Genomic DNA, 144,179 nt, shown 5'->3' with positions numbered 1-144,179 from the left:
TCACGATGACAAGCAACACAAGCACACGACCCAACGGACAAAAATCTTCCCTTACGGTCTTTAGGAAATCAGGACTAACCTATGGGAGGGTCGTGTTCCCGACTACCGAGCCCCGACAGAAGGACAGACAGGATTTCACCAATCAATCAATCAATCAATCGTATTTATTGAGCGCTTACTGTGTGCAGAGCTCTGTACTAAGCGCATGGCCTGGATTCATGGTCAATTCAAGGCTGTTGAGACCACATCTCAGTAATTAGCTACAGAGCTGGAGGCACAAGATCAAATGAATTGATGCTGCCAGATTTTTACTACAGGAATGAATTGAATAACTCACCACCAACAGCTGTCCGGGGCTCATCTGTTTTTGAGGTTTGATTTCACTGAAAACTTCTGGTTGGGAACCAAATCTAAACGGGATAATTCTAATGCAGTGGTAGTTCAGTATCAGTCATGAAGGCAGGGACAATAAGCCCGTTGTTGGTTAGGGACCGTCTCTGTATGTTGCCAACTTGTACTTCCCAAGCGCTTAGTACAGTACTCTGCTGTGGGACTCTGGGCAGGTCACTTCACTTCTCTGTGCCTCAGTTCCCTCATCTGTAAAACGGGGATTAAGGCTGTGAGCCCCTCGTGGGACAACCTGATCAACTTGTATCCTCCCCAGCGCTTAGAACAGTGCTTTGCACATAGTAAGTGCTTAATAAATGCCATAATTAATTAATTAATGTTTCCTCATCTGCAAAATGGGGATTCAGTACTCTCCTCCTTCCTGCTTAGACTGTGAGCCCCATGTGGGTCAGAAACTAGACCTGATCCAATTTCCTCATATCCATCCTGGAGCTTAGTACAGTGCGTGGCAAATAGTAATACTACTAATAATAATGATGGTATTTGTTAAGCGCTTACTCTGTGCAGAGCACTGCTCTAAGCCCTGGGGCAGCTACAAGGTGATCAGGTTGTCCCACATGGGGCTCGCAGTTTTAATCCCCATTTTGCAGATGAGGTAACAGGTGCAGAGAAGTTGAATGACTTGCCCAAGGTCACACAGCTGACAAGCGGGCGGAGCCGGGGTTAGAACCCATGACCCATGTATATATGTTTGTACGTATTTATCACTCTATTTATTTATTTATTTTATTTGTACATTTTTATTCTATTTATTTTATTTTGTTAATATGTTGTTTTGTTTTGTTTTCTGTCTCCTCCTTGTAGACTGTGAGCCCAATGTTGGGTAGGGACCGTCTCTATATGTTGCCAACTTGTGCTTCCCAAGTGCTTAGTCCAGGGCTCTGCACACAGTAAGCGCTCAATAAATATGATTGAATGAATGAATGAATGGGGATACAAGTTGATTAGGTTGCCCCTCGGGGGGCTCACAGTCTTAATCCCCATTTTACAGATGAGGGAACTGAGGCCTGATGACATCTATCTCCATGTTTTGTGTTGTTGTCTGTCTCCCCCTTCTAGACTGTGAGCCCGTTGTGGAGTAGGGACCGTCTCTAGATGTTGCCGACTTGTACTTCCCAAGCGCTTAGTACAGTGCTCTGCACACAGTAAGCGCTCCATAAATATGATTGAATGAATTATTATTCATTCATTAAATTCATTAATTCATTAAATTTATTAATTTATTCAATAAATGATTGAATGAATGAGGCACCTTGCCCAAAGTCACAGAGCTGACAATTGGCGGAGCCGGGATTTGAACCCTTGACCTCTGACTCCAAAGCCCGGGCTCTTTCCACTGAGCCACGCTGCTTCTCCTTTATCTGATGTCAACTGTGGTAACTGAGTTATAGGGAAAATAATTGATTCTTTTAAATCAATCAATCAATCAATCGTATTTATTGAGCGCTTACTGTGTGCAGAGCACTGTACTAAGCGCTTGGGAAGTACAAGCTGGCAACAGCTAGAGACGGTCCCTACCCAAATGGCTCCCTACTGAGCCCTAGGCCCTTACAATGCAACCATACATAATTAAACAAATTGCAATCTAATATTACACATTCCCTCCTCCTCTCACTGCAGTAAGTTGAAGAGAAGCAGCGTGGCTCAATGGAAAGAGCCCGGGCTTTTGGAGTCAGAGGTCATGGGTTCAAATCCCGGCTCCACCACTTGTCAGCTGTGTGACTTTGGGCACGTCATTTAACTTCTCTGGGCCTCAGTTACCTCATCTGGAAAATGGGGATTAAGACTGTGAGCCCCCTTGGGACAACCTGATCACCTTGTAACCACCCCAGCGCTTAGAACAGTGCTTTGCACATAGTAAGTGCTTAATAAATGCCATTATTATAAGAGAAGCAGCGTGGCTCAGTGGAAAGAGCACGGGCTTTGGGGTCAGAGGTCATGGGTTCAAATCCCGGCTCTGCCAATTGTCAGCTGTGTGACTTTGGGCAAGTCACTTCACTTCTCTGTGCCTCAGTTACCTCATCTGTAAAATGGGGATTAAGATTGTGAGCCCCCTGTGGGACAACTTGATCACTTTATAAGCTCTCCAGCGCTTAGAACAGTGCTTTGCACATAGTAGGTGCTTAATAAATGCTATTATTATTATTATTATTATTATTATTAAGTTGTCAACTACGGGAATGTCTGGCAACTGGGCAAGCACACCCACAATCCAGCCGGATTCTGTCCCATGAATTGTGACGGGCTATATCCTGGGATATGTTTTCCCATAGTTTCACATGTTACAAATTCATTAATTCATTCAATTGTACTTATTGAGCACTTACAGTGTGCAAACCAAGCAATCAATCAATCAATCGTATTTATTGAGCGCTTACTGTGTGCAGAGCACTGTACTAAGCGCTTGGGAAGTCCAAGTTGGCAACATATAAAGACAGTCCCTACCCAACAGTGGGCTCACAGTCTAGAAGGGGGAGACAGAGAACAAAACACTTGGGAGAGTACAAGAAATGAGCACCCATTCCAGATCCTTGGGAAAAATCAAAGAAAATCCTGGTGTGAGCTATCGACTGTAATTTTACTTGTACATATTTACTATTCTATTCATTTTATTTTGTTAATATGTTTTCTTCTCTGTCTCCCCCTTCTAGACTGCGAGCCACTGTTGGGTAGGGACCGTCTCTATATGCTGCCAGCTTGTACTTCCCAAGCGCTTAGTACAGTGCTCTGCACACAGTAAGCGCTCAATAAATACGATTGAATGAATGATAAATATCACTAACCGACTGTTTAGTCATTTTTAAAATAATTCAAAGCCTGTGTGACTTTGGGCAAGTCACTTAACTTCTCTGTGCCTGTTACTTCATTTGTAAAATGGGGACTAAGACTGTGACCCCCACGTGGGACAACCTGATCACCCTGTAACTACCCCAGCAGTTAGAACAGTGCTTGGCACATAGTAAGCGCCTAACAAATACCATTATTATTATTATAGCACCACAACATTAACATGTTTTTCACTGATTCTGTTCAAAAATGCTAAAGCACAAAACATCAAACCTAGAGCAAAACAAGAAGGAATTCAATACCATAATCCTAAAATGCCAGAATTACCCAAAAATCAATCAATCAATCGTATTTATTGAGCGCTTACTGTGTGCAGAGCACTGGACTAAGCACTTGGGAAGTACGAGTTGGCAACATATAGAGACAGTCCCTACCCAACAGTGGGCTCACAGTCTAAAAGGGGGAGACAGAGAACAAAACCAAACATACTAAGAAAATAAAATGAATAGAATAGATATGTACAAGTAAAATAAATGGAGTAATAAAATGTACAAATATAAATATATATAATATATGTACATATATTATATGTACGTAGTATATGTACGTACATATACTATATATGTACATATATATAATATATGTGTGCATATATATTATATATGTACATATATACTATATATATGCATGTATATATGCTATATATATGTACATATATACTATATATACGTGCATATATAGTATATATGTGCGTATATATACTATATATATGTACATATATATAGTATATATGTACAAATATATAAATACATACAATAGCTTGGAGAAGCCTGTGTTTCCTGGCAAAGCGCACTGCTCAGATCAATAATAGTAAGAAATGCGGTATTTGTTGAGCAATAAATCAAGCAGTGGTGTTTACTGAATGCTGACTGCGTGCAGAGCACTGTGCTAAGCACTTGGCAGCCTCAGCGCTTAGAACAGTGCGTTGCACAGAGTAAGCGTTTAACAAATACCATCATTATAATAATAATAATAATGGCATTTTTGAAGCGCTTACTATGTGCAAAGCACCGTTCTAAGCGCTGGGGAGATTACAAGGTGATCAGGTTGTCCCACGGGGGGGCTCACAGTCTTAATCCCCATTTTACAGATGAGGGAATTGAGGCACAGAGAAGTGAAGTGACTTGCCCAAAGTCACACAGCTGACAAGTAGGGGAGCCGGGATTTGAACCCACGACCTCTGACTCCAAAGCCCGGGCTCTTTCCACTGAGCCACGCTGCTTCTCTATCATTATTATGATTATTATTATTACATTAAGCATGTACTATTTGCCAAGCACTGTACTAGCACTGGGGTAGATGGAAAGAGCCCGGGCTTTGGAGTCAGAGGTCATGGGTTCAAATCCCCACTCTGCCACTTGTCAGCTGTGTGACTTTGCGCAAGTCACTTCACTTCTCTGGGCCTCAGTTCCCTCATCTGTAAAATGGGGATTAAGACTGTGAGCCCCACGTGGGACAACCTGATCACTTTGTAACCTCCTCAGCGCTTAGAACAGTGCTTTGCACATAGTAAGCGCTTAATAAACGCCATCATCATTATTATTATTATACAACATCATCCTGTTGGACACAGTGCCTGTCTCACGTGAGGTTTTATGTAGCAGGGAGAATAGGTATTTAATCCCTATTTTTTAGATGAAGTTAAGTGACTTCCCCAAGGTCACACAGCCGAATGTAGTTCCGGTCTCGGTGATGCCACCTTCAGCCTCCCCCTCCCCACATTTTGCATTCCTCGTTGTCCAGCCCACTGGGGATCAATCAATCAATCAATCATATTTATTGAGCGCTTACTGTGTGCAGAGCACTGGACTAAGCGCTTGGGAAGTACAAGTTGATGTAGAACGGGGATGTAAAAGTGACCTTTAAGTGCCACCCCAGTTACCATTTTTCGCCCTCTTCCCGAGGCTCTGGCCCAACCCTTTTGTCAAAATACTTAATACTAATAATTATATGGAAGTCACAGGTCACGGGTTCGAATCCCGCCTCCCCCACATGTCTGCTGTGTGACCTTGGGTAACTCACTTCACTTCTCTGTGCCTCAGTTCCTTCGTCTGGAAAATGGGGATTAAGACTGGGAGCCCCACGTGGGACAACCTCATCTCCTTGCATTCCCCCAGCCCTTAGAACAGTGCTTTGTACATAGTAAGCGCTTAATACCAACATTATTATTATTATTATTATAGCATTTGTTAAGCACTTACTATGTGCCAGGCACTGTACTAAGCACCGAAGCAGCATGGCCCAGTGGAAAGAGCCTGGGCTTGGGAGTCAGAGGTCATGGGTTCTAATCCCGGCTCCCCCACATGTCTGCTGTGTGACCTTGGGCAAGTCACTTCACTTCTCTGGGCCTCAGTTCCCTCGTCTGTAAAATGGGGATTAAGACTGTGAGCCCAATGTGGGACAACCTCATCTCCTTGCATTCCCCCAGCGCTTAGAACAGTGCTTTGTACATAGTAAGCGCTTAACAAATACCAACATTATTATTATTATTATTATTATAGCATTTGTTAAGCACTTACTATGTGCCAGGCACTGTGCTAAGCACCAAAGCAGCGTGGCCCAGTGGAAAGAGCCCGGGCTTGGGATACAGAGGTCATGGGTTCAAATCCCGGCTCTGCCACATGTCTGCTATGTGACCCTGGGCAAGTCACTTCACTTCTCTGAGCCTCAGTTCTCTCATCTGGAAAATGGGGATGAAGTCTGTGAGCCCCACATGAGACAACCTGATCACCTTGTAGTAATAATAATAATAATAATAATAATAATGGTATTTATTAAGTGCTTACTATGTGCAAAGCACTGTTCTAAGCGCTGGGGAGGTTACAAGGTGATCAGGTTGTCCCACAGGGGGCTCACAGTCTTCATCCCCATTTTACAGATGAGGTAACTGAGGCACAAAAAAGTTCAATGACTTGCCCCAAAGTCACACAGCTGACAATTGGCAGAGCCGGGATTTGAACCCATGACCTCTGTCTCCAAAGCCCGGGCTCTTTCCACTGAGCCACACTGCTTCTCTTCTGCTTCTTGTATCTCCCCCCCAGTGCTTAGAACAGTGCTTTGCACATAGTAAGTGCTTAACAAATGCCATTATTATTATTATTATTATTATTATTACTAAGGTGTTGGGGTAGATACAAGATAATCGGGTTGGACACAGCCCATGTCCCACATAGGGCTCCCAGTCTCAATCCCCATTTTACAGATTAAGTAACTGAGGCACAGAGACGTTAAGTAACTTCCCCAAGGTCACACAGCAGACAATTGGGGGAGCCGACACTACAACCCTGGTCCTTCTGACTCCAAGGCCTGTACGCTATCCACTGGGCAACAATGCTTCGGGGCTCCTCGCCCAGCCTCTCTCCCTCAATCAATCAATCGTATTTATTGAGCGCTTCCTGTGTGCAGAGCACTGGACTAAGCGCTTGGGAAGTACAAGTTGGCAACATATAGGGACGGTCCCTACCCAACAGCGGGCTCACAGTCTAGAAGGGAGAGACGGACAACAAAACAAATTAACAAAATTAAATAGAATAGTAAATATGTACAAGTAAAATAAATAAATAGAGTAATAAATAGAGCGATGGCAGCAGTGGTCATCAGAGCCGTCGGTAGAATACCTCACACAGAAAAGTTGTGTACGTCGATAGCACGGTGGGGTGGAGGTAGGGAGGGTGACATTATTTTAATATCTATCTCTCCCGGTAGACTGTAAGCTTTTTTGTGCTCAAGGATCGTGTCTACCGACTCGACTCTATTGTACTTTTCCAAGTGCTTTGAATCGTGCTCCGCACACTCAGTAAGCGCTCAATAAATGCCAATGATTAATTGGATCTGAAAACCAACCTGAATTAGGGAAAGAGCTCAAGGGGCAGGGAGGAAACCGATGCCTGCAGCAACTGGCCATTACACCCGGGGCAGAGTTGCCGAATCCCGGGGTAGGTCAATCAATCAATCAATCGTATTTATTGAGCGCTTACTGTGTGCAGAGCACTGGACTAAGCGCTTGGGAAGTACAAGTTGGCAATATATAGAGACGGTCCCTACCCAACAGTGGGCTCACAGTCTAAAAGGTGGGCAGTGTTATGGGTTTGGGGAAAATGGCGCACACCTGTACACCTGTCCAGGCACCTCTCTCAAAACCAACGGAAGGAAAATATCCACCTTCCACTCCTGCTTTTTAAACCTAGAGACTTAATTCTTTGACCACCCAGACATAGAAAGCACAGGGCCTTCTCTGGGCCTCAGTTCCCTCATCTGTAAAGTAGGGATTAAGACTGTGAGCCCCATGTGGGACAGGAACTGTGGCTCAGTGGAAAGAGCCTGGGCTTTGGGGTCAAATCCTGGCTCTGCCACCTGTCAGCTGTGTGACTTTGGGCAAGTCACTTCACTTCTCTGGGCCTCAGTTACCTCATCTGGAAAATGGGGATGAAGACTGTGAGCCCCCCGTGGGACAACCTGATCACCTTGTTAACCTCCCACCAAGTAGAACAGAGAGGCGATCTTTGCCTGAATTAACCAGATCAACCGATTTAGGCTGGGGGACACCCACCAATACCGGGAAGGGAGAATAGGGGAGAGAGGGCCCATTCCTGGCAAATTTCACCTCGAGGATGAAGGATGAACGGTCCCCTAAGGGTGGGGCCCTTCCATTCCCACCAGTTTTCCTCGCCTGTGGTCATACTGGCTTCCTGGATGCTAACCCTGATTCCAATCAGGAAGCGCGCAGACTCTGACGGTGATTTATTTTACTCTATTTATTTATTTATTTATTTTACTTGTACATATCTATTCTATTTATTTTATTTTGTTAGTATGTTTGGTTTAGTTCTCTGTCTCCCCCTTTTCCCACCATTCCCACCAGTTTTCCTCGCCTGTGGTCATACTGGCTTCCCGGATGCTAATCCTGATTCCAATCAGGAAGCGCACAGACTCTGACGGTGATTTATTTTACTCTCTTTATTTATTTATTTATTTATTTTACTTGTACATATCTATTCTATTTATTTTATTTTGTTAGTATGTTTGGTTTTGTTCTCTGTCTCCCCCTTTTCCCACCATTCCCACCAGTTTTCCTCACCTGTGGTCATACTGGCTTCCCGGATGCTAATCCTGATTCCAATCAGGAAGCGCGCAGACTCTGACGGTGATTTATTTTACTCTATTTATTTATTTATTTTACTAGTACATATCTATTCTATTTATTTTATTTTGTTAGTATGTTTGGTTTTGTTCTCTGTCTCCCCCTTTTAGACTGTGAGCCCACTATTGGGTAGGGACTGTCTCTATATGTTGCCAACTTGTACTTCCCAAGCGCTCTGCACACAGTAAGTGCTCAATAAATACGATTGATGATGATCTAAAAATGGCACCAGAAGGGCCAGAAACCAGAAGAACAGATTGAATTCCCCCAAATCGATGTCCTCTTCCAGGTGGGGCACCCCCACTTCTCTCCAACACATAGTTGGGAAGAGCAAGAGAAGGGGGAGAGGTATTTTAGAGACAATTCATGGGCCAGACCAAGAACTCCACTTAGCCCTTAGGCCTGGTGGGGACCAGGAAAATTGAAATATCGCTGTAATTCTCTTTTTTCCTTAAGCAATGGACATCCGGCTGAACGATTTCAACCCTTGTAAGCGATGTTCTTGCCATATTTTCCAGCTGCTTCAACTGCCTACTGGTTGGCATATCTCTTACAAATAGATTTCCACTTAATACTAAGCACTTATGTAAAACCCCACCCCCTCAGCATTTCTGTACCTTTCTTTATACTCCGCTGCTTCTACTGTTAATGTGCGTCCCCAGCTAGGGTCCTTGAGGGTAGGGATCATGTCTACTTCATTCCTTCATTCAATCATATTTATTGAGCGCTTACTGTGCGCAGAGCACTGTACTAAGCGCTTGGAAAGCACTGTACACTCCCAAGGTCTTAGTTCCGCGCTCTGCACATGGCAATCACTCGATAAATACCACTGATGGATATATTGGACTATCCTTTCCTTTCACCCAAACTCCCAATCATTCAGCTATTTTGGAAAACATCCCGATCCAAATCAGAAGGAAAAGAAAAGCTAATTGGCACTTTTCAAAAGATTCGTTCTTATCACACTTCAAGGTGCCTGCTGGCTTTCACAAATAAAACGAAAAATAAGAAAACCAAACAAGACTTAAGGAATGAATAAAGCCAACCTTTCAGATTGTTGGGAACTCAGAGGCCATTCCCGAGAGATTATACAGCAAGTTCTTGGTCCGAATGAAAGACGAATTTCTATCAAATGAACAAAGAAGGCTTCCTTCGGATTTAGTGGTTTTCGAAAAAGCTACCATCAAATACTAGCATCTGGTTAAGAGCTAACTAGAAGCTTTTCCACGAGTGGTCAACATTCCTGATTTGGTGATAGCCTGGGTTGAATGTTACCTACAGGATACCTAAACGTAAACTGCTGCTGGCTATCTGTATTATATATAAATGCATTTGTACAAAGGCAAAGAATTCATTCATTCATTCATTCAATCGCATTTATTGAGCGCTTGCTGTGTGCAGAGCACTGTACTAAGCGCTTGGGAAGTACAAATCGGCAACATATAGAGATAGTCCCCACCCAACAGCGGGCCCACAGTCTAGAAGGGGGAGACGGAGAACAATCAATCAATCAATCGTATTTATTGAGTGCTTACTGTGTGCAGAGCACTGTACTAAGCGCTTGGGAAGTACAAGTTGGCAACATATAGAGATGGCCCCTACCCAACAACGGGCCCACAGTCTAGAAGGGGGAGACAGACAACAAAACAAAACATATTAACAAAATATAATAAATAGACTAGTAAATATGTACAAGAGAACGTACATATATGTACTCACTCCATTTGTCTTGAGAAAAGGCAGCAAGCTTGTTATGATTTTACAGATGGACCCCAGGGAAATCTGAGCAATTTCTTCAGATGAATGAGTGGTAAGTTATTATTCAGTGCCTACTGACTACCCTGCAAGTTGGGGTTGGTAAGAAATGGGTCAGAAAAAGTTTTACCACTTTAAATAGCTTAGCATTATAGCAAAACAACAAATACAAGAATGCACGGCTCTTTTTCTTCAAAAACCCCAATTTTCTTTTCCAGTTTTAGGGGATCATTAGAAAAGCTTCTCTTTTGATATTAACTGTAAGCAATATCCTGAGTCTGAAAGTTTCAATCACAGAGGCTATCTCGGCTTTTGAGGGTTGAGATTTTTATTAAGAGGTCACCCGCGTGACTGATAGCACCAGCCTTGAATTTCTGCCCTTAGACGCTCTTGCGTCTCTGCGGTTTATCCCGAAGGCTAAATCCTGTGCGCTCTCCTCTTCTCCCTCTTAATGGATTCCTTCGCAGGGTATCAATTACCCCTTAAATGCACCTGGTTCTCTCTGAACACTCACCGCAACTACAGGCTCATATTTCTCGTTGCCTCAACACTTGGAGGGTGCAAATCAATCAATCAATCGTATTTATTGAGCGCTTACTGTGTGCAGAGCACTGGACTAAGCGCTTGGGAAGTACAAGTTGGCAACATATAGAGACAGTCCCTACCCAACAGTGGGCTCACAGTCTAAAAGGGGGAGACAGAGAACAAAACCATACTAACAAAATAAAATAAATAGAATAGATATGTACAGGTAAAATAAATAGAGTAATAAATATGTACAAACATATATACATAAATACAGGTTCTGTGGGGAAGGGAAGGAGGTAAGATGGGGGGATGGAGAGGGGGACGAGGGGGAGAGGAAGGAAGGGGCTCAGTCTGGGAAGGCCTCCTGGAGGAGGTGAGCTCTCAGTAGGGCCTTGAAGGGAGGCAAATCCTTATCTAAATCTAGTGATGGCAAAAAGAAGAGCTTATGCTTCTCTTGTCTCCCTCCCCGCGGAAAATCCAGCTTGGACTAAGTAGCGTGGCTCAGTGGAAAGAGCCCGGGCTTTGGAGTCAGAGGTCATGGGTTCAAATCCTGGCTCCGCCAATTGTCACCTGTGTGACTTTGGGCAAGTCACTTCACTGGGCCTCGGTTACCTCATCTGGAAAATGGGGATTAAGACTGTGAGCCCGCCGCGAGACAACCTGATCACCTTGTAACCTCCCCAGCGCTTAGAACAGTACTTTGCTCATAATAAGCGCTTAATAAATGCCATTATTATTATTATTATTATTCAGAAGCAGCAAGGATCTGGGTGGATTAACTAATGTAGGGGCATCACTACTGAGCGAGAACCAATTTAGGAAGGGATTTCCTTTAGGAGCTTCAAAAAAATCAGGAAGATATGAAAAGTGGGGCAGGTATTACAGGTAGTAAATGCAACAGTACAACAAGGGAAAACCTTTGCACCATTCCTCTAGTCTGCAAATTCCTTGTGGGTAGGGAACATGTCTACCAAATCTGTTATATTATACTCTACCAAGCACTCAGTACAGTGTTCCACACACAGTAAGCACTCAATAAATATGATTGATAAGGGATGACCTATAGGCCTTATCAGCTACACAAACATGTCTACCAAATCTGTTATACTCTACCAAGCGCTTAGTACAGTGCTCTGCACACAGTAAATGCTCAATAAATATGATTAAATGAATGAATGAATGAACTAAAATCTCCCAGTCAATATTGTTGTTTTCAAATCTTGAAAGACAGCATCTAATATTTTGATTTGCACTGCCTGCTGGGTGAACTTGGACAAGTAACTTGACTTCTCTGGGCTTCAGTTTCCTTACCTGGAAAATGGCGGTTAAATAGTTATCATTCCTCCGGCTGAGACTGTGAATCCCATGTGAGACAGGGACTGTGTCAGACCTGTTCATCTTTTATCTACCCCAATGCTTAGGCCAGTGTTTGGTGTATTCCAGCTGCTTAACAAAAACATTATTATTATTATTATTGCTGGGGCCCCAGTAATTACTACAGATGACTCTTTGAAGTTAGTTTCATTTACAATTTGCTGTGCCTTGGATGAATAAATATTAATTAAAATGTTATAAGCTCCATTAAGCAAATCAATCAATCAATCGTATTTATTGAGCGCTTACTGTCTGCAGGGCACTGTACTAAGCGCTTGGGAAGTACAAGTTGGCAACGTATAGAGACAGTCCCTACCCAACAGTGGGCTCACAGTCTAAAAGGGGGAGACAGAGAACAAAACCAAACATACTAACAAAATAAAATAAAGCAAAGCATCCAAAGCTACAGTATGAGGGAGAAGAAGCATGCGGTGAGCTTAGAAAGCCTAAGAAAGCATCATAAAATAAAAAATTATGTGCTTCTTTAGTAGTAGTTAGTAAGCAGTGTGGCTCAGTGGAAAGAGCCTGGGCTTGGGAGTCAGATGTCATGGGTTCGAATCCTGGCTCTCCACGTCTGCTGTGTGACCTTGGGCAAGTCACTTCACTTCTCTGAGCTTCAGTTCCCTCATCTGTAAAATGGGGATTAAGACTGTGAGCCCCCCGTGGGACAACCTGATCACCTTGTACCCTCCCCCCCAGCGCTCAGACCAGTGCTTTGCACATCGTAAGCGCTTCACAAATCATCAATCGTATTTATTGAGCGCTTACTGTGTGCAGAGCACTGTACTAAGCGCTTGGGAAGTCCAAGTTGGCAACATATAGAGACAGTCCCTACCCAACAGTGGGCTCACAGTCTAAAAGAGTGGGCTCACAGTCTAAAAGATGCCATCATTATTATTATTATTGAAGAAACCAGAACTCTAGGGCTGGAATGGGAGTCAGGACCCAGAAAGAGTATCCAAACTTCCCAGAAGTCGGTGTTTGAGCTTGATATGGCCCATAATAATAATAATAATAATAATGATGGCATCTGTGAAGCGCTTACTATGTGCAAAGCACTGTTCTAAGCGCTGGAGGGGATACAAGGTGATCAGGTTGTCCCACGGGGGGCTCACAGTCTTCACCCCCATTTTATTCATCATCATCATCATCATCAATCGTATTTATTGAGCGCTTACTATGTGCAGAGCACTGTACTAAGCGATTGGGAAGTACAAATTGGCAACATATAGAGACAGTCCCTACCCAACAGTGGGCTCACAGTCTCATTCAATCGTATTTATTGAGCGCTTACTGTGTGCAGAGCACTGGACTAAGCGCTCGGGAAGTACAAGTTGGCAACATATAGAGACGGTCCCTACCCAACAACGGGCTCCCAGACTTACCCAAGGACACACAGTAGGCCCGTAACAGAGGTTGGAGAACCCAGATTCCCTAAGATCTGAACCCATGTGCTCTCCATTAGGCCACACTACCTCCACGGGTGTGACCTGAGACTATGACAAGCCTTGTGGCTCTGCCATCACCATACCGCCAGTCATGCTCTATGAATTTCACGTATGCGAATGTTTCTGGTGGTACTCCAAGCCTCAGCAGCCTAATAAGTTAAACTGCTTACTATGTGCCAAGCACTGGGATAAATACAAGACACAGCTACTGTTCCACATAGGGTTCACGGTCTACGGAGGGGGATTAGGATTTAATCCCCATTTTACAGATGAGGAAACTGAGGCGTTTTACGGATGAGGTAACTGAGGCCCAGAGAAGTGACTTGCCCAAAGTCACACAGCTGACAAGTGGGGGAGCCGGGATTAGAACCCATGACCTCTGGCTCTGAAATGCCTGATTTCCAAACATCACCATAAAGAGCCACTTCCTAGGAAAGGCAGGAACTGACCTGCTGCTTATTGGAATAATTGATTAGGAATTTTCACTCTGAAGCCAGATCGGGGAGTGTGTAGTCACTTCACTTCTCTGTGCCTCAGTTCCCTCATCTGTAAAATGGGGGTTAAGATTGTGAGCCCCACATGGGACAACCTGATCACCTGTATCCTCCCCAGCGCTTAAAACAGTGCTTTGCACATAATAAGTGCTTAACAAATACCAAAATTATTATTATTGTTATTACCTATCCTTATGACATCATCAATGGTATATATTGAGCACTTACTATGAGGTACATTTTATAGGAGCAGTAATTAAACATGACTAATAAAATTTGTTGCAAGTTTTAATCGAATGATTTCAAAGCCATTTACTGACATTAATTAATCAATCAATCAATCAATCATATTTATTGAGCGCTTACTGTGTGCAGAGGACTGTAGTAAGCACTTGGGAAGTACAAGTTGGCAACATATCATCATCATCAATCGTATTTATTGAGCGCTTACTGTGTGCAGAGCACTGTACTAAGCGCTTGGGAAGTCCAAGTTGGCAACATATAGAGACGGTCCCTACCCAACAGCGGGCTCACAGTCTAGAAGGGGGAGACAGAGAACAAAACAAAACATATTAACAAAATAAAATAAATAGAATAGATATGTACAAGCAAAATAAATAAATAAATAGAGTAATAGAGTAATAAGTACTAAGCCCTTGAGAGGTTACTTCCCCTCCCTGTGATTTATTTTAAGATGTCTCCCCCGCTAGATTGTAAATGCTTTGAGGACAGGAGTCATGTCTATTAACTTAATTGGATGCTCCAAAGGGCTTATTACATTCCTCTGCACACAGTATGTGCTCAATAAATGACACTGATCGACTGGACGTGCATTACCTCTCTTGTCACAGTCTGAGCAGGTTGAGTCAAATGTCATTGCTTAGTTTAAGGCAATATTCATTATAAGAAAAAAAAAAAACTCATTTCCTAACAGCTATTTCAAATCATGATAAAGCACGCCCTCTTCTAGGTACGACACTGACATACTAGAAAAGCAGGATAAAGTGAAGGATAATATTGGAAACCTGTGGCTAGCACTTAAATAGTCTAGTGCTGAAATCATATTTGTGTGTCACGTGAAACTGAGGTACATTTTATAGGAGCAGTAATCATCATCATCACCATCAGTCGTATTTATTGAGCGCTTACTGTGTGCAGAGCACTGTACTAAGCGCTTGGGAAGTACAAATTGGCAACATATAGAGACAGTCCCTACCCAACAGTGGGCTCACAGTCTAAAAGGGGGAGACAAAACCAAACATACTAACAAAATAAAATAAATAGAATAGATATGTACAAGTAAAGTAAATAAAGTAAATAAATAAAACAAGTAAAATAAATAAATAAATAAATAAATAGAGTAATAAATATGTACAAACATATATACATATATACAGTAATTAAGCATGACTAATAAAATTTGTTGCAAGTTTTAATCGGATGATTTCAAAGCCATTTACTGACAGTAATTAATGCTCACAACACACCAGTGCTTATTATTATCCATACTGTACAATTCTTTAAAGACCGAGGCTCTGGGCAGGTTTCTTTCCTACCCTTTGCTAGCTACCTGCTACACTATTTCCTCAGGGAATTCTGGTTGCTGAGAATCAATCAATCAATCGTATTTATTGAGCGCTTACTGTGCGCAGAGCACTGGACTAAGCGCTTGGGAAGTACAAGTCGGCAACATATAGAGACAGTCCCTACCCAACAGTGGGCGTGTACATATTCATTCATTCATTCAATCGTATTTATTGAGCGCTTACTATGTGCAGAGCACTGTACTAAGCGCTTGGGAAGTACAAGTCGGCAACATATAGAGACGGTCCCTACCCAACAGTGGGCGTGTACATATTCATTCATTCATTCAATCGTATTTATTGAGCGCTTACTGTGTGCAGAGCACTGGACTAAGCGCTTGGGAAGTACAAGTCGGCAACATATAGAGACGGTCTCTGCCCAAGAGTAGGCTCACAGTCTAAAACCTACCTATATAGTACGGGCCAGAATTTAAACAATGTTCACGGGCAATAGTTACCGGCTGTTAATAGTCAGCCTTATTTTATCAGTTTTCATGAGATTTAGTTTGCACAACTGTCAGGAATTTAGAAAGTGATGGGATTTTTCCGCTGAAACTCGACTGCTCCCTTTCCCCATTCTTCTCCACCGGGTTCCTCTCCCTCCTACAGGTTTTTCTTTTTCCTGCCCTAACCATGATTCTTATTGTTTTTCCTTTCCAAGCTTGTCTTCGGTTGCTTCCTGCTCAGCTGCCCTACGGGAGCCAAGGCATTGAGCCTGGAAAGGTGGCATCGCACCAGGAACCCTTCTTGTCCCGCCAAGGCCGTATAATTAAACCAAAATGTTCAGCAGAATTCCCCGATCTGACGGATTAAGAAGAATCAATTACGGTCACAGATATTCTGCTGACACCGGGATCTGTATATCATCATCATCAATCGTATTTATTGAGCGCTGACTATGTGCAGGGCACTGTACTAAGCGCTTGGGAAGTACAAGTTGGCAACATATAGAGACAGTCCCTACCCAACAGTGGGCTCACAGTCTAAAAGGGGGAGACAGAGAACAAAACCAAACATACTAACAAAATAAAATAAATAGAATAGATATATACAAGTAAAATAAATAAATAAATAGAGTAATAAATATGTACAAACATATATACATATATACAGGTGCTGTATATGCTTATTATATGTTGGCCTCTTGACTCATGAATCAATACGGAATTCCCGGATTAGGTATTTGGATCTTGCCACAACTTGTACTTCCCAAGCGCTTAGTACAGTGCTCTGCACACAGTAAGCGCTCAATAAATACGATTGATTGATTGATTGATTTCTCTCTTTCCAGAAGGCCAGGGGACAGAGAGATCTGACAAGCCTGAATCGCCTCTTCCCTGTTTGCCTTTAAATGAGGTTATTTTTTCCATTCACACCTGAATCCATGGTACCAATGAAACAGGGAAGCCTTGGGCCTTGTTTACTTGCAGTATGAGAGATTCACAACAAAAGTATGCCCGATTTCTTACACAAAACACAAAAACAACTTAATAGCACAATGAAGAAGTCAGGGGAGAGGACTACAGAATTCCCAACAAGGAGGGAAAGGAGACACAATCCCTGCTTTATCCTATATGTATATATATATATGTGTGTGTGTGTATATGTGTGTGTGTGTGTATATATATATATATATGTATATATGTATATGTGTACATATGTATATATATTTGTACATATTTATTACTCTATTTATTTTATTTGTACATATTTATTCTACTTATTTTACTTTGTTAATATGTTTTGTTTTGTTCTCTGTCTCCCCCTTGTAACCAATCAATCAATCAATCATATTTATTGAGCGCTTACTGTGTGCAGAGCATTGTACTAAGTGCTTGGGAAGTACAAGTTGGAAACACATAGAGACGGTCCCTAACCAACAGTGGGCTCGCAGTCTAGAAGGGGGAGACAGAGAACAGAACCAAACATACTAACAAAATAAAATAAATAGAATAGATATGTACAAGTAAAATAAATAAATAAATAGAGTAATAAATATGTACAAACATATATACATATATACAGGTGCTGTGGGGAAGGGAAGAAGGTAAGGCGGGGGGATGGAGAGGGGGACGAGGGGGAGAGGAAGGAGGGTGCTCCTTTTGAGGATTTTGAGGAAAGTACAAGTTGGCAACATATAGAGACGGTCCCTACCCAATTTATTCTATTTTATTTTGTTAATATGTTTTGTTTTGTTTTGTAGACTGTGTGCCCACTGTTGGGTAGGGACCGTCTCTATATGTTGCCCACTTGGACTTCCCAAGCGCTTAGTACAGTGCTCTGCACACAGTAAGCGCTCAATAAATACGATTGAATGAATGAGCTAACATTCTAGTGGGGGAGACAGTCATTCTTGCAGAAAGCTGTGCATCAGTTCCCTTCGCCGATCAAAGAACATTTACTGTGAGCTGTCATCCGTCTTATCGAAACATAAAATAATCAGAAAAATGTGAGGTTGATGCTCTATGATCAGATAGATTTGATTATTGGTAGCAAAAGTCAAAGTAAAGAGAGCCTTGAAGTATCAAAAGGGATTAAATTCATTCATTCATTCATTCAATCGTATTTATTGAGCGTTTACTGTGTGCAGAGCACTGTACTAAGCGCTTGGGAAGTACAAGTTGGCAACATAAACAAGGAAATAAAATTTCCTCATTAAATAAGGAATTTGTTCGGTATTGCAGCTTCTGGAAAAAACAGGCAAGGACAGGATGGCTTCTGGGATATTTTGTTCAGTTTTGATTAAGCCAGACTCGGGTTCATTTTTATTAACGACCACTAGTCAGACTGTCTTTCATTCATTCAATCGTATTTATTGAGCGCTTACTGTGTGCAGAGCACTGTACTGAGCGCTTGGGAAGTACGAGTCTCCTAGACTGTGAGCCCACTGTTGGGTAGGGACCGTCTCTATATGTTGCCAGCTTGTACTTCCCAAGCGCTTAGTACAGTGCTCTGCACACAGTATGCGCTCAATAAATACGATTGATTGATTGGGCAACTTTCATTCATTCATTCATTCAATCGTATTTATTGAGCGCTTACTGTGTGCAGAGCACTGTCCTAAGCACTTGGGAAGTACAACTTGGTAACATCTAGAGACGGTCCCTACCCAACAGTGGGCTCACAGTCTAGAAGGGGGAGACAGAGAACAAAACAAAACATATTAACAAAATAAAATAAATAGAAGAAATATGTACACATAAAATAAATAAATAAAATAGAGTAAAACAACGTACAGAGACGGTCCCTACCCAACTCCAAGCTCACAGTCTAGAAGGGGGAGACAGAGAAGGAAACCAAACATATTAACAAAGTAAAATAAATAGAATAAATATGTACACATAAAATAAATAAATAAATAGAGTTATGCAAAGTACAGAGACAGTCCCTACCCAACTATAAGCTCACAGTCTAGAAGGGGCAGACAGAGAACAAAACAAAACATATTAACAAAAGAAAATAAATAGAATAAATATGTACACATAAAATAAATAAATAAATACAGTAATACAACGTACAGAGACGGTCCCTACCCAACTCCAAGCTCACAGTCTAGAAGGGGGAGACAGAGAACAAAACAAAACATATTAACAAAATAAAATAAATAGAATAAATACGTACACATAAAATAAATAAATAAATACAGTAATACAACGTACAGAGACGGTCCCTACCCAACTACAAGCTCACAGTCTAGAAGGGGGAGACAGACAACAAAACAAAATATATTAACAAAATAAAATAAATAGAATAAATATGTACACATAAAATAAATAAATAAATAGAGTAACACAACGTACAGAGACAGTCCCTACCCAACTACAAGCTCACAGTCTAGAAGGGGAGACAGACAACAAAACAAAACATATTAACAAAATAAAATAAATAGAATAAATATGTACACATAAAATAAATAAATAAAATAGAGTAATACAACGTACAGAGACGGTCCCTACCCAACTCCAAGCTCACAGTCTAGAAGAGGGAGACAGACAACAAAACAAACATGTGGACAGGTGTCAAAACAATCAGAATAAGCAGCGTGGCTCAGTGGAAAGAGCCCGGGCTTTGGAGTCAGAGGTCATGGGTTCGAATCCTGACTCCACCACATGTCTGCTGTGTGACCTTGGGCAAGTCACTTAACTTCTCTGAGCCTCAGTGACCTCATCTGTAAAATGGGGATTAAGACTGTGAGCCTCCCGTGGGACCACCTGATCACCTTGTAACCTCCCCAGCGCTTAGAACAGTGCTTTGCACATAGTAAGTGCTTAATAAATGCCTTTATTATTATTATTTTAATTATAGCTATATGTGCATCATTAGTAAGAGAGTAGGAAATGCGTACAAGTAAAATAAATAATAAGTACGTACAAATCCATACAAGTGCTGTGGGGAGGGCAAGCGGGGCGAAGGGAGGGGAGGAGGAGAGGAAAAAGGGGGCTCAGTCTGGGAAGGAAAAGCAGAAACTGAACCAGCCGCCTTTCTGTTTCGATCAGATGGGGTCATATTCAACCCTGGGGCACTCCTTCAGTTACCAGTGCCCTCTTTAATTCACGATACTGCGCGTGCCACGAATGCCACGCTTTGTACGATGCCACAGAGATAGCCTCGATGACTTCGACTCCGGATTGACCCAGGGTATTGTGAGTAAGGGGATACACCGGTCCTGAAAACTGACTCTGTAACGAGGCTGAAGCAGCGTGGCTCAGTGGGAAAGAGCCCGGGCTTTGGAGTCAGAGGTCATGGGTTCAAATCCCGGCTCTGCCACTTGTCAGCTGGGCGATTTGGGGCGAGTCACTTACCTTCTCTGTGCCTCGGTTCCCTCATCTGTAAAATGGGGATGAAGCCTGTGAGCCCCGCGTGGGACAACCTCATCACCTTGTATCCCCCCCGAGCGCTTAGAACAGTGCTTTGCACATAGTAAGCGCTTAATAAATGCCATCATTATTATTATTATTATGTGCAAAGCACTGTTCTAAGCGCTGGGGAGGTTCCAAGGTGACCAGGTTGTCCCACGGGGGGCTCACAGTCTTCGTCTTCATTTTCCAGAGGAGGTAACTGAGGCCCAGAGGAGTGAAGTGACTTGCCCAAAGTCACACAGCTGGGCTTTGGAGTCAGAGGTCGTGGGTTCAAATCCCGGCTCCGCCACTTGTCAGCTGGGTGACTTTGGGCAAGTCACTTCACTTCTCCGGGACTCAGTGACCTCATCTGGAAAATGGGGATGAAGACTGTGAGCCCCACGTGGGACAACCTGATCGCCTTGGAACCTCCCCAGCGCTTAGAACAGTGCTTTGCACAGAGTAAGCACTTAATAAATGCTATTATTATTATTATTATTATTATTATTATCATCATCATTATTATTATCCGGTGCCGAAAAGTCGGCCGAGACCCACAGTGTAAAGTTCACGTCCCGGCTGTTTGAGAAGGATGTTGTTAGACTGTGGGCCCCATGTGGGATGTAGAATGAGAGGCAAAACCTAGCTGGATGTGTTCTAATGGACTATGAACTTCCTAAAATTATTAAATTTTGGAATATTAGTACCATAGCACTATTTGGGAAGAGGTACAGGAAGTTTGACCACCACATAGTATACCCTGCAAAACTCTCTGAAGATGAGTTCTCCCCCTTCTAGACTATGAGCCCATTGTAGGGTAGGGAACATCTCTATATGTTGCCGACTTGGACTTCCCAAGCGCTTAGTACAGTGCTCTGCACACAGTAAGCGCTCAATAAATGCGATTGAATGAATGAACGAATGAATGAATGACAGGGACTGTGTCTGACCTAAATAGAAGTGAAAAGAGCGTGAGCTTGGGAGCCAGAGGACAAGAGTTCATTCATTCATTCAATCGTATTTATTGAGCGCTTACTGTGTGCACAGCACTGCACTAAGCACTTGGGAAGTACAAGTCGGCAACAAATAGAGACAATCCCTACTCAACAACGGGATCGGAGTCTAGAAGGGGGAGACAGACAACAAATCGAAAATAAAAACCAGTAGAGAGGTTCTAATCCCGGCTCCGCCACTTCTCTGCTGTATGACCTTGGGCCAGCCACATGACTTCCCTGTGCCTCAGTTCCCTCATCTGTAAAAATGGGGATTAAGACTGTGAGCCCCAGTTGGGACAACCTGATTACCTCATATCTACCCCAGTGCTTAGAACAGTGCTTGGCACATAATAATAATAATATTCTTAATCCCCATTTTACAGATGAGGGAACTGAGGCACAGAGAAGTGGAGTGACTTGCCCAAAGTCACACAGCTGACGATTGGTAGAGCTGGGATTCGAACCCATGAACTCTGACTCCAAAGCCCGGGCTCTTTCCACTGAGCCATGCTGCTTCATTATTGGTTCCACTGAGCCACCCTGTTCATTATTGTATTGTACTCTCCGAAGCGCTTAGTGCAGTGTCCTGCACACATTAACCTTTCAATAAATACAATTGAATAAATGAATGAAGTGCTTAACAAGTTCAATAATCATAACGATGATATTAATGCCAGTCACCTCCCCGTGATCCACAGTAATGGAGGTAAAGAGGTGGCGTGGAAAACACAAAACCTGTATATATGCATATATGTTTGTACGGATTTATTACTCTATTTATTGATTTTATTTGTACATGTTTATTTTATTTGTTTCATTTTGTTAATATGTTTTGTTTTGTTCTCCGTCTCCCCCTTCTAGACTGTGAACCCACTGTCGGGTAGGGACCGTCTCTATATGTTGCCAACTTGGACTTCCCAAGCGCTTAGTCCAGTGCTCTGCACACAGTAATCACTCAATAAATACGATTGAATGAATGAATTAATAATGGCATTTATTAAGCACTTACTATGTGCCAAGCACTGTTCTAAGCGCTGGGGAGGTTACAAGGTGATCAGGTTGTCCCACGTGGGGCTCACACTCAACCTCCATTTTACAGATGAGGTAACTGAGGCTCAGAAGTGAAGTGACTTGTCCAAAGTCACACAGCTGACAAGTGGCAGGGTTGGAATTTGAACCCCTGACCTCTGACTCCAAAAGCCTGTGCTCTTTCCACTGAGCCATGCTGCTTCTCATAGTTAAGTGCTTAACAAATACCATCATTATTATTAACAAATACCATTTTTTTAAAAAGTGTCCAACCTCAGGGTAGATCAAGAGTGCGAGCCCATTGTTGAGTAGGGATTGTCTCTGTTGCTGGATTGCACTTTCTAAGCACTTAGTAAAGTGCTCTGCACACAGTAAGCATTCATTCATTCATTCAATCGTATTTATTGAGCGCTTACTGTATGCAGAGCACTGTACTAAGCGCTTGGGAAGTACAAGTTGGCAACATATAGAGACGGTCCCTACCCAACGGTGGGCTCACAGTCTAGAAGGGGGAGACAGAGAACAAAACATATTAACAGAATAAAATAAATAGAATAGGTATGTACAAGTAAAATAAATCAATAGAGTAATAAATCCGTACAAACATATATACATATATACAGGTGCTGTGGGGAAGGGAAGGAGGTAAGACGGGGGGAAGGAGAGGGGGAGGAGGGGGAGAGGAAGGAGGGGGCTCAGTCTGGGAAGGCCACCTGGAGGAGGTGAGCTCTCAGTAGGGCCAATAGCACTCAATAAATATGAATGAATCAATCAATCAAGGAAAAATGTATGAGAGAACTGGAATCATCATTTGCCTACATTGCTTCCAGATGAGGGAACTGAGAAGTGAAGTGACTTGCCCGAAGTCACACAGCTGACAATTGGCAGGTCAGGATTTGAACCCATGACCTCTGACTCCAAAGCCCGGGCTCTTTCCACTGAGCCACGCTGTGCTTTGCGCCCAGTAAGTGCTCAATAAATACGATTGAATAAATCAATCCCTGCCCTCCAGAAGCAACAATCTAAGAGGGTAAATGAAAGTGTCCCTCACCCCACCGTGAGAGGCCTGCAGCTCTGACAGATTTGGAGGTTTCCTCTGCCCTGGAATCCCCGCTCTGTATTTTCCTCTATTTCACACAGTTTCCAAACCCTTGTGTATATTTCAGGCACATAAAATCCCAACTTTTGGATTTGGAGAGCAGTATGGCCTAGTGGAAAGAGCCCAGCCCTGGCAGTCAAAGGGGTTTTAATCTCAGCTCTGCCACTCACCTGGTGTGTGAACTTGGGTGAGTCACTTATCTTCCACCTCATTTCCCTCCTCTGAAAAATGGGGATTCAACACCTGTGCTTCACACAGAGAAGCAGCGTGGCTCAGTGGAAAAGAGCCCGGGCTTTGGAGTCAGAGGTCATGGGTTCAAATCCCGGCTCCGCCAACTGTCGGCTGTGCGACTTTGGGCAAGTCACTTCAATTCTCTGGGCCTCAGTTACCTCATCTGTAAAATGGGGACTAAGACTGTGAGCCCCCCATGGGACAACCCGATCACCTTGTAACCTCCCCAGTGCTTAGAACAGTGCTTTGCCTATAGTAAGCGCTTAACAAATACCATCATTATTATTATTATTCTCTGGGCCTCAGTTCCCTCATCTGGAAAATGGGAATAAAGACTGTGAGCCCCCCGTGAGACCACCTGATCACCTTGTAACCTCCCCTGCACTTAGAACAGTGCTTTGCACATAGTGAGTGCTTAATAAATGCCATTATTATTATTATTGTTATCCTGCTTAGAATGTGAGCCTGGAAAGGGACCTGCTTATCTTGTATCTACCCCAGTGCTTAGTACAGTGTTTAGCACATAGTAGGTAAATACCACAATTATTTGTGGTATGATGCATAAATTAATTTTATATTGCTTTAACATTCAACATGAAAAGTTATGCCTACCATACACAAATTAGGATGCGTGGCCATCCCTTGATGCTTCAGATTTCTTCAAAACTCTTAGTGTGGCATAGTAAGCACCTTGACATTGTGTTGTCGAAATTCGCATATTTATTTACCAAAGGGCTCAATATGGCTTCTCAAAACGTAGGGACCAATTTTCCCACGGGAGCAATGTTATAAATCAATCAGTGCTATTTACTGAACGCTTACTGTGAGCAGAGCCCTGTACTAAGCGCTTGGGAGAATACAACAGATTTGGTAAACACGTTCCCTACCCACAAGGACAAGGATTGGTTCTTGAACTGCAGCTAGATACCCTAATTTTACCCAAAGTAATCACAGTTTTGGACTCAATTATAGCTGGGTGATAGACAAGGACAAGGATTGCTTCCTGAACTGCAACTAGATACCCTAATTTTACCAAAAGTAATCAGTTTTAGACTCAATTATAGATGGATAATAGAAAAGGATTGGTTCCTGAACTGCAGCTAGATACTCTAATTTTACCCAAAGTAATCACAGTTTTGGACTCAGTTATAGATGGGTAATAGACAAGGATTGGTTCCTGAACTGCAGCTAGATACCCTAATTTTACTCAAAGTAATCACAGTTTTGGACTCAATTGTAGATGGGTAATAGACAAGGACAAGGATTGGTTCCTGAACTGTAGCTAAATACCCTAATTTTACCCAAAGTAATCACAGTTTTGGACTCAATTATAGATGGGTGATAGACAAGGACTGGTTCCTGAACTGCAGCTAGATACCCTAATTTTACCCAAAGTAATCACAGTTTTGGACTCAATTATAGATGGGTGATAGACAAGGACAAGGATTGGTTCCTGAACTGCAGCTAGATACCCTAATTTTACCCAAAGTAATCACAGTTTTGGACTCAATTGTAGATGGGTGATAGACAAGGACAAGGATTGGTTCCTGAACTGCAGCTAGATACCCTAATTTTACCAAAAGTATTCAGTTTAGACTCAATTATAGATGGGTAATAGACAAGGATTGGTTCCTGAACTGCAGCTAGATACCCTAATTTTACCCAAAGTAATCACAGTTTTGGACTCAATTGTAGATGGGTGATAGACAAGGACAAGGAGTGGTTCCTGAACTGCAGCTAGATACCCTAATTTTACCCAAAGTAATCACAGTTTTGGACTCAATTATAGATGGGTAATAGAACTAGGTTGATGTATTTACTTTAGCCATCATTATCATGAAAATGACCTCAAAAATGTAGCACTGCACTGTACTGTGTGCATTACTTCACAGTGGCGGTGGTCAAAGGGGTTCAGGAATGGGGTTCTTCAGGCTGGAAGCCCCAATCTCCCTTAGCTTGTAAGCTCTTTGAGGGCAAGAGATCATATCTACTAAGTCGACCGTACTCTCCCGAGCACTTAGTACAGTGCTCTGCGTAAAGTAAGGTTCAATACTATCGATCGACTTTCTCTGGAAACAAAGTCCGGGCTCTTCCGACACCAGTGGCTATTTCGGTCAGGACTTTGGGCTCTAGACTAAGAGCCCGCTGTTGGGTAGGAACCGTCTCTATATGTTGCAAACTTGTACTTCCCAAGCGCTTAGTACAGTGCTCTGCGCACAGTAAACGCTCAATAAATACGATTGAATGAATGAATTTAGGGCCATAAGCTCCCACTCTTCGCAGCCGATGATTTTTAACCAGTAGATATCTAGAGTTTATGAAAAATTGGCTCGTGAGTGGACTGGAGTGAAGCCTCAGTTGGGGTTTGAGGCAACTATAAGGGATATTTTGAAGGGCTCTTGGCTAAATCTTCCCAGGAATCTTGGCGACTGGGAATTTTCCGGAATGATGTTGGGTATTTTACTTGTACATATTTATTCTATTCATTTGATTTTGTTCATATGTTTTGTTTTGTTGTCTGTCTCCCCCCTTCTAGACTGTGAGCCCGCTGTTGGGTAGGGACCGTCTCTAGATGTTGCCAACTTGGACTTCCCAAGCGCTTAGTACAGTGCTCTGCACGTAGTAAGCGCTCAATAAATACGATTGAGTGAATGAATGAATGTATCCAGCTGCTGCGGTCATCGCCATCACCATAGCCACCACCTCAGGCCCCCTTCCCTCTAGGCCAGGCCGGGGATATGGTGAGCGGCAGGTTTGTGGGGGAATTGGGTGGGAACACCTGCTACTGCTGAAGCCACTGCTGCCATCATTCCCAGCTCCCATCCTCCGCAGCAGCAGTAGGTAGAGAAGCATTCAATCGTATTTATTGAGCGCTTACTGTGTGCAGAGCACAGGACTAAGCGCTTCATTCATTCATTCAATCGTATTTATTGAGCGCTTACTGTGTGCAGAGCACTGGACTAAGCACTTGGAGAGTACAATTCGGCAACAGATAGAGACAATCCCCTACCGAGCAACGGGCTCACAGTCTAGAAGGGGGAGACAGGCAACAAAACAAGTAGACAGGTGAATAATGATGGCATTTGTTAATCAATCGTATTTATTGAGCACTTACTGTGTGCACAGCACCGAACTAAGTGCTTGGGAAATACAAGTTGGCAACATCTAGAGACGGTCCCTACCCAACAGTGGGCTCACAGTCTAGAAGGGGGAGACAGAGAACAAAACAAAACACATTAACAAAATAAAATAAATAGAATAGATATGTACAAGTAAGATAGAGTAATAAATAAGTACAAACATATATAAATATATATAGTGCTGTGGGGAAGGGAAGGAGGTAAGGTGGTAAGCTAAGCGCTTACTATGAGTTCTAAGCATCATCAAGATCATCAGGTTGTCCCCCGTGGGGCTCACAGTCTTCATTTCCATTTTGCAGAGGAGGGAACTGAGGCCCAGAGCAGTGAAGTGACTTGCCCAAGGTCACCCAGCTGACAAGTGGCAGAGGCAGGATTAGAACCCACACCCTCTGACTCCCAAGCCTGGGCTCTTTCCACAGAGCCACGGTGCTTCCTCCCCCGGCTCAGAGACCTACCTCTGAGACCTACCGAGCGGCACGGTGGAGTGGTTAGAGCGCGGTCACAGGTTCTAACCCCAGCTCCGCCACTTGCCTGCTGTGTGACCTTGGGTAGGTCATTTCACTTCTCCAGGCCTCAATCACCTCATCAGTAACAATGGAAATTGAGGCTGCGAGCCCCTCTTGGGAGAGGGACTGTGTCCACCCCAGCGCTTAGTAGTGTCTGGCACATGGTAAGCTCTTAACAAATACCTTTATTATTATTATCTTTATCATCATCATCATCAATCGTATTTATTGAGCGCTTACTATGTGCAGAGCACTGTACTAAGCGCTTGGGAAGTACAAATTGGCAACATATAGAGACAGTCCCTACCCAACAGTGGGCTCACAGTCTGAAAATTATTAAGGAATGATAATAATAACGATAGCATTTATTAAGTGCTTACTACGTTCTAAGCGCTGGGGACGTTACACGGTGATCAGTGCTCAGCGCTTAGAACAGTGCTTCGCACATAGTAAGCGCTTAATAAATGCCATTATTATTATTATTATCAATCAATCATATTCATTGAGCGCTTACTATGTGCAGAGCACTGTACTAAGCGCTTGGGAAGTACAAATTGGCAACATATAGAGACGGTCCCTACCCAACAGTGGGCTCACAGTCTAGAAGGGGGAGACAGAGAACAGAACCAAACATACTAACAAAATAACATAAATAGAATAGATATGTACAAGTAAAATAAATAAATAGAGTAATAAATATGTACAAACATATACAGGTGCTGTGGGGAAGGGAAGGAGGTAAGATGGGGGGATGGAGAGGGGGACGAGGGGGATGTCCCACGGTGGGCTCACCGTCTTAATCCCCATTTTACAGATGAGGGGACTGAGGGACCGAGAAGTGAAGTGACTTGCCCAAAGTGGCGGAGCCGGGATTTGAACCCATGACCTCTGACTCCAAAGCCGGGGCTCTTTCCACTGAGCCACGAAGGGGCTGCCATGAAAACATCTGCAAATTACCGCAGCCTCTAACGGCCCCCTCCTCTCTCCCGCTCCGGTCAGGTCTTGGAGCCCTGGACGGTCGAAGCTGAGGGCTGTGAGCCCACTGTTGGGTAGGGACCGTCTCTATATGTTGCCAATTTGTACTTCCCAAGCGCTTAGTACAGTGCTCTGCACATAGTACGCGCTCCATAAATACGATTGATGATGAAGAAAGAGGAAAGGGGATAAGGAGACTGGGGTTGCGAAGACAGAGAGGGGACGGGGATGACCCGTGAGGAGGGACGGGACAAGGTGAGTGGGATACAAGCCTGGAGCGGCCCACTCGGACCCAAAGTTATTACTCTTAAACAGGATGTAAACCCGGAGGATTTGGGAAGAAGGCCAGTTTGGTCTGTCGCTCAGTCATAAATTGAGGACGTCCTGAAATTCCTTTTATAAGGAAGCATTAACTTGCCCTTAACCATCCCAGAACGGAGCGTCTATCATCAACCATATTTATTAATAATAATAATAATGATGATGGCATTTCTTAAGCGCTTACTATGTGCAAGGCACTGTTCTAAGCGCCAGGGAGGTTACAAGAGGACCGTCTATCATCAATCATATTTATTAATAATAATAATAATGATTTAGTCAATTTAGTCATAAATTGAGGACGTCCTGAAATTCCTTTTATAAGGAAGCATTAACTTGCCTTTAACCATCCCGGAACGGACCGTCTATCATCAATCATATTTATTAATAATAATAATAATAATGATGGCATTTCTTAAGCGCTTACTATGTGCAAAGCACTGTTCTAAGCGCTGGGGAGGTTACAAGGGGACCGTCTATCATCAATCATATTTATTAATAATAATAATGATGATGGCATTTATTAAGCGCTTACTATGTGCAAAGCACTGTTCTAAGCGCTGGGGAGGTTACAAGGTGATCAGGTTGTCCCACGGGGGGCTCACAGTCTTCATCCCCATTTTACAGATGAAGTCACTGAGGCCCAGAGAAGTGACTTGCCCAAAGTCACACAGCTGACAACTGGCAGAGCTGGGATTCGAACCCATGACCTCTGACTCCAAAGCCCGGGCTCTTTCCTACTGAGCCACGCTGCTAGCTCAATATTTATTGAGCACTTACTGTGTGCAGAGCACTGTACTAAGCGCTTGGGAAGTACAAGTTGGCAACATATAGAGACAGTCCCTACCCAACAGTGGTCTCGCAGTCTAAAAGGGGGAGACAGAGAACAAAACCAAACATACTAACAAAATAAAATAAATAGAATAGATAGATTTCCACGACCTAGTGAAGCAGCGTGGCTCGGTGGAAAGAGCCCGGGCTTTGGGGTCGGGGGTCATGGGTTCGAATCCCAGCTCCGCCAATTGTCAGCTGGGTGACTTTGGGCAAGTCACGTCACTTCTCTGGGCCTCGGTTCCCTCGTCTGTAAAATGGGGATGAAGACTGTGAGCCCCCCGTGGGACAACCTGATCTCCTTGTAACCTCCCCAGCGCTTAGAACAGTGCTTTGCACATAGTAAGCGCTTAATAAATGCCATCATTATTATTATTAGTGGATAGAGCAAGGGTCTGGGAGTTGGAAGGTCATGGGTTCTAGTCCCGGCTCGACCACTTGTCTGCTGGGTGAGACCTTGGGCAAGTCCCTTCTCTGTGCCTCAGTTCCCTCATGTATAAAATGGGGATTAAGACTGTGAGCTCCATGTGGGACAGGGGCTGTGTCTGACCCGATTTGCTTGTAATAATAATAATAATGGCATTTATTAAGCGCTTACTATCATCATCATCATCAATCGTATTTATTGAGTGCTTACTGTGTGCAGAGCACTGTATTAAGTGCTTGGGAAGTACAAGTTGGCAACATAGTTGGCTTACTATGTGCAAAGCTTGTACCCACCCCGGTGCTCAGTACAGTGCTTGGCTCATAGTGAGCGCTTAACAAATACCATGATCATTATTATTATTAAAGGGTAAGCTCCCTGGGGGCAGATCCTAGGTGTTGCGCTTCTGTTGTAATTCCCAAGTGCTCGGTACCGTGTACCGCTCGCAGCAGGCGGTCAATAAATATCACTAGTCCTCCTCCTCCTCCTCTTGACAAATTCTCAATGCCACATTCCTAATCATTCCTGGCAGCTTAGTGTGGAGGAAGCCTTATGGGTCGGGAATCATCATCCCTGAACCTTGCTCCAGGGTTTGGCATAATCTAAGTGTCCAACTTGTACTTCCCAAGCGCTTACTACGGTGCTCTGCACACAGTAAGCGCTCAATAAATACGATCGATTGATTGATTAGCGGAAGTCAGAAATCCAAACGGAATAGTCAGTGCCGCCCGAGTCACTTTCTCCCCCTTTAAATTCTTCCAATGGTGGGAGGGAGGAAGTTGCCATCACCGTTCTTCATTTTTCCCCTCTGAATTAAGAACAGTCAGATATGTTTAACTGAGTGCCCTGGAGGAAAGATTTGTTGGCAAAACACTGGAATTCGGGATCTAAAATTCCTCTCTCAATTTCCAAAGGGGTCTTCTAATGAACACAAAGACAAGTTACAAACATTAACAAGCAAGAAACATTTTATTGTATATGTATTCAAAATTAAAAAAAAAAATACATGGGGGGCAGAGGTAAATTTATCTAGTCCCTCTGACTTAAGTAGGATACAGTATTTTGCAGGGACACAGCCAGTAAGAGACAAAAAAATACACTTTTCCCCCCCAATCAAAAAAGCCATACAAGAAAAATGCATTAAACTGTTTCCTAAATATAAATCTGCTGCACAAATTTAAACTTCTTCAAATAGTTATTGTATATTAAACTGTATAAAATACAGTTGACATTCAATAATCTGCTTCCATTTAACAACTAAGCAATAGACAGTATGTATCACTCATTTGTTAAACCTCAGAACGGACACTTGATATTTTGCTAGTAGCAGTAGTAGCTATTTGGTTAAAACTTGAGGAACCTAATTCAATGCAAACTGATGTTAATTTAATGCAAATCTGGGTTTTAAAAAGCACTGCTTGCATTTGAATTTTTGCAATTTTTATGCAGTATGATCCAGTTTAACCAGCTTTAAAATTTAGAACTAGATTGCCAAATATAATTCTTATGCATCATTTGTTAAACCTCATAACGGACACTTGATATTTTGCTAATAGTAGTAGTATTTACTTGGTTAAAACTTGAGGAACCTAATTCAATGCAAATTGATGTTAATTTCATACAAATTTGTATTTCAAAAAGCATTGCTTGAATTTGAATTATTGCAATTTTTATGCAGTATGATCCAGTTTAAACAGCTTTAAAATTTAGAACTAGATTGCTGAATATAATTCTTATTTACCACTCATTTGTTAAACCTCATAACGGACACTTGATATTTTGCTAATAGTAGTATTTACTTGGTTAAAACTTGAGGAACCTAATTCAATGCAAATTGATGTTAATTTCATACCAATTTGTGTTTTAAAAAGCATTGCTTGCATTTGAATTATTGCAATTTTTATGCAGTTTGATCCAGTTTAAACAGTTTTCAAATTTAGAACTAGATTGCCAAATATAATTCTTATGTATCACTCATTTGTTAAACCTCATAACGGACACTTGATATTTGGTTAAAACTGGAGGAACCTAATTCAATGCAAATTGATGTTAATTTCATACCAATTTGTGTTTTAAAAAGCATTGCTTGCATTTGAATTACTGCAATTTTTTGCAGTTTAAACAGTTTTCAAATTTAGAACTAGATTTAGAACTTGAACCTAATTCAATGCAAACTGATGTTAATTTAATGCAAATTTGTGTTTTAAAAAGCACTGCTTGCATTTGAATTTTTGCAATTTTTATGCAGTATGATCCAGTTTAACCAGCTTTAAAATTTAGAACTAGATTGCCAAATATAATTCTTATGTATCACTCATTTGTTAAACCTCATAACAGACACTTGATATTTTGCTAATAGTAGTAGTATTTACTTGGTTAAAACTTGAGGAACCTAATTCAATGCAAATTGATGTTACTTTCATACAAATTTGTGTTTTTAAAAGCAATGCTTGCATTTGAATTATTGCAATTTTTATGCAGTTTGATCCAGTTTAAACAGTTTTAAAATTTAGAGCTAGATTGCCAAATATAATTCTTCAGGGAAAGAGTTAGAAGAAACAGGCAATTCCTATCATATTTTGATTTGCCTGAGACCGCAGAGACGACTGAGAAGGCAGAAGCAAAAATGCACTACACAAATTGAGATCTAATGGACTGGTGTCTACTTGTTGCTAAAGGATTAATCTTATTTGGACTAATACTGAGAAATAGAGAAGAGTTTTGTGTTTTTTTTTCTTTAAAAGCAACTGACATTTCTTTGCCATAATTCTTCTCTTGATAAATCCAGTACATAGTTCCTTATCCCCCAAAATATAGGCTATCCATCCCCGCTGTGGCTGAACAGTTATATGTGAATGCTCCCTGTTGGATAAATCCTTTCCCCAACAAAATCATTGATGCAACGCTGTCTAATTAAGGAGAAATAAGGCCCCATCCACCTTCTGTAAAAAAACAAGTTGTAACAGAATAGTTGAAGAACGACCACATGCCTCACTCTGAATGTAAGAATTTCTTTCTGCTCCTGTACTGGTGACGGGGCAAAGCAAATTTCTACAATGGAGAGGGATTTTTTTTCCCCATTTGTTTTAAATAGATAGTAGACAGCACCTAATCGTTTCTCCATCTTCCAAGTGCTAATACTTTTCTTCCCACCCTTCTTGCTTAAGTAACAGAAACTGACCATGAAGGAAGGGGATAACTCAGGAACCAGCTGCTCTGAACAACTTCCAAATTATTTTATTATGCAAAAAGTTCTAATCTCAGACTCCTGCCAGCTACGGTGACATGCAGTTTAACCAAACTCTCTTTTTTCAAAACTTACACAAAAGTGACAATGAGGTGCATTAACGACATAGCGTAATCAAGTCCACTGGAGAAAAAAAATAAAATCCCTGGGCTAGCACTCTTGTATGAATAGTGTAAAGGATAAGCATCTATCTAAATTGGTTTCAAAAAAAGTTGTTTGTTTTTTTTTTTTAAAAAAAAATCACCAACTTACGTTTCCCAATTGGACGTTAGTAACATATTTTCTGCTGAGGGCCCAAGAAACGTTACCAAAAACAAAAATCTTTTCCACGTGATTTAAATACAAAATTAAAATGAACAATAAAACGCTGTCATTTCCGAAGACCAATAAACTTTCCTTAAGAACCAAAACATCACGCTGTTTCCCCTTTTACCAACATAGGTGCTGGCTTGGATATTTAGGTATCAGACGGCGGGAACCAAGTTTCCGAAGTCTGATACTAGGTTCCGTTGCTGCTTCTGAACAGCATCTACGATTTACCTTACTATCGTCTTTATTTCCAATTCCTGAACATATTACCCCGTCAACTTCCCAACTCAATGAAACGGAGCACCCTTATCAGATTACCTACATCAGTCAAAGCTGCAGAAAACACTTATTTTAACCCATCCTCCAAAACTGCACACCCCCTCTACAATCATCCTGGCAGCCCTACACATCCTGGGATTTGCAGTTTAAAAATAATTTGTTGCAAATTTCTCTCTACGAAAGTAAATGGAATGCTGAAAATTTTTCCAGGAAGTTTGAGTAGCCAGTATTTTATATGCTTCTCCGCTATGGCAACAGATTAATCAGCCATGAAAACACAAGGGGCTTCCTATTAACAACAATTTCCGTGCAAGGCCTTTATAAGAGCTATTTACCCACAGTCACTAATCCTTCCCAGGACGTCCCGCTCACAGCAGTCACTGTTAAAATACATTCTATTTGGCATTTTTTATCTTCTAACATTTCTTCCGGGTAATTTCCAAAGAATGCCAAACATGCTGCAGTCAACGTCACACATAGTCATTTTAGAACTAGAAATCAGTCTGTCCGACCAGATTGGTCTAAGGAGCTGACTGGGTCCTTTCCCATGGCGGTCAAGCTGGGAGAAAGGGCTTTTCCACCAGTTACACGAGGAAAGTCGTCAGATTTGCGAGAATTACATTTTAACAGGCCTGGGACGGCTTCTCACAGAGCAACTGAGACAAAATAGTATGTCCTGAGCTGCCTTTACCATTATTGAAAGTGTGCAACTTACAAAGAATACAAGTGGTGGTTTAGTCAGAGGACACAAAAAATGACAGGTAGCCTGGAATTACAGGCAAATTAAACTAGCTGGAAGGAACAGAGATCATCAATAAATTTACAAGTAACTTAAATGCACAGAAATTCTCAGATACCGCCAGCAGACTGAAGATATATTCTGGCTTCTGACTTCTACTGCCACCCTACCAGAGAGAGAGAATTAAAAAAAAAACAAAAAAAACCCAGCCTCCTTCTTCTTCCATCCCACTTCAACAAAACATAATAAAAATCTCCTTTTAAATCAACCCAGACTGACTATAAGTAGATTTAACCTTTGATGGGAATTTTTGCCTGGAAGTGTCCATAATTTTCCTCCCCACTAAAACTCACGAGGCTTTCAGAACATTGCTATTTCGTTAGAGAACACACTCTGTTTACAGTAAAAGGTAAATTAGGTGGTAGTAGATCCACCATTCAAGGAGTCACGTTCGACATAAATCTTTTGTATGATGTTCCTACCGGCCTTATAGGGGTCCTTCTGTAAGACGGTCTCGGGGTGTGCTACAGAACAATTTTGTTCTCATAAAGGCCATTGTCCAATTTGAGGAGGCGGAGGAGGAGGAGGAACGCCAAGCGACCTGCGACTGTGGAGATATTCATAGGAAGGACATCATTTGGTGCATGTTGCTGTACATAAGGTGCATAAACTGCCGAGATCTCGGGTCAGCCGGAGGAAAACCCAGTTGCCAGACTGCAACCGACTACAGGTGTCATATCCCAGATCTGGAAGACAAGATGAGAGCAACAGACACTTAACTGAGCCTGCCCAGTGATAGTTCAAAAGACCACGAGAAAAAAAAAAAATCCCACAAAATTTGCAAACCGGAAAGCTGCTGAAAATGAAAAGGCAACCAAAGCATGAAAATGAGCAGAAATATACAATTGAATGCATCAGATAATTCATTTATTCTCACAACCTCCCTGAGACTGTGATACCAAGGACTTCGAAAGGTAAAGATAAAAGAGGAGTCAAAAATTATTTCCCCAAGGAAGAAGCAGCAGGAGCAGTGAGTGACCTAAGCACAACAGCAAGTTGAAGACTGGAAATTCTGCCATCACTGCCAAAGATTTAATAATAATAATAATGGCATTTGTTAAGCACTTACTATGTGCAAAGCACTGTTCTAAGCACTGGGGAAGATACAAGGTGATCAGGTTGTCCCACGTGGGGCTCACAGTCTTAATCCCCATTTTACAGATGAGGTCACTGAGGCACAGAGAAGTTAAGTGACTTGCCCAAAATCATACAGCTGACAAGCGGCGGAGCCGGGATTTGAACCCATGACCTCTGACTCCCATGCCTGGGCTCTTTCCACTGAGCCACGCTGCTTTTCTATTTCCATTATGTCTCCTGCCTGAACTAAGATCCCAATTTCATCTTGAAATATATATTATGGGAGGGGACTGAAGCCCCATTGGGACCCAACTTGGGTTAGAATCAAGTCACTGGGCCTGATACTACAAAACTGGAAGAGACCTAGAACTTTCTTCTAAGATATGCGAGAAGCAGCAGAGAAGAGACCTAGAACTTTATTCTAAGATATGCGAGAAGCAGCAGAGAAGCAGCATGGCCTAGTGGATAGAGCACAGGCCTATGAGTTAGAAGGGCCTGAGTTCTAATCCCGGGTCCACCACTTTTTTGATGTGTGACTGTGGGGAAGTCCCTTCACTTTTCTGCGTCTCAGTTATTTCATCTGTAAAATAGGGATTAAAACTGTGATCCCCATGTGGGACAGGGACTGTGTCCAACCTGATTATCTTGTACCTGCCCTGACGTTTAGAACAGTGCTTGACATATAGTAAGTGCTTATCAGATACCATTATCATCATCATCATCATCCATACTATTCACATTCCAGCACTCCTAGAAATGAGGCCCAAACCCCTGGAGCTAATCCCTGCTGCTGCCTTGGAATGAAAAGAAATGGGAAGGGTGAGGAGGCCAGGGCCAGCTTTGAATTTCCAAACTCTTTCAGAGCCTGATCATCAAGAGTGGAACCATTTTCTTCTCTCAAATCAATGGCTATTTCTCCTACTTCAAATTGCGTTCTTCACGGAAGTACCTGGAAGCACACTGCAAAATTAAAACAGCATGGCCAATATAATAAATTGCTAAAAAGCCTCGTAAAGTCCTATTTTAAAAACTCATACATCAGATTTAATTTGTTTACATTTTCTGGCTTGTTTACATACAGTAATTTCTATTTTCAAAACAAAGGGTAACGGTTTAGAAAAAAATAGCCTCTCTAGCCTATAGAGGGGTTTAGTACGGTGGGGGGGTTTCTCTGATATAGGAAAACATTTTCAAAAGGTTCTGTGATTGTCACAAGAGTGGGAAACACTGTAGAACGAGTCGGAGGGAGCCTTAGAGGACAAATTTTTAGTTTCCACCCTTCACACACGCAAAGATTTTTAGAAACATGAAGTATAAGATATGGAAAAGAAAAACTTAATGAAACTTTAACAGATAAAAGTTAACAGGAACAGGACAAAAGGAAGTACCATAAATAACAGGATGCAATAGCTGAGTAAATAATTGGACAAATAAGTCTACACACATGTTCATAAGTCCTGATGACAGGAATAAAACATATAAGTCCCAAGGGTGGGTGTTGGGCTGATATAACTTTGGTATTGTGAGTCAACTGAAGTGAAGGCTTAATAAGTACCTTAACAAGACTTTCCAAGTTCTCTGAGGAAGGGTTTCTAGAGAATAAGGCCACACAAAAGCTAAACAAAATGCAAATATTTGAGCTCTACGAGTTCCTGAAATGATCTGCTTCTGCTTTATCATACGTTAAAAAGGAGCCGAGGAAAATTCTTTAAGAAACATCTACCTGCTAAGGAAACCAGATGAAAATCCTAACCACCACCGCCAGCATAGTGGCTCAAATTTTTTGAGACAACGTGGCGATAGATGAACAAAGCCACGTTAAAATACACGCGGAGGAAGATGGAAGAAAAACCTTTCGCTGTGCTTTGGAAAATTCAATTGTATAGTGTAATGGAAGAAGGTGGTAATTCAACCTAAGAACTGAGATACTGAGACAGTTTGCAATGCTTACCTTTACCACACGATCGCTCCCACAGGTCACCATCAGTCCCCTGGCGATATCCATAGACATATGGGAAATGTTGTGTTTTCCTTCATGAAAGGTTGCCAGGGAAGTGCGGCTAGCAGAGGGAAGAGTTCATTTAAAACATACTTGTTAAAGAGTCATGAAGGGTCAAAACAATGCTGTAATGGAACATATGAAAATATTTACAACAAACCTGGAACTGGACAGAATACATTTCTGAGAAAGGAGTCACGTTTTGTGCCCACTTATAGGCTACAGAGTACCTAAAGGACCACAATCTAATGGAGGAAACTCAGTTTCCTATATCGGGACTAATCGAACTGTGGATTGTCCTTACGATTTCTGCTTGTTCTTGCCCCAGAGCTCATCTCCCAGGGCCGTTTCTCGACTCACGCTCCTGGAATCCTTTTCATTCATTCATTCATTCAATTGCATTTATTCAGTGCTCACTGTGTGCAGAGCTTGGGAGAGTGCAATCTAACAATAAAGCGACACATTCCCTGCCCACAACAAGCTTACAGTCTAGAGGTGCTCCCAACTTAGTCCCAATCACAAAGGTGGGAACACTGAGCTCCTAAGAAGGGTTCCTTTATGTATATACGTTTGTACATATTTATTACTCTATTTATTTATTTATTTTACTTGTACATATCTATTCTATTTATTTTATTTTGTTAGTACGTTTGGTTTTGTTCTCCGTCTCCCCCTTCTAGACTGTGAGCCCACTGTTGGGTAGGGACTGTCTCTATAGGTTGCCAACTTGTACTTCCCAAGCGCTTAGTACAGTGCTCTGCACACAGTAAGCGCTCAATAAATACGACTGATTGATTGATTCCTTTCTGCGAATATGTGCGAGCTAAGAGGGTGAGCCCCAAAGGAGCCTAGATTGTGGGCAACTAAGGCCCAGGTTCACCAACCATAAATCCCCTCCTCCTACCTTTCCCTTCACACCCTTCAAGGAGCTTTTACTCCTGGGATGCCAAGGTGGTCCCAAGCAGTAGGGCCTTTTCCTGGGCACTATACAGAACACGTTTAAGATGTTTGAACTTCGGAACTTTTAAGGAACGCTCTGCTGGTTCTCTTCTAGCACTACCAAAGATCACTATGAAAGGAATAAAAAGCATAGCCAACTTTAAATGCTTTTTGGGGTTGCTTTTGAATGGCCTCTGTTAAGCGCTTACTATGTGGCAGGCACTGTACTAAGGGCTGGGGTGGATACAAGCAAATCAGGTTGGACACAGTCCCTGTCCCGTGTGGGGCTCACAGCCTCAATCCCCATTTTACAGCTGAGGAAACTGAGGCCCAGAGAAGTGAAGTGACTTGCCCAAGGTCACCAAGCAGACAGGTGGCAGAGCTGGAATTAGAACCTAAGTCCTTCTGTCTCCTAGGTCATGCTGCTTCTCTGTTCCAAAGCTTTAATTGTGCCTGAGGTGAATGAATGATGCAGCATTTAAAGTGTCTCCTCATAAAAACCGCTTTTTTGAATGATAGCTCTCCTGACATCAATAAATCAATCAATCGTATTTATTGAGCGCTTACTGTGTGCAGAGCACTGTACTAAGCGCTTGGGAAGTACAAGTTGGCAACGTATAGAGACAGTCCCTACCCAACAGTCTAAAAGGGGGAGATAGAGAACAAAACCAAACATACTAACAAAATAAAATAAATAGAATAGATATGTACAAGTAAAATAAATAAATGACATGGGAATGCAATGCACTTTAGGACTGAAGTCCTCTCGCGCACACCTCCTCTCTTTCTATAGTGGCAAGTACTACGAAGGTGCTCAGAAGACACTACAGTGGTACACTCATCAGGGCTGAAAACAGGCCTGATTTTGCGGGGAGGTGAAAGGCAGAAGGAACGCAATTTAAATCTAGTCCAAGACTTTTGTGTTTATTTGCTTGTTTTGCAGGCCATTTGACAGTACAGGTTCTCCCATGCCCATGCAGGACTCTAATGGATTGACTATCAAAACTAAGAAGCCCCAGACCTGGACTAAATCCAAGAAGATGTCCTGCAGCTAATGTGCAGACTGATGTCAACTTATGCTTCGAGGAAAAACAACAAGTCACTGATACATTCCCAATGGTACCTGATTGTCCACCCTTCCGAAATGTGGATCTGTGGTAAGAGAAGATGTCATACTTTAAGCTAATTGAAAGGTGCACTATGATGCAAAGGAGTCCTTTGGGATTTCTTCCATAACAATAATAAAAGAGGACGTGATTTATCACTATGTTGGTGTCCATCCAAATTACCAGGAGGAACATAGGGTTCCTCTTGCATCATCATCATCATCAATCGTATTTATTGAGTGCTTACTGTGTGCAGAGCACTGTACTAAGTGCTTGGGAAGTACAAGTTTGCAACATATAGAGACAGTCCCTACCCAACTGTGGGCTCACAGTCTAAAAGGGGGAGACAGAGAACAAAACCAAACATACTAACAAAATAAAATAAATAGAATAGATATGTACAGGTAAAATAAATAAATAGAGTAATAAATATGTACAAGCATATATACATATATACAGGTGCTGTGGGGAAGGGAAGGAGGTAAGATGGGGGGGGATGGAGAGGGGGGTGAGGGGGAGAGGAAGGAAGGGGCTCAGTCTGGGAAGGCCTCCTGGAGGAGGTGAGCTCTCAGTAGGGCCTTGAAGGGAGGAAGAGAGCTAGCTTGGCGGATGGGCAGAGGGAGGGCATTCCAGGCCCGGGGGATGGCTATGTGGGCAAGGATTGGGTACGTTTATTATTATATTTTACTCTCCCAAGTGCTTAGAACAGTGCTCTGCACATAGTAAGCGCTCAATGAATTCGACTGAATTGGGAGCCTCTGGAATTTCCCATTCCCTGTAGCAAAGCAGTGTCCACCTAGGGTGTACTGGTTTCCAACTGCCCTCCTTACCAGGGAGTTTTCACTCAGTCGCACCCACCTGGTCCACCTGGTATGCCTGATGATGATAACAATAATAATAATAATAATAGCATTTTTTAAGCGCTTACTATGTGCCAGGCACTGTAGTTAGTGCTGGGGTGGATACAAGCAAATTGGATTGGACACAGTCCCTGTCTCGTGGGGAATCACAATCTCAATCCCCCTTTTACAGATGAGGAAACTAAGGCCCAGGGAAGTGAAGTGACTTGCCCAAGATCACCCAGCAGACAAGCGGCAGAGCTGGGATTAGAACCCATGACCTTCGGAGTCCCAGGCCCGTGCGATGTCCACTCTGCCATGCTGTTTCTCATGATACAGGGAAGCCACAGAATTGGGCCCTTAGGGCAATACGCTGGAGGCTGCAAACTTCAACGGGGCCATTTTTGTCCGGTGAGACCCGGAGGATTGGCCCTGATCGTGGATGGAAGGACAGCTGACCCGCTACGACACACCAGAAGGGAGCTGCAAGCTTGTCTTCTACAGTGTAAGCTCACTGTGGGCAGGGAATGTGTATGCTATATTGCTATAGTGTACTCTCCCAAGCGCTCTGCCCATGGGAAGTGCTCAATAAATTCAACCAACTGACTGAAATGACCCACATAAGCCCAGGTGTTTGCTTCCAAAGAGCCCAGCTCGGAGGACCCACTTGCTAAGGTGAAGTTTCCAATAGCCAGCGGTCAGCAGAGCCAAGGAAATGGTTTGAAGATAAAACAGAGCTGTCACTTTAAGTTTATTACGGACCCAAACTCACATTAACCATAAAATGACCTTTTTCAGCATCTCAGGTTAGATGAGGCTGTGACGGTATCCGTCAACAAGGGAAAGCCTGCCACCCGGCAGCCTCGACTGCAGCACCGGATGCAAAGGCAAAGACGTTTTCTAAGGCGGAACTGAGACGAGTAAGGCTACAGTCCTTCGGAAAAGTTCCTACAGGCGGGCTGCTGTTGTGAAAGGACTGAGCCACGTTCTCCGGAAATTTTAATAAATGACACACAAGCCGAGCACGCCTGAAGAAAAGGCTGAAAAGCGGGGAATGGGAGAAAACGTTCCTTCCAGTCAGTCAATCGTATTTATTGGTGCTTACTGTGTGCAGAGAACAGTATTAAGCGCTTAGGGGAGCACAATGTAACAGTAAATAGACACATTCCCTGCCCACAGCAAGCTTACAGTCTAGAGGGGGAGACAGGCGCTAATATAAATAAATTACAGATATTTACATAAATGCTGTGGGGCGAGGGGGTCAGAGAGCAAGTCAGAGTGATGCAGAAAGGAGTGGGAGACAAGGAAAGGAGGGCTTAGTCAGGGAAGGCCTCTTGGAAGAGATCAAGCAATCAATCAATCGTATTTATTGAGCGCTTACTGTGTGCAAGAGATGTGCTTTCAATAAGATTTTGAAGGGGGAGAGAGCTACTTTTTTTTAGAAAGAGATAAGTTTCCAACTATTTACAAGACATCTTTCTTCCTAGTCTAATGAACTGCTTAAAGGTGACCATTCTACAGTGAATGATATTTAACACAGCAACTTAATCAGCTGTACGGATCGGATCGAAAGGGCAAACCAGAAGGGCCAACCTGGATAGGCACCTATTCAGGATTATTCCTTTTTTAAAAAAAATAAATAAATTCAGCCCCTCTTTGAAAAGCTGCTCAACCTCTAGTTGCGAGCTGCATGTCCACAGATAGGTGAGCAGAAATGAAAAGATCGGAAAAGACTTACTCTTCATCTTTGATGGACTCAAAGCAGGAGTCACAGACCCGGACCTGGAATTCGAAGCCCATGACTGGGTAGCTGGAACGCTTGGTGCTGCACTTTCCACAGACGGCTAGTCCACATTTCCTACAGTGATGCTTTGAGGGCGGGAAGGGGAGAATGAAATGCAAATTTAAGATTGGATTTTAAATTCGTAGTTCTTTGTAGTTGAAGAGGACACTCCTGCATAACTATCGCAAGTATCAGAGTAGAAGAAAGTGGCATTTATTCCAGTTTTTTTTTTAAAGTATTTTGTTAAGTGCTTACTACGTGCCTGGGGTAGATACAAAATAATCAAGTTGGGCACAGTCCATGTCCCATGTGAGGCTCACAGACTTAATCCCCATTTTACAGTTGAGGTAACTGAAGCATAGAGAAATAAAGTCACTTGCTCAAGGTCAGGCCAGCATTTGAACCCATGTCATTCTGATTCCCAGACCCATACTCTAGCCACTAGGCCAGGCTACTTCTCTATGTACCGCTTCTTTTAATCTTCCAAATAAATGAGGTGAGATCTAAAACATTTCCTAATAATTCCAACATCAATCTTAATTTCAACAGATCTAGTCAATGCACATGCATTTCCCCTATTTGGAATGGCCTTTCCACCAAATAATAATACTAATAATGGCATTTATTAAGCGATTACTATGTGCAAAGCACTGTTCTAAGCACCGGGGAGGTTACAAGGTGATCAGGTCAATAATAATAATTGCATTTATTAAGCGCTTACTATGTGCAAAGCACTGTTCTAAGCATTGGGGAAGTTACAAAGTCATCAGGTTGTCCCACGGGGGGCTCACAGTCTTAATCCCCATTTTACAGATGAGGGAACTGAGGCCCAGAGAAGTTAAGTGGCTTGCCCAAGGTCACACAGCTGAGAATTGGCGGAGCCGGGATTTGAACCCATGACCTCTGACTCCAAAGCCCGGGCTCTTTCCACTGGGCCACATTGCTTCTCAACAATAATTATGCTATTTGATAGGCGCTTACTGGGTGCCAAGCACTGGGGTGGATACAAGCAAATTGGGGGTTGGACACATTCCTTGTCCCCTGTGGCGTTCACAGTGTCCATCTCCATTTTACAGATGTGGAAACTGAGGCTCGAAGAAGTGATTTCTCCATGGTCACACAGCAGACAAGTGGCAGAGCCAGGGTAAGAACCCATGATCTTCTCTAGACTGTGAGCCCACTGCTGGGTAGGGACCATCTCTATATGTTGCCAACTTGTACTTCCCAAGCGCTTAGTACAGTGCTCTGCACACAGTAAGCGCTCAATAAATACGACTGAATGAATGAATGATGTTCTGACTCCCCTTCTAGACTGTGAGCCCACTATTGGGCAGGGACCGTCTCTATATGTTGCCAACTTGGACTTCCCAAGCGTTTAGTCCAGTGCTCTGCTCACGGTAAGCGCTCAATAAATACGACTGAATGAATGAATGAATGGGATCGATCCACTAGGTTTTGCTGCTTAGGGAAGGCCGCTTAGGGATGTGATTTTAGGAGGGCTGGGAAGGTGGGGTGAGTGTGCTCTGTTGAATATGGAGGGGGAGGCAGTTTCAGGCCAGAGGCAGGACGTGGGCGAGAGGTCAGTGGCGAGATCGACAAGGTCAAAGTACAGTGAGAAGGACGGCATTAGAAGAGCAAAGTCTGCGGGCTGGGTTGTTGTAGGAGATTAACGAGGTAAGGAAGGGAGAGAGCTCATTGTTTTCAAGCCAGTGGTAAGGAGTTTCTATTTGATGTGGAAGTGGATGGGCAACCACTTGTGACAGTACTTTGCACATAGGAAGCGCTTAATAAATGCCATTATTATTATTATTATTTGTCCAAGGCAACGGCAGACGAACGGCAGAGCCGGGAATAGAGCCCAAGTCCTTCTGACTTTCAAGCCCAAGCTCTTTCCGCTAGGTCCACTGGCCAGAGAAGCAGCGTGGCTCAGTGGAAAGAGCCCGGGCTTTGGAGTCGGAGGTCATGGGTTCAAATCCCGGCTCCGCCACTTGTCAGCTGGGTGACTTGGGGTAAATCACTTCACTTCTCCAGGCCTCAGTTCCCTCATCTGTAAAATGGGGACTAGGACTGTGAGCCCCCCGTGGGGCAACCTGATCACCTTGTAACCTCCCCAGCGCTTAGAGCAGTGCTTTGCACATAGTAAGCGCTTAATTAAAAAATGCCATTATTATTATTAGGTCACGCTGCTTCTCTAAATTTTCCCTACAGAGCAGCATTGTAAATTAATCATTTGGGGAAATTTGGCAATTCATGAACTTTACTTTAACCCCCATGGAAAATGCTCCAGTAGTAAAATATTATTTTCAATTAGTCTAACACAGGTTCCTACTCACCTTGGGTGAATGCCTATTTCCAAAGCAAATATTTGTACTTATATTTGCAAAACTTTAATATTTTACTGAATACACGTGGATTTTCTGCCACTTTCTGCTTTTCCTACTTTAGGCAAGGCCTCAAAGTTCCAGGGTCACAATCATCTTCTCATACCTCCACAGGATTTAAATTCAGTGTTTCAAGCAAAACAATTGCCTCGTAAATGGTTGTGACAATGATGGTACCTTATGCTGCGAGAATTTCTTTTTTCTCCGCCACTTGTCAGCTGTGTGACTTTGGGTAAGTCACTTCACTTCTCCAGGCCTCAGTTCCCTCATCTGTAAAATGGGGACTAGGACTGTGAGCCTCCCGTGGGGCAACCTGATCACCCTGTAACCTCCCCAGCGCTTAGAGCAGTGCTTTGCACATAGTAAGCGCTTAATTAAAAAATGCCATTATTATTATTAGGTCACACTGCTTCTCTAAATTTTCCCTACAGAGCAGCACTGTAAATTAATCATTTGGGGAAATTTGGCAATTCATGAACTTTACTTTAACCCCCATGGAAAAAAAATGCTCTAGTAGTAAAATATTATTTTCAATTCGTCTAACACAGGTTCCTACTCACCTTGGGTGAATGCCTATTTCCAAAGCGAATATTTGTACATATACTTGCAAAACTTTAATATTTTACTGAATGCACATGTGGATTTTCTGCCACTTCCTGCTTTTCCTACTTTAGGCAAGGCCCCAAAGTTCCAGGGTCACAATCACCTTCTCTTACCTCCATAGGATTTAAATTCAGTGTTTCAAGCAAAACAATTGCCTCATAAATGGTTGTGACAATGACGGTACCTTATGCCGAGAGAATTTCTTTTTTCCAAATTCTCTGCGGTATTCTCCCTTACGTACTGAGTGCCTGAATTTCAACGGGCAGTTCTCAAACTTACAACACAATGAGAGCCTCAGAAATTGCACATTTGTTTCAAAACGCATGTTGAAACTATCTTTCTCAGGGAATCGGTGCCTGAACCGGGGTCAGAAACCCATTTTTAAAAGCAGAAATAGCCAGAATTGTGTACTCAATCCATTACAGATGAGTTATATGGTTACATTAATGTATTTATATTGAATCAGACAGGTCCGCCCCCTCGGAAAACTAAATTTTACTTCATCAGAAAGTAGAGTGGGCCTGGCAAACCTGCCTGGAAATCAGGTAAACCCCTTCCGTGTCCGCTGTGTGAACCAGTCACCGCCTCCGTGTGGATGATAATAATTCATTCATTTTGCCGTATTTATTGAGCGCTTACTGTGTGCAGAGCACTGTACTAAGTGCTTGGGAAGTACACGTCAGCAACATTGAGAAGCAGCGTGGCTCAGTGAAAAGAACGTGGGCTCTGGAGTCAGTGGTCATGGGTTCAAATCCCGGCTCTGCCAACTGTCAGCTGTGTGACTTTGGGCAAGTCACTTCACTTCTCTGTGCCTCAGTTACCTCATCTGTAAAATGGGGATTGACTGTGAGCCCCCGTGGGACAACCTGATCACCTTGTAGCCTCCCCAGCGCTTAGAACAGTGCTTTGCACATAGTAAGCACTTAACAAATGCCATTATTATTATTATTATTAGAGTTTCCCATCCTGGAACCCCCTCCCACTTCTCTGGGCCTCAGTTACCTCCTCGATTAAAAAAAAAAAATTGGGGATTAAGAGTGTGAGCCCAATGTGGGACAGGGACTGTGTCCAACCTGACTAATCTGTATCTACCCCAGTATTTAGAACAGTTTTTGGCACACAGTAAGTGCTTAACAAGTACCATAATCATTATTATTATTAGGAGGAGTTAAATCCTGATAGATTACTGCCCCTCTTCTTTTCCCACTCAAGTATCCACAGTTTATGTTGGTTTGGAGGCTGCAACCACAAAAGGGGGTGGGGGATGAGGCAGACCCCTCCCAGGCCAGTTGGAACCAATCCCTAAAACACTTTAAACGCACCTGTAGCGATTATCTTCTTACCTGTCTTAATCCTAGTGTCTTCGTGTCCCACATCTGCTTTATGTTCCAGAAGAAAGGTTGTTCACATTTCTGACAAGAGTCACTTTCTGACCATTGAGGTGCCTGGTTAGAAGAAAAAAAACAAAAATCAATCACCTACTGTACTTTTGGCTTCTTTTTTCTGTAAATGACTACTCAGTAAGAGCAATCTTGCTAGAATTTGTTTTCAAATTCTCGAAGTTTGGATGTTAATCTATTCATCAGCGCATAGAACAGTGCTTTGCACATAGTAAGCGCTTAATAAATGCCATCATTATTATTATTTGTTACATGTTCAGTATACAATAATCACATGCATAATCCAATTAAAATAACCACTATTCTAGGGTGGGGGGGTGGCTTTGTTTGGTTTTTTTTGTTTTTAAGGACCCTAACGGGTAAACAGGATTGCATCTGATCTGCTTATCTTGCATTTACCCCAGTGCTTGGCACATAGTGAGCACTTAAATGCTGCAATTAGTATTAAGAGCTTCTGTTTGAAGAAGGAACTGGAAAACCATTGGAGGTTTTCAAGGAGTAGAGCGATATGTGCCAAACAACATTTGAGAAAGATAATCCGGGCCGCAGAATGAAGTGTAGTCTACAGAAGGGAGAATTTGGAGCAGGGAGACCAGTGAAGAGCTAACAAAGAATCCAGAGCGGAAAGAACACGAGCTTGAGCCAAGATAGTGGCCTTTTAATGGAGACGATGGACTAAATCCAGGAAATACTGTGGAAGAAAAAACAACTGAATTTAGTGACCGACTATGAGCTAATGAAAGGCAGACAGGATCTTCCAACACCAAGATTGGAAGTTTTTTTAAAAATCAATTATATTTATTGAGCACTTACTGTGGGCAGAGGATTGTACTAAGTGCTTGCAAGAGTACAACAGAAGTGGGAGGCACATTCCCTACCCTCAACGAGCTTACAGTCTAGAGAAAGACATTAATATAAACAAATAAATGAGATTATAGATATGGAAATAAGTGCTATGGAGCTGAGGGAGGGGTGAATAAAGGGTGCAACTCCCTAGCGCAAGGGTGACGCAGAAGGGAATGAGAGGAGACGAAATGAGGGCTTACTTGGGGAAGGCCTTGAAGGGGATGTGTTCTTAATAAGACTTTGGAGGTACGGAGAGTAAATGCCTGTTGGATATGAAGAGGGAGAGAGTTCCAGGCTAGATGGGTGACATGGGTGGGGTAAACAGTGAGACAGAGAGGACTGAGGTACAGTGAGTTGACTGGCATTAGAGGAGCGAAACGTTTGGGCTGGGCTGGGCAAGGTGATTGTGTGCCTTAAAGCCTATGGTAAAGAATTTCTGATGCAGCGGTGGATGGACAACTACTGGAGGTTCTTGAGGAGTGTGGATTTTTGTAGAAAAATGATCCAGGCAGCAGAGTGAAGTATGGACCGGAGTGGGGAGAGACAGGAGGCCGGGTCAGCAATGAAGCTGATGGAGCAGATACAGTAAGTAAGCTTGGATTAATGTGGTAGCAGTTTGGATGGAGAAGAGAGGGCAGATTTTAATGATGTCCTGAAGGATGATTGGACAGGATCTGGAGACAGGCTGAATATATACGTTGAATGACAGAGATGAGTCCAGGATGACACTGAGGTTAGGGGCTTGTGAGCGAGGGAGGTTGGTGGTTCTGTCTACAGTAATGGAAAAGTCATGGGGAGGGTAGGACTTGGATGGAAAGATGGGTTCTGTTTTAGACATGTTAAGTATGAGTTGTTGGCAAGACACCTAAGTACTTAGTACAGTGCTCTGCACACAGTAAGCGCTCAATAAATACGATTGAATGAATGAATGAATGAAGTAGAGATGTCCTGAAGGCAGGAGGAAATACGAGCCCGCAGAGAAGGAGAGAGACCAGGGCTGGAGGTCTAGATTTGGGAATCACCCGTCTAGAGATGTTAGTCAAAGCCAGGGGAGAGAATGAGTTCTCCAAGGGAGTGGGTACAGCTAGAGAATAGAAGGGGGCCCACAACTGAGCCCTGAAGGACTCCCACAGCTAGGGGTTGGGAGGCAGAGGAGAAGCCCCTGAAAAAGGCTGAGACTGAGCGGCCAGAGAGATAGTACGAGAACCAGGAAAGGGCAGTACCAGTGAAGCCAAGGATGGATAATGTTTCCATGAGAAGGGGGTGGTTGATAGCGTCGAAGAGGAGTGCTGGGGAGGAGATGTGGCCCGCTGGAAGAACCACGGGCCTGAAGGCCAGAGGTCCCGGGTTCAAGTCCCAGCTCTGACACCCGTTCCCTATGTGGCTTTGGGCAAGTCACTTAACTTTCCCATGTCTCAGTTTCCCCAGCTGTAAACTGGGGGTAATAATACCTGAACCCAGCTCCAAGGGGTGTTGGGAGGAGTAAATAACTAAATAATTAATGTAAGGCGCTTTGGTAATAAAAGCATCACCTAGAAACACAGGTATTATTATAAGCACTTAGTACAGTGCTCTGCACACAGTAAGCACTCAATAAATACGACAATGAATGAACTGAGAGGTCGCAGAGGATTAGGATGGAGTAGAGGCCACTGGATTTGGCAAGACGGAGATCGTTGGCGACCTGTGAGAGGGCAGTTCTGGTGGAGTGAAGAGGGTGGAAGCCAGACTGAAGGGGGTCAAAGATAGAACTGGAGGGAGGAATTGGAGGCAGCGGGGATACACAACTCATACAACATTTTTGGCTTTTTGTTAAATGCTTAGCAAATGGGGTAAAGGGAGGGGTTTTTTTGGATGGGAAGAAGAGCATGTTTGAAAGCAGTGGGGAAGAAGCCATTGGAGAGTGAACAGTTCAAGACAGCAGTCAGGGAGAGAGGGAGGGGGCAAGCGTTTTGATAAGGTGCAGAGAGATGAGGGCGGAGGCCCAGGTGGAAGGTGTGGATTTTGAGAGGAAGCAGACCACCTCCTTTTGAGATATGTTAAACACTTACTGGGTTCCAGGTGCTACACTAAATATTGGGGTAGCTACAAGATAATCAGATTGGACAAAGTCGCTGTCCCTCATGGGGCTCATAAAAGGAGGAAGATTGAATCCTCATTTTACAGATGAGGTAACTGAGGTTCCGAGAAGTTAAGTGACTTGCCCAAGGTCGGAAAGCAGAGAATTGGGGAGTCAGAATTAGAACCCTGATCCCTTCACTCCGAGGTCTGCATTTTTTCCACTAGGCCACGCTACTTCTCAAAAGGAGGGTGGTGTTACCGTCTACTGCCCTTGGAAAGTAAGAGTAAGTTTAGGAAGTGAGATAAGGGGCTCAAAGCTTAAGGGTCTATGCTGAGCCTCTGATATACCCCTGAAGCACCTCCGCAAATCTAGGCCAACAATGGCCATAACAGGGATTGCAAAGATGCTGATCTCCTAAGGGCATTAAGCTGTCTCAGGAATACTGGACCTCATCAAGACCAATCTGTTGAAACGAGCTACTTTCACACTTCTTCATATCACTTCCATCTTTGATCCATCGCTCTTACCTTTCCCCAAGCCTAGAACGCCCATCCACTCTTTTTCCTTTTTTAAAAAAGTATTTAAGCGCTTACTATGTGCCAGGCACTGTATTAAGCACTGGGGGGGGGGGGGGGGGGGGGGGGGGGGGGGTGTACAAGCGAATCAGGTGGACTCAGTCCACGTGGGGCTCACAGTCTTAATCCCCATTTTACAGATGAGGTAACTGAGGTCCAGAGAAGTGAAGTGGCTTGCCTAAGGTCACACAGCAGACAAGCTGTAGAATCGGGATTCCCTTCGAGCCTTTCTAAAAGATCATCTCCCACAAGAATTCCCCAATTCCCTTCCTTCCTCTTCACTTGTTTCACCAACTGAAACTTAAGGGCGGGCATTACATCTTTCAATTTGACTGGGTTTCCCCAACCACTTTGTAACTGGAGCACTCTGCTCACATGAGAAGTAGCGTGGCTCAGTGGAAAGAGCCCGGGCTTTGGAGCCGGAGGTCATGGGTTCGAATCCCAGCTCCGCCAACGGTCAGCTGGGTGACTTTGGGCCAGTCACTTCACTTCTCTGTGCCTCAGTTACCTCATCTGTAAAATGGGGATTAAGACTGTGAGCCCCCCGTGGGACAACTTCATCGCCTTGTAACCTCCCCAGTGCTTAGAACAGTGCTTTGCACATAGTAAACGCTTAATAAATGCCATCATTATTATTGTTATTATTATGTGATAAGTAAATATTGTTGCTGATGATGGGGTTTGCTCCAATAATACTTGTGAGGCGGTGGCGGTATTCGGCAGTGAGTTGTCTCATTATGGTTTCAAAAAATGGGGACACCCTTGCCGACAGAAGTCTTAAAGAATCTCTCCTACCTAAATCCATCTAGACTTTACTTTTACCTCTTCTCTGTTGACATCCATATTCCAAACTGCGATTCCACCGTCGGACGAACAGGAAACTAGTTGCCTTGTCAGCTGAAGGTAACAAATGGACTGCACCTTGTCACTGCAAATGAAGCACATATTATCCATTTGGCTAAAACTTGAAGCAAAGGGAAGGTCCTTAACATGCCTACATTTTAATGTCTTCCTCCTACAAGTTCTAAACTAAAACTTGATGTGATGCCAATTATGGTGTTACTTTCTAATTCAACTAAGCTAAGCACCCAAGTGATAGCACCGTCAAATTTCGTGTTTACTGCATTAATTAGATGTATAGAGATTTAACGACAGTCCAAAATTTCATTCTTCGGCTACACAATACCTAGCCATGAAAGGCCACAAAGTGGAGAAAGACATAATAATATCATTCATTCATTCAATCGTATTTATTGAGCGCTTACTGTGGGCAGAGCACTGTACTAAGCACTTGGGAAGTACAAGTTGGCAACATACAGAGATGGTCCCTACTCAACAACGGGCTCACAGTCTAGACGGGGGAGACAGACAACAAAACAAAACGTGTGGACAGGTGTCAAGTCATCAGAATAAATAAGTAAAGCTAGATGCACATCATTAACAAAATAAATAGAATAGTGAATATGTACAAGTGAAATAGAGTAATAAATCTGTACAAACATATACACAGGCGCTGTGGGGAGGGGAAGGAGGTAGGGCGGGGGGGATGGGGAGGAGGAGAGGAAAAAGGGGGCTCAGTCTGGGGCTCAGTCACAATAACAATAATTGTGGTATTTATTTAGCATTTACTATATGCCAGGCACTGTACTAAGTACTGAGGTGGATACAAGCAAATTGGGTTGGACGTGATCCCTGTACTGCAGGGGTTCACAGTCTTAATCCCCATTTTACAGATGAGGTAACTGAGGCACAGAGAAGTGAAGTGACTTGCTCAAGGCTACACAGCAGACAGTGGCGGAGCAAGGATTAGAACCCGTGACCTTCTGACTCCAAGTTGGATGATTTATCCACTGCACCATGCTGCTTCGGAAGACTTGGTATTATAGGAAGTGTATATCTAGCTTGGTGGTACATTTGGGTGGAAAAACTCTTAGGTTGTAATGATCCTATAACACTGGGAGCTTGTATTTACCACAGCTCAATGTGTCCAATTAAAAATTTAACATGGGGGCAATTATAGTAGTAGACTTTTAAAACCAAATATGCATTTTACGATAGCTATCTATTAGGATGAATTATACAAAATTTCATCAGTAGCTGGAGAGGAGGATGAATTATATAAAATTTCATCAGTAGCTAGAGAGGTATGCCTAGAGGGCAAGGACTATTCACTGAATTTTTATTTTCAACCTGGTCTGAAAAACGTTTCTGGGAAATATGGAATTTTTATTTTAATCTAGTAATGTCCCAGGTTTCACGTGTTATCAGTTTTTGAGACTGTACTTTAATATGCCTCCTGCTTTTCTTTCCTGAATCTCAGTCCTGTTTAAAACCTAAGCACAGAGTAAAAAAAAAAGGAGTCTTTTTGTGACTATGCCAAAAACATGCTCCATTTTTCAATGAAATACAATTTTCCCCTTTGATCCAATACTTCATTTAAAAAAAGCTGAACAGTATGGGTCTTTAAAATACATGCAGCCTTTAATTTTTAAGCTCTATTTTCTTATTATTTTATATGAATCTGATAAACAAGTGTATCGCCCTGCTGAAACCAACCATCAATTTGTTAATTGATTTGTTTCATTTATATTGCTAACGGTTTTTACTAAAACAATTGCTGTATGCTAGGTACAGCACACTCAACAAATTGCGCAGAAAGCTTGTATTTCCCTAGATAGCTTTGCTTCTTCGTGCTATAATTATTTTCCGCCACATTTCAAACCCCTTCCTCTGGTTTTTTTGTTCTTTCCGCCAACGTTTCTGCTTGGAAAGGGTGCTCAGGATGTCATCAGTCCTGCTAAGTTCACGTTAAATTACTGTTTTAGAGTTATTGGGCTTATTAGACTTATTAGACTTACAGTTTTAAGTTTTAGACTGTGAGCCCACTGTTGGGTAGGGACTGTCTCTATATGTTGCCAATTTGTACTTCCCAAGCGCTTAGTACAGTGCTCTGCACATAGTAAGCACTCAATAAATACGATTGATGATGATGATTTATTTTACTTGTACATATCTATTCTATTTATTTTATTTTGTTAGTATGTTTGGTTTTGTTCTCCGTCTCCCCCTTTTAGACTGTGAGCCCACTGTTGGGTAGGGACTGTCTCTATATGTTGCCAACTTGTACTTCCCAAGAGCTTAGTACAGTGCTCTGCACACAGTAAGTGCTCAATAAATACGATTGATTGATTGATTGATTGCCTGGAATATAGTAAGCACTTAACAAATACCATAAAAAAAAACCTAAGGAAGGATGGCCCTGATTAGAACAGTGCTTTGCACATAGTAAGTGCTTAATAAATGCCACCATCATCATCATCATCATAAGCGAGTTTTGTGAAGAGTGAATTTTTAGCATTTATTGTGCACCCACTTGATGCATTACACTGTAGGAATTCATTCATTCTTTCAATCAATCGTATTTATTGAGCACATACTGTGTGCAGAGCACTGTATTAAGCGCTTGGGAAGTACACAGTAATGTAGTAAGCACTTCGGAAGTACAAAATGAAGTGACAGATCCCCACCCATAAGGAGCAAGATAACCCAGTATGGAATAAAAGAAAAGCTGACTACATGAAAAGAAAGTTAAGGTTGTAGTTAATTTGTCAGGCACTAATTTCTTCCTATCTCTCCCACAATGAAACTCAAGATTCCATTTGGAAAGACTGAATAAGCTCTCCAACTGAACTGAATTCTGCAGCAATCAAGGAAATTTAAAAAAAGTACCCATTCTTTCTGAAGGAATAAAAAAACCTTAAAATGTCATACTGAATCAGACGTCAAGTTCTATCCAGCTAGCTTTCTGTCCCAAATAATTTTTGAAAGAGCGTGATAGTTTTTCATCTCCTCTCTCATTTTCCCCTTGAACAATTCCACCATGGACCTATTGCCCTTAAAACAATCTTCATCTTTCTCAAGCTTCTTAAACTGGACACCATCAGGAAAGATAGGGGGGGAAAGAAAACAAAACATCTTTGAACTCATAAAAGTATGGCGTGTCTACACTTCAAATATGTGCAGTTCTGGTCCTCAAATCTTAAAGAAGGTATAACTGAGCTGGAAAAGGTACCGAACAGGGCAAAGAAAATAATCGGGGAATTGAAACAGCTTCCACAGATGAAAAGATTAGGAGTTTTTAGGTTGGGGTGGGCAAGATGAAGACTTACAGGGGACAGGACTGAAGTTTAAAAATCAATCAGGATATGGAGAAGAAATACCACCAGCATCAGGAAGTACTTAGTGAAACTTGAAGATAGTAGCTTCGACACAAAAAGAAACATTTCTTCCCAGTGGGTGGTAAGCATATGGAACCTTATCTCAGGAAGTTATTCTGACCCAAACTGCCATAGTCGGGAAAGAGTTTAAATATGTTCAAGGACATGAGATCTATATTAGGGTATATGTTAAGGAAATTAGATAAATGACCCAAAAGGATGTCAACAGAATTGCCCATCACACTGTTCTTCTAAACATGATTTCCCCATGGTCAGAAGCAGAATCATGGGCTCACCGCAGCCTTGGTCTGACACAATATGACATGTCTTAGGTTCTTGTCTTTAATTTTTCCCTCTATTTTGGACAGCAACCATAAATGCATCCAAACCCTTCTTGAAACTATAGGTATTTTCTGCTTGTCCAAATCTACCTACTTCCCCAACAGTGCAACAGTCTTGAGCCCACCACCTTCAAGCTGTATTGGATTCCCCCTAGTTCAGAATTCTGAGATATAGGAAACCACAATTTTGTGTCTGGCTATTCCACACGCTTTTCAACTCCAAGTGCATTTTTTACCCCTCAACCAAGAGGTAATCCACACTGATCCTAAGCCAGCTTCAGATACCTTTAAAGAACCATTTATTACTGTAGCAGCTTTTAAAATAGGTCCTCTAATTCCCCTTGTGCACCTGACCTGCCATTCTTTATGGGCTTTCCTATCCTCACTAGGGTGAGTTTTCTCATTTTTTAAAGGGGGATTTTTTTCCCACCAATGACCTGTTTTCCTTATCCATGGAGCTATCTGACTGTGAGCCCACTGTTGGGTAGGGACTGTCTCTATATGTTGCCAATTTGTACTTCCCAAGCGCTTAGTACAGTGCTCTGCACATAGTAAGTGCTCAATAAATACGATTGATGATGATGATGATGAATGCCCACATTTTTGTGAAATTATTGTTCAATCCCCACATTTTACCCAGGTTTCTAATATCATGTTTTAAAGAGTTTCCAAGATTCGCTATGGGTTTTGTGTTGATTTTCAGATTTTTCCTACCTAAGATTTAAAGTTCATCATAGTTCTCTATTCTAAACTTTAGATTCCCTGTACTGGGTATTTCGGGCCTTCTCGCCCCAACAAGAATGCTACATTTCCTTATTTCATAATAATCATTGCACTGTATTCCCCGCATGATCCTCGTGCATCAGATCTTGGCCACGACTCAAAATTACATCCACTATATTATTTTTCTTTGGGTATTCCAGAACAAGTTGTTCCAGAAAACAGTCATATCTGTCCTGTTCATTCTGTCAGCCTGTGTATACGTAATTGAAATCGCCCACTATTACTAACAATTTTAGTTCTGAAATCCCTCCATTCTCATCCAGCATTCTCTTCTCACTTTTCTCAGAACAGTCCTATTATATCAGTTATATCTATTTTATATATTTGATATATTATATATCGTCTGAGAGCTCAGAGAAGAGGCCTCAGTGCAAGAGGGCCCGGTGGGCTCATTTGCAGGATAGGTCCATTTAAGGGTTTATTTCCACCTGATGGTTTTCTTTCTTGCGGAGCTTGCTTTCTCACAATAGGATGCATGACAAGGAAGACAAGGAATCAGATGGCAACAGCTGATCCCGTAGGCTTTCTCACTCCTATGGTGGGAACCATTTCTGGGGAGGTGGCATTTTAAAATCTTCAACAGCAAGGAAAATTGAAGCCCCGAAGTCGACACGGACAGGATTAAAAAAGAGCCCAGAGAAAAAGCCTCTTGAGAGATCTTAAAAAAGCACACATCCCCAGCGTTTAGAACAGTGTCTGACCAATAGAAAGCACTTAAATACCACAAAAAGATATTGACACTATACAAGCAATTAACAGAGAAAAACTTAAAAATTTAAAAATAAAAATTGTAAATAATAATAATAATGATGGCATTCGTTAGGCACTTACTATGGGAAAAGCACTGTTCTAAGTGCTGGGGTGGATACAAGGTGATCAGGTTGTCCCACGTGGGGCTCACAGTCTTCATCCCCATTTTACAGATGAGGAAACTGAGGCACAGAGAAGTGAAGTGACTTGCCCAAAGTCACACAGCTGACAAGTGGCAGAGTCAGCATTAGAACCCATGACCTCTGACTCCCAAGCCCGGGCTCTTTCCACTGAGCCACACTGCTTCTCAAATACTTCAGGACTGGTGCACTGAACTGAAGGCAGTTTTGGAAGAACTGGCGGAGATGTGTCTCTAATATTAAAAGTTCAATTATCTGAAGTAGACCAAGATTTAAAGCCAGGTAAATCAAGGCCCCTGAATTTGACACTGTCAAAAAAAGGAGCTGTACATTCTTATGATTAAAGTTACAAAAGTATCTTTCTAGAGAAGGGTTGCAATGCCATACCAGCTAGGGTTATTACATTTCTATTCTCCCACGGCTCATTTGGGTATTCATATTACATTCGGTAAATTTCAGACTTGTGGGCAGGGAGTGTGTCTGTTATATTGCTATATAGTACTCTCCCAAGCGCTTAGCAAAGTGCTCTGCACACAGTAAGCGCTCAGTAAATAAGTCTGACAACTTTGACTACTGACTGCTTGTGCTTAACTCCACCTATGTTCATTCATTCATTCAATCGTATTTATTGAGCGCTTACTGTGCGCGGAGCACTGGACTAAGCGCTTGGGAAGTACAAGTCGGCAAAATATAGAGGCGGTCCCTACCCAACAACAGGCTCACAGTCTAGGATATGTTTAGGCTAAAGTATTTCCACTGGATGAAAGAAGGGAATACGACACCTCATGTTTCCATGCATGACATCTCCATTCCTTTCAGTCCTGAAAGTAGCTACGAAAACTGTACCGTTAATAAGGTAATCGTGTTCAACTTTATTCAGTGCTCTTTAAAAAACCCACATACCTCTCCTATTTGTAGATTATTAAATCTCATTTATTCTTGGTGGAAATCACTTAAAATTATAAGGTAATCGTGTTCAACTTTATTCAGTGCTCTTTAAAAACCCCACATACCTCTCGTATTTGTAGATTATTAAATCTCATTTACTCTTGGTGGAAATCACTTAAAATTTGTATAAGAGCCTATATGAACAGAAACAGGTGACGAATGGATAAATGAACATTATTTGGTAGGCATAACGGCTGAGGTGGTGAGAAAAGTTTGATACTGCCATTTACTCCATTCTTCAACCCGAAAAGGGCTCACTCACTTTTCCTTGATATTTGGAGCCAACCGCTGCTTGGTGAGATTTTTCTAAACCTTTCCTCTCCTTCCACCTACTCCTGTAAAAAAGTAGAATGCCAGGAACCCACATTTGATGCAACATTTGATATAAAGATGTCACATACTGATGGCCCTGAAGCAGCAGCGTCCGGCCTTTTCTTCCCCCGATGTCCCACATAATGATGCTGTTGTCGGATGCTCCCGAGAAGAGTAATCGCTGAAGGGGATCCCACCACAGTGAGGCAACACTTCCTGGGGGGTTGGAAAAAAAATGGTTTAAATCCACTTTCCAGAAAACATAAGTATCTGATAATCCCTGAAGTTTATGAGGGGATGAGAGTCTATCTTGGACCATATAAACATTAATTTTCACGACAAGCGAGGGCTGGGCCAGATACCCTTGCAAGGTCCTTTTCAGTTCTGTGATTCTGTATCAAGCAAGAGGGAATCCTTTAGTATAGGCTGGAGGCTGACCAGGAACACTTAAGTGCACCTTACAATAATAATAATAATGGCATTTATTAAGCACTTACTATGTGCAAAGCACTGTTCTAAGTGCTGGGGAGGTTACAAGGTGATCAGGTTGTCCCACAGGGGGCTCACAGTCTTAAACCCCATTTTACAGATGAGGTAACTGAAGCCCAGAGAAGTTATGTGACTTGCCCAAAGTCACACAGCTGACAATTGGCGGAGCCAGGATTTGAACCCATGACCTCTGACTCCAAAGCCCGGGCTCTTTCCACTGAGCCAAGCTGCTTCTCACCTTGTCTTACCTATAACTAACTATTCACTGGGTTTGAATGCACCAGGAATGCATTAAGACTGAGGCTTGTCCAAAGAATTTGATATCTAAGATGAGATCTGCATTCTGGCTCCCCATTCCATTCAGAATGAGAATTGGTAAATCTCATCTTGCATTTCGATGGCCATTCCAGTAACATCGCAACAGATACCCTCAAGTCGAGATCCCCACAATTCTTGGGGAGACTCCTGGAGACGTTTTTCATAGACAATTTATATTCGGTATGCCTCCCGATCAGAAGAAACAAGGATCCTTAATGCCCAATAACTAAAGTTTACATGCATAGGAGTGTGTACTTTATTACTTTGAATGAGAAGGTAAGAAAAAAAGTTCTTATACCCTCCTATGCACACTATTTATGAATACATTTGTTCTTTGTCTGTTCTACAGGATTGTGAGCTCCTTGAGGGCTTCTGTTGCTTCTGCTGTACTCTCCAAAGTGCTTAATACAAGTGCTTTGTATGCGGGAAGTGCTCAGTAAATACTACCAGTTGACTGACTGATAGCCAGAGTTACACGGCAACAACAGTTTTGGTTGCCTATTGGACTCAAGCTTCTCTCAAGATGCCATACACATTCGAACTGTGTTTACCTTGGTGGCAAATTACGATAAAGCTCAGCTTAAAGAAAAGAACAAACAAAAATTCCTGAAAATAAATTTCAGACGTTACACTTGGAACACAACTTAGTAATGGATCACTGTCAGATAATAAAAGATAAATACATTTAAGTTCTAATCCTTAATACAGACTCGAGATAAATGCTTGTTTTGGTTTGATGATGCTGTCGGATAAGCTACGGATCCATGCCATTATTTTCCCCTACTCCTTTCAAAGTTATCCCTGCTTTTTGAAATTTTTTTCTGGACCTCCGAGTCAAATGGTTAGGAGAATTTTTGCTAGCAGTATGTGCTGGGTCTAAATGAGCTGGTAGAACTATAACACAACTATGCAAAAAAAACCCCAACAAAACAACAAAAAAAACCCCTCCCATCCTGTCACATCTAGTTTACCTGACATCTAATCTGTTGCATTTTCAGTTGGAAGCACTTATGCTTTAAAAGCAAGTTTTCTCACATCCTCTTCAGACTCCTCACTTCCGTAACTCCCCATCTCTATTTCACACTTATTGCTGCCTGCCTCGAAAATAAAAAAATCCCATTATCTAGAGCTCAGAATCCCTTAGTAAGGACAAACCTGAAATTCAATCAGTGCCTGCCAGACAACCAGCCAAATTACACTTTAAAATTGCCAGTGACCTCAACAGTAGGGAGGACTAACCCGAACCCAAGGAGAAAATGGAAATTACCCTGCCACGCTGGCTTCTGATAAATGGCTAAAGAAGGAAATGCTCTGCTTAACAGGCACTGTTCCATACTCCACTTGGGGTGGTGGTTGGTTACACTCGGATTCAAAAGTCTTCTTCTCTTATGGGCCCGGAATGACAGGACACAGCTACTGAGGATGTTACCTCCTTCCCTTCCCCACAGCACCTGTATATATGTATATATGGTTGTACATATTTATTACTCTATTTATTTATTTATTTATTTATTTTACTTGTACATTTCTATCCTATTTATTTTATTTTGTTGGTATGTTTGGTTCTGTTCTCTGTCTCCCCCTTTTAGACTGTGAGCCCACTGTTGGGTAGGGACTGTCTCTATGTGTTGCCAATTTGTACTTCCCAAGCGCTTAGTACAGTGCTCTGCACATAGTAAGCGCTCAATAAATATGATTGATTGATTGATTATAATGCGAGGAGCATTATAATGGCCTAGGAGAAAGCGAATGGGCCTGGGAATCAGATGACCTGCCTTCTAATCTCAGCTCGGCCACTTGTCTTCTTTGTGACCTCTATTGGCCAAATCGCTTTTATATCTCTGTGCCTCAGTCCCCTCACCTGTAAAATTCAGACTGTGAGATCCATGTGGGACACAGACTGGGTCCAATCTCATTAGCTTGTCTCGATCTCAGCACTTAGAATAGTTCCTTGCATAATAATAATGGCATTTATTAAGCACTTACTATGTGCACAGCACTGTTCTAAGCACTGGGGAGGTTACAAGGCTATGAGGTTGTCCCACAGAGGGCTTACAGTCTTGATCCCCATTTTACAGATGAGGCAACTGAGGCACCGAGAAGTTAAGTGACTTGCCCAAAGTCACACAGCTAAGTGGCGGAGCCAGAGTTTGAACCCATGACCTCCGACTCCAAAGCCCGGGCTCTTTCCATTGAGCCACACTCCTTCTCTTGCATGTAGTAAGAGCTAAACAAGTGTCATTTAAAAAACAAAAAAACCAACCCCAAAACCCCCCATTTATCCAGGGTAAGCATCCATCACCAGCACATGGGTGTAGCCACCAAAACCCCTCCCCAGCTTCCGGGTATTCCAAAAGTCAGCCCTGCTCAAGGCCGTCTGGAGGAGGCTCTAGGGAATAGGCAATTGGGAAGAAAACCCTGTTTCCTTTAATACCTCAGAGCTCTCCAGAAACCTCTCAAGCACATAGTACAGTGCTCTGCACATACTAAGCACTCAATAAATACCACTAATCAAATGACTGGTCTAAAAAACAAAGCCAAGGACAAACACTCCAAGAGAAGGGCATCAGACAATGAGTAATATTAACGTCTGTAAACTCATTACGGACATGGAACGTGTCTGCTAATTCTGTTGTACTCTCCCAAACGCTTAGTGCTCTGCACATAGTAAGCACTCAATAAATATCATTGATTGACTGGTTCCCCGTTATCCCAATCAGCATTCAGAGCTACTGCTCAGATGATAGAAGTGGACAGAAGATGAAAAGGAAAAGGCTTCTCTTTCCTTACAACACCACTAGATTTACTGAAGGGTTGCCTGAATGGAGTGTACAAAGAGAACCAATGCTCCCAACTTCTTTTTTCCCTCTCCAGGGTTGCTTAGAATTATTTTCCACCAAGGGTTTTCAAAAACCAGAGCTCTCAACTATTGGGGTAAGTAGCAGGTTGGGCGGGGGGGTCACCATCACAACCCCCTTTCCCAACACAATCACCACTGCCTCCCTTTTCCCTAGCCTGCATCTCTGAAACGACCCAAGAGATTCCTATGTGAAATTTAAGATTATGCCTTTGCTCTGCCCTTCCCAAGAGAAGATAAATCTCGCTATGCACTTTTAAAAAGGGTGCTTTGATGTCTGAAGGGGATAATGGACTAAGTTTTATAATAACTCTCTCTGTTCAGTTCATTACTTGCCTCTCTAGGCCTCCCCATTCTTCACTCCATTTCCCACCCCGACTCCATTTCCCACCTCCATCCTTCTCCAACACAGGCCTTACCGACAGCCAGCAACCACTGTCTACAGAGTCAGAGACGGGTTTGTTTTTGTTTTTTACCATTTTTGAAGCTTCTTCAAAAATATCTATCCGTGACACCCACAATTCAGGGTTCAAGGAACACCCAGGGGAATGTTACATTTTTCAATACTGTATATACCACTGGAAGATTCGGGATGACAATGTTTTTGCCAAGACTTTCCAACGCAGGTTATCCCTGTTGTTCTGTTTCTATTTATTTTACACCAATTTGTTATGCAAAAAATGCTTGAGCGATACACTTCTTGGGCAACTCAAATCACCGATATCTGTTTTCAAATCATTATTTCTGAAATAATTCATCAACCATCTTTTTCATGTTCTACAGTATTTTTCACAGGAGGGCCTAGTTCATAAGAGTATTCTTTAAATTGAAAGGATCTTAGAAAAATTAAGGGTACTTCCCATCCTTGAAATTTGCTAACTTTTAGTGAAAAGATGACTTGTGATCAACTGTTTTCAAGTTGCATTAAATTGATGTAGCTTCTTCCAAAAGATTCCCTCTTTCAGTTTATATGGCTAATTTAATAACATCAAAAAGATTTAGTATAAAAACAAGATCAAGAGAAACGTTTCTATAATGAACAAATACAATGCTGTCTCGTCTCATACGCTTTCCAATGATTTCCTTTTCCGAAAACACCATTAAAAACACATTTCAATTTGGGGCTTTAATCAGACATGATCACAAAAACATGCGTTGTATGGCACTTTGGCATTCAGTAAGACTCCTTTACTGCTGTGTGGAGAAAACTCAAATATAGCCAAGAGGCTTCAGAAGCCCTGAAATAAGCCTTGCAGACACACTTTTTGTGAACGTAGTAAAACTGATTTAATTTCCCCCAGTCTCTGTCCCTTAGGACTCATCATCTCTGTGTGGATTACAAAACTGGACAGAACAGTAAACTAAAAGGTAAAATTAAGCGGAAAATTATTCCAAAGGATAATTTTACAGAGGTAAGAGCCAAACAAATGTTTTAGAAGAGGAATGTCCCAGCTTAATCCACCCAGATTCTTCTACTCACATTTTTTTTGTCTTTTCTTGTTAAGGCAGCCAATCAGTGGTCTTTATTGAGCATTACTCTCTAGACTGTAAGCTCACTGTGGGCAGGGAATATGTCTATCAACTCTGTTACATTGTACTCTCCCATGTGTTCAGTAGAGCATTCTGCACACAGTAAGCACTCAAAAAATATGACTGATTAGGCAGAGAATTGTACTGAGTGCTTGTTGAGAGTACCATAAAGTAGAAACAATCCCTGCTCTCAAGGTGCTTACAGTCTAATGGGGTGGACAAACATTAAAAGAAAGTACAGGCAAGAGTAACAACCAAAAATAAAAATGTGTAGCAAGTGTGGGGAGGTTGGGGTGGGGACGAAATTGGGCGAAGACTAAGTTGCTTAGGTGGTGGGACTAAGTGAATAGGTGAGGAAATAGGGAAGGAAATAGGTTTGGGGGATGAGTTTGGTCAGGGAAGGCTTTCCAGAGGATATATGATTTTGATTACAGTCTTGTGCAATTTTCCTCCTTTCCATTCACCATCCAACTGATCTGAACTTGAATGATCCAATCTCCATGGGATCAATGGTATTCACTGTGTGCAAAGCACTGTACACACTGCAGGGGAGAGTACACTGCAGTAGTGTTGGTAGAAAGGAACCTGCCCTCAAGGAGCTTTCAATCAAGTGGGCAAGGTATTAAAATAAATTCCAGATAGAGGAAGGAGCCAAGTGTAAGGATATGCGCATAAGTGCAGTGGAGATGGGGTGAGTAATAAAGCCCTAAAGGGATACACCCAAATGCATTGAAGACATAGAAAGGAGGGGGAAAAAAATGGTGGGAAAGTGAAAAATTAGTCAGGAAAGGGTTCTTGGAGGCAATGCAATTTTGTAACAGCTTGGAAGAAGGGGAGAGTGGAAGTTGGTTGACTACGAAGGGGGAGAGAGTTCTAGGCCAGAGGGAGGAAATGGGCAAGGGGTAAATGGTGAGAGACAAAAAAACCAAGGTAAAGAAGATTGGAATTAAAGGAGTGAAGTGCAAGGGCTGCGCTGTAGAAGGAAGTAATAGAGGCTAAGTAGGACAGGGAGAGCTGACTGAATGCCTAAAATCAAATGATGATAATAATAATAATGATAGTATTTGTTAAGTGCTTACTACGTACAAAGCACTGTTCTAAGCACTGGGGGGATACATGGTGATCACGTTGTCCCACATGGGGCTCACAATCTTAATCCCCATTTTACAGATGAGGGAACTGAGGCACAGGGAAGTTAAGTGACTTACCCAAAGTCACAGAGCCGGAATTAGAACCCATGACCTCTGACTCCCAAGCCCGTGTTCTTTCCACTGAGCCCGAGGAGTTGTCTTTTGATGTGGGAATGGATGGACAACATTTGGAGGTTCTTGAGGAGTGGGGAGACATGGACTGAACTGGGTTTTTTTTGTTTTTTTTTTTCCTTTTGGAAAAATGATCTGGGCAGCAGTATGAAGTACGGACTGCAGTGGGGAAAGGCTAGAAGCACGGAGGAAGGCAAGGAGGCTGATGCGGAAGCCGAGGCAGATATGGCGATTGCTTGGATCAGCGTGGCAGCAGTGTGGATGGTGAGGAAGGGGGAGATTGTGAAGGTAGAACTGACAGGATTTGGTGACCAGTTGGGAATGTGGATTGAATGAATGCCCCACAACCCTTAAGCAGAGATCCGTAATGCATTTATTTATATTAATGCCTGTCTCCCACTCTAGAGTGTAAACTCATTGTGAGTGGAGAATGTGTCTACCAACTCTGCTGTGCTGTACTCTCCCAAGCACTCAGTACAGAGCTCTACCCACAGTAAGCGCTCAAGAACTACCATTCATCGAGTGAATGAAATAGACGAGTCGAGGACAATGCAGACATTATGGGCTTGTGGGATGGGGTGATGGATAATGTTTCCAGGAGAAAGGACTGGTCTACAGCACTGAGGCCAGCTGAGAGGTGGGGGAGGATTAGGGGGAATAGTAATAATAATAATGGCATTTATTAAGCGCTTACTATGTGCAAAGCACTGTTCTAAGCGCTGGGGAGTTTACAAGGTGATCAGGTTGTCCCACGGGGGGCTCACAGTCTTCATCGCCATTTTACAGATGAGGTAACCGAGGCCCAGAGAAGTGAAGTGACTTGCCCAAAGTCACCCAGCTGACAACTGGCGGAGCCGGGATTTGAACCCACGACCTCTGACTCCAAAGCCCGGGCTCTTTCCATTGAGCCACGCTGCTTCTCCACTTTACCTCCCTGGGCCTCAGTTCCCTCATCTGTAAAATGGAGACTGAGACTGTGAGCCCCATGCGAGACAGGGACAACGTCCAACCTGATATCCTCCCCAGCACTCGGTAATAATAATAATAATGATGATGGCATTTATTAAGCGCTTACTATGTGCAAAGCACTGTTGTAAGCGTTGGGGGGAAAGAAGACTTTGGATTTGGCAAGAAGGCGATCACTGGTGACCTTTTAGAGAAGGAGTTTCGGTGGAGAGGCGGGGGCGGACGCCAGATTGCAGGGGGTCAAGGAGAGAACTGATGGAGAGGAAGTAACAATAATAATGATGGCATTTATTAAGCGCTTACTATGTGCAAAGCACTGTTCTAAGCGCTGGGGAGGTTACAAGGTGATCAGGCTGTCCCACGGCGGGCTCACAGTCTTCATCCCCATTTTACAGATGAGGTCACTGAGGCACAGAGAAGTTAAGTGACTTGCCTCAAGTCACACAGCTGACAAGTGGCGGAACCGGGATTTGAACCCATGACCTCCGACTCCAAAGCCCGTGTTCTTTCCTTCTCTGTGCCTCAGTTACCTCATCTGGAAAATGGGGATTAAAACTGTGAGCCCCCCGTGGGACAACCTGATCACCTTGTAACTTCCACAGCGCTTAGAACAGTGCTTTGCACATAGTAAGCGCTTAACAAATACCATTATTATTATTATTATCATTATTTCCACGGAACCACGCTACATGCAAGTACATACTCAGTATTAGACGTGGAACCCCGACTACCGAAATTTGCAGAAAGGCGATTATTTGATCATCTGCTACATTCCTACAGCAAGCAGAAATTTTGCAGTTCAATCAGCTGGTTAGTTAAAGCTGCAGGATGACACACTGCCGAAAACAAGTATGAATGTTTTTTGAAATGAATGTCATTAGCCTTTCAGGCTCCCTATTGTGACTACATACACTGACTACGTACATACTGACATGACTACCAACTGGCAATTCTGGAGAAAAACTCATTAATCTAGCACGTGGTCTTCAGGACAGTCTGAAACCTTTGCAAGCAATGTTTATGTTTTAAGAAATTATCCAGCCTGGGCAGTAAGGTGGAATAATCTGGGTATTAAGACGACTTACCTTCATGCCCCTTTAGGGTTGTAATAACCGAACAGGTGTTCTCTTCAAGCTTCAGCAGGGTGATCTGGCCAGAATAATCTCCCACAAAGGCATGTTGGGTGTCAAAATCATATCTGAATAGAATTTGTCAAGGACAGGTACTGAATTATTATTCTTGTTCTCCAATGCCTACTTTAAAAACAAACAGCTCCCGGCTCCGGTCACAAGTCTTAAATTCTACAAAAGAAAAAAAAAACATACAAAAAGACACTAACTGCAAGACGAAAATTAACATTTGAGAAATGGAGGCGAGGAGACAACCGTACCCACACGAGGGCTCGACTACTGCCTTTTTTCATTTTTTCTAAAATGCTTAAAATTCCTGAAAAGATTACGGAAGAGACAATGGTAGCAATTGCAGCGGACAAGCGTCCTACAGCAAGAAGGTTTATTTTGAATTTTAATTGTAGGATGTTTTTAAAAGCAGTGAGAAATGGATAGCAAAATGTACCGGATACATTTATTCTTCTGGTCTAGATGTCTCAGCTTTGAAAGTTTACCTGCACATACTGACAACTACTTTATCATTCCTTAAATGATGGAGATTTTTTTCAGGGACAAATGTGTTTCTAAAAAACGCAACAAATATCAAAGCGTAATTGCTCATCAACTTTAACTTGCTCAAAAGCTAAAGAAGTTTGAACGTTACCATGAGACACAGAACATGCAATTCTGACAATGACCGAACCAGAACAGGAAAGGACAAAATGGGAACTGGAATGCGACTGCTTGCTTCAGTCATGTTTTCTTCAAATTACTCTTCAATAACCTATGTTTATCTGGAAGAGTTAGCCATCGGCAGAGCAAATTTTGCTTTACTGTCAGGAGAAGCAAGAAGATGACCGCTTTCCTGTTAAAAATAAAAGCCCAGGCAGAAATAAATCATGGAAATAATTGGAAGAATTTATCTATTTTGCGTAATAGACCAAAGATAAAGGCAATCGTATTTACTGAGCACTTACTGTGTGCAGAGCACTGTACTAAGCGCTTGGGAAATACAAGTTGGCAACATATAGAGACGGCCCCTACCCAACAATGGGCTCACAATCATCTCCTATGACAGTCTCCCAGGTCGATGTGGGACCTCTGGAAGTGCTATCCAAATATTCTCCCACTTATTTAACCATCTAAGCTTATGATGCTACCAAAAGACTGTTCCAAACAGATTTATTTTGTATTAAAAATCATTTTAGAATATATATATTCTAAAATGATTTTCCATACAAAATAAATCTGTTTGGAGGAGGACTGTTCCAAAATGACAGGCATATAAATCTGATTCATAAGAAGGCTGCTAAAAACCCAATACAGAAATAAATGATCTTTCAAGGGCTAAATGAAAATGCCACACTGAAGGAACAGAAATTTCCGTCTTTCACATCGGAGCAAAAAAACCCATATATATATTTTCAAATTAGAGAATTTTTTAGCATCTTAAAATTCTTACTCAGTGTTCACCAATTCGATTCAAAACTGAACCCTTTCCACACTTCACATGTCTTGTAATCACGGCTACAGCTTTTCCACCTGATCTGCACGGTCATAAACGCAAGACCCACAGAAAAGGCCAGGGGAGTATGAACCCAGTTGTAGGATACTGTAAGCACGAAGCCCAGGAGGTGAAGAAGTGTCTCCCGAGCATGCTTCCACTCCTCGTACACATCCAGCTGATACACTTGTCATGGCCTGTGCTGATGACCCATTCAGCTCCAAGGCAGAAAATTACTGCAGACACTTGATTTTGATGAGCTACAGGCCAGGGAGATAAAAATGTTTTCACTTCAATTAGAAATGCTTCCAAAAGAAATCACCTATCTTAAATTTAGATATCAGTATTATATATATATATATATATATATATATATATATATATATATATATATACACACACACACATACTGAGAATATGTTTTGAAATATATAGGTATGTTTGTATGCATATACATACAGGTATATATATACATATATATACACAATATATACTATATGTACACAATATATCTATACACAATATATATACATGTATATATGGTGTATATTATATACATACATATTTGTATGTATTTATGTATGTATTTTGGAATATATCAATCAATCCGTATTTATTGAGCGCTTACTGTGTGCAGAGCACTGCACTAAGCGCTTGGGAAGTACAAGTTGGCAACATATAGAGACAGTCCCTACCCAACAGTGGGCTCACAGTCTAGAAAGGGGAGACAGAGAACAAAACAAAACATATTAACAAAATAAAATAAATAGAATAGATATGTGCAAGTAAAATAAATAGAGTAATAAATATGTACAAACATTATACATATATACAGGTGCTGTGGGGAAGGGAAGGAGGTAAGACGGTGTGTGTGTATATATATATATACACGTTTTGGAATATATATGCATATATATATGTAGATAGATTAGATAAATATGGATAGATAGATAGATAGATAGACAGATAGATGATAGAGATAGATGATAGATAGATAGAGAGATAGATAGATAGATAGATAGATAGATAGATAGATAGATAGATAGATAGATAGAGATAGATAGGTGGATAGATAGATGATGGATGATAGATAGATAGATAGCTTCTTTACTGGAGAAAAATAGATTCCCAACTTGATAAGGCCCTTGAAGGTGACAGATTCACAGGAATAATAATGGGAAGAATTTATCTATTTTGCGTAATAGACCAAAGATAAAGGCAAAAACTTTGGACTCTAAATTTAAATGGCCAATGGCCAATATAAGGTAAAACCAGATGAGTCTCTGACCCACCTGGGCCTCAGGTTGCCTGCCTCATGAATCAGTCACTCAACCAATGGTATTTACCGAGTGCTATGTGCAAAGCACTGTACTAAGAGCATGGGATATAACAGAATTAGCAGAAATGTTCTCTGCTCATAACGAGTTTACAGTCTAAAGTACACTTTCATAAATATATGTGGGATGTGACGGTTAGATGACTTACCGGTCTTAGAAAGTCTTTCGGCGTGACAAGGGACTACCCATTTTTATACAGATGAGTTACTGCTTCTTAAAAATTCAAATTACCAGTAAGAGGTTTGGGGGTAAAAATATTTTTAAAAGTTAAATTCACTTCTATGCTTTGTCGACGCAAGGCTGCATTTCTATTGATTAAAGTATTAAGTGTCATTTTATAGACTGGTCTTTTGCTACTTGAACTGAAATTTTCTTTTTAGAAAATAAAAAGCTGACCAAAGTCATCAATTCTCTCCTTTTTGGTATACTTTCTAGGCAAACACTAAGGCAATCTTTTGGATTAGGATAGGCAATTATTTGGGCTGGAGGGTACATAATGAATTTTAGCAAGCTACTTTGAGCCAGATACAAAATAGCAAGAAAGAAGCAGGGCGTCATAGAAAGAACACAGGTTTGGGAGTCAGAGGAACTGGGTCTTAATCACAGCTCCATCTCCTGCCTGCTGTGTGAACTTGGGCAGATCACTTCACTTCTCTGTGCCTTAGTTTCCTCAACTGTAAAACGGGAACTGAATCCTACCCCTTCCTACTTACATGGTGAGCCTTGAGCATCTTGTATAATAATAATAATAATAATAATAATAATAATAATAATAATAATAATAATAGCATTTGTTAAGCACTTACTATGTGCAAAGCACTGTTCTAAGCGCTGGGGAGGATACAAGGTGATCAGGTTGTCCCACTTGGGGCTCACAGTCTTAATCCCAATTTTACAGATGAGGTAACTGAGGCACAGAGAAGTTAAGTGACTTGCCCAAAGTCACACAGCTGACAATTGGCAGAGCTGGGATTTGAACCCATGACCTCTGACTCCAAAGCCCATGCTCTTTCCAATGAGCCATGCTGCTTGTATCTACCCCAGATCCTTAGTACAGTGCTTGGAACATAGTAAGTGCTTAAATACCATTATCATTATTATAATACCCATCAAAAAATTGTTACGGTGTTCATTTCATAAAGAGCCTTCAAATCCTTTATGCACAATTTTAAACATAATGTACGATGGGGTTCCTATCCCCCTTCTCCCCCATTCCCTCCTGCCCCCCACCAAGAAATACATTTCTTATTCTCATGTTCTGAGCAGTGTGGCTCAGTGGAAAGAGCACGGGCTTGGGAGCCAGAGGTCACGGGTTCTAATCCTGGCTCTGCTGCTTGTCAGCTGTGTGACTTTGGGCAAGTCACTTAACTTCTCTGGGCCTCAGTTACCTCATCTGTAAAATGGGGATGAAGACTGTGAGCCCCCCGTGGGAAACCTGATCATCTTGTATCCCTCCAGCTCTTAGAACAGTGCTTTGCACATAGTTAGCTCTTAACAAATGCCATTATTATTATTATTATTATTATTATTTATTGCACAGAGTAAATGCTCAATAAATATGACTGACTGATTAATAATTACATCTAGATCCACTTTTGCTGGAGATTGTGATGCACAGGGTGGAATCAAATGGCAGGCCTTAAGTGACCAACCCCCCTCCATGGGGGCAGATTTTAGTCACACCGATTCTAGATCCTTTAAATTCACTATTGTTCAAGTAGCAACTGAAGAAGTTCAAGTTTTAGAAGTGACTTAGGCTGGTTAAAAAAAACTATTTTTCATCATTAAAACTGTATATGTATCAGTTATTTTAACACTCAACATTTATCATAGATATTCCTTAAAATAGGCTGCGTTTCAAGATATTTGGACCACCCAACTCTTGATATTTTAAACAGTAGATAGGTCCTGTGTCTGAGGATAAGATGTATGAACTTATTACTGAGGTGAAGAAGCTGTGATTCCTCATTTTAAAAGCTCTAAAATGTAACATAATAATAATAATGGTACTAGTTAAGCGCTTACAATGTGCCAAGCACTGTTCTAAATGCAAGGTAATCAGGTTGTCCCATGTGGGACTCACAGTCTTAATCCCCATTTTACAGATGAGGGAACTGAGGCAGAAGAGAAGTTAAGTGACTTGCCCAAAGTCACACAGCTGATAAGTGACAGAGTCGAAATTAGAACCCACTACCTGACTCCCAAGCCCATGTTCTTTCCACTAAGCCATGCTGCTTCTCATGTGTAGACATGTTCAGACATGTAACATGTTCAGACAAGACAAACACAAGTCACAGGGAAAAGTGTAAAAAATTCATCCACCATTTCTAAAACAGGTCCCATGAGAAAATGTTTGCTAACTATAAAACAACTGAAAGTGTTCCCCTGCACTTGTTAAAGCCAATTCAAAGCATTCGCTAACAAAATTTCCTTTTAAGTTTTACCTGTAAGTAGCATACTAAAACTTGATGTGTTATCGCAACTCTGAATATTGGCATGAGTTTATAAGGCCTGAAAGAAAAATCACCATGACCGCAAGCATTTCAACCTTTACATATAATCACTGGATCATTACTCTATAATTTAAGGTTACTGGATCTGATGCTGGTGAGGAAACAGGAAAAAATTGTTTTGAGTATTATTTAAATTGCCTTTTTAGGATGCTTTGTCAACAAAAGCGTAGTGAGAGCAAATATATACACCTGATTTATGTATTGACACATTTTATTTATAAACAGTGAGAGCAAATGTATACACCTGATTTATGTATTGACACATTTTATTTATAAACTCGACTGCAGCAGGAGGCTAATGTTCCACTTCTTGCGCATTTTCAAAAGTTATTTTGCTGGGAAAACAAGGGTGCATACCTGGGTAGGTCTTGACGAAGTTCATTTTATTAAAATCCTCAGACACGTGAAATTCCTACAATCAAAAAACAGCATCACCAAATTGTTTAAAAATCAAACAGGCATAATTTCTAAAGGGGACGTCTAAGGGGAAGCAGCGTAGCCTCGTGGAGAGAGCACAGGCCTGGGAATCAGAAGGATCTGGGACTCTAATCCACGCGTCTGCTGGGTGACCTTGGGCAAGTCACAACTTCTCTGTGCCTCAGTTTCCTCATCTGTAAAAGGGATTAAGACTAAGAGCCCCATGTGGCTCTTAGTGACTGTATCCAACCCAATTTTCTTGTCTCCATCCCAGGGCTTAGAACCCTGCTTGGCACACAGTAAGCACGGAACAAATGCCACAATTAAGAACACGGTGTAATGAAGAAATAATTAACGGGATGCAGGAATTGGGGAACTACCTTTAAGACTTATATAAATTGTTTCCTTTACCAGAACTTCTTTCAAACCACCATCTCATTTCTTGCTAGGACAGTTTTAAAGGAAGCAAAATATTTTGAGTTGGATGCAGCATTCTTACTTACACACTCCTCTTTTCCTAGCTCCAGAGCATGTAAGCTGACTACTTCTAGTTGTTTACACCAGAAATTCTTCAAGTAAAATGAATTATTAAAACCACACAAGGAGGACTGCAAGAGGACGGTTAAACAGAGGCCTTTGTTGCAGTCAAAAATGAGGCAGCGAGCCCATGTATGGAACTGTGTGGGAAAAGCTGAGTAGATTCAACATTGTCCGATCTTTCCCTAAAAGAAATGCCGACTGAAAAATCCCCTCAACAGCGTAAGTACTGCCTCATTTGCTCTTCTTCCCTAGAAAGCAACAGCAGTGAGGACTGCTAATTGACTAATCTTGTTTCAGAACAAAACTGAGAATTTTGTTATGTGCTAATTTCAACAAAGGGATCGTACGGACCTCCGGTCAACCCCTGATTTTGATATGCGAGGAAATAAATGCCAATATCTGGGGGTTTACTTTATGGGTACATACATAGGCAAAGAAAAGCGTTGAACACAAAATGAGCCGATAATATAAAAGTTGGGCGAGGCTGGGGTGTACCAGCTTCCTGCCCGGGGGGGGGGGGACACAACTCTGCTCCGTACTACTACTACTACTACTACTACTACTACTACTACTACTACTACTACTACTACTACAACTACTACTACTACTACTTACTACTACTACTACTACTACTACTGGTATTTATTAAGCACTTACTATGTGCAAAGCACTGTTCTAAGCACTGGGGAGGTTACAAGGTGATCAGGTTGTCCCACAAAAGGCTCACAGTCTTAATCGCCATTCTACAGATGAGGGAACTGAGGCACAGAGAAGTCACGAGGCTCAGTGGAAAGAGCCCGGGCTTTGGAGTCAGAGGTCATGGGTTCCAATCCCGGCTCCGCCAATTGTCAGCTGTGTGACTTTGGGCAAGCCACTTAACTTCTGCGTGCCTCAGTTCCCTCATCTGTAAAATGGGGATTAAGACTGCGAAGCCCCCCGTGGGACAACCTGATCACCTTGTAACCTCCCCGGAGCTTAGAACAGTGCTTTGCACATCGTAAGCGCTTAATAAATGTCATTATTATTATTAAGTGACTTGCCCAGTCACACAGCTGACATTTGGCAGAGCCGGGATTTGAACCCATGACCTGTGACTCCAAAGCCCGGGCTCTTTTCCACTGAGCCGTGCTGCTTTTCAACTAACTGGGTCAGAAACAGCCCCAGGAGGAGCAGAATGATAGCACAAGGTTATATTTCCTCACTAAAGTCCCTCTCTAGCCCAGCCAGGACGCGTCACTCCTCCGATGGCAATTTGCTCACTGTCCCCGGGTCTCGTCCATCTCGCAGAGGGCGTCCATCTCGCAGCCGACCCCTCGCCCGTGGCACAGTAGCTACAGCCGATGATGTGTCCGATGATCACAGGTTCTAACCCCAGCTCTGCCACTTGTCTGCTTTGCGACCTTAGGCAAGTCACTGCACCTCTCTGTACCTCAATTACCTCTTCTGTAAATAATAATAATAATAATAATGGCATTTATTAAGCGCTATCTATGTGCCAAGCACTGCTCTAAGCGCTGGGGAGGTTACAAGGTGATCAGGTTGTCTCACAGGGGGCTCACAGTCTTCATCCCCATTTTACAGATGAGGGAACTGAGGCCCAGAGAAGTGACTCGCCCAAAGTCACACAGCTGACAAGTGGCTGAGCTGGGATTTGAACCCATGACCTCTGACTCCAAAGCCTGGGCTCTTTCCACTGAGCCACGCTGCTTCTCCGTGGGCTCCATGTGGGACAGGTAAGCGCTCAATAAATACGACCGAATGAATGAATTTGTTCTGACGACTCGACACCTGTCTCCATGTTTTGTTTTGTTGTTTGTCTGCCCCTTCTAGACTGTGAGCCCACTGTTGGGTAGGGACCGTCTCTATATGTCACCAACTTGTACTTCCCAAGCGCTTAGTACAGTGCTCTGCACACAGTAAGCGCTCAATAAATACGATTGAATGAATATGTCGCCAACTTGTACTTCCCAAGCGCTTAGTACAGTGCTCTGCACACAGTAAGTACTTAAAAAAACGACTGAATGAATGAATGAATGAGTGAATGAATGAATGGGACTGTGTCCAACCTCATTTGCTTGTATCCACCCCAGTGTGACACATAGTAAATGCTTAACAAATACAATAATAATCAGCATCATCCTCCCTCTCTCTCATCTGACCAACACTCTTCCCACCTGAAAGCCCTACTAAAATCCCACCTCCTCCAGGAGGCCTTCCTTGACTAGCCCCTCATTTCCCCTATTTACCTTCCCTTGTGCCTTGTCTGAGCACTTGAATCTGTATCCCTTGGGCACTTTGATACCCCACCCCAGCCCCACAGCACTTATTTATACACCGCTCCTTCCTCTACCTGTAGTTTATCTTGACATCTGCCTCCCCCACTAGTTTGGAAGCTCTCTGAGGGCAGGAGTCATGCATTATCATGTGAATCATGTGTACTGTGCTCTCCCAAGTCCTTAGTTTGGCATTCTGCACACAGTAAGTGCTCAATAAATAGTCCTGATCTATCAGGTGTCTGAACAACCGTACAACTAGGTAATACTGTGCCTACAACTTTCCAGGAAGAGCGCTAAGAGTTTTCAAATACCCCATTTATCCTCACAATAGCCTTATACAAAAAGGTAGGGGGATCATCGCCTCTGTCCCTTCATTACAGAGCTAATTTTTTTTTTGAAGGGCTTAGACAAAGCTGTCATCTTGTGAGAATTCCTTATGTTAAACACAAGAGTGATGTATTTAGATCAGAGGTTACAAAAATTTCGATCAAAGAGGCCTACTTAATAGGTAGACGCTAACTGAAGTACTGCTTCATAAAATTTTGCCTACAATACACCACCAATGAGCAATAAACAACCACTTTTAAATACATATATTCCCCCAACATCTCTCAGATTCCTGTTCTTCTCTCACACTGAATAATCATAATGATGATATTCATTAAGTGCTTACTGTGTGTCAAGCACTGTACTAAGCACTAGGATAGATAACTGAAAATCAGCTCAGACACAGTCCCTGTCTCAGAGGCTAAGCGGGAGGGAGGACAGATATCGAATGCCCTTTTTAGAGATGAGGAAACTGAGGCAAACGGGAAGTTTAGTGACTTGCCCAAGGTCACGCAACAGACAAGTGGCACACGTAGGATTAGAACCCAGATCCTCTGCCCCCAGGCCTGCGTTGTCTATGCACTTGAATCTGTACCCCTTTGGCACTTTGATCCTCACCCCATCCCAGCCCTAGAGCTGTTGGGCCGTTCTGTTTCCTCATTTTCCCTTCTGTTCATTTTGCTACGTGGATGCAGTCACTCCACCTCTTTTATACTGCCGTCTCTAATAAATTCACCCAAGAATCAATCAATCAATCGTATTTATTGAGCGCTTACTGTGTGCAGAGCACTGTACTAAGCGCTTGGGAAGTCCAAGTTGGCAACATATAGAGGCAGTCCCTACCCAACAGTGGGCTCAGTCTAAAAGGGGGAGACAGAGAACAAAACCAAACATACTAACAAAATAAAATAAATAGAATAGATATGTACAAGTAAAATAGAGTAATAAATATGTACAAACATATATGCATATATACAGAATGGATTATGTCATGACCCAAGACACCCTATATAGGATCTTTATTTGCTTAAACAACTTTTATGAAAACAATTTGCTGGGCTGCAAATGTTTTTATGTATCTACACAAGTTTTTGTTCATACTGATCAACAAATAAATTGTAACAGCTGGGGCTTGTTTTGAAATGATGCTTAAGATTGTACTCAAAGACAGCTACTGTCTTTTTATACATATACAGAGAAGCAGCGTGGCTCAGTGGAAAGAGCACGGGCTTGGGAGTCGGAGGTCGTGCGTGCAAATCCCGACTTCGCCACTCCTCTGCTGTGTGACCTTGGGCAAGTCACTTCACTTCTCTGTGCCTCGGTTCCCTCATCTGGAAAATGGGGATTAAGACTGTGAGCGCCTTGTGGGACAACCTGATTACCTTGTATCTACCCCAGCGCTTAGAACAGTGCTTGGCACGTAGTAAGCGCTTAACAAATACCACCACCATCAACCATATCAAACAAAAGATGTTTTCTTTTTGGAGGCCACAAAGTATTCAAATTTTTGTTCCTGCTGATCAACAAATAAATTGAAATCTCTGTGCCTGGTTTCTGTAATGAGGCTTAAGCCTGTACTCCATGACAGCTACTGTCTTTTTATTGTACATACCAAGGATATCAAGCACAAGATATTTTCTTTTTTGGGACCACAAAGTAGGAATTACTCCATTTAATCTGAAATTTCCTGGCCTCGTCAAGAATGCGGTGCTTTCTCTATTTGACAGACTTGGTGACTGGCAGTGCTAACTGCTGAAAAACCCCTGAGATTTAATTCATGCTTCAAAATGTGCTAAGTGTATGCTGTTGTCAGATTTTTTTAACATAGCCTGTACAGATTATTAGGTTGAATAAAAATGACACGGCACACACTTAAGAACTCTATTTATTCACCGAGGCCTCTCAGATTTTACCCTTCATCCTCACTTTCAAAGGCCCTGTATGGCATTATAAACTACAGCAGCATCACAAACTGATTTTAAGGACGAAACTGACATTTCATATTCCATACCCTTCTCCCAATAAAATTCACACTATGCTTTCAGGCCACACCGTGTCATGAACTTAATGCTTACCCAACCCCACAACACTTACATATCCTCATACTTTCCCATTTCCTTCTCAGCAATTTATTTTAACGTCCGTCTTCCCCTCTAGACTGTGTAAGCTGCTTTTTTTCTTTAATGGCATTTGTTAAGCACTTATTATGAACCAGGCACTGCACTAAGCACTGGGGTAATATATACACGATAATCAGGTTGAACACAGTCCCTGTCCCACATGGGGCTCACTGGTCTTAATTCCCATTTTACAGATGAGGTAACAAGCCCAGAGAAGTTAAGTGACTTGCCTAAGGTCACAGCACACAAATGGCAGAGTTGGGATTAGAACTCGGGTCCTCCGGCCCCCAAGCCCGCGCTCTATCCACTAGGCCACACTGCTTCTCTTTATGGGCAGGGAAAGTGTCTACCAACTCTACTACACTGTTCTCCCCCAAGCGCCTATGTGGTGCTTGGCAAACAGTAGCACTCAATAAACACCACCGACGGACCGATCACATGCCTGTGAGCTACAATTTCAAAATTTGCCACATTGGACACTGATACCTTTACAAAAAAGTCTGAGAGCAAATTTGGTGGCCAAGAAAAACGGCAATTTTGGCTGCATTCACAGTGTTTCTATGTTTAAGACGCCCAACAAACTCCAGAACAACATACCATTATGGCTCCATTATCCTGGCCCACAAACACCCGTCTGCTTTCGTGATGGTAAGCCATAGCAGAGCAGGGAGCTGTCAAGAAGAGAAATCAACAACATATTAAGCAATGACTTCAATTCATAACTTTGCTATTACAATGTCCTGACAATAATAATAATGATGATGGCATTTGTTAAGCACTTACTATATGCAAAGCGCTGTTCTAAGTGCTGGGGAGGTTACAAGGTGATCAGGTTGTCCCACGGGGGGCTCACAGTTTTAATCCCCATTTTACAGATGAGGCAACGGAGGCACAGAGAAGTGAAGTGACTTGCCCAAAGCCACACAGCTGACACTTGGCGGAGCCAGGATTTGAACCCATGACCTCTGACTCCAAAGCCCGGGATCTTTCTCATTCTCACGCTTCTCATTCTTCTAGACTGTGAGCCCACTGTTGGGTAAGGACCGTCTCTATATGTTGCCAATTTGTACTTCCCAAGCGCTTAGTACAGTGCTCTGCACACAGTAAGCGCTCAATAAATACGACTGAATGAATTCTCCTGATGAAAGGAGCACAGCATTCACAGCAAGATCGTTGGTTTTGAAAAAGAACTCTAAGTCTCAAATGATAACTTCTTCAATTTTTTTTTAATTTGAAGGGTAACTTAGGGTTCAAAAAAATCTTAATAGCCCATATCTTTAAAAAATGAATATTTCCATTTAAGAACTATTTTACCTAATAGTTACACGTTCTAGGAAGCACATTTGAGGGCACAAAAGACTAAGGAGCCCTGAGAGGAACAGAAATCATCATCATCATCATCATCAATCGTATTTATTGAGCGCTTACTGTGTGCAGAGCACTGTACTAAGCGCTTGGGAAGTACAAGTTGGCAACATACAGAGACAGTCCCTACCCAACACTGGGCTCACAGTCTAAAAGACTGTGTAAAGTGAATCTTTACACTTTCCATCTCACTTCTCTAGTTAAATACTATAGAAATGATCCCTGCAAGAAATACTTCTGATTCTATAGTATCGACACGAGCCATGGCGAGAAGATAGGACTAGTACTAATACTACTATTTACTGAGCACCACTTTAGTACAGGGCACCGTACTGGACACCTGGGAAGTACACAGAAAAAGAGGTGATCCAAAATATGGATAATTGAGCCACAAAGCGGGTTTTCACTATGTATTTTGCCGACGGCAATGCCGGAGATTTAAGGAGTGTTCATCTTATAACACAAGCCCATTTGGATATGGGACCATCATGTTGGAAGAAATGGTTTGTGCCTTCTGGCTGACACAAATTCTCCGTAGTGCAGGACTTTGAAAGCCCAAAACTTTTGCTTTATAAAAGAATTACATGTGATTGGTTTAAATACCTTCCCACATTTCCTCCCCTAGAAGTGATGACAGCGGAAGAGTGAAATGGATACCAATAATACCAGGCAGGAAGCTAAAGTTTCCAGATAAACAAAATAAACACCCTTAAGTGGCCACGTTTTAGATGCTTAAACACTGAAAAACTCTTTCATCCACTTTAGCTTGAAGTATTTTCATTGCCGGTGGAGGAATTTCAACTGCCGTTTAAACCATAAAAAGATTAAATGCCGCTGAAAAAGTCCCAACATTCAGACTTTTTAAACGGTTCAGTCTTCCTTCCTGCTTGTTTTTTTTCCTCATTTCCTTACAAAAGAATACTATTCCTCAAAGAGTAAGAAGAGAAACAGAAAAAAATAAGGACCAAATGTTAAGCACAGTTCGAACAGTAGAGTTTATAAATTTCACAGTGCCTTGATTTGTTTGGGAGACAGACAAACCAAATCTAATTTAGAATTGTTTAAAAACGTGTACCTACCAAAATCTTGATTTCTAGACTCTTAGAGAAAACATGGTAGATGAGGCCAAGAGGAAATGATTATGCACCACAAACATCAAAAATGGAAGTATTTTTGAGGAGCGAAAATATGTACTCAAACAAGCGCTTAGTACAGTGCTCTGCACACAGTAAGTGCTCAATAAATCGACTGAATGACTGAATCTGCTCAGTGAAAAGGGCTTATTGTATCCCGTATTCATCAGTCCCAGCGTGGCTTAGAAAAAGAGCCCGGGCTTGCGAGTCAGAGGCTGTGGGTTCTAATTCTGGCTCTGCCACTTGTCTGCTGCGTGACTTCACTTCTATTCTATTTATTTTATTTTGTTAGTATGTCTGGTTTTGTTCTCTGTTTCGCCCTTTTAGACTGTGAGCCCACTGTTGGGTAGGGACTGTCTCTATATGTTGCCAACTTGGACTTCCCAAGCGCTTAGTACAGTGCTCGGCACACAGTAAGCGCTCAATAAATACGATTGATTGATTGATTGATTCTCTGGGCCTCAGTTCCCTCATCTGGAAAATGGGGATGAAAACTGTGAGCCCCACGTGGGACAACCTGATTACCTTGTATCTCCCCCAGCGCTTAAAACAGTGCTTGGCGCGTAGTAAGCGCTTAATATCATCATCATCATCATCATCATTATTATTATTATTATTATTATTATTATTATTATTTAAATGGCTGTCATTCTACAATGACCAAGCTCAATAGTAGTTCAGGTACAAGTCACTTTAAATTTTGGGGGAGCGGTGGATGTTGCTGGTTTAGCCAAGGCCTGAAACAACTTAGAATCTGGACACTTAGCACCACTGTATCTTTGGTAACAATTTCAAACTTGCGCTATTCTCCCTGCGTGGGGAACATCACAGGTTTCCTCCTCTCTTCTGTTCTTCCCAGGAGTCAAAGAGAGGGCAAGAAGGTTTATTTCTATTCAGAGGAATTTTTCAGATTGAATTCTGTGGTTAATTATAATGGGATTGGAATGTCTTCAGTTATGGACAGTTGACCAGGACTTGTTCAAGGAATCTTTCATTAGGTTACTTACTATAACAAAAGACAGGGGTTCTTTATTTGAGCCCACCGTTGGGTAGGGACCGTCTCTATATGTTGCCAGCTTGTACTTCCCAAGCGCTTAGTACAGTGCTCTGCACACAGTAAGCGCTCAATAAATACGATTGATTGATTGATTGTCACTTTGGTTTCCTGGCAATGTGTGTTCTCATCAGCATATCAACTAAGCGATCCTTCCAATTTGGGTGGGGGCATCGGGATGGGATTACCTAATCGATGAGCTGATGAAACCTACTCATGCCTGAGGGAATTATATTCATTCATTCATTCAATCGTATTTATTGAGCGCTTACTGTGTGCAGAGCACTGTACTAATCAATCAATCGTATTTAAGCGCTTGGGAAGTCCAAGTTGGCAACGAATAGAGACGGTCCCTACCCAACAGCGGGCTCGCAGTCTAGAAGGGGGAGACAGAGAACAAAACAAAACGTATTAACAAAATAAAATAAATAGAATAAATATGTACAAATAAAATAGAGTAATAAAAACGTACAAACACATCTACATATATACAGGTGCTGTGGGGAGGGGAAGGAGGTAAGGCGGGGAGGAGGGGGAGAGGAAGGAGGGGGCTCAGTCTGGGAAGGCCTCCTGGAGGAGGTGGGTTATATATGTTACAAATATTATTTTATGTACACTTAGAATTTCATCGGAAAACACACCTTTAACCGCAAATCACTGAGAAAGGAGAGAAGAATGGGTAGTAGAATCGCCACTGGGGGTGTTTGCACATAGTAAGCGCTTAACAAATACCATTATTGCTATAATTAAACATTTGAATTTAACAGAGTTTATTCCCTTCATTATTGTTATTATTAAACATTTGAATTTAACAGAGTTTATTCCCTTCATTATTGCTATTATTAAACATTTGAATTTAACAGAGTTTATTCCCTTCAGCATCATTCTGGAGAAAAGCATCATATGAACCAGGGAAGCAGCGTGGCTCAGTGGAACGAGCCCGGGCTTTGGAGCCAGAGGTCATGGGTTCGAACCCCGACTCTGCCGCGTGTCTGCTGTGTGACCTTGGGCAGGTCATTTAACCTCTCTGAGCCTCAGTTCCCTCATCTGTAAAATGGGGGCTTAAGACTGTGAGCCCCACGTGGGACAACCTATCACCTTGTATCCCCCCCACAGCACTTAGAACAGTGCTCTGCACATAGTAAGTGCTTAACAAATGCCATTATCATCATCATCACTTAACAAATGCCATCATCATCATCATCACCACTACTCAAATACATCAGTGGCTGAGCCAGCTCGAACCACCACACTTCTATATCCTGAAGACACTTTGGCCATTGAAATCGCAAATTTTCAACCTGTGTATCTAAGCCTAAGATTCTCAACAGAATCACTTGAAGAGGGAATGTGACCACACACTGCTGTTTAGGTGAAAATGCCAAGGATGATATTTGTAAAACGAGTTCGCCTCTCGGCTTTATTCCCCTTTTGTCCGTCGTTTTGGACCAGACATCAACAGTATGCGGCCCACCCAATACCCACCGAGGTGTGGGGAGGGAAAGCACGGTGAGAGGCTTCGAAAACTCCCCTTCTTCAAAATTAGACTCCACGAGTACCCTGAAGGGCCTAGCTGGGCAGTGCTTTACTTCCAGAAAAACCAGCAAATCATCATCATCATCAATCGCATTTATTGAGCGCTTACTATGTGCAGAGCACTGTACTAAGCTCTTGGGAAGTACAAATTGGCAACATATGGAGAGCATATGAGAGAGAATGCCCAAAGGGAGGCATCAGATAACATCCCGGCCTGAAAGCTAGCCATCAGCAAGATGTGCTAAAGTCATTCATTCATTCGATCGTATTTATTGAGCGCTTACTGTGTGCAGAGCACTGTACTAAGCGCTCGGGAAGTACAAATTGGCAACATATGGAGAGCATATGAGAGAGAATGCCCAAAGGGAGGCATCAGATAACATCCCGGCCTGAAAGCTAGCCATCAGCAAGATGTGCTAAAGTCATTCATTCATTCGATCGTATTTATTGAGCGCTTACTGTGTGCAGAGCACTGTACTAAGCGCTTGGGAAGTACAAGTCGGCAACATATAGAGACAGTCCCTACCCAACATCATCATCATCAATCGCATTTATTGAGCGCTTACTATGTGCAGAGCACTGTACTAAGCGCTTGGGAAGTACAAATTGGCAACAGCGGGCTCACAGTCTAGAAGGGGGAGACGGACAACTAAACCAAACATGGACACAGGTGTCAAAATCGTCAGAACACATAGAATATAGGACCAATGTTCATTTTATCTCTCAACTGTAAGCTCGTGTCTACCAACTCTGTTGTAGTTCCTCAGGTGCTTAGTTCAGTGCTCCACATGGAATAAGCGCTCAGTAAATCCACTAATGACGATGACGCAAAAACGATCATTAACGAAGGCTCTGTTGAGGTTTCTCAAGATTGGTACCTCACATCTTAAGGCACAATACAATCTAAAGAACCACGGCCAGTCAAAATGCTCTTTCCCGTTTTAAAATACATGTAAGCTCCTCGTGGGAAGGGAGCGTGCTTACTAACTCTCTTGTATCGTACTCTCCCGAGCGCTCAATACAGTGCTCTGCACACAGTAAGCACTCAATAAATACCACTGAATTATTCTGGAGCTCACCGCTGCTACTCCAGTACCACAGAGAAGCAGCGTGGCTCAGCGGTAAAGAGCACGGGCTTTGGAGCCAGAGGTCATGGGTTCAAATCCCGGCTCCGCCAACTGTCAGCTGTGTGACTTTGGGCAAGTCACTTCACTTCCCTGGGCCTCAGTTCCCTCATCTGGAAAATGGGGATGAAGATTGTGCGCCCCCCGTGGGGCACCCTGATCACCTTGTAACCTCCCCAGCGCTTAGAACAGTGCTTTGCACATAGTAAGCGCTTAATAAATGCCATCATTATTATTATTATTATTTCTCAGTGGCCTTGAAGTTTCCCAAGCAGAAAAGGCACCGAAGACGAGCACGGCGTTTATTTAATCTCTGTTTCCCCCTCGAGACTGTGAGTTCGTTATGGGCAGGAAACACGTCTGCTGTTCCTGTTGGACCGTCCTCTCCCAAGCACTTAGTACAGTGCTCTGCACCCAGTAAGTGCTCAATAAATATGACTGATTGATCCCAAACGTAAGGGCCTCGATTACTTACATGCCACTGTGTGGTAAATGCTGGGCCAGTACTGGCCACTGTCTCTTTTCAGCCATACTCGGATTGTTCTGCGTAGAGAAGGGAAGAAAAAGCACGCTGTATTAATATTTATCTGATAACTTCTCTCATTGCTGGACGTCCCAAGCCCTTGGACTTTATTTTCCACAAAACCTTCTAAATGACATTACCACTTGAAGTAATTTTAACTACGAGGAAGCATTCCCTCCCCGTGGGTCAGACACTGCGTCCATTCTGATTACTTATTTTATTTGTACATATCGATTCTATTTATTTTATTTTGTTAGTTTGTTTGGTTTTGTTCTCTGTCTCCCCCTTTTAGACTGTGAGCCCACTGTTGGGTAGGGACTGTCTCTATATGTTGCCAATTTGTACTTCCCAAGCGCTTCGTACAGTGCTCTGCACATAGTAAGCGCTCAATAAATACGATTGATGATGATGATGATGATCTACTCCAATGCTTGGCACACAGAAAGCGCTAAACAAATACCATCATCATCATCAATCGTATTTATTGAGCGCTTGCTGTGTGCAGAGCACTGTACTAAGCGCTTGGGAAGTACAAATTGGCAACATATAGAGACAGTCCCTACCCAACAGTGGGATCACAGTCTAAAAATACCACAATTATTACTATATTCATTCATTCAGTCGTATTTACTGAACAATTACTGCGTGCAGAGCGGTGTACTAAGTTCTTGGTAGAGTACAATATAACAATAAACACAATCCCTGCCCACAACAAGCTGCAGTCTAGAGGGGGAGACAGACACTAATATAGCAGTCAATCATATTTATTGAGCGCTTACTGGGTGCAGAGCACTGTGCTAAGCGCTTGGGAAGTATAAATCGGCAACACATTGTGTGCAGAGCATAAGCTCTTAGGAGAATGCAATTATATTTTGATCATTCTACTAGAGTACTGTAACCTGAAAGTGAAGGAGCCCAAAGATTTGAGTTTCTACCCTAATTCTCCATGACTTCGGATGTCATTTTTTCTAATTCATTCAATTGTATTTATTGAGCGCTTACTGTGTGCACAGCGCTGTACTAAGCGCTTGGGAAGTCCAAGTTGGCAACATATAGAGACGGTCCCTACCCAACAGTGGGCTCACAGTCTAGAAGGGAGAGACAGAGAACAAAACATATTAACAAAATAAAATAAATAGAATAAATATGTACGAATAAAATAAATAGAATAATACATACATACAAACATACATACATATATACAGGGGCTGTGGGGAGGGGAAGGAGGTAAGGCGGGGGGATGGAGAGGGGGCGGAGGGGGAGAGGATGGAGGAGGTTCAGTCTAATTATGAATCAATGGTACTTATTGAGCACTTTCTGTGTATAAAGCACTGTACTACGCGCTTGGGAGACTACAACAGAGTTGGTGGACACATTCCCTGCCCACAACAAGCTTGCAGTCTATCACAAGAAAATAAAGTTTGCCATTGGCCTATATACAGGACTACTCACTTTTAAAACAGGTAGGCCGCAGGCCTGCACAAGTGAATATTTAAGACACCTCCGACAAAATCTAGAGTGAATATCTATTATGTCAACTGTGGAATCCATGACAGTTTCCGAGGCAGGGAAAGCAGGAATCTTATCTCTAATTCATAGTTGGGGAAACTGAGGCCTAGTGAGGTTAAATTAAGCTAGAGAAGCAGCGTGGCTCAGTGGAGAGAGCACGGGCTTTGGAGTCAGAGGTCTAGACTGTGAGCCCACTGTAGGGTAGGGACCGTCTCTATATAATAATGACGGCATTTGTTAAGCGCTTACTATGTGCAAAGCACTGTTCTAAGTGCTGGAGGGGATACAAGATGATCAGGTTGTCCCACGTTGGGCTCACAGTCAATCCCCATTTTACAGATGAGGTAACTGAGGCTCAGAGAAGTTAAGTGACTTGCCCAAGGTCACACAGCAGGCATGTGGCGGAGCCGGGAGTCGAACCTATGACCTCTGACTCCAAAGCCCGGGCTCTTTCCACTGAGCCACGCTGCTTCTTAGGTGATTAAGTTGTCCCACGTGGGGCTCACAGTCTTAATCCCCATTTTACAGATGAGGTAACTGAGGCTCAGAGAAGTTAAGTCAATCAATCGTATTTATTGAGCGCTTACTGTGTGCAGAGCACTGTACTAAGCGCTTGGGAAGTACAAGTTGACGACATATAGAGTCAGTCCCTACCCAACAGTGGGCTCACAGTCTAAAAGTCTAAGTGACTAAGTCTAAGTGACACAGTCTAAGTGACTTGCCCAAGGTCACACAACAGACATGTGGTGGAGCCGGGATTCGAACCCATGACCTCTGACTCCAAAGCCCGTGCTCTTTCCACTGAGCCATATGTTGTATGTTTCCACTGAGCCATATGTCTAATATGTTGCCAACTTGTACTTCCCAAGGGCTTAGTCCAGTGCTCTGCACACAGTAAGTGCTCAATAAATACGACTGAATGAATGAATGAATGAGTTCAAATCCCAGCCCCGCCAACTGTCAGCTGTTTGATTTTGGGCAAGTCACTTCACTTCTCTGGGCCTCAGTTCCCTCATCTGGAAAATGGGGATTAAGACTGTGAGCCCCCCCCGTGGGACAACCTGATCACCTTGGTGCTCTGCACACAGTAAGCGATCAATAAATACGACTGAATGAATGAATGAATGAGGTCAAATCCCAGCTCCGCCAACTGTCAGCTGTTTGATTTTGGGCAAGTCACTTCACTTCTCTGGGCCTCAGTTCCCTCATCTGGAAAATGGGGATTAAGACTGTGAGCCCCCCCCCGTGGGACAACCTGATCACCTTGGTGCTCTGCACACAGTAAGCGATCAATAAATACGACTGAATGAATGAATGAATGAGGTCAAATCCCAGCTCCGCCAACTGTCAGCTGTTTGACTTTGGGCAAGTCACTTCACTTCTCTGGGCCTCAGTTCCCTCATCTGGAAAATGGGGATTAAGACTGTGAGCCCCCACGTGGGACAATCTAATCACCCTGTAAACTCCCCAGCGCTTCGAATGGTGCTTTGCACATAGTAAGCGCTTAATAAATGCCATTAAAAAAAAACAAAGTGACTTTTCCAAGGCCAAAACTGCATGGTGACTGATGGAAGAAGCTAGCGAGCATGCGTGAAACTGCAGTAGTGGGATTGCAAAGCCAGTGAGATCCGGGGCCTCGATGGCTACCAAATTAAAGACATCGAAAAAGCCCTGGATGGTCTACATAAGGAGCTGGGGGAAAGATAATAATAATAATAATAATAATAATAATAATAATGGCATTTATTAAGTGCTTACTATGTGCAAAGCACTGTTCTAAGTGCTGGGGAGGTTCCAAGGTGATCAGGTTGTCCCACGGCGGGCTCACAGTCTTCATCCCCATTTTACAGATGAGGTCACTGAGGCCCAGAGAAGTGACTTGCCTCAAGTCACCCAGCTGACAAGTGGCGGAATAATAATAATAATAATAATGTTGGCATTTGTTAAGCGCTTACTATGTGCAAAGCACTGTTCTAAGCGCTTGGGGGGATACAAAGTGATCAGGTTGTCCCACGTGGGGCTCACAGTCTTAATCCCCATTTTACAGATGAGGGAACTGAGGCTCAGAGAAGTTAAGTGACTTGCCCAAGGTCACACAGCAGACATGTGGCGGAGCCGGGATTCGAACCCATGACCTCCGACTCCAAAGCCTGTGTTCTTTCCACCGAGCCACGCTACGTGCAAGTACATACTCGGTATTAGACGTGGGACCCCGACTACTGAAATCTGCAGAAAGGTGATTATTTGATCATATGCTACATTCCTACAGCAAGCAGAAATTCCGCAGTTCAATCAGCTGGTTAGTTAAAGCGGCAGAACGACACACCGCCGAAAGCAAGTGTGGATTTTTTTTGAAATCAATGTCATTATCATCATCAATCGTATTTATTGAGCGCTTACTGTGTGCAGAGCACTGGACTAAGCGCTTGGGAAGTCCAAGTCGGCAACATCTAGAGACGGTCCCTACCCAACAGTGGGCTCACAGTCATCAGCTTTTCAGGTTCCCTATTGTGACTACATACACTGACTACGTACATACTGAAGTGACTACTGACGGGTAATTCTGGCGAAAAACTCATTAATTTAGCACGTGGTCTTCAGAACAGTCTCAAACCTTTGCAAGCGATCATCATCAATCGTATTTATTGAGCGCTTACTATGTGCAGAGCACTGTACTAAGTGCTTGGGAAGTACAAATTGGCAACATATAGAGACCCAACAGTGGGCTCACAGTCGAAAAGGGGGGAGACAGAGAACAAAACCAAACATACTAACAAAATAAAATAAATAGAATAGATATGGACAAGTAAAATAGAGTAATAAATCTGTACAAACATATATACATATATACAGGTGCTGTGGGGAAGGGAGGGAGGTAAGATGGGGGGCATGGAGAGGGGGGACGAGGGGGAGAGGAAGGAAGGGGCTCAGTCTGGGAAGGCCTCCTGGAGGAGGTGAGCTCTCAGCAGGGCCTTGAAGGGAGGAAGAGAGCTTAGCTTGGCGGGTGGGCGGAGGGAGGGCATTCCAGGCCCGGGGGAGGACGTGGGCCGGGGGTCGATGGCGGGACGGGCGAGAACGAGGTACGGTGAGGAGATCAGCGGCGGAGGAGCGGAGGGTGCGGGCTGGGCTGGAGCGATGTTTTATGTTTTAAGAAATTATCCAGCCTAGGCGGTAAGGTGGAATAATCTGGGTATTAAGACGACCTGCGAGTGAAATCCAACCTATCTATAGATCTATAGCTCAATAAATACGATTGATGATGATGGAGGCCTTCCCAGACTGAGCCCCTTCTTTCCTCTCCCCCTCGTCCCCCTCTCCATCCCCCCATCTTACCTCCTTCCCTTCCCCACAGCACCTGTATATATGTATGTATGTTTGTACATATTTATTACTCTGTTTATTTATTTCTTTTATTTGTACATATCTATTCTATTTATTTTATTGTGTTAGTATGTTTGGTTTTGTTCTCTGTCTCCCCCTTTTAGACTGTGAGCCCACTGTTGGGTAGGGACTGTCTCTAGATGTTGCCAATTTGTACTTCCCCAGCGCTTAGTACAGTGCTCTGCACATAGTAAGCGCTCAATAAATACGATTGATGATGATGATGATGATAGATCTTGCAACTCGGCTGCAGCACAGCTGCGGCAGCGAGCTGGATCTGGAGCTAGGTGAGAATTGCGACCGGCAGGAGCCCGGGCCCGGGACTCAGACGGACCCGGTTTCTAATTCCGGCTCCGAAAGTTGTTTGCTGGGTGACCCTGTGTAAGTCATTTCTCGGCTGTGAGCCCGTTGCTGGGTACGGATCGTCTCTATACGTTGCCGATTTGTAATAATAATATTATTATAATATTATGCCATAATATAATTATTATATAATTAATATATAATATTATTATATATTATATAATAATAATATTATGCCATAATAATAATGATGGCATTTATTAAGCGCTTACTACGTGCCGAGCACTGTTCTAAGCGCTGGGGAGGTTACAAGGTGATCAGGTTGTCCCACGGGGGGGGCTCACAGTCTTCATCCCCATTTTACAGATGAGGGAACTGAGGCCCAGAGAAGTGAAGTGGCTTGCCCAAAGTCACACAGCTGACAACTGGCACAGTCTTCATCCCCATTTCACAGATGAGGTCACTGAGGCCCAGAGAAGTGAAGTGACTTGCCCAAAGTCACACAGCTGACAGTTGGCGGAGCCGGGATTTGAACCCTTGAACTCTGACTCCAAAGCCTGGGCTCTTTCCACTGAGCCACGCTGCTACTTTGTACTTCCCAAGCGCTTAGTACAGTGCTCCGCACACAGTAGGCGCTCAATAAATACAACTGAATGAACCGCACTGCTCTCGGCCTCAGTTCCGTCACCTGGAAAGTGGGGATTAAGACCGTGACCCCAGCTGGGCCGGGGACTGAGGCCGACCGGATTACCTTGTACCTGAAGCAGTGGAAAGAGCCCGGGCTTTGGAGTCGGGGGTCACGGGTTCAAATCCCGACTCCGCCACATGTCTGCTGTGTGAGCTTGGGCAAGTCACTTCACTTCTCTGAGCCTCAGTTACCTCATCTGGAAAATGGGGATTAAAAGCTTGTGAGCCCCACGTGGAGCAACTTGATCACCCTGTATCCCCCCAGCGCTTAGAACAGTGCTCTGCACATAGTAAGCGCTTAACAAATGCCATTATTATTATTATTATTATTATTATTATCTATCCCAGCGCTCAGAACAGTGCCCGGCACATAGTAAGAGCCTAATACTATTAAAAAAACAAACCAAACCCTCCCTTCTGGAGCTTAACGGCTGGGACAGGTCACCCCGCTCCTCAAAAAATACCAGTGATTGCCCATCCACCTCCGTATCAAACAAAAACTCCTCTCCACCGGCCCCCTCCAACCTCACCTCCCTTCTCTCCTCCTACGACCCAGCCCGCATGCAGCGTGGCTCAGTGGAAAGAGCGCGGGCTTTGGAGTCAGAGGTCATGGGTTCAAATCCCGGCTCCGCCACTTGTCAGCTGGGTGACTTTGGGCAAGTCACTTCGCTTCTCTGGGCCTCAGTTCCCTCGTCTGGAAAATGGGGATGAAACCTGTGAGCCCCAGGTGGGACAACCTGATCACCTTGTAACCTCCCGAGCGCTTAGAACAGTGCTTTGCACATAGTAAGCGCTTAATAAATGCCATCATCATTATTATTATTTATTATTCGTGCTGTGCCTCGACCTTGCCTGTCTCGCCGCCAACCCCTGGCCCACGTCCTGCCTCTGGCCTGGAATGCCCTCCCAACTCTAATCCTACAGACAACCACACTCCCCGGCTTCAAAGCTTTAATAAAGGCCCATCTCCTCCAAGAGGCCTTTATTTATCTATCTATCTATTTATTTATTCATCTTACTTGTACATATCTCTTCTATTTATTTTATTTTGTTAGTATGTTTGGTTTCGTTCTCTGCCTCCCCCTTCTAGACTGTGAGCCCGCTGTTGGGTAGGGACTGTCTCTATATGTTGCCAATTTGTACTTCCCAAGCGCTTAGTACAGTGCTCTGCACATAGTAAGCGCTCAATAAATACGATTGATGATGATGATATCTCTTCTATTTATTTTATTTTGTTAGTATGTTTGGTTTCGTTCTCTGCCTCCCCCTTCTAGACTGTGAGCCCGCTGTTGGGTAGGGACCGTCTCTATATGTTGCCAATTTGTACTTCCCAAGCGCTTAGTACAGTGCTCTGCACACAGTAAGCGCTCAATAAATACGATTGATGATGATGATGATGATATCTCTTCTATTTATTTTATTTTGTTAGTATGTTTGGTTTCGTTCTCCGTCTCCCCCTTCTAGACTGTGAGCCCGCTGTTGGGTAGGGACTGTCTCTACGTGTTGCCGACTTGTACTTCCCAAGTGCTTAGTACAGTGCTCTGCACACAGTAAGCGCTCAATAAATACGATTGATTGATTGATTCCCAGACCAATCCCCACTTTTCCTCATCCCCTACTCCTTTCCGCGTCGCCTTGACTCTCTTCATTTGCTCTTTCCCCCCAAAGCACTTATGTACACATCTTATTTACTTATATTGCAGTCTGTTTCCCCCACTCTAGACTGTGGACAGGGAATGCCGCTGTTTGTTGTTATACTGTCCTTTCCCAAGCGCTTAATACAGTGCTCTGCACACAGTAAACTCTCAATAAACACAACTGAGCGAATGAATAAACCATACAGGGTGAGGTTGAACAGGAATAGCATGCCTGACAGCATGTGAAGTGGATTTCGCCACCCTCATTTTTGAAGCTTTTTGATGAACTGGTTTGTAACGACAGCTTGGGCTTTGCAGCCTACAGGCTGACGGGTGGTAATAATAACAATAATAATAATCGTGGTGTTTGGAAAAACGCTTATATGGCAGACTCTGCGCTAAGCCCTGAGGTAAGTACGAGATAATCAGTTCAGACACTGCCCCTTTCCCATCTTTAACATCAATGGTATTCATTGAGAGTTTACTACGCACCAAGCACTGTACTAAGCGCTTAGGAAAGTACAATACGACAGAGTCGGCAGACCCATTCCCCGCCCACAACAAGCTTACAGCCTAGAAGCTCATCTAATATATAGCTGCAGAAATCAAAAATCTGTCAACTACTTCATCCCATCGTATTTATTGAGCACTTACTGTGGGCAGAGCACTGTACTAAGCGCTGGGAAAGTACAATACAAGAAACAGTGACATTCCCTGCCCACAACAAGCTCACAGTTTAGGGTGGGGGAGACAGACGTCAATATAAATAAATCAAATTACAGATATGTACGAAAGTGCTTTGTGGCTGGGAGCAGGGAAGAGTTGATGATGATGGCATTTATTAAGCGCTTACTATGTGCCAAGCACTGTTCTAAGCGCTGGGGGGATACAAAGTGATGAGGTTGTCCAGCGTGGGGCTCACAGTCTTCATCCCCATTTTACAGATGAGGGAACGGAGGCCCAGAGAAGTGAAGTGACATGCCCAAAGTTACACAGCTGACAAGTGGCAGAGCCAGGACTCGAACCCACGACCTCTGACTCCAAAGCCCGGGCTCTTTCCCACTGAGCCATGCTGCATAAATGAAGTTCTGTACCTAAGTGCTTCAGGGCTGAGAGCGGGGGAAGAGAAAAGGGAGGGAGTCAGGGCGATGCAGAAGGGAGTGGGAGGTGAGGAAGAGTTGGGATTAGCCTGGGAAGGCCTCTTCATTCATTCAATCCTATTTACTGAGCGCTTACTGTGTGCAGATCACTGTACTAAGCGCTTATTGGAGGAGACGTGCTTTCAATAAGGCTTTGAAGGTGGGGAGAGTGACTGTCTAGACTGTGAGCCCGTTGTTGGGTAAGGGCCGTCTCTATATGTTGCCGATTTGTACTTTCCAAGTGGCTTAGTACAGTGCTCTGCGCACAATAAGCGCTCAATAAATATGACTGAATCAATGAATGAGCCGTCAATCAGGCCGTAAGGCCTCACCGACGACTGCTATCATAACCAGCTGCTTTAAGAGTTTCATTAGCATCATCTAGGAGTCACACATCAAGTGGTAAGATTGAATCATCAACAATTAAGTCCTGGAATGTAGTCAATCTACCAACAGTGAATAATAATAATAATAATAATAATAATGGCATTTGTTAAGCGCTTACTATGTGCAAAGCACTGTTCTAAGTGGTAAGATTGATTCATCAACAATTAAGTCCTGGAATGTAGTTTATCTACCAACAGTGAATAATAATAATAATAATAATAATAATAATAATAATAATAATGGCATTTGTTAAGCGCTTACTATGTGCAAAGCACTGTTCTAAGCGCTGGGGGGGATACAAGGTGATCAGGTTGTCCCACATGGGGCTCGCAGTCTTCATCGCCATTTTACAGATGAGGTAACTGGCTCGGAGAAGTTAAGTGACTTGCCCAAGGTCACACAGCAGACATGTGGCGGAGCCGGGATTCGAACCCATGACCTCTGACTCCAAAGCCCGGGCTCTTTCCACTGAGCCACGCCTTTGTTGCAACATAGTTTCACCGGACGCGGCAGGAGTGGAGAATGCATCCATCGATGGTATTTATTGAGTGCCCTGGGCACAGCACTGTACTAAGCACTCGTGAGAAGCAGCGTGGCTCAGTGGGAAGAGCCCGGGCTTTGGAGTCAGGGGTCCTGGGTTCAAATCCCAGCTCTGCCAACTGTCAGCTGTGTGACTTTGGGCAAGTCACTTCACTTCTCTGTGCCTGGGTTACCTCATCTGGAAAACGGGGATGAAGACTGTGAGCCCCCCGTGGGACAACCTGATCACCTTGTAACCTCCCCAGCGCTTAGAACAGTGCTTTGCACATAGTAAGCGCTTAAATGTGATTATTAGTATTATTGGGAGAGCATGTTACAACAGAATTAGCAGACGCGTTCCCTGCCCATGACGAGCTTACAGTCTGGAGGGGAACGGCACAGGGAATCCAAACAGCTGCCGAAGAGTCGACTGCAGTGGGCCACTACAGTCAAATCACTCCATGGTATTTCCTAATAATAATAATAATGGCATTTATTAAGCACTTACTACGTGCAAAGCACTGTTCTAAGCGCCGGAGAGGTTACAAGGTGATCAGGTTGTCCCACGGGGGGCTCCCAGTCTTCATCCCCATTTTCCAGAGGAGGGAACTGAGGCCCAGAGAAGTGAAGCGACTTGCCCAGAGTCACCCAGCTGACAAGTGGCGGAGCCGGGATTTGAACCCATGACCTCTGACTCCAAAGCCCGGGCTCTTGCCACTGAGCCACTGCTGCTTCTCAGCGCCTACGACGTGCAGAGAGCTGTACCAAGCACTTGGGAGAGTACAGTACAGTACCAGCGCTTACTACAGTGACTGGCACATAGTAGGCGCTTAACAAAAACCACAATTATTATTAGAGTTGGTAGACTAGATCCCCACCCTCAGGAGGTAATTTAGCGAGGTAGTTGGAAGAAATGAACTAAAGACCCCCGCCAAAATGGTGTGATGAACAGCCATCAGGAACTGGAGGATCTTCTGGAGAATAAATTACTGTCCAACCAAGTCAACAGTCAATCAATTGTATTTACTGAGCGCTTACTGTGCCCAGAGCACTATACTAAGCATTTAGGAGAGTACAGTATACCAACAGGCATTCGCAGCCCGCGACGAGTTTATTCGATCGTATTTCATTCAATCGTATTTACGGAGCGCTTCCCGTGTGCAGAGCACTGTACTAGCTGCCTGGGCGAGTACGATATAACAATAAACAGACACATTCCCTGCCCACAATGAGCTTGCAGTCTACAGCGGGAGACAGAAATACAAATAAATAAATTACGGACAGGGAGACAGAAATACAAATAAATAAATTACGGACAGGGAGACAGAAATACAAATAAATAAATGAGCTTGCAGTCTAGAGCGGGAGACAGAAATACAAATAAATAAATTACGGACAGGGAGACAGAAATACAAATAAATAAATGAGCTTGCAGTCTACAGCGGGAGACAGAAATACAAATAAATAAATTACGGACAGGGAGACAGAAATACAAATATATAAATTACGGACAGGAAGGCAGGAGGAGGCAGCAGAAAATTAATGAAGTGTATTTACACCTACCCAGCGTGGAAGGAAAGGCCTCTTGGCCCCGTATCCGTTTTATCATCATCATCATCAATCGTATTTATTGAGCACTTACTGGGTGCAGAGCACTGTACTAAGCGCTTGGGAAGTACAAGTTGGCAACATATAGAGACGGTCCCTACCAACTACTGTAAATCCCCACACAGGGTGAAAAGATGGCAACTAACATGTCTCAAGGCAAGCCTTGGGGGCAAAAATCCTGGAATTGGCCCGAAATCGGAGTCCCTCCTCGCTTCAAGAAGCGCAATGGATAGAGCACAGGCCTGGGAATCGGAAGATCCTGGGCTCTAATCCCGGTTCCGCCACTGCTGTGTGACCTTGGACAAGTCATTTTACTTCTCCGTGCCTCAGTGACCTCACCTGGAAAATGGTGACTGAGCCCCACGTGGGACAGGGACTGCGTCCCACCCAATTTGCTTCTATTCATTCATTCGTTCCTTCGCATTTATTGAGCGCTTACTGCGTGCAGACCACTGTACTAAGCGCTTGGAAGGCGCAATTCGGCAACATGGAAGACGGATGCTGAAAAGCAGGCTGATCCCTTAATCTTTCATAAAATTATCAAACAGCAGGGGCAGAAAGGTGACAAACACTAAAACAAACAGGGCGAAATATACAATTTCTCCCTATTGTGACCAACTTAGAATAATAATAATGGTATTTGTTAAGCGCTTACTATGTGCAAAGCACTGTTCTAAGTGCTGGGGAAGTGACAAGGTGATGAGGTTGTCCCACGGGGGGCTCCCGGTTTTAATCCCCATTTTCCAGATGCGGTAACTGAGGCACAGAGAAGTGAAGTGACGTGCCCAAAGTCAAACAGCCGACAGTTGGAGGAGCCGGAATTTGAACCCATGACCTCTGACTCCAAAGCCCGGGCTCTTCCCACTGAGCCAGGCTGTTTCTCAGGAACCCAAGAAGTGCGGTGATTTGGTTTGATGAACTAAAAGCGGACATTTCTTGAACTCCAATGCGGTACTTTGACAGTGGCTGCAAACTGAATATTGCAACGGATTTTACATTAACGTCTCAAGTTCGAGAGAAAAACAATACTCGATGTAATAAGAGAATGCAACAGTAAATTACATTACCACCCAAGGACAATGATCTCTCACTGCTGAGGGTACTGCCTCGGAGACAGGAGTTAAATGGCCTCTTCATTTAATCGAATTTACTGAGCGCTTACTGTGTGCAGAGCACTGTACGAAGTGCTTATTCTGGGAGGCGCCCATATTTATTACTCTATTTATTTATTTTATTTGTACATATCTATTCTATTTATTTTATTCTGTTAGTATGTTTGGTTTTGTTCTCTGTCTCCCCCTTTTAGACTGTGAGCCCACTGTTGGGTAGGGACTGTCTCTATATGTTGCCAACTTGTACTTCCCAAGCCCTTAGTACAGTGCTCTGCACACAGTAAGCGCTCAATAAATACGATTGATGATGATGATGATGACGAGAAGAGCTGTCAGCAGTGAAAGCTTTTAACAAAATGTTAATCGCTGGCATTTTTTGAGTGCTTATTGTGCGCCGATTAGTGTACCGAGTTGGGAAAGTACAATACAACAGAGTTGGTACGCTAGATCCCCAACCAAAAAGATGGAGCCCGTTGTTGGGTAGGGATTGTCTCTGTTGCTGAACTGTAATAATAATAATAATAATAATGGTATTTATTAAGCGCTTACTAAGTGCAAAGCACTGTACTAAGCGCTGGGGAGGTTACAAGGTAATCAGGTTGTCCCATGGGGGGGCTCACAGTCTTCATCCCCATTTTACAGATGAGGTCACTGAGGCCCAGAGAAGTGAAGTGACTTGCCCGAAGTCACACGGCTGACAATTGGCGGAGCCGGGATTTGAACCCATGACCTCTGACTCCAAAGCCCATGCTCCTTCCACTGAGCCACGCTGAACTGTACTTTCCAAGCGTCAGCACAGTGCCCTGCACACAGTAGGTGCTCAATAACGAATTTACAGACAAGCAGGAGGGACTGACATCAAATAATTTACAGGTGATGGGAAAAGAAGGGAGGACAAAAATGCGGATTAAAAAGCCAACGTGCTGGCTGTCACAGAAATGGCAAAAAGAGACACTTTGAAGAACTGATATTCTTTTCAGTAGAATAGTCGATTCAGGGAATTAGAAAGAAGTCACCCATCCACCCAATGAATTGGAGTGATGCAAAATATATACAATTTCTCCCTATCGTGACCAATTTAGAATAATAATAATAATAATGGTATGTGTTAAGCGCTTACTACGTGCCAAGCACTGTTCTAAGTGCTGGGGAAGTTACAAGGTGATCAGGTTGTCCCACGGGGGGCTCACAGTTGTAATCCCCATTTTCCAGATGAGGGAACTGAGGCCCAGAGAAGTGAAGTGTCTTTTAGACTGTGAGCCCACTCTTTTAGACTGTGAGCCCACTGTTGGGTAGGGACTGTCTCTATATGTTGCCAATTTGTACTTCCCAAGCGCTTAGTCCAGTGCTCTGCACATAGTAAGCGCTCAATAAATACGATTGATGATGATGATGCCCAAAGTCACACAGCCGACAGTTGGCGGAGCCGGGATTTGAATCCATGACCTCTGACTCCAAAGCCCGTGCTTTTTCCACTGAGCCACGCTGCTTCTCAGGAACCCAAGAATATAAAACTGAATAATATGATTTCCTACCGGTTAGAAAAGTCTATCTTTTGGACTTCACTTTCTGGAGGTCCTGAAACCATCTCACTATATTTAGAGTTCAGTCTTGGCCAGCGGAGAAACCAGCGAATGATTCGCAATTCAGCCCACTCCCTTATTTTTCCAATTCAGTGATTCACAACTGAATTGAGTCTTTCCCTCGCAAGGACCTTGTGATGATCACCGAGTCAGGCAGAGGAAAAGATACTTCCTCTTGCCTTGCTTCCTTCGGAAAACAGTTTGGGAAGGACTGTTCCACATAAAGCCGGTGTCTGAGACACGACTACTATCAATCAATCAATCAGTCGTATTTATTGAGCGCTTACTGTGTGCGGAGCACCGTACTAAGCGCTTGGGAAGGACAAGTTGGCAACATCTAGAGACGGTCCCTACCCAACAGTGGGCTCACAGTCGAAAAGGGGGGAGACAGAGAACAAAACCAAACATACTAACAAAATAAAATAAATAGAACAGATAGGTACAAGTAAAATAAATAGAGTAATAAATATGTACAAACATATATACATATATATATACATGTATATACATATATGTATATATATACCTGTATATACATATATACAGGTGCTGTGGGGAAGGGAAGGAGGTAAGATGGGGGGGATGGAGAGGGGGACGAGGGGGAGAGGAGGGAAGGGGCTCAGTCTGGGAAGGCCTCCTGGAGGAGGTGAGCTCTCACTAGGGCCTTGAAGGGAGGAAGGTCATGGGTTCAAATCCCAGCTCTGCCAACTGTCAGCTGTGTGACTTTGGGCAAGTCACTTAACGTCTCTGGGCCTCAGTTACCTCATCTGTAAAATGGGGGTGAAGACTGTGAGCCCCCTGCGGGACAACCTGATCAACCTTGTAACCGCCCCAGCGTTTAGCACAGTCCTTCGTACACAGAGTAAGAGCTTAATAAATGCCATCGTTATTATTCCCTCTTATTAAAACATTTGCCCCATCTTCTTCTCCCCTTGACTGCCATCTTCAACCGTTCGGTCTCCAACGGCTCCTTCCCCACTTACAAACACAGCCACGTATCCCCTCTCCTGGTAAGAAGCAGGGTGGCTCAGTGGAAACAGCCCGGGCTTGGGAGTCGGAGGACGTGGGTTCCAATCCTGGCTCCGTCACCCGCCTGCTGTGTGACCTCGGGCAAGCCGCTTAACTTCTCCGTGCCTCAGTTACGTCATCCCGTCATCTCCAACCCATAGCGACTCCATGGACGCAGCTGTCCCAGAACGCCCTGCTCTCCCTCTCCATCTTAGGAATACTTATCCTAAGGCTTGTGTAAATATGACATTACTAAAATCAATGACTTGTTAAAATGAGCTTCTAAACAATTGTCCCCTTCCCCGCTAGACTCCCCCTTTGACGGCCAGAGTTCAGTGTTACTTGTCTTTAACGTGTCATCATTCTTGCTCTAACGCCCTCACTTTAAAACCGAGGTTTGCGTCCTCTGAAGTTTTGGATTTGGATGGAAGCCTGCTACCTGATTTTCAACCCTTTTGATAATAATTGTGGAATCTGTTAAGCGCTTACTACGTGCCGGGCCCCGTACGGAGCGCTGGGGTGGAAACGAGCAAATTGGGGTGGACACAGTCCCCGTCCCACGTGGGGCTCGCGGTCTCAGTCCCCATTTTACAGATGAGGAAACCGAGGCAGAGAGAAGTGACTTGTCCAAGGTCCCGCAGCACACAAGTGGCACAGAAATCGAACCAAGCAACCTGAAGATTTCAGATGCCATTTCCCACCACTCCCTCGGCGTATTTTCTTCTCACCAGGGAGACTCCCCTCTCTCCCTCCCAGCAGGTCCTCAGATATGCATCCCTCCGTCCTCACACGGAAATATTCACTCAGCCTGGATGTGACTCTCTAGACTGTAAGTTTGTTGTGGGCAGGGAATGTTTATTGTTGTATTGTACTCTCCCAAATGCTTAGTACAGTGCTCGGCACACAGTTAAGCGGTCAAATATGATGGAATGAATGAATGAATGTGGTTCAAGTGGAAAAAAAACAACCCAAAGAATCGGTTTCGATGTGCTTCCAAGTCGTGTGGGAGGTGGGCTCATCACCTGCTCCTCTGCGACTGGTGCTGCTGCTTCTCTCAGGACCCCAGAGTTCCCATTATAATGATAATAATAATAATAATAATAATAATATTTATTAAGCGCTTACTATGTGCAAAGTCCTGTTCTAAGCACTGGGGGGGATACAAGGTGATCAGGTTGTTCCACTTGGGGCTCACGGTCTTCATCCCCATTTTACAGATGAGGGAACTGAGGCCCAGAGAAGTGAAGTGACTTGCCCAAAGCCACCCAGCTGACAATTGGCGGAGCCAGGATTTGAACCCATAACCTCTGCCTCTTTTCCACTGAGCCACGCTGCTTCTCATTATCTGCTCCCATTTCTATTTCAGAGGCTGTAACCCTTATGAAACCGAAGCACGGTAGGCGCTTTTTGCACCCCAAGGCGTTAAAACGGAACGGACAGATCGGTCCAAACTGAAGTGAGACTGTGAAGGGGCATGGCCTAGTGGCAAGGGCACGCCTTGGGAGTCAGAGGACCTGGATTCGAACTCCAGATGTCCGCTGGGTGACTCTGGGCAAGTCATTTCCCTGCAATGGGCAAGCGTTTCTCTGTGCCTCAGTTTCCTCACCTGCAAAATGGGGGTTCAATACCTGTTCTCCCTTCTACTTAGATTGGAAGCGCCGTGTGGGAACTGATTACCTTGTACTTAGAGCAGCAGTAGGAACAGGAATGGGGGAAAAAGAGAAGCCGCTTCCGTTGCTGCCTCCCCTCCTGCTTCCCCAGAGTTCAGCAGCACTTGCAGAAACTGACACGCAAATTCGTGAAGCGTTCTATATTTTTCTACTGATTTTATTTTGTTAATATGTTTTATTTTGTTCTCTGTCTCCCCCTTCTAGACTGTGAGCCCGCTGTTGGGTAGGGACCGTCTCTATATGTTGCCAACTTGTACTTCCCAAGCGCTTGGTACAGTGCTCTGCACACAGTAAGCGCTCAATAAATACGATTGAATGAATGAACTGTAAGCTCATTGTGGGTAGGGAATGCCTGTCTACTTGTCTTGTTGTCTGCCTTCCCCTTCTGGACTGTGAGCCAAAGCCACAGGTACATACCACCCTGGAGCTCTGCATTAATCCATAACCCAGACAACCCAGGTGCAGGTCAAGAGAAGCACTGCACCAGGAAAACTTCTAGAAGTCTTAATTATCTGTCAATAATAATAATAATAATAATAATAATAATAATAATAATAATGGCATTTATTAAGCACTTACTACATGCCAAGCACTGTTCTAAGCACTGGGGAGGTTACAAGGTGACCAGGTTGTCCCACTGGGGGCTCACAGTCAATCCCCATTTTCCAGATGAGGGAACTGAGGCACAGAGAAGTGAAGTGACTTGCCCAGAGTCACACAGCTGACAAGTGGCAGAGCCGGGATATGAACCCATGACCTCTGACTCCCAAGCCTGTGCTCTTTCCACTGAGCCACGCTGTTTCTTCAACTCAACTCTTTCCCTGTACCTATGACCTCCTCACCTCACACTGGGTGTACAGTCTGAGAAAAGAAAAATTACGGGAACCATCAAACGACCATATTTATCGACATTTACTGTAGGCAGAGCACTGTACTAAGCGCTTGGGAGGGTAAAGCACAATAGAGTTAGTAGACACGGTTCCTGCCAACAACGGTGAGCCCCGATTTCCCTTGGAATAAAACCAGAGGCTGGGAGAATCCGAGCACAGTGGCCACTTCTGGAGTTTGGCAAACCCTTCAAGAGCACACGGTGTCAGCCATCACATTCCTGGGGTCAAAGGAGGGTGATCAATAATAATAATAATAATAATAATGGTATTTAGTAAGCACGTACTATGTGCAAAGCACTGTTCTAAGCGCCGGGGAGGTTACAAGGTGATCAGGTTGTCCCACGTGGGGCTCACAGTCTTCATCCCCATTTTCAGATGAGGTAACTGAGGCCCAGAGAAGTTGTGACTTGCCCAAAGTCACAAAGCTGGCAAGTGGTGGAGCCGGGATTTGAACCCATGACTCTGACTCTAGAGCCCGTGCGCTTTCTACTACGCCACGCTGCTTCTCAATCGGGCAATGGTATCTCTACTCGGAGCTTGGGAGAGTACAAAACTATAGATTCCTCCCCCCAAGGAGCTTACATTCATTCATTCAATCGTATTTATTGAGCGCTTACTGTGTGCAGAGCACTGTACTAGGCGCTTGGGAAGTACAAGTCGGCAACATCTGGAGACGGTCCCTAAAGACCAGAGGCAGGATGTGAACAAGAGGTCAGAGGCAAGACAGACAAGATCGAGGTACAGTGAGAAGGGGCGAATTGTGCAGGCTGAGTTGCAGTGGGGATTCAATCAATCAACCAATCGTATTTATTGGGCGCTTACTGTGTGCAGAGCACTGTACTAAGCGCTTGGGAAGTACAAGTTGGGTTGGATTCAGAGGTAAGATAGGAGGGAGCAAGGTGATGAGTTCTTTAAAGCCGATGGTACGGGCTTTCTTTTTGACGTGGAGGTGGATGGGCAAGCACTGGAGGCTCTTGAAGAGTGGGGAGACATGGACCAAACGAAGTCTGACTTGAGTCCAGGCTTCTCTGCGATCCTGTTCTGCCATTTGATGTTGAGTATATCCCCCAAATGATGCTGATGGAACTGCTCAAGAGGTCAAGGTGGCACCTGTGGGCTATAAAGATAAGTGAAATGTGTGCCCCGTGCCCCCTCAGAGCCTTCCATGGCTGCCCCCAAACTGCCCTGGGCACTTGAGTATATCCCCCAAATGACGCTGATGGAACTGCTCAAGAGGTCAAGGTGGCACCTGTGGGCTATAAAGATAAGCAAAATGCATGCCCCGTGCCCCTTCAGGTCCATGGCTGCCCCCAAACTGCCCTGGGCACTTGAGTATATCCCCCAAATGATGCTGATGGAACTGCTCAAGAGGTCAAGGTGGCACCTGTGGGCTATATCTCTAATAATAATGAGTAGACAATAGTCAATACCAGTGCCACTAATGAGAGACAATCTCTGCCCACCCTGGGTTTAGATTCCCGTTCAGCGCTTACTACTTGGCAGGCACTGTACTAAGCGCCGGCAATCACTGCTGTTCGTTCTTACGCGTGATTATGAAGGCAATCAGTGGTATTTATTGAGCGCTATACTAAGCGCTCGGAAGAGTACAACGTGGCAAAGTTGGCAGGCATGCTCCTTGGCAAGAGTGACCTTATGAAACCATAACTTGATGAATCGAAACAATCTATTCCATTCAAAACAAACCCACTCCTGGTAGAGTCCGTGCTAAGAGAAAGTAATATGAAAAAATGTGACGTGGCTATTAATGATAATGGTAATTGTTAAGCCCTTACTATGTGCAATTACAGAACAAAGATCGTTTCACCACAAAGGATAATGTGCTAAGAGAGACTAAGACGAAAAAATGTGATGTGGCTACTAATAATAATGGTAATTAAGCCCTTACTATGTGCAATTACAGAACAAAGACCATTTCACCACGAAGGATAATGAGCCCCACAACCAAAGCCATGCACATCGTATGCTGTCATTACATCGTTAGGTATAACTCACGTCGAAATCTAGGGGAAGTCTCATCTGCTCACCAAATTTAAGCAGCTTTTAAATCACGACACGATTCTCACAAAGGGGAAATGTGTTGTTATGGGTGGGGGGGGGGAACCTGACTATTTACATATAATCTTTTAATTTTCTAATCACTATAACCAGCATCTTAGGCCAAGCGATTTTTTTACGGGATGAAATACTGAGGTTCCTCTTACCGGGGTCATTATATCCGAATATAACCCTGAAATAAGTACATTTTGCCAAACCCTGGTCTTGCAGTATCTTTGCAACAAATATCACAAGCTTCCGCTGAAATGCGTATGTGGAGTTGCGTCATTTGTTCCCAGACAGAAAGATTCACTGCCTCAATCACTCATCACAAAACGAGAATTTGCTTTATACGTATGTTCTAAGCACTGGGGAGGTTACAAGGTGATCAGGTCATCCCACGGGGGGCTCACAGTCTTCATCCCCATTTTCCAGATGATGGAACTGAGGCACAGAGAAGTTGTGACTTGCCCAAAGTCACGCGGCTGACGATTGGCGGAGCCGGGATTTGAACCCATGACCTCTGACTCCAAAACCCGGGCTCTTTTGCTGCTTTCACTCGTTCAATCGCATTTATTGAGCGCTTACTGTGGGCAGAGCACTGTACTAAGCGCTTGGGAAGTACAAGTCGGCCACATATAGAGACGGTCCCTACCCAACAACGGGCTCACGGGCTGGGGAGACAAAAAAATAACACAACAAAACACGTAGACGGGTGTCAAAAATCGTCTGAATGTCCAATCTGATTATCCGGTATATATATATATATATATATATATATATACCTGCACTTAGCATTGTGCTTGGCACACAGCACTAAGAGAAGCAGCGTTGGCTCAGTGGAGTGTGACCTTGGGCAAGCCACTTCTCTGTGCCTCTGCTCTGTCATCTGTAAAATGGGCATTAAAAGACTGTGCGCATGGGCTCTGGTGTCAGGGGTCATGGGTTCGAATCCCGGCTCCGCCACATAATAATAATGACGGCATTTATTAAGCGCTTACTATGTGCCAAGCACTGTTCTAAGCACTGGGGAGGACACAAGGTGAGGTTGTCCCACGGGGGGCTCACAGTCTTCATCCCCATTTTACAGATGAGGTAACTGAGGCCCAGAGAAGTGAAGTGACTTGCCCAAAGTCACCCAGCTGACAAGTGGCGGAGCTGGGATTTGAACCCCAGACCTCTGACTCCAAAGCCCGGGCTCTTTCCACTGAGCCACGCTGACATGTCTGCTGTGTGACCTCGGGCAAGCCACCTCACTTCTCGGAGCCTCAGTTCCCCCATCTTTAAAATGGGGATGAAGACTGTGAGCCCCCCGTGGGACAACCTGATCACCTTGTAACCTCCCCAGCGTTTACAACACTGCTTTGCACATAGTAAGCGCTTAACAAATGCCCTCATTTTATTCATTCATTCAACCGTATTTATTGAGGGCTTACTGCGTGCAGGGCACTAGACTAAGCGCTTGAGAAGCAGCGTGGCTCAATGGAAAGAGCACGGGCTTGGATGTCAGAGGTCACGGGTTCAAATCCCGGCTCCGCCAATTGTCAGCTGTGTGACCTTGGGGAAGTCACTTCACTTCTCTGTGCCTCAGTTACCTCATCTGTAAAATGGGGATTAAGACTGTGAGCCCCCTGTGGGACAACCTGATCACCTTGTAATCTCCCTAGCGCTTAGAACAGTGCTTTGCACATAGTAAGCGCTTAATAAATGCCATTATTATTATTCTCTGTGCCTCAGTTATCTCATCTGTAAAATGGGGATTAAGACTGTGAGCGCCCTGTGGGACAACCTGATCACCTTGTAATCTCCCTAGCGCTTAGAACAGTGCTTTGCCCATAGTAAGCGCTTAATAAATGCCATTATTATTATTCTCTGTGCCTCATTTACCTCATCTGCAAAATGGGGATTAAGACTGTGAGCCCCCTGTGGGACAATCTGATCACCTTGTAACCTCCCCAGCGCTTAGAACAGTGCTTTGCACATAGTAAGCGCTTAATAAATGCCATTATTATTATTCTCTGTGCCTCAGTTACCTCATCTGTAAAATGGGGATTAAGACTGTGAGCCCCCCGTGGGACAACCTGATCACCTTGTAACCTCCCCAGCGCTTAGAACAGTGCTTTGCACATAGTAAGCGCTTAATAAATGCCATTATTATTATTATTATTCTCTGTGCCTCAGTTCCCTCATCTGTAAAATGGGGATTAAGACTGTGAGCCCCCCGTGGGATAATCTGATCACCTTGTAACCTCCCCAGCGCTTAGAACAGTGCTTTGTACATAGTAAGCACTTAATAAATGCCATTATTATTATTAGTATGTGATATTGGGAGGAAGAAACACGGCCAAATGAGAATAAAGACTGGTAATCAAAAATTCCAGACCTGCTTTCTTGAACTATAAAATCACAGAAAATTTTTCTAGTGTCTACTTAGTTTCGTCCATTTGTAAAAGAGGGGAATTACAATGCTCAACTATTTTTCAGAGGGATGTTATCGTAATATTTTTTCTTGTTAAATGCTGACCTTGTGCCAAGCACTGTAAGAAGCACTGCGATATACTCAATACAATCGGGTCAGATATAATCCCTGTCCCTCATAGGACTTATAGTCTAAAAAGGAGGGGCAACGGGGCCTTTAACGCCCATTTTACAAATGAGTAAACTGCGTCACAGCTAAATGATGTGCCCAAGGTCACACAGCAGGCAAGTAATAATAATAATAATAACGCTGGCATTTATTAAGCGCTTACTATGTGCCAAGCACTGTTCTAAGCGCTGGGGAGGTTACAAGGTGATCAGGTTGTCCCACGTGGGGCTCACAGCCTTCATCCCCATTTTCCAGATGGGGGAACTGAGGCCCAGAGAAGGGAAGTGACTTGCCCAAAGTCACCCAGCTGACAAGTGGCGGGGCCAGGATTTGAACCCATGACTTCTGACTCCAAAGCCCGGGCTCTTTCCACTGAGCCATGCTGCTTCCCCACAGCCACGCTGCTGTACTAAGTAGCGCTTAGTACAGTGTTCTGCACACAGTAAGCGCTCAATAAATACGATTGATTTAATGAATGAATGGAAGTGACGGAGCTGGGATTAGAACCCAGGTCACCGGACTCTCGGGCCTATTTCCACTAGGCTACTCTGTTTTATTCGGCGTAGCTCTGTGGATAGAGCACATTCCTGGGAGTCTGTAGGTCACGGGTTCTAATCCCGGCTCCGCCACTTGGCTGCTGTGTGACCTTAGGCAAGTCACTTCACTTCTCTGTGCCTCAGTTCCCTCATCTGTAAAATGGAGATTAAGGCTGTGAGCCCCACGTGGGAGAGGGACTGTGTCCAACTCAGTGTGCCTTTAACCACCCCAGTGCTCAGTACAGTGCCCGGCATATAGGAAGCGCCTCACAAATACCGCAGTTAAGCAGCGTGGCTCAGTGGAAAAGAGCCCGGGCTTTGGAGTCAGAGGTCATGGGTTCAAATCCCGGCTCTGCCACTTGTCAGCTGTGTGACTTTGGGTAAGTCACCTCACTTCTCTGGGCCTCAGTTCCCTCATCTGGAAAATGGGGGTGAAGACTGTGAGCCCCACGTGGGACAACCTGATCACCTTGTATCCCCCCCAGCGCTTAGAACAGTGCTCTGCACATAGTAAGCGCTTAATAAATGCCATCATTATTATTATTCTTATTCAGACGAGGCATTTTGAGATCCTCAAACGTATTTGAATTTCTCCGCGTAGTACAATGGAAGAGTGACTATCTTTATAGTAAATATATAGTATAGTATAGTATATATTTAGTATATATATATATAGTATAGTAAAATATAGTAAATATGTACACATATAGTTTACTCATTTGTAAAGGGGGCATTAAATGCCCCGTTTCCCCTCCTTTCTAGACTATGAGGGACAGGGATTATATCTGATCCGACTGTATTGAGTATATCTCAGTGCTTCTTACAGGGTTTGGGCACGAGGTCAGCATTTAACGAGAAACATTATTACTATAACGCTCCTCTGAAAAATCGTTAAGCATTGTAATTCCCGTCTTTTACAAATGGACCAAAACTTTATAGTCACAAAAAGATCTAGACTAGCCTGGAACATGGGAGGCATGAAAGTCAAATGCTACCTTCAAGGAATTTACACTACGAAAAAAATGATTTGAAGTGCAGCATGCACTTCAAGAGCCCAAGCCTGGGAGTTTCTAGGTCACGGGTTCTAATCCTGGCTCCGCCAATTGGTTGCTGTGTGACCTTAGGCAAGTCACTTCACTTCTCTGTGCCTCAGTTCCCTCATCTGTAAAATGGAGATTAAGGCTGTGAGCCCCACGTGGGACAGGGACTGTGTCCAACTCAGTGTGCCTGTAACCACCCCAGCGCTTAGTACAGTGCCTGGCATATAGGAAGCGCCTCACAAATACCACAGTTATTCAGACGAGGCATTTGGAGATCCTCAAACGTATTTGAATTTCTCCGCCTAGTACAATGGAAAAGTGACTATCTTTATAGTAAATATGTACACAGATAGTTTACTCATTTGTAAAATGGGCATTAAATGCCCCGTTTCCCCTCCTTTCTAGACTATGAGGGACAGGGATTATATCTGATCCGACTGTATTGAGTATATCTCAGTGCTTCTTACAGGGTTTGGGCACAAGGTCAGCATTTAACGAGAAGCATTATTACTATAACGCTCCTCTGAAAAATAGGAGCTGAGCATTGTAATTCCCGTCTTTTACAACTGGACAAAACTTTATAGTCACAAAAAGATCTAGTCTAGTCTGGAACATGGGAGGCATGAAAGTCAAATGCTACCTTCAAGGAATTTAGACCACTAAAAAAACCGATTTGAACTGCAGCATGCAAAAACAAAGACTCACACACTCTCACACTCACACACACAATTGATGACGATGATGATAAAAGGTACGAATCGTTTGCTTCTCTACTGAGCAGACAGGTCATAATAGTTCATTCATTCATTCAATCGCATTTATTGAGCGCTTACTGTGTGCAGAGCACTGTACTAAGCGCTTGGGAAGTACAATTCCGCAATAGACAATCCCTGCCCACACCTGAACAAACCGGGATGTTGTGAGGAACGGGCCAAGGTGCGGTGCCATCTCCCAAGTGTGAACACGGCCTTGAGGAGAAGCAGCGTGGCTCAGTGGAAAGAGCCCGGGCTTTGGAGTCAGAGGTCATGGGTTCGAATCCCAGCTCCTCCACCTGTCTGCTGTGTGACCTTGGGCAAGTCACCTAACTTCTCTGGGCCTCAGTTCCCTCAGCTGTAAAATGGGGATTAAGACTGTGAGCCCCACGTGGGACAATCTGATCACTCTGCATCCCCCCCAGCGCTTAGAACAGTGCTTTGCACATAGTAAGCGCTTAACAAATGCCATCATTATTATTATTATTATTACTCACCTCCTCCAGGAAGCCTTCCCAGACTGAGCCCCCCTTTTCCTCTCCTCCTCCTCCTCCTCATCCCCCCCACTCCCTCCCTCTGCCCTACTCCCTTCCCCTCCCCACAGCACTGGTGTCTATGTGTACATATTTACCATTCTATTTATTTTATTAACGATGTGTAATAGTTCAGAAATGGGGAATAAGACTGTGAACCCCACGCGGGACACGGACCGTGTCCAACCCGATTAGACCCCAGTGCTTAGGACAGTGCTCGGGACACAGTCAGCGTTCGCCAAATACCATTAAAAACAAACCCCTGAAAGCAATTTTGGCCACAATGTCTCCCCCAGGACACTCCCCATCCTTAACTGACTTACTCTTCTTATTCTAAGACTACCAGTGTCCGAACGTTTTCCCCAACTCCCAGCATTTAGCAATTTACACTAGAAAAGTTTGTCATTAATAACACGATTAATCCAACAACCGTCGCTAGTGTTTCTGAAACAGAGCCTGGATCTGAAAATATTTACATCCCGACGACTTTGGTTTTGTTTCGCTCCTTCCTTCCAGCTGTTCCACTCCCAACTCTGAGACAGACGCTATCTCCAAGAGCACAAATCATATGTTTTGTTGTCTGTCTCCCCCTTCTAGACTGTGAGGCCTTCCCAGACTGAGCCCCTTCTTTCCTCTCCCCTTCGTCCCCCTCTCCATCCCGTCTTACCTCCTTCCCTTCCCCACAGCACCTGCATATATGTATATATGGTTGTACATACATATTTATTACTCTATTTATTTATTCATTTATTTATTTTACTTGTACATTTCTATCCTACTTATTTTATTTTGTTGGTATGTTTGGTTCTGTTCTCTGTCTCCCCCTTTCAGACTGTGAGCCCACTGTTGGGTAGGGACCGTCTCTATGTGATGCCAATCCCAAGCGCTTAGTACAGTGCTGTGCACATAGTAAGCGCTCAATAAATACGATTGATTGATTGATCCCATTTTCCAGATGAGGGAACTGAGGCCCAGAGAAGTCAAGTGACAGGCCCAAAGTCACCCAGCTTTCAAGTGGCGGAGCCGGGATTTGAACCCGTGACCTCCGATGCCAAAGTCCACGCTCTTCCCAGTGAGCCGTGCTGCTTCTCCATGGGATGGAAAAGGAAAAGGAAGAAAGGAAAGAACGGAAAAGCAGGCGGAAAGAAAGGAAAGGCCGGGAGGGAACGGAGAGGAGGAAGGCAAAGGCGAGCAAGAATAGAAAAGAATGGAAAGAAAGAATGGAAAAGGAAGAAAGGAAAGACCAGAAGGGAAAGGAGAGAAGGAAGGCAAAGACGAGCAAGAATAGAAAATATAATGGCATTTATTAAGCGCTTACTATGTGCCAAGCGCTGTTCTAAGCACTGGGGAGGTTACCAGGAGATCAGGTTGTCCCCAGGGGGGCTCACAGTCTTCATCCCCATTTTCCAGATGAGGGAACTGAGGCCCAGAGAAGTCAAGTGACAGGCCCAAAGTCACCCAGCTGACAAGTGGCAGAGCCGGGATTTGAACCCGTGACCTCCGATGCCAAAGTCCGCGCTCTTCCCACTGAGCCGGGCTGCTTCTCCATGGGACGGAAAAGGAAAAGGAAGAAAGGAAAGAACGGAAAAGGAAGCGGAAAGAAAGGAAAGACCGGGAGGGAACGGAGAGGGCAGGGGTCCCGGGGTCCCGGGTTCCGTACCGGTCCCGGCCGGCGGTGATGATCCCGTCGTGGAGCGGGATGAGGAGGGCGGCCGTCACGGCGTCCTGGTGGCCCTCCAGCTTGCTCAGCAGGGCGGGACGGCGGCTCGGGGGCCGGGAGTGGATCTCCGCCGCCATCTTCCCGGCGCCCGCGGGACCGGAGGGCGGGACGGGGACCCCCGGGGGGCGGGGCCGGGGGCCGGCGCCGGCCAATCGGAGGGACGGACGGCGGGCGGGGGGGCGGGGCCCGGGGCCGGTGGGGGGGGGCCCGCTACGGCCAATCGGATGACCGGACGGGGGGCGGGTGGGCGGGGCGCCGCGGGCGGGGCCCGCTCCGACCAATCGGGTGCCCGGACGGCGGGAGGGCGGGGTCTGCAGTTGAGGGCGTGGCCTGCTTCGACCAATCGGATGGCCGGACGGCGGGTGGGTGGGCGGGGTCCGGAACCGGGGGTGGGGCCTGCTCCGACCAATCGGATGACTGGAGGGCGGACGGGCGGGCGGGGAGCCGGGGGCGGGGCCCGCTCCGACCAATCGGGTGCCCGGACGGCAGCTGAGGGCGTGGCCTGCTTCGACCAATCGGATGGGCGGGAGGGAGGGCGGGGTCTGGAGCCGGGGGCGTGGCCCGCTTCGACCAATCGGATGGCCGGACGGCGGGCGGGTGGGCGGGATCTGGATGCGGGGGCGGGGCCCGCTCCGACCAATCGGATGACCGGAGGGCGGACGGGCGGGCGGGGCGCCGGGGCCGGGGCCCGCTCCGACCAATCGGGTGCCCGGACGGCGGGAGGGCGGGGTCTGCAGCTGAGGGCGTGGCCCGCTTCGACCAATCGGATGGGCGGGGTCTGAGCTGGGGGCGGGGCCTGCGCCGGCCAATTGTCTGGCCGGACGGCGGGAGGGGTCTGGACCTGGGGGCGTGGCCCTCTTCGACCAATCGGATGGCCGGACGGCGGGCGGGTGGGCGGGATCTGGAGCCGAGGGAGGGGCCCGCTTCGACCAATCGGATGGCCGGACGGCGGGAGGGGTCTGGACCCGGGGGCGTGGCCTGCTTCGACCAATCGGATGGGCGCGGTCTGATCTGGGGGCGGGGCCTGCTTCTTCATCATCATCATCATCATCATCATCATCATTAATCGTATTTATTGAGCGCTTACTGTGTGCAGAGCACTGTACTAAGCGCTTGGGAAGTACAAGTTGGTAACATATACAGTCCCTACCCAACAGCGGGCTCACAGTCTAGAAGGGGGAGACAGAGAACAAAACCAAACGTACTAACAAAATGAAATAAATAGAATAGATATGTACAAGTAAAATAAATAAGTAAATAAACAGAGTAATAAATATATACAAAATATGTACAAACATATATACATATATACAGGATTGCTTCGACCAATCGTCTGGCCAGACGGTGGGCGGGGTCTGGAGCCGGGGGCGTGGCCCGCTTCGACCAATCGGATGGCCGGACGGCGGGCGGGTGGGCGGGGTCTGGAGCCGTGGGAGGGGCCTGCTTCGACCAATCGGATGGCCTGACGGCGGGCGGGGTCTGGAGCCGGGAGCGTGGCCCGCTTCGACCAATCGGATGGCCGGACGGCGGGCGAGTGGGCGGGATCTGGAGGCGGGGGCGGGGCCCGCTCCGGCCAATCGGATGACTGGAGGGCGGACGGGCGGGCGGGGCGCCGGGGCCGGGGCGCGCTTCGACCAATCGGGTGCCCGGACGGCGGGAGGGCGGGGTCTTCATCTGAGGGCGTGGCCTGCTCCGACCAATCGGATGGGCGCGGTCTGAGCTGGGGGCGGGGCCCGCTCCGGCCAATCGTCTGGCCGGACGGCGGGAGGGGTCTGGATCCGGGGGCGTGGCCCGCTCCGGCCAATCGGATGGCCGGACGGAGGGCGGGTGGGCGGGGTCTGCAGCCATGGGAGGGGCCTGCTTCGACCAATCGGATGGCCGGACGGCGGGCGGGGTCTGGACCTGGGGGCGTGGCCCGCTTCGACCAATCGGATGGCCGGACGGCGGGCGGGTGGGCCGGATCTGGATGCGGGGGCGGGGCCCGCTCCGACCAATCGGATGACTGGAGGGCGGACTGGCGGGGGTCTGCATCTGAGGGCGTGGCCTGCTCCGACCAATCGGATGGGCGGGGTCTGGACCTGGGGGCGTGGCCCGCTTCGACCAATCGGATGGCCGGACGGCGGGCGGGTGGAAGGGGTCTGGAGGCGGGGGCGGGGCCCGCTCTGGCCAATCGTCTGGCCGGACGGTGGGCGGGGTCTGGACCTGGGGGCGTGGCCCTCTTCGACCAATCGGATGGCCGGACGGCGGGCGGGTGGGCGGGGCCCGCAGCCGGGGGCGGGGCCCGCTCCGACCAATCGGATGACCGGAGTGAGGACGGGCGGGCGGGGGGCCGGGGCCGGGGCCCGCTCCGACCAATCGGGTGCCCGGACGGCGGGAGGGCGGGGTCTGCTTCGACCAATCGGATGGCCGGACGGCGGGTGGGTGGGCGGGGTCCGGAACCGGGGGCGGGGCCTGCTCCGACCAATCGGATGACTGGAGGGCGGACGGGCGGGCGTGGAGCCGGGGGCGGGGCCCGCTTCGACCAATCGGGTGCCCGGACGGCAGCTGAGGGCGTGGCCTGCTTCGACGAATCGGATGGGCGGGATCTGGAGCCGGGGGCGGGGCCCGCTCCGGCTAAGCGTCTGGCCGGACGGTGGGAGGGGTCTGGAGCCGGGGGCGTGGCCCACTTCGACCAATCGCCTGGCCGGACGGCGGGCGGGTGGGCGGGATCTGGATGCGGGGGCGGGGCCCGATCCGGCCAATCGGATAACTGGAGGGCGGACGGGCGGGCGGGGCGCCGGGGCCGGGGCCCGCTCCGACCAATCGGGTGCCCGGACGGCGGGCGGGCGGGCGGGGTCTGCAGCTGAGGGCGTGGCCTGCTTCGACCAATCGGATGGCCGGACGGCGGGAGGGGTCTGGACCCGGGGGCGTGGCCTGCTTCGACCAATCGGATGGGCGCGGTCTGATCTGGGGGCGGGGCCTGCTTCTTCATCATCATCATCATCATCATCATCATCATCATCATTAATCGTATTTATTGAGCGCTTACTGTGTGCAGAGCACTGGACTAAGTGCTTGGGAAGTACAAGTTGGTAACATATAGAGACGGGCCCTACCCAGCAGTGGGCTCACAGTCTAAAAGGGGGAGACAGAGAACAAAACCAAACGTACTAACAAAATAAAATAAATAGAATAGATATGTACAAGTAAAATAAATAAGTAAATAAACAGAGTAATAAATATATACAAAATATGTACAAACATATATACATATATACAGGATTGCTTCGACCAATCGTCTGGCCGGACGGTGGGCGGGGTCTGGAGCCGGGGGCGTGGCCCGCTTCGACCAATCGGATGGCCGGACGGCGGGCGGGTGGGCGGGGTCTGGAGCCGTGGGAGGGGCCTGCTTCGACCAATCGGATGGCCTGACGGCGGGCGGGGTCTGGAGCCGGGAGAGTGGCCCGCTTCGACCAATCGGATGGCCGAACGGCGGGCGAGTGGGCGGGATCTGGATGCGGGGGCGGGGCCCGCTCCGGCCAATCGGATGACTGGAGGGCGGACGGGCGGGCGGGGCGCCGGGGCCGGGGCGCGCTTCGACCAATCGGGTGCCCGGACGGCGGGAGGGCGGGGTCTTCATCTGAGGGCGTGGCCTGCTCCGACCAATCGGATGGGCGCGGTCTGAGCTGGGGGCGGGGCCCGCTCCGGCCAATCGTCTGGCCGGACGGCGGGAGGGGTCTGGATCCGGGGGCGTGGCCCGCTCCGGCCAATCGGATGGCCGGACGGCGGGAGGGGGGCGGGATCTGGAGCCAGGGGCGGGGCCCGCTCCGGCCAATCTGATGGCCGGACGGCGGCCGGGCTGGCGGGGTCTGGGGCCGGGAGCGGGGCCTGCTTCGACCAATCGGCTGGCCGGAGGGCGGGCGGGGTCTAGAGTCGGGAGCGTGCCCGCTTCGACCAATCGGCTGGCCGGACGGCGGCCAGGCAGGCGGGGTCTGGGGCCGGGAGCGGGGCCTGCTTCGACCAATCGGCTGGCCGGACGGCGGGCGGGTGGGCGGGGTCCGGTAGCGTGGCCCGCTTCGACCAATCGGATGGCCGGGAAGGTGGGCGGGGCCTGCTTCGACCAATCGTCTGGCCGGACGGCGGGCGGGGCCCCAGCTCCGCCGCTTCTGCGCACGAGGGCGGCCTACCGTAAGTTCCAGAAGAGGGCCGCCCCAAAGAAACGAAGCCGTAATGTCTAAAGAAGAGGCGCTCCCCTTGATTGATTCACAAATGCCATTCTTCTTATTATTATTATTGTTCGTGGAAAGAGCCCGGGCTTGGAAGTTAGAGGTCGTGGGTTCGAATCCCCAAGCGAAGCCAAAGGGTCATTCCCAGGAGTGCTCTAAATTTGAAAAGCAGTCAATCATTCCCTGGGCTATAGTTTGAGGCCCTCCTTTAAAAAACAGGCACTGTAGTTTCTGAATCCCCACTCTGATCAGCCAGACGGTGACGGTACCTTCCAACCACGATCTGGAATTGTGTTTTCCAACCGCCAAATGATGAAAAGGGAGAAGCAGCGTGGCCCGGTGGGAAGAGCCCGGGCTCTGGAGTCACAGGTCATGGGTTCTAATCCTGCCTCCGCCACTTTGTCAGCTGTGTGACTTTGGGCAAGTCACTCCACTTCTCTCTGCCTCAGTTCCCCCATCTGGAAAATGGGGATGAAGGCACCTAGTAAGCACTTAACAAATACCGCTATTACTACTATCATTATTATTATTATTATTATTACCGCAATTATTATCAGTAATAAATTCATTCAGTCGTATTTATTGAGCGCTTGCTGTGTGCAGGGCACTGTACCAAGCGCTTGGGAAGTACAAGTTGGCAACATAAATACCAATGAATAAATGAATGAATAAATATGAATAAATGAAATGAAATGAATAAATGAATGAATAAATATGAATAAATGAAATGAATGAATAAATGAATGAATAAATATGAATAAATGACATGAAATGAATAGATGAATGAATAAATACGAATAAATGAAATGAAATTAAATGAATAAATACGAATGAATGAATCATTATCCCGAAATTGTTATTAATAAATATGAATGAATGAATGACTGCTTAGTACAAGCGCTTAGTCCAGTGCTCTTTACACAGTAGGCACTCAGTATGAATGACTGGCTGACAGACTGACTGAATGAATGAATGAATGAATGAGTGAATGAATGACTGTGTAGTACAAGCGCTTAGTACAGTGCTGTGCACACAATAAGTGCTCAGTAAATATGATTGGAATGCCCTCCCTCAGCGCATCTGCCAAATTAGGTCTCTTCCTCCCGTCAAAGCCCTACTGAGAGCTCACCTCCTCCAGGAGGCCTTCCCACACTGAACCCTCTTTTTTCTCTCCTCCTCCCCATCCCTCCCGCCCTACCTCCTTCCCCTCCCCACAGCACCTGTATATATGTCTGTACAGGTTTATTGCTCTATTTATTTTACTTGTACATACTTACTATTCTATTAATTTTGTTAATGATGTGCTTCTAGCTTTACTTCTATTTATTCTGATGCTACGGACGCCTGTCTACTTGTTTTATTTTGTTGTCTGTCTTCCCCTTCTAGACTGTGAGCCTGTTGTTGGGTAGGGACCATCTCTAGATGTTGCCAACTTGTACTTCCCAAGCGCTTAGTCCAGTGCTCTGCACACAGTAAGCGCTCAATAAATACGATTGAATGAATGAGTGAATGAATGACTGACTGAATGAATGACTAACTGACTGACTGAATAATAATAATAATAATAATGGCATTTATTAAGCCATTTATTATTTATTAAGCACTTAGTACAGTGCTCTGTACACAGTAAGCGCTCAACAAATATGATTGATTATTAAGTGCTTACTATGTGCAAAGCACTGTTCTAAGTGCTGGGGAGGTAACAAGGTGATCAGGTTGTCCCACTGGGGCTCATAGTGTTCATCCCCATTTTACAGAGGAGTTCACTGAGGCCCAGAGAAGTGAAGTGACTTGCCCAAAGTCACCCAGATGACAATAATAATAATAATAGCATTTATTAAGTGCTTACAATGTGCAAAACACTGTTCTAAGCACTGGGGAGGTTACAAGGTGATCAGCTTGTCCCAATGGGGGCTCACAGTCTTAATCCCCATTTTCCAGATGAGGGAACTGAGGCCCAGAGAAGTGATTTGCCCAAAGTCACCCAGCTGACAAGTGGGTGGAGCCGGGATTTGAACCCGTGACCTCTGACTCCAAAGCCCGGGCTCTTTCCACTGAGCCATGCTGCTTCTCCATGAGTGACTGACTGACTGAGTGACTGACTGACTGACTGGCTGGGTGAATGAATGACTGACTGGTTGACTGAATGACTGGCTGACTGGCTAACTGACTGAATGAATGAATGACTGAGTGAATGACTGAATTAATGAACGACTGAGTTACTGACTGACTGACTGAATGAATGAATGAATGACTGAGTGACTGACTGACTGAATGAATGAACGAATGACTGGCTGACTGAATGAATGAACGAATGAATGACTGACAGTGACTGACCAACTGAGTGAATGAATGAATGACTGAGTGACTGACTGACTGACTGACTGAATGACTGACTGACTGAATGAATTACTGACTGAGTGACTGACTGACTGAATGAATGACTAACTGACTGAATGAATGACTAACTGTCTGAATGAATGAATGAGTGACTGACTGAATGAATGACTGTGACTGACTGAATGAATAAATGAATGAATGAGTGACTGACTGACTGAATGACTGACCAACTGAATGACTGAATAGCTGACTGACTGAATGAATGAGTGACTGGCAGTGACTGACACTGACTGACTGACTGACTGACTGAATGACTGTGACTGACTGAATGAATAAATGAATGGATGAGTGACTGACTGACTGAATGAATGACCGACTAACTGAATGACTGAATAAGTGACTGAATGAATGAATGAGTGACTGGCAGTGACTGACTGACTGAATGAGTGACTGACTGACTGAATGACTGTGACTGACTGAATGAATAAATGAATGAATGAATGAATGAATGACCGACTAACTGAATGACTGAATAAGTGACTGAATGAATGAATGAGTGACTGGCAGTGACTGACAATGAATGAGTGACTGAATGACTGTGACTGACTGAATGAATAAATGAATGAATGACTGACTGAATGAATGAATGACCGACTAACTGAATGACTGAATAACTGCCTGAATGAATGAATGAGTGACTGGCAGTGACTGACTGAATGAATGAGTGACTGAATGACTGTGACTGAATGAATGAATAAATGAATGAATGAATGACTGAATGAATGAATGACCGACTAACTGAATGACTGAATAACTGCCTGAATGAATGAATGAGTGACTGGCAGTGACTGACTGACTGAATGAGTGACTGACTGAATGACTGTGACTGACTGAATGAATAAATGACCGACTAACTGAATGAATGAATGAGTGACTGGCAGTGACTGAATGACTGAGTGAATAACTGACTGACTGAATGAATGAGTGACTGGCAGTGACTGCCTGACCAGCTGTGGCCTGAGGGAAAAGGAGCCTGCGCGTTGGGCGTCTCGCGGCGCTCCCGCCTTCGACTTCCGGCGCGTGCGCGGGGTGTGAGGGGGGGAACCCCTTCCTACTTCCGGCGGGCTCCGTCCCACTTCCGGTCGGCCGCTTCGCCTCAGAGCGGGCCGTCATGGCGGCCGTGATGGCGGCGTGGAGGCGGGCCCTGCCCGTCCCCCGGGCCCTTCCCCTGCTCCTGGCGCCGCGCCGGTCCGCCAAACGGGGGCTGAAGGCCGCCCTCCTCCTCAGGGCCCAGCGGGAACGCCGACGGGCGCTCAAGGACCCGCCGCCGACGCCCTCCCGCCGGTACGGGACGCCACGGGTGGGACCCTACAACCCCAATCATCATCATCACCATGGCACATTCACTATAATAATGATAATAAACGACGACGGCATCTATTAAGCGCTTACTATGCTCCAAGCGGCCACACAGTCACCTACTCATTCATTCAGTCATCATCAATCGTATTTATTGAGCGCTTACTGTGCGCAGAGCGCTGTGCTAAGCGCTTGGGAAGTCCAAGTTGGCAACACGTAGAGACGGGCCCTACCCCACAGTGGGCTCACAGTCTAAAAGGGGGAGACGGAGAACAAAACAGATTAACAAAATAAAATGGATAGAAGATGTACAAGTAAAATAAATAGAGTAATAAATACGTACAAACGTATCATCATCATCAGTCGTATTTATTGAGCGCTGACTGTGCGCAGAGCGCTGTGCTAAGCGCTTGGGAAGTCCAAGTTGGCAACATCTAGAGACAGTCCCTACCCAACAGTGGGCTCACAGTCTATAAGGGGGAGACGGAGAACAAAAAACATACTAACAAAATAAAATAAATAGAATAGATAGGTACAAGTAAAATAAATAGAGTAATAAATATGTACAAACATATATACATATATACAGGTGCTGCGGGGAAGGGAAGGAGGTAAGATGGGGGGAGTCGTCAGTCACTCATTCCTAATAATACATATGTATACTTATACATATATTTATATTTGTACATATTTATTACTCTATTTTGCTTGTACATGTCTATTCTATTTATTTTATTTTGTTAGTATGTTTGGTTTTGTTCTCTGTCTCCCCCTTTTAGATTGTGAGCCCACTGTTGGGTAGGGACCGTCACCACATGTTGCCAATTTGTACTTCCCAAGCGCTTAGTCCAGTGCTCTGCACATAGTAAGCACTCGATAAATACGATTGATGATGATGATGATGACTGTCTCTATATGTTGCCAATTTGTACTTCCCAAGCGCTTAGTACAGTGCTCTGCACACAGTAAGCGCTCAATAAATACGATTCATGATGATGATGACCGTCTCTATATGTTGCCAATTTGTACTTCCTGAGCGCTTAGTACAGCGCTCTGCACATAGCGCTCAATAAATATGATTGATGATGATGATGATGAATGGCATTTGTATAGCGCTTACTATGTACAAAGCACTGTCCTAAGCGCTGGGGAGGTTACAAGGAGACTGGGCCTTTAGACTGTGAGCCCACTGTTGGGTAGGGACCGTCTCTATATGATGCCAGTTTGTACTTCCCAAGCGCTTAGTACAGTGCCCTGCACACAGTAAGCGCTCAATAAATACGATTGATGATGATGATGGTGATGAATGGCATTTGTTTAGCGCTTACTATGTGCAAAGCACTGTTCTAAGCGCTGGGGAGGTTACAAGGAGACTGGGCCTTTAGACTGTGAGCCCACTGTTGGGTAGGGACCGTCTCTATATGTTGCCAATTTGTACTTCCCAAGCGCTTAGTACGGTGCTCTGCACATAGTAAGTGCTCAATAAATACGATTGATGATGATGATGATGATGAATGGCATTTGTATAGCGCTTACTATGTGCAAAGCACTGTTCTAAGCGCTGGGGAAATTACAAGGAGACTGGGCCTTTAGACTGTGAGCCCACTGTTGGGTAGGGACCGTCTCTATATGATGCCAATTTGTACTTCCCAAGCGCTTAGTACAGCGCTCTGCACACAGCGCTCAATAAATACGATTGATGATGAAGGAGATCTGGTTGTCCCATGGGGGCTCACAGTCTTCATCCCCATTTTACAGCTGAGGGAACTGAGGCCCAGAGAAGTGAAGTGACTCGCCCAAAGTGTCACAGCTGACAATTGGCGGAGCTGGGATTCGAACCCCTGACCCCTGACTCCAAAGCCCGGGCTCTTTCCACTGAGCCACGCTGCTTCTCTAAAGCGCTGGGGAGGTGCCAGGGTGATCAGGTTGTCCCACGGGGGGCTCACAGTCTTCATCCCCATTTTACAGATGAGGGAACTGAGGCCCAGAGAAGTGGAGTGACTTGCCCCAAGTCACACAGGTGACCTTGGGTGAGTCATTTGAGAGCATTGTTGAGAAGCAGCGTGGCTCAGTGGAAAGAACCCGGGCTTTGGAGTCAGAGGTCACGGGTTCAAATCCCGGCTCCACCCACTTGTCAGCTGGGTGACTTTCGGCAAGTCACTTCACTTCTCTGGGCCTCAGTTACCGCATCTGTGAAATGGGGAGTAAGACTGTGAGCCCCCCGTGGGACAACCTGATCACCTTGTAACCTGCCCAGCGCTTAGAACGGTGCTTTGCACGCAGTAAGCGCTTAATAAATGCCATCATTATTATTATTATTGGGGACCGTCTCTTTCTGTTGCCAATTTGTACTTCCCAAGCGCTTAGTCCAGTGCTCTGCACATAGTAAGCGCTCAATAAATACGATTGAGTGAATGAATGAATTAGCGTGGCTCAGTGGCAAGAGCCCGGGCTGGGGAATCAGAGGACGTGGGTTCTAATCCCGGCTCCCCCACTTGTCTGCCGGGTGACCTTGGGTAAATCACTTCACTTCTCTGGGCCTCAGTGACCTCATCTGGAAAATGGGGATGAAGACTGTGAGTCCCACGTGGGGCAACCTGATTACCTTGTATCTCCCCCAGTGCTTAGAACAGTGCTTGGCACATAATAGGCGCTTAATAAATACCATCATTATTATTGTCTGGGCCTCAGTTGCCTCGTCTGTAGGACCCGGCCTGTGTCTTGGATCTGCTGCAGCGCTTAGAAGAGTGCTTGGCACATAGTAAGCGTTTAAATACCGTCACTGTTGTCATCATCGTTGTCCGGGGATGAAGGGCAGGCAGGAGGGCGACGGGGCCTAGGGAAGCCTGGGAAGAGGCCTAGAGGAAAAAGCCCGGGCCTTGGAGTCCGAGGACCTGGGTTCTAATTCTGACTTTACCGAATATAATAATAATAAAGATGGCATTTATTAAGCGCTTACTATGTGCAAAGCACCGTTCTAAGCGCTGGGGAGTTTACAAGGTGATCAGGTTGTCCCACGTGGGGCTCACAGTTTTAATCCCCGTTTTCCAGATGAGGTAACTGAGGCCCAGAGAAGTGAAGTGACTTGCCCAAGGTCACACAGCTGGCAAGTGGCGGAGCCGGGATTTGAACCCATGACCTCTGACTCCAAAGCCTGGGCTCTTTCCACTGAGCCACGCTGCTTACTAGGAGCCAGACACTGTTTTAAGCACTGGGGTGGATACAAGAGAAGCAGCATGGTTTAGTGGCAAGAACCCGGGCTTGGGAATCCAAGGTCATGGGTTCTAATCCTGGCCCTGCCACTTGTCTGCTGTGTGACCTTGGGCAAGTCACTTTAATTCTCTGTGCCTCCGTGACCTCATCTGTAAAATGGGGATTGAGACTAAGCCCCCCATGGGACAACCTTGTATTTACCCCAACGCTTAGAACAGAGAAGCAGCGTGGCTCAGTGGAAAGAGCCCGGGCTTTGGAGTCAGAGGTCATGGGTTCAAATCCCAGCTCCACCACTTGTCAGCTGTGTGACTTTGGGCCAGTCACTTCACTTCTCTGTGCCTCAGTTCCCTCATCTGTAAAATGGGGATGAAGACTGTGAGCCCCACATGGGACAACCTGATCGCCTTGTAACTTCCCCAGCGCTTAGAACAGTGCTTTGCACATAGTAAGCGCTTAATAAATACCATTATAAAACAGTGCTTGGCGCATAGTAAGTGCGTAACAAATGCCACTAGTATTATCATTTAGTTTCGTGGTAAAAAAGCTATTGGCATATTGAGCATTCAGTAGGCCTTTGGGAAGTACAGAATTAAGAATGACACATTCCGCATCCAGGAGCTTACCTTTTGAGTGGGAACGTAGGCAGAAAATATTTAGGACTAGATTTGTCAAAATAAATAATGGAAAGCAGTAAACATACACAGAAGTCCTGAGGATGGTTAGGAAGGCAGCACGAATATACTCAGTGTGGGTCCCTCACCCAGGTCAAAAACAAAGTAGAATGGTTTGCTCTACTTTGAATAAAATCACAAATTCTCCGTCAGTTTGGGGCACGTAAATTTAAATACGACAGGGTCCCTAATCCGTGTAATAATGCAAAAATGATGTTCAGCCGTCTTTTAAAAAGGCCACACCTTGCGTCAAGGAATATTTGTTGGCTCTCAGAAGAGCTGCTGTCTGAACTTTCAATGAACTGTTGAACGTTTCCCTCTCCGAGGAAATTCTGGCCCCTGGGAGCAGATTTCAGGGCTTAGAAGTGGAGGGTCACAGCGATCGCGACAGCAACTCTGGGAGAGAGTAATGGAGGGGACAATTTTTCAAGCCCATCCTCGCTACCTCCATCTCCCAAAGCCTGCTTCGTGTGTCTGTGTGTCCGTGCCTAAGCCCACGTATATAGGTCTAAGAGAGAGGGGGTGTATTTGGCTGAACATATGTGTTTATGTCTGAATGTATGCTTTAAAGCGTGAGAAGCACACTGCTCTGCTATGTACTGTGACTAACAAGGAAAGTGTCATCTGATCAAATAAGAATGAATGAGAAGAGGCATATGTACACGTCAGTATGCGACCAGGGCAAGGAAAAATCAGGAGAAGAGAAGAGAGCAGAGGTGAAAAGCTGGTGGGCCGGGGGCGGGGGGAATCAGAGAAAACTATATTTTTCATTATAGCTGCTGCTTTTTCTTCTCACCTGTTGAAAAAGTAGTCCCGGGTAATAACGGTAGGCATTTAGCACTTTTGTCCTCCAGTCCGTTTCCTGCCGGTATTTGATTGAAAATGACAAGTTAGGCTCTGTGGGCTCGGACAGCGCTTCCTTTCTTGTCTTCCTCTGGGCCACTGCCGAACGTGTTCTCTTGGAAATTTTCAGGTCACACAAGCCCAACTGGGATTATCAGGCCGAAATACAAGCGTTCAGCCGCCGACTCCATGAAAACTTTTCCTTGGAGCTTCTGAAGACGGCGTTCGTGAACAAATGTTACATTCGAAGCGAGGAGGCCAGGCGCCAAGACCTCGGGGTCGAGAAGCAAGCGGTGGCTCTGAATCTGAAAGATAATGAAGAGCTCTCCGAGCAAGGGGCTGCCTTCTCCCACGCTTACCTCACTCGGCTCTTTGAAGATACTTTCCCTAACATGCCCCCGGAAGGCGTAGCGGCCCTCGCCGGTTTCCTCACCGGCCCCGAAGTGGTGTGTCACGTGGCCAGAAACTTGGCCGTGGAAGAATTGGCGCTAAGCGCCGAATTCCCGGTGCCGCAGGCCGTTCTCCGGCAGACTTTCTTTGCCGTACTGGGAGCGTTACTGCGGAGCAGTGGGCCTCAGAAGACAGCAGTTTTCATCAGGGTATGTAGCAGTCTTTCCCAGAGAAGTGTACCTATTATTAATATGGTATTCGGTAAACCCTTACTGTGTGTCAAACACCATTTTGAGCACTGGGGTGGATACAGGTTCTAAAAGAGGAGTTGCCACCGAGTATACTATCGATTCTCGCCCGTAATGTCGTAGTCAGAGGTATGTATCCCGTGTTGCGTGTACAGAGCGCTGTCCTAAGCATTAGAGAGAGCAGAGATGGCAATCATTGCACATTATGTTCACGCCGGGGAGACGGCCTGGCCTCACCGTTAACTAAACCCTCCGTACACAGTCGTTACATCTGATAATAATAATTCTTAGGCGCTTACTATGTGCCAGACACCGTACTAAGCCCTGGGGTGGATACGAGCAAATCAGATTGGGCACAGTTCCTGCCCTGCGTGGGGCTCGCGGTCCCGACCCCCATTTTACAGATGAGGTAGACGGAGGCCCCGAGAAGTGAAGGGACTGGCCCAAGGCGGGGGGGCAGATGAGCGGCGGAGCCGGGATTAGAACCCACGACCTCCTGACTCCCGGCCTGTGCTGTGCGGGGGCAGCGGTTCGTACGGTGCCAATCAGTCAGTCGTGTTTATTGAGCGCTTACTGTGGGCAGAGCACTGTACTAAGCGCTTGGGAAGTACAAGTGTTTAAGCGCTCAACCGGTCCCGCTGATGGATTGATGGCTCCGTCACCCCATCCCCGCTCAGAACGCCAGACCATCAGACTCCCCGGGGTTCACCGACCCTTTAAGTCAGTTCCCACCCGCCTTCTCTTTCAGCCTCTTCATCTCCTTGACCCTCTTCTCCCTGCTCCCCCATCTCCATTTTTGATGCATAGTGCAGCATTTTTTATTTTAATTGTAATTATTGCTGCAGCCGCCGCATTCCCTGCCCCCCCCGCCAGCCACGGAGGCAGTGTCAGGTCAACACCCAAGCAAGAGGCAATGGGAGCCTGAGAATAAATCGCATCCACCCTGCCCCTTGTCTGTCCCTGTCTACAGCTCTTTGGCTGTGTCAGGGAGGCAGAGAAGGGAAGGAATATTACTCTATTTTATTTGTACATATTCTATTTATTTTATTTTGTTAATATGTTTTGTTCTCTGTCTCCCCCTTCTAGACTGTGAGCTCACTGTTGGGTAGGGACTGTCTCTATATGTTGCCAGCTTGTACTTCCCAAGTGCTTAGTACAGTGCTCTGCACACAGTAAGTGCTCAATAAATACGATTGATTGATTGGGTAGGGACTGTCTCTATACGGTGCCAACCTGTACTTCCCAAGCGCTTAGTACAGTGCTCTGCACACAGTAAGCTCTCAATAAATATGATTGAATGAATGAATGAATGAAGGGGGAGAGGGTGGCTGCCATTAAAGTTAGAGTTCAGGTAAAAATGATAGACTAAAACAACAGCGCTCTACGGCTTGGAGGGAGCATAGTTGGGAAATAGGGTGGGCAGGAATGGGCTAAAGTGGAAAGAAGGAGTCAGAGAGGGATTTTATTTTACCTGAAGTCACATCGGAGTGGTCCTGGAATGACTCCCGATTTATAGCCAGTTATGGGAAAAACCTACCCCGGGATACCATTTTTGACTCAACCGCTTTTCAAGGAATGGAACTTATCTGGAGCTACGCCTGTCGATGATAGGATCCCTGTCGTCGAGGAGCTTGCAGTCTCATGGGGGAGGAAGAAAGAGGCAGAGCATTTATGAACAGCGAGGGCAGGAGAGAGAAAAATGCTGCCTCTGTCGCCAGCGGGAATGTGGTAGAATTAGTAGAGAAGTTGAGACATGTAAGTGCTAAAGGCAGTTGTGGGATTGGCTCAGACTGGGAAGGAAGGAGTTGATGAGGGATGCCAAGGACTGGAAGATTTGAAAAGGAAGAGAGTCCTAGGAAGGGGAAATGGCCTGAGCAAAGGGGCAGAGGCTGGAAAGTGAAGAACAAGGCCCAGGGAGAAGAAAGGTTTGAGAGGAACACAGAGGAAGAATTGGGCTGTGTTGGGTGAAGAGAGTTGATCGTAAGTAAAAGGAAGACAGCTGGTGGGGGCGGGGTGGCACCCTGACACCTAATTGGCCATTTTCCTCAGCTCTAAAAGTAGCAACTCGATTTTCCAGTGATTTCTGACCTAAGAGCCGTGTCTAAGGAAAGAAAAAATCAATTGGGGATCACTCATGAGGCCTGGGGGAGCTGTGGGAATCCTCTCAAGTGGACCTTTCATCAGTGGTAAAGTTGGGTGAAGGTCTCACAGGGTAGGGACTGCATATTCCCCCTTTTAGACTCTGAGCCCACTGTTGGGTAGGGACTGTCTCTATATGTTGCCGATTTGTACTTCCCAAGCGCTTGGTACAGTGCTCTGCACATAGTAAGCGCTCAATAAATACGATTGATGATGATGATGATATTCCTCCTGTTGACTTGGCTTTAATGCTGTACTTACCCTGCCCACCCCTGCCACTTACGTACGGATCTTTGTACTTGTTATTTCCCTTACTTGTAAATTCTTTTAGGGTCTCAACTACCCCACTCTACCATAAGCTATACCACTGTACCATAGAGAAGCAGCGTGGCTCAGTGGCAAGAGCCCGGGCTTGGGAATCAGAGGTCATGGGTTCTAATCCCAGCTCTGCCGCTTGTCTGCTGTGTGACTTTGGGCAAGTCACTTCACTTCTCTGGGCCTCGGTTCCCTCATCTGTAAAATGGGGAGTGACTGTGAGCCCTCGTGGGACAACCCGATTACCTCGTGTCTCTCCCAGCGCTTGGAACGGTGCATACCACATAGTAAGCGCTGAACAAACGCCATCATTATTATTATTATTATACACTTCTTTAGGGCAGAAATGGGGCCTACTTAAAAGTTGTAGCCTCCCAAGTGCTTAGATCATCGCTCTATCCATAGCAAGCCCTCAGCAAATACCATAATTGATTGATTGGCTGATTGCTGTGTCCCCCTCAGCTGAGAGAGAGCCGTAAATTAGTAGTCAGTTCTCTTTTCTGTGGGGAATTGAGTGATGATAACATGGATAATCGAGCTAGTATCCTATTTTCTATCAGAGTTGTTGACAACACTAAACCTCTTTCGTGATATCTGTCACGAGACGAGTGTAAAAAGAGTCCTAGGAAGGAAGTGGAAACATAGAAAGACCTAGATGCTGTCCCAAAATGTGAATGTACCCCAGAGTTTGAATTTAGGAGAGTTGAAGAGGGTTGAATTTAAGAGGGTCTTCACTTCTTTTCATTTGTCAGGAGAGCACTTTGAATCAAAGCCGGTTTTTCCCTTCCCCCTGACCGATCCTGGCAAATGTTGTCTCTCCCCTCAGGACTTCTTGATCCCTCAGATGACTGGGAAAGAGCTGTTTGAAATGTGGGAGGTTGTGAATCCCATGGGACTCCTCGTGGACGAGCTGACGAAGAGGAACGTTCCCATCCCCGAGCCCAGGCTTACCAGGCAGTCCGGAAGTAGCACGGTTTTAGCGGTGTACTTCGTTGGCTTGTACTGGTTAGTGACCCTCCGGTCGTGATGTCCTTGTCATTTCAGAGCGGTCTCAGAGAAAGCCCAGTTCTCCCAGGTCCAGAAGAGACTCCCTGCTGAGAAGTTGGCACTGCAGAGAAAATTGCTGGACATCTGCTGCTTTGAGAAGCAGCGTGGTCTCTCAGGATGGTCAGAGGATCTGGGTGTTAATCTCAGTTCTGCCTAATAATAAGAGCAATAATAATAACTGTGGTATTTTTAAGCGCTTACTATATGCCAGGCAATGTACCACGTGCTAGGTACATATTTATTACTCTATTTATTTATTTATTTATTTATTTTACTTGTACATCTCTATCCTATTTAGTTTATTTCGTTGGTATGTTTGGTTTTGTTCTCTGTCTCCCCCTTTTAGACTGTGAGCCCACGGTTGGGTAGGGACGGTCTCTATGTGTTGCCAGTTTGTACTTCCCAAGCGCTTAGTACAGTGCTCTGCACATAGTAAGCGCTCAATCAATCAATCAATCAATCGTATTTATTGAGTGCTTACTATGTGCAGAGCACTGTACTAAGCGCTTGGGAAGTACAATAAATACGATTAATAAATACGCTCAATAAATACGATTGATTGATTGATATAAGCCAGTCGGGTTGGACACAGTCCTTGTCCCACGAAGGGCTCACAGTCTTAATCCCCGTTTTCCAGACGAGGTAACTGAGGCCTGGAGAAGTTAAGTGACCTGCCCACAGTCTCACACATAGCAGACAAGCGACAGAGCCGGGCCTAAAACCCAAATCCTTCTGTCTCCCAAGCCAGTATTTTATCCATTAGGCCATGTCACTTGTCTGCTGTTCGTCCTGGGGCAAGTCCCTTAACTTCTCTGGGCCTCAGTCTCCTCAGCTGTAAAATGGGGATTAAATACTTACTCACCCTCTTACTTAGACTGTGAGCCCCATGTAGGACAAGGGAATGTGTCAGACCTGAATATCCTCTAACTACCCCAGGGCATAGTATAGTGTTTGGCACATAGTGCTCACTTAACGCATCCCCTGATAGAACAGTGCTTGGCACATGAGCCCACTGTTGGGTAGGGACCGTCTCTATATGTTGCCAACTTGTACTTCCCAAGCGCTTAGTACAGTGCCCTGAACACAGTAAGCGCTCAATAAATACGATTGATGATGATGATGATAGTAGGCGCTTAACAAATACCATCATTATTACTATTATTATTGTGGCCCCACGTCCCTTTAAGCATTATTTTGGTCATTTAAGAATTTGTCAGCCCCTTCCTTCCTCTCCCCCTCGTCCCCCTCTCCATCCCCCCCATCTTACCTCCTTCCCTTCCCCACAGCACCTGTATATATGTTTGTACATATTTATTGCTCTATTTATTTATTTTACTTGTACATATATATTCTATTTATTTTATTTTGTTAGTCTGGTTTTGTTCTCCGTCTCCCCCTTTTAGACTGTGAGCCCACTGTTGGGTAGGGACTGTCTCTATATGTTGCCAATTTGTAATTCCCAAGCGCTTAGTACAGTGCTCTGCCCGTAGTAAGCGAATAAATACGATTGATGATGATTTTTGAAAGGGGCAAGTGATGAGTTTTCCCCTCTGGGTTTTGATGAGCCGCCGTCTGATGAAATGCCCCTCTCATTCCAAAGCTCGGAGTGTTCCTGGGCTCGGGCCCAGCCGGCGGTCTCCCGAAGACCCACTGCCAGAGAACGGTGTTATACAAAGCCCTGGGTTCCTCCCGGTCCTAGGATCATACCGTTCCAGCCTCCTGCAATGGGTACATGGTGTGGCTGTGCAGTAACGTCCCTGGGTGCTCCTCAGAACGCCACTTTCCATCAACCAAAGGGACGCCCTCAAACCAACGGCCTTCCTCCGGAAGGGAGGATAAATCTAGTGGTTGAGGTCCCAAAATGGGCCTTGGGTTTGGAATCTCTTCTCACTGGGCAACTTAGATGCTCGTTTTCTATTTTTCAAATCAAAGGACAACTTGAAAGTCCTTCCTTTCCCCACAGCACCTGTATATATGTATATATGTTTGTATTTATTTTACTTGTACATATCGATTCTATTTATTTTATTTTGTTAACATGTTTGGTTTTGTTCTCTGTCTCCCCCTTCTAGACTGTGAGCCCGCTGTTGGGTAGGGACTGTCTCTAGATGTTGCCAACTTGGACTTCCCAAGCGCTTAGTCCAGTGCTCTGCACACAGTAAGCCCTCAATAAATACGATTGATTGAAAGCTGTTCTATTCTGAGGGGAAGAAAATTTGGTGTCCAGTTTTAACCTCATATGATGATGATGGCATGTATTAAGCGCTTACTATGTGCAAAGCCCTGTTCTAAAGCACTGGGGAGGTTATAAGGTGTCCAACGTGGGGCTCACAGTCTTAATCCCCATTTTACAGATAACTGAGGCCCAGAGAAGTGAAGTGACTTGCACCAAGTCACACAGCTGACAATTGGCGGAGCCGGGATTTGAACCCATGACGTCTGACTCCAAAGCCCGGGCTCTTTCCACTGAGCCCCGCTGCTTCTCTAACCTCATATGTACATTAGTACAGAGTCACCCTCATCCCTGTGTTGTCAGCCCAGAGGCTTTGTTTGAATGTGAAAGGGCACTATTCATTCAGTCATTCAATGGTATTTATTGAGCGCTTACTGTGTGCACAGCACTGTACTAAGCGCTTGGGAAGTACAAGTTGGCAACATATAGAGACGGTCCCAACCCAACAACGGGCTCACAGTAGTCTGGGTTCGGGGTGCTAGGGACTAGCTGAGGCAAGACGAGAGCCGCGTACCTTGGCCGTAAGCTGGGGTACGAAGAAAGCCTACCCACTGTTAGGGTTCAAAAGTCACCGAGGGGGCGAACTGGTCTGTGTAGAACCTTATTTGACCGTAAAACGTTTTCTACTTGGAAACCCTTATCTAGACATCTTATTTCAGTTTCTCAAGCCTCCTCGTGTATTTCAATCAGCGGTCCGTCCCACTATGTACAGTACAACAGATGAATCTGAACACTCAGCTTTCCTAGGAATCTTGGAGAACGCCATTTGTCCTGAAAGCCATTCTTGAGTGCCCCAGCGGTGGGTCAAAGCGGAGGAGAACTCGGCAACGTCACATCCGCATCTCTTCAAGCAGATGGATAGACTATCACTGCCCCGAGCTGTCATCCCTAGCCCCTTCCAAAAATATTACTGACAGCCAAAAACCAAAAGGGTCTCAACTGAAGCAATAATAACGAAGTAACATAAAAACGTACTGACATACCGACAAGCTTCTCTCCCGCCGTACTTTCCCCACCTTTGTCCACTCTAACCTCGTGCTGCTACTGGTTTTTGTGGTCCATCCGACTCCTTGTCTTAAGCATGTGGTTTGGAGGCAGCTCTGAGCCCTTTAGGAGCGGTGATAGCATTAAGCGCTTCTTACTGCGTGCACCATACTGGGGATTGGAAAAGGACTCCTGAAATTGAGGTCAGCCTCAGTTTCTCTGTAGGAGAAACCCGCGGGGAAATGGGAAGGCCCATGCGGAGAGCTGGCGCAGAGTTGCAGGCCTGAGGCCTTCCCTGCCGTTCTCCCCCTTTGGAAGTTGCCCCTGAACTAAAATGTTGCTACGCAGCTGCAGTCCTGGAAAAAAAACAAAGGTGGAGATAAGCCAAAGAGGGGGAAATAGTCTTAGAAACACACAAAGATAGACTCAGAGAAGCAACAGGTTACCAGTGGCCTCTCTCTGCTTGTCAGGTACTCTCCCAAGCCCGATCTGCACGCAGTAAGCACTCAGTAAATACAAATCGAGTTAGTCGAATGAACGGATTAGTGAATTTGATGGCGCGAGGGCATGGGAAACGGGAATTGCACGAGTAATTCAGAAAGTAACAGCTTTCTTCCGGTCCTCTGTCTTGTACAACCACCATTTGAATCGAAAGATTCGTATCAAGAGATAGCGTTGCCCCTGGGGACCGTCATGACCAAAGTAAGATTCAAAGTGCGACTCATCTACATGGTACCTATTTGCGTAATAAATCTCATTTTGGACCGGTGACATGCTCATTCATTCTTACAGAGTTTGGTGTACTTTTGAAGGATAACCCAATTCCGTACTCTCTCTCTGCATCCTGATAAAAGCCGTTGGGGTGAAACTGCACCCACATGCCTTGGGCTAACTTTTTGAAAGTCCTGCCGGCTTTATTTAATAACTGAAAAAGAAATAAACTCTCCCAGACTGCCAATTTAAAAACGCATCGCATGCTGATCGTCCGTCTTAAGATGTACGCATATGGGGACTTACCATTTTTCTCACTTATTTTTCTAGTGATAAGAAGCTAATAGCGGAAGGACCAGGAGAAACCGTACTGGTTGCAGAGGAGGAAGCTGCTCGTGTGGCCCTGAGGAAACTTTACGGCTTCACGGAAAATAGGCGACCTTGGGATTATTCAAAACCTAAACAAGATTCAAGAGCAGAAAAGGCCTTTCTGTCACTGCCTGCTAACTGATCGAGCACAAGGGTAGCGCAGAGGCCGAAGAATTTAAAAAGTAAACTCGGTTTAGGAAGAATCCTGATTTGGTAGAAGAGGCTGTAGTGTAATTAGCTTCTGATTTGAAGTGGAACTGTTTAAAATGCTTATTTGCCAATGCTATTAATAAAAAAAAACCTTCCTAAATGGTAATTAATGTGGGGGTCGATAATTGTATTCGTTAGGAGCTTACTAGGGCCAGGTACTGTACTAAGCGCTGCAGTAGATGCAAGATAATCAGATCCCACATGGGGTTCACAGTCTAGGTAGGAGGGAGAACAGATTTGAGGTTTATAAACTCTCAATATGTTAGGAGCTAAAAGCCGTGTCTCCATTCATTCAATCGTATTTATCGAGCGCTCACTGTGTGCAGAGCACTGTACTAAGCGCTTGGGAAGTACAAGTCGGCAACATATAGACAACGGGCTCACATTCTAGAAGGGGGAGACAAAACAAAACATGTAGACAGGTGTCAAAATCGTCATAAATAGAATTAAAGCTATATGCACGTCATTAACAAAATAAATAGAATAGTAAAATGCAATCCCTGAGTTACAGGAGAATAATGTTAATAGTGGTATTGTCAGAACAAATAGAATTAAAGCTTTATGCACGTCATTAACAAAATAAATAGAATAGTAAAATGCATTCCCTGAGAATAATGTTAATAGTGGTATATGTTAAAGCACTTACCATGTGCTAAGCATTGGGGTAACTACAATATATACAGATCAGGCACAATCCCTGTCATATAGGGGGCTCCCCATTTTACAGATGAAAAAACTGAGGCATACAGAAATTAAATGACTTGCCCAAAGTAACACAGCAGGCAAATGGGAGAGTCAGGATTAGAACCCAAGGCCTTTTGAAGTCCTGGGCCCATGCTCTTTCCAGTAGTCCTTGCTGCTTTTCGCCCAAGAGAAATGGGGGTGTAACAGGAATGAGCACTTTAGTTCAGTGCTCCGCACACAGTAAGCGCTCAATAAATATGAATGAATGAAAGAAAGGGAAACCAGAGCTACTGTTGGTAATGACAAAAGTAAAATGAATTAAAAAGGAATAATTGATAGCATGTCCTTAAGGTGATCAGGATTAGGTAGAGAAGCAACGTGGCTCAGTGGAAAGAGCACGGGCTTTGGAGTCAGAGGTCACGGGTTTGAATCCCGGCTCTGCCACATGTCTGCTGTGTGACCTTGGGCAAGTCACTTAACTTCTCGGAGTCTCAGTTACCTCATCTGTAAAATGGGGATGATGACTGTGAGCCCCACGTGGGACAACCTGATCACCTTGTATCCCCCCAGAGCTTAGAACAGTGCTTTGCACATAGTAAGCGCTTAACAAATGCCATTATTATTATTATTATAGTTATGGGCTGCCTCCTGGAGGAGGTATTTTTAGAAGGGCCATGAAATTGGGGAGGGAGCTTTAATGGGGCTTCACTCATGCTGATGGTAGGGATTGTATGTTCACCTGTCCCCACTCCAAATTATCTTGTAGACTTTCACCTCCTACGTCTCCAGTCTAGCTTGACTAATTGCTTTAACTTTAACAGCAAAACTTCTCCCTTCCCTTGACCACGCGGCCGGCCCTTCTTTGTACCTGCCCAAGCTCCATTATATTCCTCTGAAGATTAATGCCTAAGGTCTCGTTGGAGAGCTTACCGTGGAGTTGACTAGATGATGAACACCAGTGAAACCTCTCCAGTTCCAAAGCAAGTTAGCAGCAGAGTAAAGGAATTGAGAAGTTCCTTCTGTGGTACATCTTAAACTTTCATTTTCCCGTTCCCAATTTTCCCAATCAGTGTGTTGTCACCAAATAAGATGCCTCGTCCAAACCAGAGCACCTACCTGAGACTCTACCGGATGCCAAGCACTAGATTGAGAGCGTGAGGACGTAAAATCAGGCATAGGCGGTAGGATGGCATCTCCGTTCTTAAGGAACTTAGACGAGTGGACACAGCTGGTCAAATAGGTAAAAAGAATCAGAGATTAGTAGAAAATAATAAATACACGAGGGCTAAGTTGGATGTTGGGGTGGCATGACTGGGAAAGTGGGGAATTTAGTTAGGAATTAATAATAATGATGGTATTTGTTAAATGCTTACTCTGTGCCAAGCACCGTTCTATTGATTACCCTGGTGGAGGAGGAGGAGGCTTTAAAAGAGGAGAGGACACGGGTTTAGGGAAGCAGTAAGTTCTAGTGGAAAGAGAATGACCCTGGGAGTCAAAGGATCCGGAATCTGATTCCGCCTCCATCGCTTGTCAGCTGCGTGACTTGGATAAGTCACTTCACTTCTCCGTGCTTCAGTGACCTAATCTGTAAAACGAGGATTAAGATCGCGAGCCCCATGAGGACCTGGACTGTCCAAACTTGTCTCTACCCCTGTAAGCAATTAGCTAAAATACCATTTTTTTAAAAAAAAAGTTATCTGCAGGGGTGAGGGTGAGTAGTGGGTTCGAATTAGTAAAGTCTGGTTCCTTAATTAAGCCGTGTGAAAAGAGTACAGTAATTTAAAATGAAGCCCAGATGCAAATGCCGAGAAACCCAGCTACAACGTGATTTGTCATTCTTAAAATATATTTTATGTAGATCTGAAAGAAAAGTATTCTCAAAAAGAAAAAACGGGGCAAGATGGATTGTTTTTTTCTTTGAAAGAATGACTTGCTAAAATTTCATTAATCTCCCAAATTAGCAAGAAACAGAAACCAGAGGTTTTTTTAATGAAATAAAATATGTATATTGGTTCTGATCACCAGAGGGTACTCCAAATAATAATGATAATAATAATGATGACATTTATTAAGCGCCTACTATGTGCAAAGCACTGTTCTAAGTGCTGGGGAGGTCACAAGGTAATCAGATTGTCCCACGAGGGGCTCACGGTCTTCATCCCCATTTTACGGATGAGGGAACTGAGGCACAGAGAAGCAGCGTGGCTCAGTGAAAAGAGCACGGGCTTTGGAGTCAGAGGTCATGGGTTTGAATTCTGACTCTGCCACATGTCTGCTGTGTGATCTTGGGCAAGTCACTTAACTTCTCTGGGCCTCAGTTACCTCATCTGTAAAATGGGGATTAAGACTGTGAGCCCCACGTGGGACAACCTGATCACCCTGTATCCTCCCCAGCACTTAGAACAGTGCTTTGCACATAGTAAGCGCTTAACCAATGCTAAATATTATTATTATTATTAAAGTGACTTGCCCAAAGTCACAACATCATCACTCTTCAAATTAGAGGAATAGGCCCTTTTTCTAATCCCTTGTAAAACCCATTTTAAGGATAAACATATTTATGGCCAATGCACAACAATACTTTTGTGAAAAAACAAAAATTGTAATATTAAGCCTTCCTAATAGGATGTGACATGGATTGATACACTTCCAAAGATAGTTTCCAAAGGAAGCAGTGTTGCCTAATGGATAGCGTGGCTCAGTGGAAAGAGCCCGGGCTTGGGAGTCAGAGGTCATGGGTTCTAATCCCGGCTCCGCCACATGTCTGCTGTGTGACCTTGGGCAAGTCACTTCTCTGAGCCTCAGTTACCTCATCTGTAAAATGGGGATTAAGACTGTGAGCCCCACCTTGTATCCCCCCGGCGCTTAGAACAGTGCTTTGCACATAGTAAGCGCTTAACAAGCGCCATCATTATTATTACTATTATAAAGGTGGCACTGGCTTGGGAATCAGAGGACCTGGGTTCTAATCTCAGCTCTGCCACTTTTCTGCTGTGAGACCCTGGGCAAGTCACTTCACTTGTCTGTGCCTCTGAAAAATGGGGCTGAAGACTGTGAGCCCCATGTGGGACATGGGCTATGTCCAACGCGATTACTTTCTATCTACCCCAGTGCTTATTACAGTGCCTGGCATGTAGTAAGCACCTGCCAAATACCAAAAAAAGTGTTGAAACAGGATTTAAAAAAAATACATAGTGTAACATTTGTAATCGGCCAGAATTTGAAGGAGATTTTAAAAATTACATGATTTAACTTAAGTAAATCAGAGAGTGTACATCCTTAGAGGGAAATTTTAAAAACCCTCAACTTTCTAGGAGATGGCTATTTTCACTTTTTCAAAACACATTGCATGGGCTGTCATATTCTGGCACTTGGATTGAGGATGTATGTGCTGAACAAGTGGAAGGCCGTAATGGAGTTAAGCAGTATCTACAAGAAACCAGTTGTGCTCCTAGGAAATTGAAATTCTGTCCTTCAGACTCACGCACCTTATCTCTCCAAGCTCACTTCTTAAACGATAGTTATAAAATGGATTTGTCAACTGGGGAAATATACAAATCTTAATATTCATTCATTCGTTCATATTTATTGAGCGCTTACTGTGTGCAGAGCACTGTACTAAGCGCTTGGGAAGTCCAAGTTGGCAACATATAGAGACGGTCCCTACCCAACAGCGGGCTCACAGTCCAGAAGGAGGAGACAGACAACAAAATAAAGCATATTAACAAAATAAAATAAATAGAATAAATATGTACAAGTAAAATAGAGTAATAAATATGCAGAAACATATATACATATATACAGGTGCTGTGGGGAGGGGAAGGAGGGGGAGAAGGGGGAGAGGAAGGAGGGGGCTCAGTCTGGGAATTAACTTGTATCTACCCCGTAGAACAGTGTTTGGTACATAGTAAGGGCTTAACAAGTACAATTATTATTGTAATATTATTACTCTCCTCCACGATAAACATGCGGAACCCATTCTCACAGGAAGACAGGCCTAAGAATAAGAAGCCGCGGGGTCTAGTGGTAAGAACCCGAGCCCGGGAGTCAGAGGAGCTGCGTTCCGACCCTTTCTCTACCACCTGTCTGCTGTGTGATATTGGGCAAGTCGCTTACGTTCGCTATGCCTCAGTCACCTCGTCTGTAAAATGGGGATCAACGGAAACTCCTTGACGCTCTCCCTCAACTCGCCCTATCCTACCTCACCTCACTGATTTGCTACTACAACCCAGTCTGCACGCTCCGCTCCTCTAGCGCTACCTCGCTCGCTGCCGACCCCCTTCCCATATCCTCCCTCGGGCCTGGAATTCCTCCTGGCTCCATCTTAATAAATGCCATTATTATTATTATTATTATTATTATTATTATTATTATTATTATTATTATTACACCAGACAGCTACTCTCCCCACCTTCCAAAGTCAGCCTCCTCCGAGAGACCTTCCCCAACTGATCCCCCTTTCCCCCAGCTTGCTCTCCATTCTGCGCCATCTCTGCGCTTGGACCTGTGAAGAATAATAGGCTTTCACCCGCCGCCCAGTTCAGCTGGAGCCTTTGAGAGGAAACAGAAGATCTTGCAAACTAATTCGATGTAAAAAGTGGAAACGAGTGGTTGCTGCACCGTGGCTTCACGAGAGATGCGTGAAACAGCGACAAGTCAGCCAGCACGAGTTAACCGGCACCAAGATCAGGCTTCCCTGAAGCTTGGCTGGTTGCGGCACAGGAGGAGAGCGGCTGAGTGGCGATCTGAAGTGGTGTATAATTAATAATAATAATAATAATGGCATTTATTAAGCGCTTACTATGTGCAAAGCGCTGGAAGGCAGACCAACCGCATCTCACCTGAAAATCGCCCCAGTGCTTAGTACGGGATTTAGCACAGAGTAAGCACTTAAACGTCACAACTGTTAACAACAAACATTTTAAAAATGGAGGGCGGTACAGTCTCGAGTAGCGATGGATAAAAAACAGTCCAGCAAGTGAAAATGGCAAGCGAAGCAGCGTGGGCCCGGGAATCCGAAGGACCTGAGTTCTAATTTCAACTCCACCTCTCGTCTGCTAGTGACCTTGAGCAGGTCACTTCCCTGGGCCTCAGTTACCTATTCCGTAAAATAGGGAATAAGTCTGTGAGCTCCATGTGGAACATGGACTGTGTCCGTCTTTATATATTGTATTTTATACGTTTATATGTTGTACTTCCCAAGTGGTTAGTACAGTGCTCTGCACACAGTAAGCGCTTAATAACTACGATTGAGACTGAGACTGATTATCTTGTATCAACCCCAGCACTTTGTACAGTGCCTGGCACATAGTGCTTAACAAATACTGTTAAAAAAAAATGCAAAGAAAGTTTTCTCCCCTTGAGCAAAGACCTTGGGCAGATTAGGGTTCAGTGAAGTGGATTATTCATTCATTCATTCAATGGTATTTATTGAGCGCTTACTGTGTGCAGAGCACTGTACTAAGCGCTTGGGAAGTACAAAGTCGGCAACATATAGAGACGGTCCCTACCCAACAGCGGGTTCACAGTCTAGAAGGGGGAGACAGATGACAAAACATATTAACAAAAGAAAATAAATAGAATATGTACAAGTAAAATAGAGTAATAAATATGTACAAACATATAATAATAATGGCATTTATTAAGTGCTTACTATGTGCAAAGCACTGTTCTAAGCGCTGGGGAGGTTACAAGGTGATCAGGTTGTCCCACAGGGGGCTCACAGTCTTAATCCCCATTTTACAGATGAGGGAACCGAGGCCCAGAGAAGTGAAGTGACTTGCCCAAAGTCACACAGCTGACAGTTGGCAGAGCCCAGGATTTGAACCCATGACCTCTGACTCCAAAGCCTGGGCTCTTTCCAGTGAGCCACGCTGCTTCCCCTCATATACAGGTGCTGTGGGGAGGGGAAGGAGGTAAGGCGAGGGGGAGGAGGTTAGAAAATAATGAGAGCTGTTGCAAGGAGAAAAGTGGTCCCAATTCATTCAATTGTGTTTATTGAGCGCTTACTGTGTGCAGAGCACTGTACTAAATTCCCACCTGTATACCCTTTCCCAGAGGTTAATACAGTGCTCTGCGCACAGTAAGCGCTTAATAAATACCATTACTAGATGTTGTTAGACTGTGAGCCCACTGTTGGGTAGGGACTGTCTCTGTATGTTGCCAACTTGGGCTTTCCAAGTGCTTAGTACAGTGCTCCGCACACAGTAAGCGCTCAATAAATACGATTGATTGATTGATTGATGTTTCCACATGGGCAAGGACAATCCTTGCAGGCGCGTAGTGGGAGCTAGTCACAAATGGACCTTTTCTTAACCCGTGGATAGAATCTCACTTTCAGTAGGGTCGTCTTGAAATGTACAGCGTACACAGACTATTCGACTTCAGTATCATATCATTCGGTAGCAAACTAACCATCATCATCATCATCATCATCATCATCAATCGTATTTATTGAGCGCCTAATAACCAACCCGCAGTGACCGAAGTTACCACTCCCTGCTGTGTCCCATTGGAGGTCCCATGGCCTAATGGAAAGAGCACAGGCCTGAGAGTCAGAGGATCAATCAATCAATCGTATTTATTGAGCGCTTACTGTGTGCAGAGCACTGTACTAAGCGCTTGGGAAGTCCAAGTTGGCAACATATACAGTTCCTACCCAACAGCGGGCTCACAGTCTAGAAGGGGGAGACAGAGAACAAAACCAAACATATTAATGTGGGTTCTAATTCCTGCCCTGCCACGCGTCCTCTGTGTGACCTTGGGCAAGTCACTTCACCTCTCTGAGCCTCAGTTACCTCATCTGGAAAATGGGAATCAAGACTGTGAGCTCCGTGTGGGACGGGGACTGTGTCCAATCTGATGACCACCGTGGCTCAGCGGAGTCAGAGGTCATGGGTTCAAATCCCAGCTCCACCAACTGTCAGCTGTGGGACCTTGGGCAAGTCACTTCACTTCTCTGGGCCTCAGTTACCTCATCTGGAAAATGGGGATGAAGACTGTGAGCCCCCCGTGGGACAACCTGATCACCTTGTAACCACCCCAGCACTTAGAACAGTGCTTTGCACATAGTAAGCGCTTAATAAATGCCATTATTATTACCATGTATCCACCCCAGCGCTTAGTACAGTGCCTGGCACATAGTACCAAGAAGCAGCATAGCTTAGTGGAAAGAGCACGGGTTGGGAGTCAGAGATCACGGGTTCTAATCCTGGCTCCGCCACTTGTCAGCTGTGTGACTTTGGGCAAGGCACTTAACTTCCCTGTGCCTCAGTTACCTTATCTGTAAAATGGGGATTAAGACTGTGAGCCCCACATGGGACAACCTGATCACCTTGTAACCTCTCCAGCGCTTAGAACAGTGCATTGCACATAGTAAGCGCTTAATAAATGCCATTATTATTATTATTATTATTATTATTATCATCCTGGCTCCACCACTTGTCAGCTGTGTGACTTTGGGCCAGTCACTTCACTTCCCTGTGCCTCAGTTACCTTATCTGTATAATGGGGATTAAGACTGCAAGCCCCATGTGGAACAACCTGATAACCCTGTATCTACCCCAGCACTTAGAACAGTGCTTGGCACATAGTAAGCACTTAACAAATATAATATAATATAATAATAATTATTATTATAGTAAGCACTTAAATACCACAATTACTATTATCATTACAGTGCCTGGCACATTGTAAGGGGTTGTAAAGGGATTGTAAATCTTCATTATTGGCTAGTTATCTTTACATTTAACACTAATGAAACTGCTTCAGAAGTGGACCGTGTTTCTTTGATCGATCTAGGTGACCCAGTCATAGGGCAAGGTGGAGTTCATTCCATCTTAGGATGCTTCCTTCTTTCCTTCTTCATTCGTTGCTATCTGACCAGAACTGTGATATCTTCTAGGTGGAATGAGGAAGGATATACAGAATTAATGTTCACATTTGCATCTTCAGTAGGTGAGCTGCCTGACTTTGGGTACCCTGTGGTTGTGCATTTAAATCAGGAGCAGCTAGTCTCCGGTCATTTTATCCAGATTTTCCCAAATGCACATGCTCTTTGGGAAGTATCCTAATCATTATGGATGAGCTTTGCTCAGGAAAGCTTATCTAAAGTTGCTTATTATTCCTCCATCACATTTCCCAGGGATATCCCTTCCTCTCTCTATTTATTTATTTTACTTGTACATATCTATTCATTTTATTTTGTTAATAAGTTTTGTTTTGTTCTCTGTCTCCCCCTTCTAGACTGTGAGCCGTCTCTATATGTTGCCAACTTGTACTTCCCAAGCGCTTAGTACAGTGCTCTGCACACAATAAGCGCTCAATAAATACGATTGATTGATTGATTGATTCGTTCCTGCGTGGCTCAGTGGAAAGAGCACGAGCTTGGGAGTCAGAGGTCACGCGTTCTAGCTTAAATGCAATTATTATTATGCTGTTATTATTATTATTATTCCAGACACCAGCACTTGTAGTGCAGTTGTGCCAGGAAATACCCTATGTAGTCCATAGAATCAGAATCTAAATCCAGGCCGAGGCGAACTTGGAGCAGAAAAGCTTACTCATCATCATCATCATCAATCGTATTTATTGAGCTCTTACTGTGTGCAGAGCACTGTACTAAGCGTACTCAATCGTATTCCCTCTTGCCAAAGACATGCATGGTCCTTGAGCCATTCATTCATTCATATTTATTGAGCACCTACTGTGTGCAGAGCAGAGCCAAAGTTGGGACCCCCTACTAGACTAGGGAGAGTGAATATAGGGGGACAATAAAGACACACCTCCCTTCTTTCCCTTCCCCTCCTCGCCCCTACCCGTGTTCCCAATGGATATCTTGATTTCCGAACAATTGGGAGAGCCTCACCATTCATTAGAGTTGGACAGTCCGGTTTCTGCTGTAATGCAGTTTGCTTCTTTTGCAATTTAAACGAAATGTGGAAAACGAAAGTGTCCAAAAAAACCAAACCTAAATGATCGCTGCAAAATTCTTATTTTCAAAAATTGAAGTTAAATCTCTGGTAAACTCCGAGGATGGGACGCAGGTTGCAGGTTGCGCCAGAAGTTTGTGATCAATGCTCTGCCCCGATTAGGTCCCCTCTGTTAGATCAGGGAAGAGCCTCTTTTTTTGGTTTTTGTCTATTTTCCTTCTTTAGGGAACTTATTAAGCGCTTACCATGTGCAAAGCACCGTTCTGAGTGCTGGGGTAGATACAGGATAATCGGGTTGGATGCAGTCCCTGACCTATAATATGGGGCTTACAATCTTAATTGGAGGGAGATTTAATCCCCATTTTACAGGTGAGATAATTGAGGCACGGAGAAGTTGAGTGACCTTCCAGCTTTATACCAGCTGAAAAACCGGGCTCTGGAGCTTATCACAGGCAAGTCTCAGAAAGATGAGCTAGAGTGCTTCACACTTACCTGTGGTTAGCAGACCTCTCCCACCTGTTTACTTAAGATAAAGTATATTTGCTAGTCCCATTCAAAGTTTAGATAATACAGTACCAGAATAGGGACTGTCTCTATATGTTGCCAACTTGTACTTCCCAAGCGCTTAGTACAGTGCTCTGCACACAGTAAGCGCTCAATACAATTGATTGACTGATTGACTTATTCTGCCATCACCTTGTAGCCTCCCCAGCACTTAGAACAGTGTTTTGCACGTAGTAAGCGTTTAATAAATGTCATTATTATTATTATTATTATTATATCTCTAGATGTTTTATTAACTGCCCACTTCCGCATTTTTCTCCGGCTGCTGACTGAATTTGTAGTGCTCCCATTAGGATTTCCTCTGGCATTACAGTGTTGTTCTTGACACAGTCTCAAATAACCCCCAGTTCTTGTTTAAGATTTATCTATTTTCCCATAAATCCTCTTTGGAAACTCACATCCACACCGCCCTCATCTGTAATCACCACGCCGTTCATCCCAGGGGTTTAAATTTTTAATTTTCATTTTAATAGGTGTCCCGCCATGTTCTACACCGTGCCAACAACCAAGTCTTCTATTTCCCACCGCTATTACCAGGCCCTTCTGACACGTGGGTAAACCAGAACAGAAAGCAACTAAAAATCCAAAGCTGAAAGCAATTCTCAACAGAGTCCATTTCGTAACCTCTCCTTCCCCTACCCTCAGCTAGTGAGAAGTTTTGGGGGAAGTTCCTTGCTACTAAAAGTATTCCTCAAGAGGACTATTTCCCTTCTTAGGATAAAGACTTTAGAGGCTATTAAAATCATACACAGCTGTTTGGGTTTTTTGGATCAACACCTCCTCTCTGAGACTTGACAGTCCCGTCTTCCAAGCTGAGGTAGAATTAAAACCAGAACATTCAGCTGATGCAATTATCCTCTTTTGTCCTTATGATTGTCACTTCATAACCCTTGAAAATAGCAACTTGGGGCTTCTTCAAACTCACTGTGGTTTCTAAAATGTGAACTTGGTGCTGTATATGGGTTTACTTGGCTACAAACACCCAGACAACTTCACGCTATAGATTTGGTTTTCAAGGAAAATCGCCAAGTCTCTGCAATATTTCGGGCCATGACCGTCAGATTCCCTATATTCAATATCACTTTCTTGACAAAAATGGTCTCTGTCACAAACACGTGCTCTTCGAAATGATGAGACAATCCAATAGCCTCAATATAACCTTGGACTACGGGATCATTTTTCCTATTTTTGGCTAAACTAAAGAAGCACCGATGTCCACCCCAAGTTTGACTCCGAAAGAGTAACTACTGAAAATATAATGAGCTCATCTTATTTTGGGGTTTTTGCAGTCATTTTTTTTAGGCAGAGTTTTCCACATTTACTATGATTAAAACAAACACAAATGAAAGTTTCCAGAATATATGACACTGACAAATGGCATACAACACACACCTAAGTCCAGTCAATGCTCTAGGTGCCCATAGTGCTTTGAATGGGGAAACAGAGTTAAAAAAAGTCAGCAAAGAATCCGATTTACAGCCAATTTTAAGATGTGGTTTTTTTTAACTTCTGGCGATTATTCATTCAATCGCATTTATTGAGCGCTTACTGTGTGCAGAGCACTGTACTAAGCGCTTGGGAAGCACAAGTCGGCAACATATAGAGAAGCAGCATGGCTCAGTGGAAAGAGCATGGGCTTTGGAGTCAAAGGCCATGGGTTCGAATTCCGGCTCCACCACATGTCTGCTATGTGACCTTGGGCAAGTCACTTAACTTCTCTGAGCCTCAGTTCCCTCACCTGTAAAATGGGGATTAAGACTGTGAGCCGCCCATGGGACAACCTGATCACCTTGTATCCCCCTCAGCACTTAGAACAGTGCTTTGCACATAGTAAGTGCTTAACAAATACCATCATTATTATTATTATTGTATAGAGACGGTCCCTACCCAGCGCTTAGAACAGTGCTTTGCACATAGTAAGCGCTTAACAAATACCATTATTATTATTATTATTATTATTATTATTATTATATAGAGACAGTCCCTACCCAACAACAGGTTCACAGTCTAGAAGGGAGAGACAGACAACAAAACAAAACACGTAGACAGGTGTCAAAATCGTCGGAAATT

General features: G+C 44.6%; 2 protein-coding genes and 1 long non-coding RNA gene across 3 annotated transcripts; 1 reads left to right on the top strand and 2 right to left on the bottom strand.

Moving 5' to 3' along the window:
- Window positions 1-30,913: 30,913 nt before the first annotated feature.
- Window positions 30,914-34,277, bottom strand: LOC119930904. Its single transcript, XR_005451855.1, has 2 exons — window positions 32,123-34,277; window positions 30,914-31,323 (listed from the first exon to the last, which is right to left on the bottom strand). It is a non-coding gene; the product is annotated as an uncharacterized LOC119930904 (long non-coding RNA).
- A 273-nt stretch (window positions 34,278-34,550) lies between these two features.
- WDFY1 (WD repeat and FYVE domain containing 1) lies at window positions 34,551-110,731 on the bottom strand. The gene is made up of 12 exons (XM_038749111.1): window positions 110,595-110,731; window positions 83,951-84,018; window positions 77,861-77,934; window positions 71,941-71,995; window positions 67,843-67,993; window positions 66,206-66,318; window positions 57,788-57,914; window positions 51,030-51,135; window positions 46,668-46,769; window positions 42,296-42,426; window positions 37,626-37,734; window positions 34,551-35,283 (listed from the first exon to the last, which is right to left on the bottom strand). Exons 1-12 carry the CDS (start codon window positions 110,729-110,731, stop codon window positions 35,224-35,226), a joined length of 1,233 nt encoding a protein of 410 aa, XP_038605039.1. The 3' UTR covers window positions 34,551-35,223.
- A 7,636-nt stretch (window positions 110,732-118,367) lies between these two features.
- On the top strand, window positions 118,368-132,037 carry MRPL44 (mitochondrial ribosomal protein L44). Its single transcript, XM_038749795.1, has 4 exons — window positions 118,368-118,543; window positions 123,416-123,884; window positions 127,204-127,382; window positions 131,683-132,037. The coding sequence occupies exons 1-4, from the start codon at window positions 118,371-118,373 to the stop codon at window positions 131,861-131,863; spliced, it is 1,002 nt and encodes a 333-aa protein (XP_038605723.1). The 5' UTR covers window positions 118,368-118,370; the 3' UTR covers window positions 131,864-132,037.
- Window positions 132,038-144,179: the final 12,142 nt, after the last annotated feature.

This window comes from Tachyglossus aculeatus, chromosome 7, assembly GCF_015852505.1.
Source record: "Tachyglossus aculeatus isolate mTacAcu1 chromosome 7, mTacAcu1.pri, whole genome shotgun sequence".
Lineage (NCBI taxonomy): Eukaryota > Metazoa > Chordata > Mammalia > Monotremata > Tachyglossidae > Tachyglossus > Tachyglossus aculeatus.
The sequence above is the reverse complement of the archived record's forward strand: the minus strand, read 5'-3'. Positions and strand labels throughout refer to the sequence as shown.

Bases quoted from the DNA above. Each gene is read 5' to 3' on its own strand.
- WDFY1 (XM_038749111.1), bottom strand. From the start codon at position 110,731: ATGGCGGCGGAGATCCACTCCCGGCCCCCGAGCCGCCGTCCCGCCCTG. The intron at 67,994-71,940 runs GTATGCACCCTT...CCTGGCCTGTAG, and splicing joins CTTCGTCAAGACCTACCCAG to CTCATCAAAATCAAGTGTCT. The intron at 51,136-57,787 runs GTATGTGACATC...CTTCATTTGCAG, and splicing joins CTGCTGCTTCAGGGCCATCA to TGACAAGGTGCAGTCCATTT.
- MRPL44 (XM_038749795.1), top strand. From the start codon at position 118,371: ATGGCGGCCGTGATGGCGGCGTGGAGGCGGGCCCTGCCCGTCCCCCGG. The intron at 118,544-123,415 runs GTACGGGACGCC...GGAAATTTTCAG, and splicing joins CCGCCGACGCCCTCCCGCCG to GTCACACAAGCCCAACTGGG. The intron at 123,885-127,203 runs GTATGTAGCAGT...CTCTCCCCTCAG, and splicing joins AGACAGCAGTTTTCATCAGG to GACTTCTTGATCCCTCAGAT.